The sequence below is a fragment of the Oculina patagonica genome, chromosome 11 (genome assembly GCF_052425735.1).
Source record: "Oculina patagonica isolate OP01 chromosome 11, crgOcupat, whole genome shotgun sequence".
Classification (NCBI taxonomy): Eukaryota; Metazoa; Cnidaria; class Anthozoa; order Scleractinia; family Oculinidae; genus Oculina; species Oculina patagonica.
Window position 1 is genome coordinate 21935244 of NC_135768.1, and position 122806 is coordinate 22058049.

Sequence of the window (122806 nt, forward strand, 5' to 3'; positions counted from 1 at the left end):
CCAGACTAAACTGCTTGAAAACCCTACCCTTCACAGCGGCACATACCTATATAGCTCATATATGGGAGTGCCCCCCCCGGGGGTGGAAACTCGCTGGAGAATAAACACGTTTTACAACTTCAGCTGCTCACTAAATTAGTATTTACAAAATTAAGGAAAACCGGCAGGGAGGCGAAACGGGACCAGGAACGTTTGTTCTTAGGGGTTAAATCCGTGGGTCGGGATCCCAAAATCAATTCAATCAAACTTTAAAGATAGATGTCGTTTTCTACTTATTTATTCTAATTTTTTTTTCGTTACGAACGTGACACTCACTCCGAGGGTAGATGTAGAAAAGTTCCAGTTTCATTATGTAGTAGCGGTATTTTGTTAATAAACTCCCGATGAAGTATATTTGTCGAAACAGGTCGGGAAAATAAAACCAGTCAACTAGATTAGTCTTAAAGTACAAAATAAATATACAAAAATGGTTCATATACACATCCTTTTCACCTCCAGTAGGCTTGGAAAAATTTTGCCGGAAGAATCTTGAGCATAATCCACTGCTTTCGGCAGCGGGAATTCTGCCGACTAAATTTCGCATTTTCGAGCAGGAAGTGAGCAGAATTCAGAAAAATTGGAAGCATAAAAATATGTTTAGAATTGAAAAAAGGTCCAAACTACATTAAAATTCTCCCATTTATCTAGATGTATTAAGTGTTTTAATCGGTTTAAGAACTAGCTCCAGCCGGAACGTTCAACTCAAAACAAAATTACGAAAAATAAACCGTCGTGGCTTGCAGTCTCCAAAATATGCACAATTTGGTCATTTCACGTTGTCGTTTTGTAGAGCACGGCTAGGTTATGAACCAAGATTTATAACGCACTTGCATGAAGATCAATATACGTACGCGACATGTTGGTTTCAGGTATGCTAGTTTCAGGTATGAATTAAAAACTGGTTGATTCAAATTGTAGCTGTAGCTACATTTCTCATTTTCACACAAATAGGGAAGAAATAAAGTTCTTAGCCAAATTTCAGCCTTGGGTATGTTCTAGTATAAATACTATACTTATCATATCTCATGTAAGAGTTACTCGCTAATTCAGTTTATTTTTAACTGCAAAACAGTTTTAATAAACTATTTTTATTATAACCCTATTCAAACCGGGCTTTTTGGATCTTTTCAGACCGGGGGAGGCTGGATGGGGGGGCGGATTCAGCCCTCCGCCGTTACTTCCAGAATATTTAAGCAATAACAATAACTTAAAACTTAGAGGATATATAGTATGTCCGAAGATCTATCTTTTGATATACGCCACGTGGGATGATGACATCACATCACGTGACAATAGGCGATTGCATGATGGCATCATTTGACTTCAACTACCAGAATCCTTCGCTTTTTCTTTTTATCATTCTAATTAGAGCAATTGTTTTTCAAACCCCACTGCGGTTTCAAAATTTGAATAATAAAAGAAAAGCGAAATGAATGCTGGTAGTTGTAGTCAAATGACGACATCGTGCAAATGTGCTATTACATCATGATGTCAAAACAGCCGCCATCTTGGATTTCTAAAGTTTTCAAAAACGTCAGAATACTGCCCAAAATTACTGAAAAGTACTCAAAATCAATAAAACGGTGCAAAAAACCCTTAAAAATTAATTAAAAATTTCGAGAAACGTGTCTGTCAAATTGCCGTTGCCATGGTAACGTCAAGTTTCCGACACATTAACTTATCCTACCAAATTATTCCCAGATAAAGTTTTGATAAACTCGCAAAGTTTGGCAGCGCTTTTGGTTGAATGTTATAAGCGTTCAAAGTCAGCGCGAGCACTTTTCGCCCCCCCCCCTCCTGTTACGCCGCAAAATGTAATAATAACGCAAAATGTAATAAAATTGACGCAAAATGTGATAAAGTTGTTAACGCAAAATGTAATAACTTTTTAACCTAAAATGTAATAAATTTTCTAACTCATTATGTAATAACGCAAAATGTAATAACTTCAAAATTTATATTTATGTCGAAACCGTTGTGCTAAGTTTAAGATTATAGATGTACATACAAACTTAACTTTACTCCTCGACAATATAGACCAAAAGTAAAGTAATTCTGGTTTGAAACGAAACAGATCTTGACCATTTGACCAAACAAAATGGGATTTTATACTGCCTACGGCAGCGTCCAAAATTTTTATGCAGACATTGACTGTTTTGACTTTAAAATATTTAGGGGGTATGGTCGAAAAAGTAAGTTTCCTGTGGGTGTGATAGATAGGTAGATAGATAGGTTTATTAAATCAATTAAATGGCAGCCAGCAGGCTGAATTGCTTAATTATTACAAAATGTTATTAAAAAAGATAAAAATTATGATAAAAACTATTTACAATTTTATTGATGACGTATACTAGCATTAAAGATAAAAAAGGAAGGGGGAAACTACAATAAAAACAATAAAAGGGAAATAACATGCATCATCTACTAGTTTACGTTTGCTCGACGGCACATGTAATAACTCTAACGCTGAAAATGTTAAAAACAATGGTTGTTTGTAAGTGGTCTTTATTTAACAGGATAAGGAAGCAAAGCTAAAGCGCTTGTGGGCTCGTGTGTACTACGTAATTACATTGTTAAAAATTAAATAAAATTATTAAACCTTGAAGTTGAAGTTGTTTACAGTGTTTCTTTTATTTTCTTAATTTACTGCAAAGAGCATAGACCATAGTATTGCAAAACTGTCCAATTACAACACATCAAGGTTCCTGGTATCAGTGATCCTATATTTACTGTTCACTTTCATGTTATTGTTTAATTCCTACAACGAGCAAGTATTAATTGAAAAGGATAGGTGCGAAGGAGATTAAGAACTGCAAACAATAATTATCTATTTAATGCGATAATATATTAAAACATAGGCACGCCTTAAAGTCCAAGTTTTAGTGGGTGACAAAAATGGCATACTTTTTAGAACGAAGACCATTTCCTTGAAACTGTTTTGCTATTATGGCAGATTTTTTGGTAGGAGGCGTATAAGAACCTATTAGCTGCAGCTAAATCCACTCCTATCTGTTTTCACTTGTATCGGATGCTAAGAGGCTATAGTTTTTGCCTATTGTTTTTTTTTTTTGTCAAAAAATAACCAGCCTATAACAGGCAAGAGTCAAGGATCCATCTCCTCCCCTACTCCTCCCTGACTTTCACAAGGTAAAATCTAAAAATAAATAGTTCTGGGAGGGGCAGTTTTCATCTGGTCCTTATAAACTTACACAAAGTTAAAATTATCGAGTGCCATTCAATGAAGTTATGAGACAGCCATGTTATTTAAGCGTTATTAACCGGGCATAAGGCCGGTTCGTAAAATGCAAGTCTACTTTATACCTCATTCTCCCTGGTTTTTCGGTGTCGTTTTTTGCGTATATTTTGAAGGAAATGGAACGGGTCCATTTGATGTTGTGTAATATCACTAGGGACGGTAGATGAGAGTTAGACTGCAGGGGAAGAAGCAAGTGAATGCGAATTGTAAGGGGCCAAAAGAGTGAAAAACTAAGTTCAAAATCGGCCATTTTGAACGTGGGACATATTTGACCGGTGGAGACTAGAGGGGTCGTGGACTCTGGGGACGAAAATGGTGAGAAGGCTGAGAAATATCTGTTTTGGAATCCGAATGAAGCCGGAAAGAATATTTGAAGGATTAGAGGAAGAATTTTGTGGTAAGAAGAGTTGGAGTAAGGCTGTGAACTTGAAGTAATATCGGTGATTGTGGACGAGAGTTGAGGTAAACGAAATGTAACAACGGATGTCTTGAAGTGCAGTTTGCAGGTTCGTGTGTTTATTGCCATTTTTGGGTTTGTTTTTGAGGAGAAGTATTAGTGAAGTAACAGTACTCAAAGAAATGGTGTTCGGATTGTTTTTGGGCTTCTTTGGGAACATTTGCTACTGGATAAGTTGAGTCATGTGAATTGTTGGCGCAACTCGTAACTTGAAACTTTTGGTCACGGTCACACAAGATTTGATGTTAACTGGCGATCACTTGTTTAACATGAACACCCTGCTTTCTGTTTAGTGTAAAATGAATATTTTGTGTCATTGGAGTGTTTTACCCGAAGAAAGGACTGAATAATCACATTGCGAAACCGAAGACCGCTTGGACATGCCCAAGTTATTTCAGATGAATACGCTGCGCTCTGTTTGCGTAAAATAGTTTTTGTGTGTTATTCAAGCGTTTGCCTCGGAGCGAGTGCAAGTCGTACAATTTACTCGGAACGTGCTGAATATTGTTTTCTGAATATTTCCACTATTTGTTTTGAGTTTATTTTGGGAATCGAAACGAAAATTGCAAGCCCAGCAAGAATGTGTCAAGGCACGGGCCGTGACACGTCATCGCGCCAGGGAAAGTACCTGCTAAAACATGCAGTCAGGTATCACGCGACTTGTTTTCGCTGATAGCTGTGTTTTTCGAGCAAAATAGCAGTTTAACTTCAAGAACTTAGTTTTTAAGCTTCTTTAATTTTTACCGGAATCAATTTATACCTTTCAAGCGGTTAGAGTGTGTTTTATTTAAGATTCGGAACAAAATAAATGTTTGCATGCGTAATTCAGCTCACGCACATTCCGGGACTCACGCAAACACATGTGTTTCTAAAGTGACTGCTTTTTCAAAGACTTTTTACTGTGCGGTGATGTGCCTTTCTAGCCAAAGAACGGAAAGAAGTGGCCAAACATTAACCGCCCGGTTTTAAACTACTTGGAGTTTCTTGTTACATTATGCGTTAGAAAATGTATTACAATTTGTGTTAAAAAGTTATCACATTTTGCGTTAACAAATTTATTACATTTTGCGTCAATTTTATTACATTTTGCGGCGATGTTTATTACATTTTACGTTAGTATTACTTTTTGTGGCGATTATGACATTTTGCGGCGTAACACCCCCTTCTCCCCCGTTCTGAATAGGGTTAACATATTCTAAACTTTTAACCTTACTCAGCCTTAAAGTTCTTCGAGAAAAATTTTCTGTACTAAATAAAAAATCTGATATCTTTATTCTTTGTTAAAAATCCTTATTGTAAAGCCCCCCAAGAAAGGAGATCAGACAAATTGTAAGAACTGGAGAGGAATGATGTTGTTGTCGGTTACATACAAAGTCCTTAGCCGAGTAGTCGTAGCAATTAAGAGTGGCTGTGTCAATCAGATTTTTACCCTTCGACAATTAAATTCTGGAACAGAGCAATGAGTGGTCAGCCAAATTGTGGTCAGCAAAGTATAGGCCAAATTTATAGACTTCACCAAAGCCTTCGATAGCGATAATCACCCAACACTTTGGAGAGTCCTCGGACATTATGGCATCCTAGATAAGCTTGTGTCCATTTTCAAAATGACAGTACAAGAAAAATCTTTGAAAAAGATCTAACAGACAAGTTGCCATACAGAAGTGGTGTGAAACAAGGCTGTGTGCTCTCCCTTTTCCTGTTTTGCATAGACTGACTTGTAGAAGAAGCAACCATGAATATCAATGCAAGAAAAGTAATAACATAGACACAAACAGGTACTCTAGAAGATGGCATTGTGTTTCTCGCTCATCGTCACCAAGACATCAATTGGAAAACTAACGACGTGGCCACAATATGTAGCGGATCGAACTTAACATCAGCACTGACAAAACAAAACTAATAAAGATCAATGCAAGATCGAATCAACAGGTTTCCATTGGCAAAAGTAATATCGAGGAAGTACAAAAAACGTCTATCTGGGCAGCAAGATCAAAACTGATGGAAATTCTGAGAGATAGTAGAGATGAAGATTCGGTCCAAGGCAAGAAGAGCGTTTCCAGCACTTCGAAATCCTTCAAGAAAGTTCCTGCGAAAACTAGTGGCTGTAAAACTGGCTAGCTAATTGACCGACTGACTGACTGACTGACTGACTGGCTGACCGACCGACTGACTGACTGACTGACTGACTGACTGACTGATTGACTGACGTTATGCCGTTACCGACAAATGACATTAATGAAGAGGAGGGTGACTGATGGTGAACAAGAGCATGAAGTCAAAGTGGTGTTATATGATTTCTAATACAAAGATGTTGCCTCGAGATCCGTGATTAATGCGTGATCAGCCTTGCCACAGAAGAGAAAGAAAGCAATACTAGCTTACACAGGAAATTTTGAGAATCCTTCTCACCTGTAGCAGTATGGTGGCCCATTAGTGCCATAGTATTTTACGCTGTATTTTAACATTTTTTTCCTTTTTTATATATATTTTTTATTGTTTTATACTTATTTTTTATTTTTTTCTAATTTTTTTATTTATTTTTTTATTTTTTTCTTTTATTTTTATTTTTGTTTTTATTTTAATATTTTATTTTACTTTACTTATCTTTTTTCATTTAATTTTTATTCATTTTATTTTTTTTTTTTTCAAAAAAAAAAAATAAAAAACGGCTGTGGCCCACCAGTGCCATAGCCAAAAACAAAAAAACAAAAAAAAATGCCATGGCCCAGGAGTGCCATAGCCCATGATGCATTGGGAAGGAGTAGTTAAACAACATGGCGGTGCGGATAAGGAACGATACCTGGAAACAAGATGAAGAACTGACGCAGGATTAAGGGGAATACCTGAAACGGGCTGAAAAGAGATGGCATTTTTAGCATAGAAAAAGCAGGTGACAGGCCAACACAGAATACTTTGTTCGTGACATTTGTACATTTGCCGTTCTGTATTGGATTTGGTCGGCCAATTTATTTTTGCTTCTCACTATACGCTGTCAGCTGTATTATAAGGAGGAGTTTTTAGTTGAATAGAGTCGTAAGACTGCCGCCCAGCAAATGTGCTGCGGACATGGGACTGCACGGTTTCCCGTTAGTAGATTTTGAGACCTCTGTATTAGTTTCGATTAAGAAGATGTATATTTGCATTCATATTTGCAAGGTATGGTGGCATACACAACATGCAAAAAAGTCAACAAACTTGCGTGTGGTAGCTATATAGATATACAGTAAATCTAAATTTAATCGTTTGGTGCAAGAATGTCACATAACGAACAAGGGAGGTAAAAACATAAACATCGAGCTCAAAGACTTTAATATTAAACGCTCAATCAAATTGATGCAAGAATTATAAATATATATCTCTAAACAACACATGTTTAATGTCTCTCTAAAACAAGGTCATAGCTTTTTCGAAGTAAAGCTTTGCAGTCTCTGGCTAAAACTACACAAAAGAAATGCCATCAAGTGAAAGGAAGCAACACACTGTGCAACACTATAAACAGACAAACCTGGCGTTACAAATATAGAATTACAAGTAATCAACATCCTTGTCCTCACAGAGTGAATATTTTGAGAGCTAAAAACATATCTTGTAAATATGAATGAGCCAGATACGACTTACGGGAAACCGTGCAGTCTCATGTCCGCAGCACGTTTGCTGGGCGGCAGTCTTACGACTCTATTCAACTTAAAACTCCTCCTTATAATACAGCTGACAGCGTATAGTGAGAAGCAAAAATAAATTGGCCGACCAAATCCAATACAGAACGGCAAATGTACAAATGTCACGAACAAAGTATTCTGTGTTGGCCTGTCACCTGCTTTTTCTATGCTAAAAATGTCATCTCTTTTCAGCCCGTTTCAGGTATTCCCCTTAATCCTGCGTCAGTTCTTCATCTTGTTTCCAGGTATCGTTCCTTATCCGCACCGCCATGTTGTTTAACTACTCCTTCCCAATGCATCATGGGCTATGGCACTCCTGGGCCATGGCATTTTTTTTTTTTTTGCTATGGCACTGGTGGGCCACAGCCGTTTTTTATTTTTTTTTTTGAAAAAAAAAAAAAATAAAATGAATAAAAATTAAATGAAAAAAGATAAGTAAAGTAAAATAAAATATTAAAATAAAAACAAAAATAAACAGGAGTCTTACGACTCTATTCAACTTAAAACTCCTCCTTATAATACAGCTGACAGCGTATAGTGAGAAGCAAAAATAAATTGGCCGACCAAATCCAATACAGAACGGCAAATGTACAAATGTCACGAACAAAGTATTCTGTGTTGGCCTGTCACCTGCTTTTTCTATGCTAAAAATGTCATCTCTTTTCAGCCCGTTTCAGGTATTCCCGTTAATCCTGCGTCAGTTCTTCATCTTGTTTCCAGGTATCGTTCCTTATCCGCACCGCCATGTTGTTTAACTACTCCTTCCCAATGCATCATGGGCTATGGCACTCCTGGGCCATGGCATTTTTTTTTTTTTTGCTATGGCACTGGTGGGCCACAGCCGTTTTTTATTTTTTTTTTTTGAAAAAAAAAAATAAAATGAATAAAAATTAAATGAAAAAAGATAAGTAAAGTAAAATAAAATATTAAAATAAAAACAAAAATAAAAATAAAATAAATAAAATAAAAAAAAATAAAAAAATTAGAAAAAATAAAAAATAAGTATAAAACAATAAAAAATATATATAAAAAAGGAAAAAAAATGTTAAAATACAGCGTAAACTACTATGGCACTAATGGGCCACCATATAACAGGGCCCTAAAACCTAACTTTAACCCTATTCAGACTGGGCTTTTTTGGATCTTTTGGGGGCGGATTCCGCCCCCCCACCCCCCTCCGTAACTTCCAGATTATTTAAGCAATCACAATGGAACTTAGAGGATAAATAGTATGCCCAAAAATCTATCTTTTGAAATATGTCACGTGGTACGATGATGTCACATCACGTGACAATTACAACATGATGTCAAAACGGTCGCCATCTTGGATCCGCCATCTTGGATTTCAACATTTTTCCGAAACGTCAGAAAACTGCCCAAAGTTATTCAAAAGTACTCAAAATCCATAGAATAGTGCAATAAAACTCTAAAAAGGTAAAAATGATTGCATTAAGGTAAATTTTTCATTAATAGGAACACAAAAATTACAAATTTGGGAAAACATGCCTGTCAAAATGCCGTTGCCATGGTAACTTTAAGTTCCTGACCTAACAACCTATCCCACCAAATTATTCCCAGATAATTTTTAGATAAACTCGCAAAGTTTGGCCGCGTTCAGTTGAATCTTAAAAAAGTTATAAGCGTTCAAAGTCAGCGCGGGCACTTTCCCTCCCCGGTCTGGATATTTTATTCCTGAAGCCTTCTGCTAAGTAGAATAGCACGCACCAATAATTGTTGAAAGCTCTAGCTTGATTCATGTTTATCTCTAGACACCGCTCTGACTGCCCTTTTCTGTGACCTTTCCAGCTCAATGGAGTGTCGCTGGCTTTCACAGTTATTAATTGGATTGTTTAAAAGTTATAGATCTTGTTTTCCTTGAGTGAAGGTAACTTACAGTGTTAGTTTTGGCAAACAGTGTGTAGAAGCAAAGCAAATTGGTCTTGACCTTTGAGGTTTTGTTGCTCGTGAGCAACAAATTCGATTATTTCAAACACTTCGTTAAATGATTGCTAAATGATCCGCTGAATGATTTCGCGCGGATGACGCAAAGGAAGACTCTGCCCGGATAGGAAAAAATGGGCGGGCGGAATGTCAATCTGCATGCGAGCAGGCTCATCTTGGGTGACACGCAACAGTGGCCAAGCTAACCGCTTGAATGAGTCGGTGAGTGAAGCGAGCACCCCGTAGGCACGCTTCGCTCGCCGACTCACTTCGTTAGCGGAATATCCATCAACTTTATTTAGTTTAAGGATTTCGTATTCCGGATCGCTGGTATACTGGAGAAAACAACTGATGTAAACTGTTCACTCTCTCGACAACTCATTCATACTCGCCTGAGCGTGGGATCAATTAAAGAATTATGTGATTTTACATTAATACTGGCGCTTGATACAAAATGAGAGCTATTGTACATGAAACAAAACAAATAATAAAAATAGCTCCTTCCCTAAGTCCAAAGAGCAATAGGGCGGGTTTCTTGAGAATATAATTGCTTTTCTAAGTCGACAATCGTAAATTGTTCTTAGAAGTGATGAGAGCCTGAAAGAAGAGTTCAGATAAAGAACCTGAGAGCTGCATGCAGGCCAGCCAGCGTTTTCCCTGTTTAGCGACAGTAGTGTTTTCTTAAAGTACGACTATCGCTTGCTTTTTTTGTTTAATGAATGAATGATATAGGTTCTTATATAGCGTAATTTACAAAGCTCAATGCGCTTCACAATTAGAATTATGGGATAAAACCGGACATTAGCATATCAGGCGCCTTTGGCAGCCACTATCCGTCCATGTGTATGATCTCACCACACCACCCAACCTATAGATACATGTGAAAGAACAGACCACAACACCGGGAGCTTCGTGCCCTACTCTTAACGATAAGGGTGTGGGGGTTCTTTAACGTCCCCTGCTGATCATAACACTGGAGACGGGGCCTACGGTTTATCGTCCTTATCAGAGAAGACTAGAACGTCTAACCATTTGTAGATGTCATTACAAAGGCAGCACGTTCTTGGTCGCTGAATAATATCTGTTTAACGCGCCTACGTCATAACAATTAATATATTCCACTCACCATTGCTCTTGCGTAACACGTGAGAATAAAAAAACAAGTGTGTGGAAAAAAACGGGGGCGAAATTTTTTTTTTGTTTTATAACAGGAAAAGGCGAGATTAAGTTTTTTTTAACTTTGCAGAATGATACGTGTGAATACAGTTTATGCCTGGGCGAAAGCATAAAATATTTAAATTTTTAACAACCCTTACGTCTGTTCTTGAGCGTGACCTGGCATATAGCTTACCCCAGAAGGAAGTGGTGAGGACATGATACCAGCAATGCTTTCTCTACTCTTTCAGTACTTTCGTCACTTCCTTAGTGTAACGAAGCACGATTAAGGTTTTTGTTATTTGCTGAATGATGTATATATTTGACGCACACGAACAAGAATATTAAGTGAATACTAACAATTGAAAACAACATGCTTTTCCTGAATAATACATTTTTGACGAGTCATTGCTCAACAAAAGTGTTAAATATTCCACTCATTAACACAAAACGTGACGTGCAAAACAGCCCCATTGAAAAACCTCTGGACCTTAAAAATGGTTATTGTGGACAAATGCAATTCCGAAATCTGACGACTTGAAATATTACAATAATTCCGTGGAAAACGGTTGTTACACAATGTGACTCCGCGTACCTTATGCGGCTCACAAATATGGCACAGGGCAAGAAATATTGGTTTCTAGTTGCAGTCTTCTGCGTCTATTGCATCTCAACGGCGAAGACATCAAACGAATTACAGAAAAAATACATTAGTGATCCAGACGCAATTTGCAATGATAATTCCAGAGCTGCGTTCTATATTAGACCTCAGTCGAGGAAGAAATGGGTTGTGTTCTTCGAAAGTGGTGGGTTTTGTGCCTCGTTTGAAGACTGCAATGAACGTTATTCGAACAAGAATTCAACGATGTTTATGACATCAAATATCTTGCCTGATGAAATAACTGGTAGAGATTTACTGTCAGCATCAAAGCATGAAAATCCGACATTCTCTGAGTATACTCATGTTCTTGTACCTTACTGTAGCAGTGATTTATGGCTTGGATTAAAGACTAATCCCAAAGAACCGTTCCATTTTGTCAACGATTCGTCTGTAGATAACTTCAGTTTTAGAGGACACACGATATTTCGCTCTGTTTTCCATGATCTGTTGCAGCAATATAACTTAAGTGACGCTGAAGAAATTATTCTTTCTGGAAGTAGTGCTGGAGGGATCGGAGTTTTGAACCACGCCGACTGGGTTTTAAATAACGTTATCAAATCACGTGGCATGAACTGTAAACTGTTATCCATCGTCGATTCAGCATGGTTTATTGACTTTCAGGGCAGTTTACAAGCTCAAGTGAATCCCAAATTTTTATCATTTGCGAATATTTCTTTGAGTGCGTGTATGGATTTTTCGCATGGCCACACATGCTGTCCTTCAGCGTCGTGCATGATCTCGCGCGGGTATTATCCCTCGAGTGTCCCGTTATTTTTCGTTTCTAGCATGTACGATTCTTTCTTGCTGAGAGACGCTTTTAAAAGACTTGAAGACGAAGGAAAGACGGCGGATGAAAACTTTGGAGATTTTCTATCTGTTGTTAACATGTATGGCGGAGAAGTAAATGGATCTGTCACCATAACTAATAACGAAGTTTCAAACGTAAGCTTTTTCATACCAGCCTGTTTTCAGCACGTCTATTTCGTCACGTCAAGTTTGTGGGATGAAAATGGTGTTTTACCACCTTCCTTTGAAGTTGCAGCAGGATCTGGAAAGTTTAGGTAAGTCACATGACCAACAACGTTCATGTTTCATGATAATGACTTACTTTAGCGACCAGCTTGTCTTGCGGACAGGCTGGGCCTTTAAGCAGGGCTGTAATATTAGTAAAACTCTTTTGTACAGCTTCTGGAGATGTCATTGGCTCGAAATGTAAAGCAATGGGGATGGATGCCACCCCCTTAAGGTTTTTTCAAATTTTGAAAAGTAGATTTACTCTACAATGCTGAAACTTTCAGTAGCTGTTTATTCATCCCTTGCGGAAATTTTGAAATGTTAATCATGTGTCCATGATATTTGACGTTGCCATGGAAACGTAATAATTACAAGCCGGTCCTGCCAAAAATCGTCATTTTTAACAGTTTTCTTTATTTTTTTTTCCAGTTTTTTGAAACAGAATTGTACGATTTGATTATTTTTGCATTCTATAAGCATTCTGGCTTGATTTTGCATCAGTTTCCGTTATTTTCTGACTTTTTAAGAAATTGGTGAAATCCAGGATGGCGGATCCAAGGTGGCGGCTGTAATGACGTCACGTGACGACACACAAACCAACAAAAAATATGTCATCTTGTAGAGTTTGCTACGGGCTTTTTACTCATTGCAAAAATATTTCGCTGCGCCTTAATAAGACGAAAACTCTGGGTAGGGGTTTCATCCACCACCCCCTTGTACGATAGTTTGGGTATGAGTTTGCTTGTACGTCCGAGGGTTAACATTGCACTGAAGTAGCCATGGGCCTCGCGTGCCTTGTTATAACTGGTGTTAGCAAGACGCCCATCGTGTACTATTACAAATTGGCCAATCTGCGCTTCATTAACTATTCGGTTGGTACAAGTTTAAATCATAATGACTACAGCTACAAAAATCTTTATTTTTAAACAGGAACAGAATACAGAGCGGAACTTGGGAATCAGTACAAATCGTGACGGGAGCTAATAGCACCAGCATCAGAGATTTCATAACAACATGGGTCAAATCACGTGATACTTCTATGAGAATGACTGACACCTGTATAGGAGCCCAGTGCAACCCTACCTGTCCCCGTCAATTGTTGTTCACAGATCCTGCAGTGGACTGGGGACCAACTATTGAAACTATCGTTATTGTATTGTCGTTGGTTATCACTGTCACGTGTTTTGGGTTAAAGTCAGTATTCATGTTTTATCAGTATTACTTAGCGAGAAAACAAAAACAGTTCTTGAATGACCCTGAAACTTCCTTGACAGAAAGCGAGGTAAACAAAATATTTGTATTAGCTTATTAAGTTAGTATTAACTTATACGTTGGAGCGGTCTTCACTTGACTGGCGAAGGTAATACGCGTTTTCTTTTGTTTTGCATTACTACGCTTAGAAATTGGTTAAAAAAAACTCGCGCCCTGTTTCAACCAATCAGAAGTAAAACCAAAACCAATCGTGACTCACTCGCACACGTTTTCCCGTACCCCGTGCCGGCTACATGTATTTGCTTCAAGTTTTGATTGGTTCACTAGATAGTTCGCGTTCTTTGTCATTGGCCAGAGTGATTATTTTGGTCTTGGTCGGACACTCAATTGAAAACTGCTCTATCTGCCTTATATTTATTAGTCATTTATTTTTACACTCTTTTGTATTGCCAGTGACGACAAGCGTCACTTGGCATGTCATCCATTGTAAGTCATAAGTTGAGCAGATGATGCTACGCTGCACATTCATGCTATCCTTCTCACTTCAACATGCCCAGCACTTCTCTGCATAGAATTATTATTCCACAGTAAAGCAAGACGCATATCTGATGGACAGAGATAAAGCTTTATCTGGCCTTAAATCCCGTAATGGGTGAAGTAAACAGTGACGTCCAATGTACAAGTTAATCATGAACGCTTATTTTATTTTGTATTTATACTTTTAGACCCTTTTAAACAAATAAAAACTCAAAAAAGCAACAGATACCTTTTAAAGCAGATTAAGAACTTCATTTAAAAAAATACATTTTTTTGGTTTTGTTTTCTTCAAGCTGCCACCGTGTCGTCCAAACGAAATAATCAGTATTGCCTGCTTTTTATTAAGCTACTCAGTTGATGTTGCTAAGAAGACGAAAAAAGATAAAGGTAAGAACGAAGCCTGTGTGCATCAAGTGCCTTGCCGTAAGTAATCATCGTGACTGACCAGTGAGAATAAAATAGCCATGGTTTTCATTTGTATAAAGACCGATCGACCAACCGACCAACCGATAGACCGACCGGCAGACAGACAGGCAATTAGACAGACAGACAGACAGACAGACAGACAGACAGATACACAAACAGACAGATAGGTAGGTAGGTAGGTAGGTAGGTAGTAAATTTATTTAAACACGGTAAAATCATCAGAAATACAATTATAAAATACTAATGGTAATAAATACAATACAAATAACTAAAAAATACTAATCTATTTAACAATTAGACTACGAGCCCGAGTTTTCTATGAGCGAATAGTCAACGAGGCGCAGCCGAGTTGACTATCGCTCATAGAAAACGAGTGCGAGTAGTCTAATTATTTTAGTAGAGACTCTTAAAGTACTGCAGTCCAAAAACCTACAATTTTACGTACTTATAAGCCAAAAATGCGGAAAAATTAATCTTTAAATGAGCAACGAGCGCGCGATCGTTTTCTATTAGCGAATAGAAAACAGTTGGAGAACCAATCAGATTCGCGGATTTTCAATAGAACACGGTTGAGTTTCTACTAAACTAAAATAACTCTGCTTTACATGAATGCCGTGTGCTGATCAGTGAGAATAAATAGCCAGACGGACAGACGAAAGGACAGGCAGGCAGAAAGACAGACCGAAACGTTTTCAACGCATCGGTCAATATTCTTGCGTATCACAGGGGATAATTTTTCGGCCATTTTTGCTTCTTTCAATCTTGTGTTCATTCTGATTGATTGTTCATTAACATAAGAAACTTGTCGTACCCAGGAGACACCGCCATAATGGATGAAGAGATTCAGAAAGAGCCAACAGAAAGCGCCATCGCTGCCAAGCGTAATAACAAGGCTTTTTCGGTGGTTTTGGAAGATGTTATTGTCGAGGAGGACTCAAGCATGGACAGCTCTGATAGCCAGTCAACTGACCAAGAGAAACGCCTCCAGCCCAAACCTCCTCCGACTGATGATTCTGTCATTGAATTCTCGTCAAAGAAAAGCCTTGTACATTTTCCTACAGTGAAAAATGGTTTAACTAATACGACGGTGCCTTTGACTGAGATCGACAAAAAGAGTGATGCAAAGAGAGAGAGATTTATTGATCCCTCCAAAGAATCTCTCCATGTAGATTGTCATACATTAGACAAGAAGCCAAAGCGAAAGCAGATTTTGAAGAACGTGTCAGTTTATTTTAATCCTGGAGAACTGGTGGCGATCATGGGACCTTCAGGATGTGGAAAGACAACCTTGCTAGATTTATTGACAGGAAGACGAAGACAAGGGTATAGCAGGGTATGTAACACTACTGTTTACTGTTTATGCCCTCAATTTACGACGTTAAACTTAAGACAGTTATAATATATTTTAGGATTAAAAACGAAAGAGCTTAATGTAATTAAAAAATGTGTTTATTGTTCATCGTGGTGTAAGATGGACTTACTTTTGTCACTGTAAATTTTTTTTACCATTATTTTAATAGTTGAAAATTAATTTAATTTTTAATTTAACTTGCATGATGTTATTTTGAATTACAACCCATTAGCACACGAACACATTAATTTACTCTTGAGAAATATGGTACTCAAAAACAAGAACTCGTTCTACAATCTAATGCTCCCTGTTACAAGAGCAAGAGAATCAATGCCATCATCCTAATTTATCCTTTCTACTGGTCGCATAGGATCAGGCGAAAACAAAGGTTTTGCAGTCTGCTCTGTTCCTGGTTGTTGTCGCCATCTCACTACAACCGAAATCGTTCCTTTTCTTCTTATCATTCTCCGCCCTGGGTCTTCTCGAATCTTCTGACCAGTTGTCCCCAACTTAAACCGATTCCACGCTTGATTAACTTTACAGAACGTACTAGTATGCTAGTATGCTCACTGATCAGTTTCAAACTTTACCTTCCATGTAATTGCAGGGTCACGTGTACATCAACGGAGTTAGCATGGATGCTGGTGTGCAAGACTGGTACTCTCGTAAGATTGGTTATGTATTACAGCTCGCTGTACCTTACTATGAAGAACTGACTGTTCGACAGAATCTCTTCTTCGCTGCACATATGAGGCTGCCTAAATCAATGAGTCACTCAAGAAAGTTTGAACGAGTAGAGCAGATACTCGCTGAGGTATTCTTAATTCTATGTTTTAAATAGCCTTAACAATTTTAACGAGATATATATCGTGTGTTTTCTAAGTTGGAGATTTTTCGCCCTTTCTAATAATGCCTTTGTCTTGCCAATGCGAGTGAACAACGATCGAACCTCTTTAATGACATCAAAGAGTCATTAACGGGACGGGAAAGAGTTTCCGTAGTATGGAAGTAGAGTTTGTATAAATTTTGGAATCTTTCGAACTATGTAGGTGTCCGTAAGAAGAGGTTCGACTGTATTGTTTGTTTCTGCTTAGACTTATAATATCAAATTACTTAAATTTCTCACTGTTATACTGATGCTGTCTGGTCATAAGGGCTTATGTCGGGTACTTTTTTTGTCGTATTAGGTCTCTCTCACCTCTTACCAATTCTGACATAAAATAACATAAAATAACTGTTACAGACTGGACTAACATCCCTGGCTGATACAGTTGTTGGTGGATCTGTGGGTCAAGGTCTCAGTGGAGGACAGAAACGTCGATTGTGTGTTGCTCTTCAGATGATCAACCTGCCATCTGTACTTTTCCTTGATGAGCCAACTTCAGGTAACTTCGTATAATTGTGTTTCATAATATTTTCATATGTTTCAACATAAAGGATCTCGCGGTACCAAAAGGTCATTGGTTTTGCCAACATTCCCATTCGGAATTGTACACCAAAAAGTTCACAAAAAACACTGGTTATCGAAGAGTCTTTCGTTTAAGATTTTTTCTTATTGTAATCCATTTTTGCTTTCGCCATTGTCAATCGCTCTCACTTCGAAGGGGCCTTCGGCCATTTGTAAAGCCGCCGTTTCACAAAATCAAACCGTTTTTGCTGTGTTTTCTATGACCCATCATGATATGGTATATTATGTTCGTAAAGAGGTTCAATATCACTTGGTCCGCGTCCAATAAAATATAAACCATATCTAACAAATATTTTTAGGTCTGGACGCGTCATCTTCCCTTGAGCTGTTAAATCATCTGAATCTTGTAGCTGAGTCAGGCAGACTTGTTATTCTCACCATTCATCAGCCGAGACTGGAAATCTTCCATCTGTTTCACAAGATTCTCCTCTTATGTGATGGTCAGGTAAATTAAATGAACAACTAATATATGTATAATTGTGTCAAATGATAAATTATGATAGTTATAATAAACTTGCTGAATGGTATCTCAGTTTCGTCTATCTTTTCCTCGAGTGCCCATGAAACTACTCGAACACCCAAAAAATGTTACATTTGACCAGAATGTCTCTTCTAGGGTACTTGAGGTGCGATCCACTAATGAACCCCGTCCTTTCTATATTTCCCTTTACATAACAGGTTGCGTATTATGGCGATCCTACCGTGGCCCCCTCTATCTTCCTTAAAGCTTACATCCAGTCAACAACTGAAGAATTTAGGCGCAGTGAAGACGCGCCAAACATTGATGCAAAAAATCCTGCAGGTTTGCTTTCATGCAGTATTCTTTTAAAATGCTAGCTTTTTAGTTTAAAATGGTGGAATATTCAATAGTGGAAGATTCCTTTTAAATGATTGGTGTAAATGATTGGTTTTTATAGTCGAGACCTGGTTTAAATGTAAGGGTAAGGTTAACACTTCTATATTTTAGGTCATAAACCACAGGCCCCGTCTCATGCATCTTCAGTGTTATGTTCAGGAGAGGACGTTAAAAAACCCACACACTTATCGTAGTGAGTAGGGCACAGAGTTCCCGGTGTTGTGGTCTGGCTTATTCACATGTATCCATGGGTTGAGTGGTGGGACGAGATCATATACATGGACGTATAGCGGATGCCAAAAGCGCCTGATATGCTGATGTCCGATCCCGCCCTGTAACTCTTATTGTGAAGCGCATTGAGCTCTGTAAATGCGCTATACAAGAACCATAATCATTCATCATTCATTCATGTTAGCCTTTCTTCTTCATTGAAAAGCTTAAAGAAGACAAAACTACACAAAAATAAATTAGGACACTTTTCTGGTTTTGTAATAATCAGACACCATCATGGATTTACTCAACTGTAGTCAAGCTCGCCGCTTTATTCTGGATTATTACCAAAGCAGTGGTGAACCACAAGCAGTCCAGGAAGCTATCAAGACGTCACAGAGACAGGACAGAAATGCTTTAACTTTGATGAGAATGAAAAACGAGAAGAAAGAGTAAGTATGTACATGCAGTGAGTGACTAGTAAGACGTTCAACATGCCAACATCAAGAAACAAGATAAATTAGTCAAGTAGTGCTATGAAATAACTAAGCATATATGTACTGAAGAAAAAAAAATAAATATTGTGGGAATTACTGTGAACAGGTTTGAATAAAAAAGCCAGAATTGTTTAGCTGTAAATTAGCACAATCGGGGGCTAAGTCAACTCCTTCAATTATTTAAATTTGCTACAGTGTTAATCAATTTCTAGTCACTAAGTTTCAGTTACCTGTGCATGGTCGTTATTCCCTTATTAATTTTCTCAATTTTGCCTATACTACCCAGAAAAACACACACAACAGTGCAGATACAGGGGCCTGTAGGTCAGCAAGAACCTCAAAACCAGTTTATTGCAAAACTTCCATCAACCTGCTAGCTACTAGTAATTATGAACGACAGGGAAGAAATATCTTTAGATTTACAAAACAAACTTTTAATACTGGAGTAACAACTATACATATCTAAAAAAGCTACCCATAATTCCACTTACACAGACACAGTCCTCTGGTCCGTGCCGGCAAACTAGCTATTTCTGCCTGTTCCGCGATGCTACACTGTCAGAGTTATCATTATATCTTAACCAGTTTTTTACAAGAAACAGGGCTCTACACGAACACGCAACTAGGAGAAGTAACGACCTACACCCACCAAAGCCCAAACGCAACATCGACAAGAAATCTTTTAAGTACACAGGAACGATATATGTACTACAATTCATTACCCGCCTATGTTAAAAGTGTCCCGTCCTTAAATAATTTTAAAAGTATGATAATTAGGCATTTTTAATTGTAAATGTTATTTTTTAGAATTTGTTTACTTTAGCTTTAGTTTTAATGCTTTTTAAAGTTTTTATAAACATTTGTTCAAATTTTATATTTTTAACATTTTCATCTTGTACATAATTTTATTGTCCCAGGACCCCGATGGATACCAGCCTCGTTGCTGAATGGGCCACCCTGGTTAAATAAAGTTTCCTTTTAGTTTCCTTAAATTATCTGTTACCCAAAACCTACGTCTATCTTCTGAGCACGTAGCCTGCTAGCAAGCTGTAGGTAGATCCTTCTTCCGTACCCCGCTAAAAGCCTGCTCGCAGGCTACGTCACAACTGGTGGAACACTTTATAAGTTCATGATACTGGGAGTAGGTGAAAGCTGACTGATGTGAGTGCCCTACCAAATCTTAAAATGTGTATGTGTAACGTACATTATTTCCAAATAGAGACTAACCAACATTTTCATTTGCCAGTGTGAACGGTGCAGGATCATTCAACAGAATATTCGTCCTGGAAGGCAGAACTTCCGTGCGACAAACACTTGGGCAGATTACTTATTTCCCTCTGATATTCTTCACGTTTGGATTAATAATAGGTAATACATCATTAAAAATATTGATTAATTCAGATTTTGCGATAGTTATCGGGGTATAAACAAGCTCAAGTAAAGTAGTAATACTCTAATGCATGAATAAAACTGCTGGAGCGATCTGTGTTCATAGCTAAAATATATAGAAAACGTTTAAAACAGATCTGAAATGCTAAAATGACTCTACATTTTCGATCGCCTTCTGCGGTCTTCTTCAGAGATAAAGTGTTGACTTCGCAAAAGTAACAGAATCTAATACATCATTTAACCAGACCCTTTAAAACCGATGTAGAGCCAGCCAATTTCAGTCATTAAGGCAATGACCCTAGCTTTGTCATGGACATGGCGAAACAGCAATCGAGAAGCGAATTGTTAAACTTGCACTGCAAAACCCTGTATCATTTGTAACTTGTTTGGTTAATAAAAAGGTGCCATGTAAAATTAAAAAAAAAATTAGTACCAAAAGTTAATCGGAAAAATTCTCAGTCGAAGTTATGACCTTCCGCTGTACTAATGACCAAACTTTTTCGCATTTTTAAAATATTGCCAGGAACTGTTTACTGGCAGGCAGAGGAAAAAGATGGAATTTTGCTGATGTCAGCATACTGCATTTACACCGTTTCCAGTCCTTTGTTCCTGAGTGCAATTTTAATGGCACACCTCAATAAAGCTTTAAATGTAAGTAACCCACGTAGTAGTTAATTGACATTGATTTGGCATGGTGCATGTGATAGCTTAGACAGTTCACTAAGATGCTATAGAAATCCAAATTAAGATGTTTTAATCTTGTTCATTTTTGACAGTACATATTTTGGAAGTATTTCTCTTATGTGGTTCTACCGTTCAAACCATTAGCAACATGATTCAGTTCATTTTGAGACAAGTTTGTATGTGATAGAAGTGACTGACATATCATGATATAGTCCTTAGAGTTTTTCTTTCTCTCTCCCCTTACTGCCTTAGTGAGAATTCAGGATCAGTGCTGTTATAGCCATATTTTATTTCCAAACTTTTGATGCCGTTTTAATTTTTTAATAAAGGCTTCTTTTGGTTAATACTTGCAGATACTTCGCCTTGAGCGTGCAGATGGCTGTGGCCGGTCACATGAGAATGTGATTCAAACATACGTACGAACTGCTGCTCTGTGCGTGATTCCTGTTTTAGTGTGTTCTGTTATGACGTACTTCATGGTAAGTCACGCAAGCATTATAAAGTTATGCCAACAACAACAACAACAACAACAACAACAAAGTTTATTTGAACTGTAAAATTACAAAGAAATGTTTAAACAATAAATAAATTAAAAATACAAACAGTTGCTGGTCACCCAAAATAACTAAAAAGCTAAACTAGTTGGGTGACCACCATTTATTAATTTAAAATAAATACAACGTCAGAAAAGAGGCATTTTACATTTTACAATTTTACACAATTATTTAAAGTGGTAGATTACAGAACAAATATTTCTTAAACACGTATGTACAACAACAACAACAGCAAAAAGATAATAGTAAAAAGAAAAAGGAAAAAAAAATTAAAAATGGCAGAAATACCAAAATTAAATTATTAGTTGAAAAACTTAATAGAAATTAATGAAATGCAATGATAATTCTCTTTTAAATGAATAAGGAGATAGAATCTTAAATCTCTCATCAATTTCATTCCATAATATAGGTCCGTTGTATCTTATATTGCCACGCAAACGATAATAATTATACCTGTACGAAAAAACTGCTACTGTGTGTTTGATAGTGCAAATCGTGATCACCGTGTTGGTTTTTCAATCCAAAAAGCTTAATGTACATTTCAGTTCAGCTTTTCTTCTTTTTCTTCAGGTGATGACGTCATATGATTTGTGGAAATTCGTGCTGGTAACAATCATTTCATTGGTTTTAAACCAAACTTGGATTGCGGTCTACATGATGGTGATTTGTGCTCATCCGGGAATCGCTCATCGAATTTGTCCAATGGTGTCCGCTTTTGGAGGATTTTCTGGGGGTTTTATAGTACCTAGGCCTGCAATGCCTCCTGGGTGAGTCCTTTAGCTCCAAGAGTCGCCCTTTTTTATTTATTTCAAACTATAAGTTATTGAAATGCATCAGTGACAGGAAATAGTGTTGGCGGTCAATTTCATAAATGGCTACACTGTCAGTATTGCGATCTCTGTAAGACTTGCTTTAAGAATTTGTAAAATGCCCATAATAACAGTTGATGCCATTTATTTTAGATAGACAGAGCTAAAATCGTAAACGCAGTGACGGCTACGCACTTTTCGTCCGTTAGATTTTTAATCACGTTTTGTTAAATCCTTTTACCGTTTCTACCGCCATCATGTCTGTTCTATTGTTCTTCCCTTTTAGGTATAATTTGTTATTCTACATCAATCCTGTGTTCTATGGCTTCTCAGCTATCACTAAAGTCCTGTTACAAGATGTTCAGCTGAAATGTGAAAACGACTCCAAACTGAACTGCATCAGCACAAATGGGAATGCTGTGTTGGCTAGATTTGGATTTGATACAGTCAACATCTATGAAAATTTGGCGGTAGGTTTGTGTAAAGACATTAAGAGGAAATCCGCCAGGACTTCGAGTAGTTATTGGACAAAATTATGTACCAAAACTATTTACACCTGATTGCAAGCTTTTGTGTTACTGCTTCAAGTATCTTATCGAAAGAAATCTTTTCTAACAACACCACACATCGAAAACACATTTTGAAGTTCCGCTGAATTCCACTGAATCGCTTAAAAGATGTAAGCTTTTGCCCATAGCTTGTGAACTTTAAATATCATTTTCTCAGACTCTGATAAGAAATTATTGTACCAGAATTATTTCCACCTTATATCAAACTTTTTTGTTACTGCTTCAAATATCTTATCAAAAGAAATCTTTTCTAACAACACCACACATCGAAAACACATTTTGAAGTTCCGCTGAATTCCACTGAATCGCTTAAGACGAATTTACAAAATGGCTACACGTGAGATTTTGCCCATACCTTGTGAACTTTGAAATTCATTTTCTCAGACTCTGATAAGAAATTGTTGTTGGTGTTATCACGGATAATTACTTACATCTTTACCTTTTATTAAGGGTAGGAAATAACGCAATAGGATTTAAATTATTCTGGAAATTGATTTTTGTCCAACTTTAATAAATATTACTCGACTTCCTAGTGGATTCCGTCTTAACTACTATTAACTTCCTCTTCCATCATCATCATCATCATCATCATCATCATCATCATTACCGCAACCATAACCACTATGATCAACATCACTGACAACAACAACTATAAAGTAAACAACAACAACAACAGCAAAACAACAACAAAAACAAAATAGATCATTATATCTGCACATAGAACAATGTGTGGAACAAACCGTATGCTTACTTGAAGAAAACTCTTCTAATTTCAGATAATGCTCGGAATGACGGTGCTGTCATTAATTCTCTCCTGGGTATTTCTCGAGATGAAACATATCAAAACGAGTTTATTCACCAAGAAGTAAGTCATGCAATTTAAAGGTGGTAAGATGTCTGTGACACAACAGGAGAGAGCCTTTATAATAAACAGTTAACACCCAGATCTGTCGAAGCTGAACGTTGAGCCAAAAACTATTGACCGTTTAATCTTGTTTGAAAAATCAGAAAAAGATAGCCTTTCTTGAAATGCATGATATGTAGCACTTATTCACTCACTCACTCATCCTCTTCGCTCCTCCGACTGGAGCTTAAGGCTACCCAGAAACGTCCTCCATCCTTCACGGTCTTTTGCTCGCTGTTCCACCTCATTCCAGCTAGTCCAGCCCAGGTCTTTACGCTCACCTTCCACAGTTCTTCTCCACGAAATCTTGGGTCTTCCTCGCTTTCTATTACCTTCAGGGGTCCAGGTGAGAGCAACTCGGCAATTGTTGTCTTTTTCCCTCCTCAAGATATGACCTATCCATCTCCATCGCCTGACCTTCACGGTTTCTGAGATGGGTCTCTGCTTAGTTCTTTCATAGAGATCACAGTTAGAGATGGTGTTTGGCCAGAATATTCCGAGGATTCTTCTTAGACATTTTCGGTGGAAAGCGTCTAGTTGCTCGATATCTGTTGATGTAATCCTCCACATCTCAGCGCCGTACAGGAGAACAGAGGTCACACAGCTCTTGAGGATTTTCAGCTTGGTGTGCTTGCTATGTAGCCGTAGGATATTTATCTGAGTGTGGTCGGACACCCTGTAGTTAAGGAGGACCTCCCAAGGGGCCAAGATCCTTTAATTGTTCCCAACAAAATTTGCCTTGTGTTCCCGTGTTCTCTAAAAGTATTTCTCCAATTTGGTGCTCCCTGTTCCCTTAATGCTTTTCTTTCCTTGTTCCCACTTTTATTTGCATTATTTCCCTCGTTGCCAAAACGTTTTTGGCCATGTTGTTCTCTGAAACCCGCGGGGAGCCTCACTAAGCTACAAGTTTAATTACTATGTATTAGCCTTGGGACGAAACTACTTCCAAACAAAACAAAACATTTCTTTTTTTTCTTCTCCTTTAAAATTATTATTCTAGGTCTTCGACATTTTATAAAGAGGACGAGGTGTTAGAAGTCTCAGTCGAGCCACTGCATAAGTCACTTCCTGTAGTTCAGACCGCTCGCCGGAAGTCAACTTTAGGAATTATCACAGAAGATGAGGGCTTCCACACCATAAAACATCCAGAAGATTATATCAAGACCATCCCAGAAGAGGAAGATACTAAACACGAAAGCGAGCCCAGAATATCAAGAAAGCAGTCTTCTAGAAAAGTGCGATGGCAGAGCGTTCGAAAGCGTATGAATGAGAAGAGGGAAAGCGCTGAGTTGCAAATAAAGGATTTCCACAGAATAACCAAACAGTACCAAGTCAACTTGAATCAGAATTTCGGGGTGTCTAGAAAAAGAAGTACCACGTTCCCTGTAATCGAAGAAAGTACTCCGAATACAACAAGACGGCGCAATCTTTCATTGGGTGATACCGTTTCGACCGATAAAGTTTTTGACCTTGCCGCAGTAACACCCCAAGCCGAACAAGAGGACAGGAAGAATATCTATCAAGACACAAGATTTTAAACGATCATATATTACATCTGTTATTAATAGCCTATTGATGGCCGCCATTTCTTTTACTCGCACGTGCCTGCTTCACTCCTTTCATTGCAGGGACGAAGCCTAGAAAGTTAAGTAGCTTTTTAGGTTTGCAAAAACTACATCGAATTTATTTCAGTTTTGCCACCATTCGCAATACATAATATGCGACAAGCCATATATTCAAATAAAGTTCCATAAGACAACTTATTATTCGCCTACGACGACGCGGTCATTTGACCACAAAATGTCAAAGGTGAAAATTTACAATAGCAGACAGTATTAGTATATAAACTACAGTACCCCCTTTTTGGGGCTAAATAAATGTAGTAAATGTAGTAGGATAATAAATCCCATATTCAATGGTTTAACAAATAATAAGAATGACAATTTTTCAATTGTCTTTGTTATTATTTATCATACACGGTTTTTGAAGTGGTCTTTTACTAAACCCTTAAATATATAAACAAATAACATTCTCGTGAAAATGTTGCCTTCATTTCTTTAAAAAGTGCATATTAAACCATATATAGAAATCTCTACAAGGCTCAAAAGGACAATTCAGGAAGTTTTGTTAATGCCTTAGCCCGGCTCATAATGAAGCTGTTTTGTGGGTTACATCATTAAGGTTACGGGAAAGAGTCTTTGGTTCTTGCGTCAAACACAAACAATGACAGGACATTGCTGATCCTAGCAGTATGCAGGACGCGTGTCACATATCAACCTAGTAAATGGCTAGCTCCACGGTCTCTCGTAGCTCGTTGTTAAGCGCCCACCGGTTTGAGGCTGTTCCGGGGTTTTTTTTTTTTTCCCCTTTTTAAAATATTTTTTTTTTTACACCCAACATAAAAAACATTTTATTTTAAACACTCATAAAATACCGATTTACGGATTCACAGCTGGACCTGTATCACCCCCACGCATTTCTATTTTTTGACAGCCACATTTTTAACACTTCGTTCGTCTTTCAGCAAAAGGACGATAAAGGGCGGATTTTACTGAAACGTTCGCCCGGATACGACGGAACGCCCATCAACTAAATCAAAGTCAAGGATTCTGGACCGCTGAGATGCTTAAGAAAACAAGCGTATAAGATTAAAATACACAAGTACAAATAACATTAAAACAAATAAGATTAATTATAAGTTTAAATGCAAAAAGCGCCCTACTGTTTGACCAGACCTCACGCGTGCCACGCGTAAAAGAGCATGCCAAAGCTATAGCAGCAACATTGGATGAAACTTCATTATTGGCCCGATATCACATGCTTCACCAACATCGAAATCGATCTGGAATGTAACTTCATCAGGGATTTCTAACAGAATAAAGTACCATTATTGCTTTTCATTTGCTGAATAATATACATTCGGTTACACACTTAGTTTACAACATTATTCAACCCAACCCAACGGTACACTACTTATGCTCTCGTCACTTCCCATGGAAAGTGACTAGTGCAAAAGAAATGTAGAAAGAACGCGGCGACACCGTTGGCGAGTACTCCACCTTACTCCGCTTTTAGACAGGAAAAAAAAGTGCAATTATTTTTTTTTTAATTTTCTGAATGATACACGTATATCTTTGACGCACCTGGCAAAATAAATTTCATATAAACTGGACGAACGATCACGTTTCGGCACAAGAGTACGTGACATGTTAAATATATCCCTTAAAGTCCTTAAATCGGATGTGGGAGAGATTAAAATGAAGTACAGGAAAAACACACGGGTGCAGACATATGCTTTCCAAAAATTTGTCATCAGACCTTTCGTCACTTCCCAAGTGTTTTGTAACAGCGCAAACGGCGGGTATCTATGCAAAATAGAAACAAAACACAGTCACAGTTTTTTTTAAATGCAAAATAGCCCAATTATTCCTGAATCGAAGTAATTTAAGGATATGACGCACATCAACGACAGAAAAAAATATGTACAATAAATCACAACATGGTACAATAAAGCACAACATATTTGACTAATCACTGCTAGACAAACCGTTTGTGACATGCAAAATAGCATCATTGAAAACCTTTGAACCTTGATATGATGTGTTCAATATACTGTCGACAAATTATGCAACTCCGAAACATGATTTGAAATCTTACGGGAAAAGGTCTGTTGTACAAGGTGGCTCGACCTAAAGTGAACAATTACAAAAATGTTAGGGGAAAGTGAATGTTGGTTTCTAGCAGTATTCTACTTTTACTGCATTTCCACGGCGATGACATCAAACGAATTACAAAAGAAGTTCATCAGCGATCCAGACGCAGTCTGCAATGATAATTCCAGAGCTACGTTCTATATTGGACTTCGGTCGAGAAAGAAATGGATTATTTTCTTCGAAAGTGGTGGGTTTTGTGCTTCGTTTGAAGACTGCAATGAGCGGTATCTGAATAAGAACTCCACGATGTTTATGACATCAAATATTTTGCCTGATAAAGTAACTGGTAGAGATATGCTGTCAGCATCAAAGCATGAAAATCCGACATTTTATGAGTACACTCATGTTCTTGTACCGTACTGTAGCAGTGACTTATGGCTTGGGTTAAAAACCAATCCGAAAGAACACTTCGATTTTGTCAACGATCCGTCTGTAGATAACTTCAGTTTCAGAGGACAGACAATATTTCGCTCTGTTTTCCTGGATCTGTTAGCAATATAACTTGAGTGACGCTGAAGAAATTGTTCTTTCTGGAAGCAGCGCTGGAGGGATTGGAGTTCTGAACCACGCAGACTGGGTCTTAAATAACGTTATCAAATCACGTGGCCTGAACGCTAAACTCTTATCAATCGTCGATTCAGCATGGTTTATTGACTTCCAGGGCAGTTTAAAAGCTCAAGTAAATTCTGAATTTTCATCATTTGCAAACATTTCATCGCGCGCGTGCATTGATTTTTCGCATGGTCACACTTGTTGTGCATCAGCACCATGCATGATCGCGCGCGGGTATTATCCCTCGAGTGTCCCGTTACTATTTGTTTCTAGCATGTACGATTCTTTCTTGTTAAGAGACGTTTTCAAAAGACTGGAAGACGAAGGAAAAACGGCAGAAGACAACTTTGCAGATTTTCTATCTGTTGTTAACATGTACGGCGGAGAAGTAAATGGATCTGTCACCTTAACTAATAACCAAGCTTCAATCCTAAGCTTTTTCATACCAGCTTGTTTTCAACACGTTTATTTTGTTACGTCAAGTTTATGGGAAGAAGATGGTGTCTTACCGCCTTCCTTTGAAATTGCATTGGGAAGCGGAAAATTTAGGTAAGTCACGTGATCAGTAATGTTCATTTTCATAATATTTACTCTAAGCAACCACCAAAGCCATTCTTGTTTCAAGGGTCCTGGAACGAGTTCGCCCCCAGCATATCTGGAAGACAGGTTGGGCTACAATATAAGTGGCATTTGTTTTACAGCTTTTTGGTACATAAAGATTTCATCATCATCATCATCATCATCATCATCATCATCATCATCATCATCAGCAGCAGGGATCAGCGGTTTGACTCGTAAAGGAGTCAAATTGGTCATTTTAGCATGGCCTTGTGTGTCTTTAATAACAAATTAATTCTATCAACGTGGACATTAAGTGACGCGCAAGTGATATAAACAGATGTTATTAGTTCTTGACACCCATCGTTTTCTATTGCAAATCCGGAACAAATCCTTGAACATAAATATTCTCATTGTTGATATAAGAAAATCGGGTGGTTTAGAGTTTTAAAAATGGGGGAAAAAAAAAAAAAAAAAAAAAAAACTGGTTTCTATCGGCTATAAATACAAGCCTTTACTTTCTCTTATAGGAACAGAATACAGAGCGGAACCTGGGAATCAACGCAAATCGTGGCGGGAGCTAATAGTACCAGCATCAGAGATTTTATAGCAACATGGGTCAAATCAAGCGACACTTCTATGAGATTAACTGACACCTGTATTGGTGCCCAGTGTAACCCTACTTGTCCCCGTCAATTGATGTTTACAGATCCTGCAGTGGACTGGGGAGAGACTATTGAAACTATCGTTATTGTATTGTCTTTGGTTATCACAGTCACGTGTTTTGGGTTCAAGTCCATATTCATGCTGTATCAATATTATTTAACGAAAAAACAAAAACAGTTCTTGAATGACCCTGAAACTTCATTGACAGAAAACGAGGTAACAAAATATTTATTCGATTATTTAGTATGTATGCATTTTGTCGTTATCTGCCTTTCTGATTTCTTTATATTTTTGTACACTTTTTTGCATGGCATTGCATTTTCAGTGACTGTAACACAAACTAGCACAATTATTGTAAATACAAGTCACAAGTCACGCAAATGCACTTGCCACAGTCCCTACTCACTCCCAGGCCTATTCCTGTGAAGTTTTCATTCCGCTATGAAGTAAGAGGCCTTACAGGCAAAACTATTATATCTGACATCAAATGGCCTTAAAATCCTTAACTATAACAAACAGTTATTTGTCCTTAAAGTTTAAAAATTTGTCCTTAAAAATTTGTCCTTAAAATTTAAAAATTTCATAACGCTTCATATCAAAAAGTTATTTGTTTTTTTTTCGTTTCACTCCAGCTGCCGCCATGCCAGACAAATGAAATGATCAGTATTGCCTGCTTGGCGTTAAGCTACTCAGTTGATGTTGCGAAAAAGACGAAACAAGATAAAGGTAAGACAGAAGTAACTTAACTGTGGTATTAAACAAAAAGACAACATGACTGAATGAACGGAAAATTAAAAACAGCCATAGTTGTCATTCATTTTTAGACAGACAGACAGACAAACAGAGAGACAGCAACGGACTGACAGACATTCTGATTGTCAGTAAGACAGACAGACTGACAGAGAGTCTGACAGGCACACTGACTGACAGACAGACAGACATTCTGAAGTTGACAGACCCCAGACTGACAGAGAGACTGACAGACAGGCTGACAGACAGACTGACAGACAAACAGACAGACAGATCGACTGACAGACCGACAGTCTGACAGACAGATATGTATGTGCGTGCATTCATTCTTTCGTTCGGTTGGTCAGTTAGTTAGTTATGAACATGACTAAGTTTTCACCTTATCGTACCTAGGAGACCCAGCTTTGAAGGAGAAAGCGTTTCCAGAATGGGCCAACAGAAAGCGCCATCGCTTCCAAACGTAAAAACGGGACTTGCTCGGCGATCTTAAAAGGTGTTATTATCGAGGAGAATTCCAGCATTGACAGTTCTGATAGCCAATCGTTGGACCAAGCCAAACCTATATCGGCGAATGACTCGGTCTTTGAATTCTTCTCCGAAAAAAGTCTTGTACCTTGCGTGAAAGATGGTCTAACTGACCCGACGGTGCATTTGATTGACATCGATAAAGACAGTGGGGAGGAGAGAGTAAAATATCTTAATTCCCCCAAGAAACCACCCCATATGGATTATCGTACAATGGATAAAAAGCCAAAGCGAAAAAAGATTCTGAAGAACGTGTCATTATATTTCAATCCTGGAGAACTGGTGGCCATTATGGGACCTTCAGGATGTGGAAAAACAACTTTACTTGATTTACTGACAGGAAGACGAAAACAAGGATATAGAAGGGTGTGTAACAATGCTGATAGAACATTAGACAGGAGACTAACTTTGGAACAATTGAGAAGTTCAAATTTAAATTATTTTGCATCATCTTTATTTGCCCTGTTTGCTATAACAGCGGGTACCAAGATTATCCTGCCCAAATGGCACCAGCATTGTAGCAGCTCTCGTTAGTTTGTAATTTTACTGATCCTCTAGTGTAGAAATTATTATTGATTTTGGAGCAAGGGGCATTGTCTCTGTTGTTTTCTCGAAGGTTAGCGAGCTATTCACGTGAGCCCTTACGAGAGTTGCTTCCCGTCCCAATTGCACGCGTCCACTTGTGCACAAGTTATACAATAACCATAGTGGGAAATATCGCACTAGAAGAAGAACCTCGTTCTAGAATCTAGTTAACAATTAGACTACGAGCCCGAATTTTTTCATGAACGAAAAGTAAGGCGCAGCGAAGTCGATTATTGTTCATAGAAAACGAAGGCGATTAGTCTAATCGGTTTAGTTGACATTCTAAAGGAATGCAGTCCAAACACTACAATGTTATGTATTTTAAGCCAAATTCAAGAACAGTTTTCCCTTTTTAGAGCAACTTTCGGGATCGTTCTTCTATAAGCGAACAAAAATGGAATAAAACTAGATTCGCGAATGTCCAGTATAACACAGCTGAATATCGATTTTTGCTCTATATATTGTAGAGCAAGAGAAACAATTATAATGTTGCGGTAATAGTGAGGTGTCCAATTCTTCATATTGTGTCTTGCATTGATAACAACACGAGTCTTTCAGAAGACTCTAATAAGCTAGCTTACTGATTAATTTCAAACTTTGCATTCTCTGTGATTTCAGGGTCGCGTGTACATCAACGGAGTTAGCATGGATGCTGGTGTACAAGACTGGTACTCTCGTAAGATTGGTTATGTATTACAGCTCGCTGTACCTTACTATGAAGAACTTACTGTTCGACAAAATCTCTTCTTCGCTGCACATATGAGGCTGCCTAAATCGATGAGTCACACAAGGAAGTTTGAACGAGTTGAACAAATACTCGCTGAGGTATGTGTTCTTCTGCCAGATCCACAAAAATCTTTATTATGCCGCCTTTCTTTCCAAGTTTAATCCTTCTATCTAACAACCTCCTCTTTTCCACCTCTGCAAAGGTCTTGAAAAGAAGTAAATAGATTAATAAGGGCTTTTAGAGTTAAACAGTGAGCCATAATGCTATTTTTAAAGACATTTACTAGTACAAATGGAATAGGTTTGAATTTTTTCTGCCTTTCTCAAGAACACCTTAATAACGCCAATGGGCGTGAATTACTGTCTGTTTTTACATAGACTGTAACCATCAAACTGCTTCACCTGTTATTTTATTAAACAAGTTTACTGCCAAAAAGTAGTTTTTGTTATCTCACTATTATACCGGTACTTTGTGGTTTGTTAAGTCATACCGTGGCTATGCCAGGTTCATTTTTTTGATCTTTGGTCTCTCTCTACCTCTAACAAGTTTTGATCTGTACAGACCGGACTAACATCCCTGGCTGATACAGTTGTTGGTGGATCTGTGGGTCAAGGTCTCAGTGGAGGACAGAAACGTCGATTGTGTGTTGCTCTTCAGATGATCAACCTGCCATCTGTACTTTTCCTTGATGAACCAACCTCAGGTAACACTATGCATAATACACGTTTACACGTTAGTTTATCTTATCACGATTTGTGGTGTGTCCGAAGTAAAAATGAAGATATTTGACATCAAATTGGGGGGAGAAGGGGGAGGAAGAGTTATTGAAAAAAGCCAGGACACACAATATAAGGCGATGCTGTTCAACTGATGTCAACTTAAGGAGGATCCTTTTTGGGCCTTAAATTAAGCGCAAACAAAATTCTCAATATAGGAATCAGTGACAGACTGGAAAACATATAAGATCCTCTTGTTGTGAAGTTTGTCGATATTGTCATCCATTTTCGTTCTCTCCATTGTTAGCAATCCTCAATTCCAAACAGTTTCTCCCCATTAACTTATTTCAGGTCTGGACGCGTCATCTTCCCTTGAACTGTTAAATCATCTGAATCTTGTAGCTGAGTCAGGCAGACTTGTTATTCTTACCATTCATCAGCCGAGACTGGAAATCTTTCATCTTTTTCACAAGATCATTCTCTTGTATGACGGTCAGGTAAAACCACTTATTTATGCATAATTGTATCAAACAATACTTAGTATTACATAATATTTTTGGTAAAAGAAAGGAAAACTGCCAGAGTTATTACAATTTTATCTTACTTATTTTCTCAAAACTGACATAGTTTTAGACCATAATTGAAATGGACATGCATGCGGCATCATTGACTGTTACCTCATGTACATTCTGAGCTCATAAACTTATTGCTAAATAATTGTTAAATTCTTCAGAGCTTTTGCCTAGTACTGGAAGTAAGGGCCACAGTAATAGACCGTGCCCATTTTTTATTTTACCCTAATTTTTTCATATTTCATAACAGGTGGCGTATTATGGTGATCCTTCCATGGCCCCAGCTATTTTTCTTAAAGCTTACATCCAGTCCACAACCGAAGAATTTAGGCGCAGTAAAGATGCGCCAAACATTGATGTTAAAAATCCTGCAGGTTTGATATCATGCAATATTGTTCAAAATACTTAAAGCTAATTTAAAATGGTGGCATATTCACTTGTGGAAGATTTCTATTAAATGGCCAGTTTGCAACTTTAGTTTAGTTTCAAATGTAAGGGTGTGGTCACGCTTACGATTTAACGATAAATTAGCCATTCAATAGCTCTACAATAAGACAATATTGAAATACATTAGTTATAAACAAGTACACATAATGGTTTTCTACTCAGACACCATCATGGATTTACTAAACTGCAGTCAAGCACGCCGTGCTATTCTGGATTATTATCAAACAAGTGGTGAACCACAGGCAGTCCAGGAAGCCATCAAGATCTCACAGAAACAGGCCAGAAACACGTTCACCTTGGAGAGGATGAAAAAAGAGAATACAGAGTAAGTACATGCATGTATCAAATTAGTATCGAATGAGATGTTCACATGCCAACCCCCTAAAACGGGAGGGATGAGTTAAGTAGCACTAGGGAATAACTAAGCCTATCTACAGAACAATGGACACATATTGCGTGGACTTGCTATAAAATGGTGCGAACGAAAATTAAACGAAGGGATGACGTTTCACAGTACTCCATAATTGTTTGACTGAAAGTTGTCAATCAAGAGCTTGGTCAACCTCTTTCAATCAATTTCAGCTCCGGAACATGCTTTCAGGAAATCCAAAAGTTGAATAACTTGACTCTAAGTTCCCAAATAACCCTAACCCTATTCCCTAGCTCTTAGTTCCCAAATATCTTTTGTATGTTTCTTATTGCCTACATTTTCTCATATGGTCCCCGAACGAAGGGTTACCGTTTTACACTACTCCATAATTGTTTGGCTGAAAGTTGTCAATTAAGAGCTTGGTCAACCTCTTTCAATCAATTTCAGCTCCAGACAATGCTTTCAGCTGGCAATCCAAAAGTTGAATAACTTGACTCTAAGTTCCCACATAACCCTAACCCAGCCATATCCCATAACCCATATCTTTGGTATGTTTATTATTGCTTTAATTTTCTCATACGCTCCCCACATAAGATAATGCTACTATGAGTAGAAGGAGTTGTTATTGACTGATGAAGATACTTCACGAAGCTAAAAATGTGGAAAATATATAATTCCATAAATGACTAACCGACGGTTTCGTCCTTTCTTGTCAGTGCAAACGCTGCGGGATCATTCAACAGAATCTTTGTCCTGGAAGGCCGAACTTCTGTGCGACAAACACTTGGACAGATCACTTATTTTCCTCTGATATTCTTCACTTTTGGGTTGTTAGTAGGTAAAACGATTTAAATACTAATTTATGTGAATTTTTCGTTTGAAATCACTTTGTAAATCCAGTTGCATTATAAATTCGGTGTAGTGGACTCAGACAGATTAAAAATTCCCCATGGCCCAGTAGTGAAAGGGTGGATAACGTTATCCACCGAGTAAATCGCTAGCCTGTGGATAAGTGCCGAGAAAACAAACTACGCTATCCACTGGACGGTGGATAGTGATTTATCCAGTCGGTAGCGTTATCCAGCCTTTGAATAACTGGGGCCAGATGTCACAAAGGTCAACAAACAGGCCGTTTAGAACCGATACGTACCGGGAGGTTCAGTATTAGAGAATTGACCCGATCTTTGTCACATAGCGAGTTTCGATCTTGTAGGAAAGTGTTGCACTACACAGTTGGTTGCACTACACTTTGGTTGCACTACACAGTTGCATTGATATCATTTTTTGTAGCAAGTGAGATTAGAGAACATAAGTGTGACATAAGTAAGTGACATACCATTGACCTAAACTTGTCACATTTTAACTTATTTCCAGGAAGTGTTTACTGGCAAGCAGAGGAAAAAGGTGGAATTTTGCTGATGTCAGCATACTGCATTTACACCGTTTCCAGTCCTTTGTTCCTGAGTGCAATTTTAATGGCACACCTCAATAAAGCTTTAAATGTAAGTAGCCACGAAGTTATGATAGAAGTTCTTGGATAGCAAGAACGGCCTTCTAGGCGCGAAAGAAGTCAAAATTTGGATGTTGTCAATCTTGGAAGTTTTGGCCGCCAATATTTTGTCCATACGTTCTTCTTGCGTTTCATACTATAAGCAATCGTTATTTTGAGACAAGTTTAGAATCTACATCTACATTTACATTCAATTAATTTGGTAAAGTCGTGAGACATCGCACAACTCTCAATAAAAAAAAGATTACTTAATGTGTAAAAGAAAAAATTAAAACATGACAAAATATAAGTAGAATAACATTGAGTCCTATTCACTAGACTTACATAACTTATTTTAAATAATTTTCTTAATTGGTTTTAAAACTTTTTAATGACCTAGAATTGACAATCGCTGAAGGCAAGGAATTCCACTCGCATGAATTAACTAGCATATCATGATCTGGCCCTTGAGAAATAAAAATTCACGGTAACGATATATGTCATGTAAATCTTTTAATATTTTTTGTTACTTTTAGATACTTCACTTTGAGCGTGCAGATGGCTGTGGCCGGTCACACGAGAATGTGATTCAAACATTCGTACGAACTGCTGCTGTGTGCGTGATTCCTGTTTTAGTGTGTTCTGTCATGACGTACTTCATGGTATGTCACACAACATTTTTAAGTAATGTCACGCAATCTTTAAAATCATAACTATACGTAAAAACTGCTGCTGTGTGTGTGTGATTCCTGTTTTAGTGTGTTCTGTCATGACGTACTTTATGGAATGTCACACAAATCTTTGAGAATAAAGTCACGCAATTAATGTTGCATCACTCTGCTTTTAGACTGCTTAAGACGAACAGACTTCTCGCCCTTGTTGACTCAGAAGACAGTAGATTTCACATGTTCTCTCAACTTTTATTCATACTTAAAAGGAAGTACCCTGAAAATCTGCTTTCCGTCTTTGTTTCTCAGGTAATGACGTCATACGATCTATGGAAATTCGTGTTGGTAACAATCATTTCATTGGTTTTAAACCAAACTTGGATTGCAGTCTACATGATGGTGATCTGTGCTCATCCGGGAATCGCTCATCGTATTTGTCCAATGGTGTCCGCTATTGGAGGATTTTCTGGGGGTTTTATAGTACCCAGGCCTGCAATGCCTCCTGGGTGAGTTCTACAACTCTGAGATCAGAGTTGCCCTTTTTATTATATTAAACTTTAAGTCTCTGCAGTACTTGTTTTTGATTGTAAAAACAGCTGGTAAATCACTTACGTGGCTCTCTTGACTCCTATTGTATGACTCCTAGTACCATGTGCCAGCACGCCTTATGAATTTGAAAAAAAAGTCCAGTAATAACATAATAGTTCTAAATTACATTTACATGTAATGTAGATAGAAAGAGTTAAAAACGTAAACGTAATCATGTTAAATCACTTTTAACGGTAGACCCTCCCAACAAAATGTTTGCTGTACTTCCCGTTTAGGTACAATTTGTTATACTACATCAATCCGGTGTTCTATGGCTTCTCAGCTATCACTAAAGTCCTGTTACAAGATGTCCATCTGAAATGTGAAAACGAGTCCATATTGAACTGTATCAGTACAGATGGAAATGCTGTGCTGGCAAGATTTGGTTTTGACACAGTCAACATCTATGAAAATTTGACGGTAGGTTTATGTTAATAACAAGACTTGCAATAACGTTTCTCTGAAAGAATATACATGTACGAGACAAAATAGTTAATAACTCGAAAATACAATTATCGAAATCATCATCCTCGTAATCGTCATCATAACCAGCCATTTTCATAATCACCATCACCATCAACACCACTAATTTCATTAACATCGTCACCTTATTTCAACCAACTCCATCATCATCATCATCATCACCACCACCACCATCACCCATAGCTAATAAGTAAAAAAAAGACATCTATGCGTAAGAACAATGCATGTGACGAACCGTTTTACTTACCAGATGAAAACTCTACTGATTTCAGATTATGCTCGGAATGACGGTGTTGTCATTAATTCTCTCCTGGATGTTTCTAGAGATGAAGTATATCAATATGAGTTTCTTCACAAAAAGGTAACTGATTATAATTAATTCTATTCATTTTCGTCCACGTCTGAAATTAAAGATAGTTTTTTAGGATGAACACTAAAGATTTTAATACTCAGTTGAGAACCACTGAGTGAGTGTTTTGAAATATTTCATCAGTGCGTTTGAACTACGTTTTGAACCAATTTTTAAGCGATGGCGTGACATCGCTTTATGCTGTGGCGATCAGCAGGATCCTTTATTCTTTTATTCTGTTTAGCGCGATCGAACAGAAACCAAGTTTAATTTAACAAGACATCGCCGCGTAGAACACAAGAGCAAAATACTTCCGTGCAGTTAGAATGGAACACTACAATGTATAAACGAAAGAGACTAATTATATATGATAGGGTCTATTAGATTTAGTTGACAGAAATTTTTAATTCTTATAATATAAAGGGACACTGTGATCAAGAGACCGTTTGACCTTTCTCGCAGCTTAAAAGCTTGCTCGCGCGTATCGTATGTCGTTTATCCGTGATATCACACTACAGTAATAACGCAATATTTGTTGAGACAACATAGGGAAATCTAAAAACAATATAAAAATATAAAATAAAATATTACTGTTGTTCAATTGAGCAAATCGACGAAGAAAATGTATTATTTGCATCCTTGGTCTGTGAATTCATAACAGCTGTACTTATTTGAATTCCATCAGATCCTCAGGCTATGCTATTTATACAATCACTAACAAGCTACTTATGTTTAAAAAATGTAAGCTGCAGTTGGATAACAGTCTTTTTCACACACAAGGTGTCAGCTACTTTTATTTACTTAAAGTTTTTCCTCAAAATTATGTAAGACCCCTTGTGAAACGCCATCGCTTCTGCATGCATCGCGTGCCATTTATTAGACACGTTAGAATATGCAGGGGATCGCCTACCACTGGGAAAGCCATGACACTATTTTCATTGATATGTTCGCACCGAAATGGCCTCGCGCGCTACATAAATTAGCACCTTTTGCCCTTGGAGGCTCCCGTAATACCCTTGGGTATTGAGAATAGTATTTATACGCCCTCTCGACTTCAGGGCTTTCTCATATGCGTTCATGCCCCAAGAGTTCCGTTTAGGCTACTTTTTTGTCCCCCCTCCTCCCCTCAGCGACAGAAACCTCCAGCATGCTGCACTTCTTCGCATGCGTGGAAATTATTTTCGCCCCATATATCTTTGTATCTCCGCTTGTGCCATAGAGGTGCAGCATAACAATGAAAATTCTTCTACTGTCTTTAGTATCTGTTCTCTTGTATTGCTTTTGGAAAAAAAAAATGGGAATTTATATTTAACGAAACGTCCCTCATTTTTTTCTTTGTGACTTTTATTTCAGGTCATCAACATTTCCTCAAGTGGATGAGGTATCAGACGCTTCAGTCGAGCCACAGAATGAGCAAATTGCTGCAGTCCAGCCTGCTCGCCGGGTGTCAACTTTAGGAGTTATCACAGAAGATGAAGGCATGCATGTCATTAAACGTCCAGAACATGGAGGCATAACCACTGCAGAGCAGGGAGATATTGAACGCGATAGCGGAAGACCCAGGTCAAGAAAGCTTTCTAGAGATATGCGATGGCAGAGCATTCGACGACGTACGAACAAAAAGAGGGAAAGCACGGAGTTGCAAATGAAAAATGTTCACAGAATTGCCGAACAGCACCAAGAAGAACAAAGACAGAGTTTGTTATTAACGTCTCGATTTCGAAGTTTCTCAGTCCCTATTACCGAAGAAAAAACGCCGAACGCGAAAAGACGCATTCTTTCATGTGGTGATGATACCACTGAGTCCAGAAATGTTCTCGACTTAGCAGCCGTAAAATCAAAACGTGAACGAGAGGAAAGCAGTAATAGCTATCGAGACACAAGTCTTTAAAAAAGCATGCCTGTTATTGAAGGCGGGAATTTCTCTTACTCGCACGTGCCTGTCTAGCATAAGAAATTTAAATGTTAACTTTAAATTCTTAGTATATGTTTCGGTGTTGCTATACTTTCGTTAAAACTCATGTCATACATGAAGCAGGTTGATCCTTTACAATGTATATAAAGCTCAATAAGCAAACTACGAAATAAAAAAAATTCCTCTCAGTCAATTTTAGTCCCAACGTTCTTATAGCGTGTATTCATGGCAGCCATGTTGGAGGAGTCAAACAATAAAATATATGTGTATAAAAATGATTTTTTTCCCAAAGGAAAATAATTTAATTGATAAACTCCTCCAAATAGCCCCCATAAACACACTCTATAAAAAAGGATCTCAAAAAAAGAATTGTCCTCTTGTCCAGATGGCTGTTTTGTTAAGCATTGCACGACCTGGGCATGCCAAATGCAGTTAACTTTGCTTTACTCTAAAAAACAAAGACACTTTTTCGTGCTTAAAGTAAACTTGTCAGAACTGGTTATGAAAGGTGTCTTTACTTTATTCATTTGTTCCACAAATATTTCCTTCGATACTTATCGCTTAAATCGATACATGTATTGATAATTGGAAAATCGATAATAATCGATTTCTCACAACAAATCTTTCAGTCAATCGTTACCGTTTGCCGATATTATAGCGATCATCTTCACAGTCAACTTTTCACTTGACTCTAAACTCAAAACGTCAGTCACCAACAACAGCCCTTTTCAGAACTACTCTCACCCGGACGATCATAACATAGGAACAACTGATGTAATGTAATGTAAAAACTTTATTTAAACACGGGAAACCATCAGTTACAATAAGCTCAAGTATTAAAGAAACTAAAACTAAAACTGCTTTACATGATTGCCGTGTGGGAATCCGATACGTCAGCTACCTTCTTGATAATTTTCTTAAAATTATTAACTGATGCGGCATTTTTAAGACATTTGGGCATGTTATTCCAGAGCATAGCGCCGCTGTAAGAAAAGCTTCGTTTTAAATAGTTGGTATTTGGTTTGGGTAGCGTCAGCTTTCCCTCAGAGTCTCTCAAGTTATAAACAGAGTGACGCTGAGAGAAAAGGTTTTGTAGGTAATCTGGGGTAAGTCCATTCATGGTTTTATACATTATTAAGGCTTTCTGTTTCTTTCTTCGAGAAAATAGCCTCTCCCATTCGAGTGTGGATAGGAGGTGGTTTGAACTCGTATCAAAAGGTGATTTTGTTATAACTCTGGCTGCACGGTTCTGTAATTTTTGGAGCTTGTCACTCAAGTAACCACTCATACAGTCCCAAACGGGGCTGCAATAATCGAAATGTGGCATAATTAAAGCGTTATAAATTTGAATTGCAGTTCCCTTGGATATAAAGGGGCGCACTCGTTTGAGGGCTCCTATAGCCGAGGAAACTTTTTTGCAAATCTCTTCAACGTGTTTACACCAAGAGAGATGAGCATCAATGGTAAGACCCAAAGATTTAGTATGATCAACTCTCTCGATAATTTGGTCATCAATTCTGATTTCTACGTCGTCACATTGAACAGATAGTCTTTGCCTTGATCCAATTATCATTAACTCTGTTTTGGCGACATTTAAGCTGAGCTTGTTAGCTTTCAGCCAACAACTAAGGCTATTTAATTCAGGGGCTAAAGCCAGCTTAAGCTCAGTTAACGTCTTAGCAGATAACGTAAGATTGGTGTCATCGGCAAACATTCTTGGTACAGCGTTCTGTAGGTAGTTTGGAAGATCGTTAATGTAAATTAAAAATAACAGTGGACCTAATATGCTGCCCTGGGGCACGCCGCAACTTAAGGCACGAGCAGTTGATAGATTGCCGTTGACACTACATCTTTGGGTTCGGCCACTTAAGTACGATGAGAACCACTTTATGGCTGCCTGATCGACACCCAAGTATGACATCTTACGCAGGATAATCTCATGATCAATGGTGTCGAATGCCTCAGTAAGGTCAATAAAGACAACGCCATTTAGAAGGCCATTGTCGATGTTTACTGACCAAGCATCTGTTGCCTCAAGCAAAGCCGTGAGCGTACTATGTAGGGAACGGAACCCGGATTGGCAACCTAATAACAATTTATTGTCATCTAGATAATTGTAAAGTTGATTGTAAACAATTTTTTCAAAAACTTTCGAAACTACTGGGATTACAGATATTTGCCTATAATTGTTAGGATCCGATTTTAAGCCCTTTTTGATTGTCATAATCTGTAAGATTCGAACTTTGGCCGGCCACCGTACCTCACCGATTTCGCTGAAATTTGGCATGCAGTCTTGTTTTAGGGTACTAACTACCAAATGGATATTAAAAAGTTTCAATTCTTTTTATTTTGGAAAATCTCGAGAAGGCCGATTTGAAGCGTCCGTGACGGCCTGCCAACATGGCGGATCGAAGGTGTTCTTGTTACTTCGACACTGAACCTGCCGTCACAGTTTCTCGATCATACTTGGTACAGTTATAAAGAACTATCTTTCTTCTTTCAATTTATCAAAATAGATTCGGCAAATGCTGAGTTTGAATGATCAACGGCCAAAAAGTTCGAAGGTATGTTAACGATGTTTTGAACAGCCTCAAATTTACTACAAAATGAAAGGCTTATAACTCCACTGTTATCTCGATTTAGAACTAGCCAATTACCATGAACAAAGCTTGTTCATTGGTGAATTGATTCCATTAATAAAAAAATTGGGGAAATGTTACAGTTAAGAATAAAAAATTATAGAACCTCTAGTAAATTGGCCATTTCAGCGCCATTTAAGCGGATCAGCTCATTAACAGCATATAATTGGGAGAAACATGAAAGGGTTACGGTCGTTTAAAATAAACAGTTTTCATGTATTCTTTGCTTATCTTAAACAAATGCATGATCTTTGCCAAAGATATGGCGATTTTTGAGCGTACGATTGTTTTTCCAAATTTTTATATCGGCGACTTTGTTGTCGAGATTATACGCTGTTGTAATTCAATATTCGTTTCACAAGAACTTCTGTTGCTCGCATTTTCCAAATCACTGTTTAAAAAATTGCCCATTCCGTAACAGAGTCATTCTTAATTTGTCTTTAAAAATTACTAGGAATGCAAGAATGTCATAGAACGGTTTTATACTAGTGAAAATACATGTCAGACATAACTTCAACTGTTCGTGTTATTCGGCTGTTTTCACAAATATGCAAATTAAGGAATTCTTAAAGTGCCTATCTTTAACTATTTCACGCTTAAAGATTCCTCTAAATCTTTTCGCCTACCTTTTGGCCAAACGAAGTTTTGTGTCTCCAGGCAGAATACGCGCTATCAGCAATGAAAGTCGAAGAGATACAGAAGCTCGAGTAAAATTAAAACTGCTGTGAAATGAACATCGTTTGAGCTTGACGCCTATTTATAGATTGCGCCCGGTTAATTAAGTTTATTTATTTGACGATCAGATAAAAATCAATGAATGATCAGAGTCAAAAAAGTCCATTTCTAAGCACGAAAAACACAGATATTTCTTTCAGAAGCATTTATGCATAGAAATACCGGTTTATTATTGACTGTTGACGCGGTTAAAATAATACTCGGCTTCCAGCGGTAAATCTGCATTTATAATTGTTGGGAGTTTGGGGTGTTTTTTTGGTGATGTTATTGTGGGGGGGGGGGGGGGGATGGAAGTGGTACCTCCGTATCCTCTTTACATCTCTGACACAGTGGTCTGAATGTTGAACAAAAGAGCTCATCTGTTAATAAGCATAATGCTAGCTGATTTCGAAATAAACATGACTTTACGTTTGTGTCATCAGTAATTATAGCGTTCGAAGAAGGCGTGGCTGAGTCGCGGCAAGAAGGGCGTAATAACAGTGAAGCTAACACATTTTCCTCATTGAATTGAAATGAATGTCGAATCAATCCTTCTTAGGGCGAGTTAAAAGAAACAAATGTTTTTCGTCCAGATTTTTACAATAAGAGAACGGGTGAGCACTTGGCTGTTTTTGTTATCTCGGACTTTTTTTTATTACAGTCGAACCTCTCCATAAGGACACTTCTCTAATACGGCAACCTCTATTACGGACAACCTCCGATGCCCCGACAAAATTCTCATTTATTTTCTTTAAAAGAATTCCCATAATACGAAACCTCTCTTATTCGGACAATGGACACTAAATCTCGGCCTCAGGGAACAAATTCATATAACGTAACCTCTTTATATATAATACGGACACTTCGGTGATCAGGTGATGACATTTTGTGTTCGTAATGCAATTTCCTGTTTATGATTTCAAAATCAACAACGTAACGCTTTATTCATCTTAGACCATTTCGGATTTTTGCTTAGTGTTATTTTTTTCTACTTTCAGCTGTCAATAAAGTCAAATGGACGTCATAGTGATGACCTCTATAACAGGAACACCTCTCTACTACGGACACTTTGCTCTGTCCCTTCTGTGTCCGTGTTAGAGAGGTTCAACTATATTTCCAATTGAATGCTTACTTTACAAATTATCACCCTCCCCTAGGGATAAGTTGAAGTTCATCGGTCAAATATAAATTAATGAAATGTCAGTTATTGATAAAACAATAACCCATTCCCCCAGTTCGGGGAATGGGTTATTACTGTTCGTCATGCCATGCCACCCCTTAATGTGGGAGCGCCCCGCCTCAATTCACTATAAGAAACCTATGGCCGCCCGGTCCATTTATGTAGTTCTCCGCCAGGTCTTTCAATAGGTAGGTTACGAGCCTAGTGGCCCATCAGGCCGGAGCTTATTCCCGTTTCCGCAACGTGAAGCGACTTCGAGTATTTTTTACTCCTCCCGGATGGGATGCTGGTCCATCGCAGGGTTACCTCCCTTCCCGAAGAGCAAAAGATTGACTGGTAATCATTTTTACATCTGGGTGAAGAAAGGGACTATGGGAGTCGAGAGGGTTTCCAAGAGAACTTAACGCATTGTCCCCCAAAAGCTCTATCCAGGACTGTTTGGTCCAGAGTCCAGCGCAGTGACCATTGGGCCATCAAGCTTCCCAACCGTGTAAGAAAGTGCAAAAATCCGCTCGTATAAGCCCTGGGGTTGTACAGTTTGGTAAGAAGTGTGGGCTTTTTAATGCGGTAGGTCTTTTATCCGTGGGTGGGGTGCGGGTGGGGGGGGGGGGGGGGGGGGTGCTGGGCTTAAAGCGAAATGAGAAAACTTCTCTAAATGTAGTGTTGCCGCGACTCAGCCACGCCTTCTTCGAACGCTATAATTACTGATGACACAAACGTAAAGTCATGTTTATTTCGAAATCAGCTAGCATTATGCTTATTAACAGATGAGCTCTTTTGTTCAACATTCAGACCACTGTGTCAGAGATGTAAAGAGGATACGGAGGTACCACTTCCATCCCCCCCCCCCCACAATAACATCACCAAAAAAACACCCCAAACTCCCAACAATTATAAATGCAGATTTACCGCTGGAAGCCGAGTATTATTTTAACCGCGTCAACAGTCAATAATAAACCGGTATTTCTATGCATAAATGCTTCTGAAAGAAATATCTGTGTTTTTCGTGCTTAGAAATGGACTTTTTTGACTCTGATCATTCATTGATTTTTATCTGATCGTCAAATAAATAAACTTAATTAACCGGGCGCAATCTATAAATAGGCGTCAAGCTCAAACGATGTTCATTTCACAGCAGTTTTAATTTTACTCGAGCTTCTGTATCTCTTCGACTTTCATTGCTGATAACGCGTATTCTGCCTGGAGACACAAAACTTCGTTTGGTTAAAAGGTAGGCGAAAAGATTTAGAGGAATCTTTAAGCGTGAAATAGTTAAAGATAGGCACTTTAAGAATTCCTTAATTTGCATATTTGTGAAAACAGCCGAATAACACGAACAGTTGAAGTTATGTCTGACATGTATTTTCACTAGTATAAAACCGTTCTATGACATTCTTGCATTCCTAGTAATTTTTAAAGACAAATTAAGAATGACTCTGTTACGGAATGGGCAATTTCTTAAACAGCGATTTGGAAAATGCGAGCAACAAAAGTTCTTGTGAAACGAATATTGAATTACAACAGCGTATAATCTCGACAACAAAGTCGCCGATATAAAAATTTGGAAAAACAATCGTACGCTCAAAAATCGCCATATCTTTGGCAAAGATCATGCATTTGTTTAAGATAAGCAAAGAATACATGAAAACTGTTTATTTTAAACGACCGTAACCCTTTCATGTTTCTCCCGATTATGTGCTGTTAATGAGCTGATCCGCTTAAATGGCGCTGAAATGGCCAATTTACTAGAGGTTCTATAATTTTTTATTCTTAACTGTAACATTTCCCCAATTTTTTTATTAATGGAATCAATTCACCAATGAACAAGCTTTGTTCATGGTAATTGGCTAGTTCTAAATCGAGATAACAGTGGAGTTATAAGCCTTTCATTTTGTAGTAAATTTGAGGCTGTTCAAAACATCGTTAACATACCTTCGAACTTTTTGGCCGTTGATCATTCAAACTCAGCATTTGCCGAATCTATTTTGATAAATTGAAAGAAGAAAGATAGTTCTTTATAACTGTACCAAGTATGATCGAGAAACTGTGACGGCAGGTTCAGTGTCGAAGTAACAAGAACACCTTCGATCCGCCATGTTGGCAGGCCGTCACAGACGCTACAAATCGGCCTTCTCGACATTTTCCAAAATAAAAAGAATTGAAACTTTTTAATATCCATTTGGTAGTTAGGACCCTAAAACAAGACTGCATGCCAAATTTCAGCGAAATCGGTGAGGTACGGTGACCGCGAACTTTTAAAATAGCTCGAAAGTTATGGAGTATTACACTTGAAAAGTGGAGTTACTTTGGCCGCTTTTCAATCATTTGGATATATCCCCGTGAGGATGGACTTTGAAAAAATGGAAGTAAGAGAAGGCGCGACGATACTAGCAGCCATTTTTAACAATTTACTCGGAATCCTATCAAGACCCGTGGCTTTCTTTTCATCAATTTTCGACAAAAGGTTAAAAACAGTATTTACACTCGGAATTTGCAGAGTAAACGAACTATCAGTGGGCTCCAAGTAAGACTCGGGATTTACATTGACAACAGGAATATCTTGTGCCAATACATAAGCAACATTTGAGAAATGTTCGTTAATAGTTTCAGCTATTTCCATCGGATTACTAACTATTCTGTTATCAGCTTTGATCTCCAAAATAGTAGCCGACTTACCACTGTTACGCGAAGTTAGCTCGTTGATAACTTTCCATGTTTTGCGCGAATTACCTTTGTTGGCTTCCAGGTTGTCAGAAACAAAGCGTTTCTTTGCGAGCTTAATTGCGTTATTTGCCTGGTTTCTAGCACGCTTAAATTGATCCCATGTAGCCGAGTTATTGGAGGCGATTGCCTTCTTTTTAAGGAAATCTCGTTTTCTGATAAGACACAATAATTCTCTGGTAATCCATGGAGATCGCTTTTTACGAATTCTTTTCAATTTGAGTGGTGCGTGTGTATCAACGCAATCAAGAAACATTTCTTTCCATACACGCCACATATCATTTGGATCGGAATATAAATCAACATTGGCCCATGGGAATTGTTTGAGATCACTTAAGAATTTTTCTCTGTTAAAATGTTTAAATTGTCGCGTTTCGATCACGCGAGGGCCGTTACGATAGAATTGAGTCTTACGTGTCAAGAAAACAAGAGAATGATCACTTATGCCAAGGTGAATGACACCCGAATTAGTAACCATCTCCAGAGTATTTGTTATACATAAGTGATATGATACTGCTAGGTTCAAGCCATTTACTATGAGAAGTGGTTGTCCTTATAAAATAAGTTGTCGATGACTAATTATTTTTACTAATTATTTATTGTCGAAAACAAATCCGGTTGACTCGGATCTGTCAAGGTCCAGAGACATGCAGGTCTTTTCAGATTAACCAGCCATTTGTTTTTAACGCACCACGTACGTACGTAAGTGTGTGCATCGAAAGGGTTCTCTCGCAAAATGCTGTAACGTCATGCAACATTGCATTAAAACCAAGAAAACTTTAAAAGGTCGAAAATGTACAAAATAAACCGAAAAGTATAAAGAGACGTTCCGGTTAAAATTGGGGAAAAAAGAGAAATACAAACAACAACAGAAATTGTTTTACAATGCGCGGCCCTTCTGGCTCAGCTACTATAAATAACACATTTCGTCCATGAATAATACATTTCTGACATGAATCTTGAATTAAAAATATATACAGCGTTGCCATGTAATTAGCAACTAAGAAACAATATTCACCTGTTTTTCACCTGGTTCTTTGTTGTTATTCTTTAAGAGCATTTTGGGATCTATTTGACAATGGGTTGTTCTTCGTCGATGCAAAGTAAAGTGGTGCCAAAGCCTGATCTATCGATAAATCTTACCGACGATCAAAAGCAGGTTATCAAGAAAACTTGGATAACGATCGAGGAAAACCGCACAAAAATTGGAAAGCAAACGTTTATAAGGTGAGATTTGACAGTTAAAAAAGCCTTTTCAATTTTCACATGCAAAACATACAGAAGTCAGTCTTATTGTTTTACCGGTGTGAAATAAAAATGATATATTTTTATAGATACAAATGAAAACATGTAAAACATGAAAGAAACAACAAACGTTTTATGAATTTCAAAGCTTGTAGTTTCTAGAATAAATTATGTAAACTACAGCTGCGTGTGGCAAAGTTTATGAATTTTAGGAATAATCTTGACCACCAAAAAGTTAAGTTTATGACATTATTTTCAAGTTGCCAAAGACACAAAATAGAGAAGAAAATTTCTACATTGATTGCTTTTGTCTTATAAATGTTCTTTCAAATTTAGGGTCAATCATTTATCGAAGTTAAATTTTACGTATATAATATTGCTTATTCATGGCTCAACCAAAATATTTACTCATTCAAAAGTGGTTAAGTTAATCTTCATGTTGCAAAGACACATCTTTTAAAGATAATAGCAGCGGCTAAACGAAGCCATTTTACCAACGGAAATACGATTGAAATGCGAATTTTCCGTGAGGAAGGTGACATTTTCACGTCGTACCGGTTAGTACCGAGAAAATATTTACCAGGGTATATTGACATGGTTCAGTGACTGAAAACAATTAAACATGCCTCAGGCAAAACCATTTTTGCATTTTAAAGTGGCTTAGTTGCCCAAAATTAACCTGTCAGTGGGAACTCGACTTTGAACAGTTGCTCGTGCAGTGAAGTTTGAAGATAGCTTCTTTTCCGCCTTTTATTCGGTCGATAAAGAAAAACATCACGAGAAGGATAAGGCACCGTACGCACCAGGCGAATTTTTTTTATTTTGCAAATTTATCTGTCATCAGTCCTATTCTTCAAAAACGCACCGTGATTATTACTTCTACCAAATTTTGTCAAGTCGCACCAAACTTCAAAGGTGCCGTCGTCCTGGCTTGGAGCAGGACAAATTTTTGTCCAGCATCAAAACTGACAGTTTTTGAAGAAAAACTGTCAAGTAAACTTGATCTCGCTTTTCCAAGAGTCTATCGATGTTGGATTTTGACGTGATTGGCACTTTGTGCTTATCAAATAATCTGGGGTTTTCAAGTGCGTGCAAAATTACAAAATTGAAAATTTGATGGAGACAAAAATTTGTTGAGTTTGGTAAAGCAAACAGATTTTTGACTAGCTAGTACGTACGGTCCATAGTATTCTTCCACGACTTTCACGGCACAGCCGATAAAGGAGCTACATCACGAGGATTTTGCAGATTTTTTATCGTCTACACTGTTCTAAAATTAGCGGTAGGCAACTAGTCCACGAAAAACATTATCTTTAAACATCTAAAGGAATATATAACCTTAATTTGCGGAAAGAAATCAAACTACGGCTATAAATATCGAAACATCTCGAACAGTTTAGCCTCAATTTTTCAAGTTGTTTTCCATTTCCATTCTAGCCATCTGCAGCCACAGACGCTTGTTAACAGTTTGAAAATAAGAATGGACCATTTTTTTTAGGTTTCCTAAAATTAATAAATTTATATAAATATAATTAATTTTTAATAAATATTAGCTGTTCAAAAATCTTTTGAAGCCCCTTTAATCCAAATTTAATCCTAACATTTTTATCATGTTGAAAGTGGAGAGGAATGCTTGCTAATGAAGCCTATTTCTTTCCGTGTAGAGTTTTCGAATTGAACCCCCAGATAAAGAAAATGATGCCTGAGTTTATGACAGCTGATCCGGTGGAGGAACTGAAGTCATCAAGGAAACTATTCGGACATTGTAAAACCATCATGAAATGCCTTGAAAATGCTGTGACGTCACTCGATGACAATGACCGTTTTGTTGGATATCTTGTGGAGCTTGGGAGGAGACATCAGGTCCGACCACTGAAAGCTCAGTATTTGGAGGTGAGTGACGTCTGACGTAAATAAAACGCACCGTTCTATTCGCCTGAAGGTATACACGTATCATAATTAACCAATCATTGCCTCTGATGTTTCTTAGTTTGTTTTCTACAAGTAGTCAAATACACGTTTTGACCCAAGAATAGCCAAGTGTTATCGATCACATTATTCCTGTAGTAAACTAAAGCATTTTTGTTTTATTTACCAGGGTCCTAAAATTTTGAGTCCTCTCCCAATATCGATCACTACTTCGACTAACTTTTCTACTTTTAACTGAGTCTGAATTGACTTAGCCGCACATCCACAACCAAATTACTCACATATTGCTAACCGAGATGGCCTCCCCTATAACCCTGGCGGTTTCTTGGAGGTCTCCTAGCCTTAACCTAATTATTGCTGTAATAAATAATGATGATGATGAATTAAAACCCAAAATTAAAACTCTAAAGGAGACCAATGTTGAGGTGGCTTTAGCTTTTTTTCCCTAAAAGATATAATTATTTTTTATGCCTAGACTCCCAGCACAGTGCGACGTTTGTGCAACCCTAAACGAGACCTTGTCGGCTAAAAATATTGGCGTTCTGTGCTGAAAACCCCAAAGCAAGACCAACCAGCATCCCCGTCTCATTCATTTGGGAGTCCCCCCCTAACATTTTACTAATATTATGTTGGTAATATATCGTTATATTACTATTTGTATAAGTAATTCGCACTTTCGATCTATGAATTTACTTTGGATTTATTTATCCATTTAGAATCAGTTAACAAATATATCTATTTATTCTCAGGTAATACACGAGGGCCTCATGTTTTCATTAAAGGAAGTATTCCAGTCAGAATGGACAAAAGAAACATCTGAAGCTTGGAGTGCTTTATTTCGATTCATGGCCGAGGCAATGATCATTGGTCTTCGTGACAGTTAGGTAGCGTTCCTTTTAACCAATCAAAATCCGGAGTTTTCAATCGAAAAAAAGATTTCCCGTTCAATTTATGGACAAAAAAATCTTAGATTGCAATCCGAACAGTCTATCTCCAAACGTGGATCGTTTTGATTTGAAACTGAAGCTGGCTTCAGATTTCGTTTTATTTGAGCGAACTTCGTCCGGATCATTTTTTAGATTTTCGTCTCAGCTTACACGAAAATTTAGACAATGTGAGCTGAAGGGACAGTGTCACGAGAAGCCTTCTGTGTTTTGTGTAAACTATGCTAGAATTATGAGGGTGCACTCACTTATCAACAAAAACCTTTAAACAACAAAAGAAAGGCATAAATTGATTCTCCAATGTGTGAATAAACCGTGGTCAATGGTTTTTAAGAAAGTTTCTTCGAAGTTAAGCTGTCAAACTTGAAAACGTCGGCCCCAATTTTTCAAGTTTTACGCCACTTCTTTCCTACCAGTCTGTAGCCACACCACTTTCTAACAATTTTGACGACAAGATAATTTATGCCTTTCTTTTAAAAATACTACTGTATTTTTAAGTAACACTAAATGTCGGTGACACTGCCCCTTTAACTCGATCCGAAAATGTGATTGGTCAAATTAGAAAAGGAATGCTACCTTAGTAGTGTAGTTAGTTCGTCCTTCTTCAGGTTTTATCATTCAGCCACTAGCAATGACGTCGATGTTTTTTTATATAACTTGTTTACGTGAAGTTTACAATTTACTCTCTCAAGTCCAACAGCTGGCGGACACCCTTCATGCATGGTTTGCTGGTGGCGCCATAATTTTATATGTTTCTCTGTAAATAAACTCTCTTCAAGGCCCACGTCTCTCTAAAGTGGACAGAGTATACTTTTGATACAAGGAAAACTCTGTTACCTCTGAAGGCGGAGTGCACAATTTGTGTGAATTGATCTATCGCAGCACTAATATTAGAATGATCTCATTACATGAACAAGCACTGTTTATGGATAACAATTTATCTGACAAAATGTTTAGCATGGAAATGGACTGTAATTACTTGATAAAATATACTACTTGTCATAATAATGCATTTCTCAAGATTATTTGGATAGTGTCTCTTTTTTACGCATGCAATTCATAAGTAACGTGGAAATAGCTTGTTATCCCCATGGGTTGGGTAACAGCTCATGCAAGGTCTTTCATGTATGGCTCGCTACCCTTCAGGAGAACAATAGAACAAACAACAGCATCAATGTCCATTGCCCCAGACAATAGCAATGGCTTCACTACAGGACCAGCAGAATTACAAGCTTACGAGAGCGCTGCAACACTACTGATCCCCATGTCTCTCTCCATTGGTGCGACGGTACTGTATTAACCGTACCGCTCCCAAGAACGTACACCACATTTCGATGGCCTTCCACAGTAACACACCTCAATTACAGTTTAAATATTGATTTTCGCTCCGCACACTGAACACAGATCTAATCAATGATCTAATGGTTGTCTAAAATCCCGCGATCAGTCCACAGGCAGCCCAAGCTCAAGTTTCGAGCGGTCAGTAGGTGATCGGTGTTGCGTAACACTAGACCGTTGAGAATATGATAAGGCAGGGGCGGATCCAGGGGAGGGGGTGGATTGGGTGGCTAGCCACCCCCCTTGATCCACAAGAAAAATGAAAATAAACACATTAAAATAGAAAATAAGGTGACAATGACACTGGGTAAGATGAAAAAAGTGTTTATACTTTTAGAAAGACGTTTAAAGCTGCTCACAATCACGGCAATCACGTCTAAGAGGCTTCAACTTTTTCAAAATTTTCTGGGGGGGGGGGGGCATACCCCAGACCCCCCAAGGGGCAAGGAGCCTGCGGCCCCAACAACTATGGGCCTTTGGCACAACAGTGGCTTAAACAAGATAGTGAACAAAAATATTTGTAAACAGCCACCCCGATTTGAAAAATCCTGGATCCGCCCCTGTAAGGCTTTGTATTGGAATTGTTATCACTGGCTAGATTTTACCGAATTTACGCTTAAAATTCAGTAAATATACAAAATAAACTTACTTTTATCATATGTCGTGTCCTTTTGCGAATTGCCTGTCTTGCGTTTTAAACTGGTGTTTGAGGTGATTTTTGTCTTCCCTCTTCCTTCCTTCCTAAGACGGAGTCAAGGCAGAACACTGCAATGCCGTTCGATCAAACGATCCGCGATCGATCGTCGATTTTTAGTCCGAAAATCAGTCCCATCGGCGTATTTTCCTTTCTCACGTAATGGTCGATAATTGTCCTCCACAGCTTTGGAAAATATCAATGCATAACCTTTGAAATAAACCGATTTCCACGACGCATACATCGGTTTCGGAGGTCTGCGATTCCTGTTATGGACACGATCGTTGCAAACAGGCTTTGCGGCCTGGCCTGGTGTCAAATCCACACACGTCCAGGGGAAGGAAGGTAAAAAATTCGTCTACGTTTTACCGCTTTGCGATTGGTTAATAAGTTCAATCGAGAAACGTCATAACACTTTAATCACTTTAACCACACAATCGGAAACGTTATTAACACCGTGGGGAGGGGCGAAAGTTTCGGATTGCGACCAAGTAATTTTTTACCTTCCCTCCCGTGGACATTTGTGGATTTGACACAAGGCCAGGCCGCTAAGCCTAGTTTGAAACGGTCGTGTCCATAACAGGAATCGCAGACGAGACCTTCGAAACCGATGAATTCTTCGTGGAAATCGGTTTATTTCAAAGGGTATGCATTGAGATTTTCCAAAGCTGTGGATTCGTGGGAGGAGGACAATTATCGACCTTTACGTGAGAAAGGAAAAGCCGTCGATGCGACCGATTTTCGGACTAAAAATCGCCGCTCGATTTCGGATCGATCGCCATGGCAGTGTCCTGCCTTCAAGTTGACTTCGTCTATAAAGGAAGCCGGAAGGAAGCAACAGGGAATAAGAAATCGCTAAAAACACCACTTCAAGACTGGTAAATTAAAAAGACAGCAAATGGCAAAAGTAAGTTTATTTTGTATATTTACTGAATTTTAAGCATAAATACGGCAAAATCGACCCAGTGATAACAATTCCTATACAAAGCCTTATAATATTCTCAACGGTCTAGTGTTACGCAACACCGAAAACCTACCGTCCGCTCGAAGCGTAAGCTTGGGCTGCCTGTGATCCGTCAAAGCCAGAACGCTTGAGTGATCCAACACAGTTCATTGAAGACGGTGACATTTCTTATTCACGTTCTGTATCCTGCCTTTAACCTTCTTCAAAATTGATTTTTGTTAGCTAGAACGATCTTCGAATTTCTACTGACAAATAATCGTGTGGCAGATAGATGCAGTCGCCCTTTGCGGATTTTACGCGTTATGTCTCATTTTGCCATTTTTTTTGTTATCAAATGTATTGAAAGACGTTATGAAAGTTATGTAAAAGATGCGTTATACGTTTCATTCATAGGGAAAATTGTTAAAAAAAAAATTATAAAATCAAACATTCTCCAGTGAGTGTTTAACGTTTTATTTACACAAAAGCTTTATTTACATCAAGTTGCACACACCAATTTGATGGTACAAGAACAGAAATGATCATTCAATTTTTTTTTATTCGGGGAGACTCCGCACCGAGATCCTAACCCTTACCGTTTCACATAGGTGTACCATCTTTGAAAGAAAAGGTAACCCTTTCGAATGGATCAACCGGTGGATGGGTGGAGATTTTTTAGAAGGTCCTGTTTTAAATACCTTAATTACAGTTTCCCCTACCCTTTTGTATACTCCAACTCGTCTCTACTCTATTATATTCCTGTAAAAGGTACCCCTTAATTTCGGACGAAGCCTTCCCTTATAGTCAATTGTGGACTGAATAACATATTATAGGCTTAAAAATGCTCAGCCAACGACTAAGAGCGTTAAAGCAGCAACAAAATTTTTAGTTACGTGATTAACGTTTTCTGTAAAAAATAGCATAACTTAGACATAATAGCTATACATATACAATAATGCTCACATCGTTGAATAAGCCATTAAATAAATTCATTTAAAATACGTATATGTACATAAACTGTATCTATTTACAACTCCCAAAAATTCAGTGCCGCAAGCGTTTCTGGAAGCACTTGGGGAGCCATAGAAAAGAATACAACAGGGGCGGATCCAGGGGAGGTGGATTGGGTGGCTAGCCACCCCCCTTGATCCACCAGTAAAAATGAAAATAAACATATTAAAATAGAAAATAAGGACAATGTCCATCCACCTTTCATAGTCAGGCGGCCGTTCAAAGTTAAGAAAGGCCATTTTTCCAAAATAGGAGATTTTCGACAGCCTGTTTTACGAACTTCTGGCTTAATGTAACAAAACGTGTGTATAATTTTAAAAAAATTAGATTCCTTTTAACTTTCAAGAGTTGTTTTAGCCTTTCTGGAATGATTTTCTTCTCCATTTACTTCTTTTTTTAGCGAGTTCTCGTACCGTTTTTTCGCATCGAAGCGATTTCACAAGCAAGCAAAGTCGCCAAAGTTGTCCCCAGGCCACTTTGCCAAGGGCTAAAAATTTTCACGCATGTGGGTGAGCAACAAAACGCATATCTGTTCTTTCCTGTAAGTTCCTGGCTTGTCAACTTTAAATTTCAATCACTGTTCATTTCATAAGAACTAGAATTATCAAGGAAAAACAGTGGTTTAATAACTAAATTGACAGCTGTATATAAAGCTGCTCAGAATCGCGGAATTCACGTCTCAGAATTCACGTCTCAAAATTTTCGGAGGGGGCATGCCCCCAGACCCCCCTAGGGAGATGGAGCCTTCGGCCCCATTAAATATGGGCCTCAGACCCAAAATCATCTGCACTCCCACTTTCAAAAAACTGCCTAAAAGCCCGAACCCCCCCCCCCCATAAAAAACAAACTGGGGCTTGAACAATATAGTAAACAAACATTTTAGTAAAAAACAGCCACCCCCCTTTGAAAAATCCTGGATCCGCCCCTGTACAATGACAACAAAACTTTATTACGTTCCCAGTTACTATGCAAGGGTTTTTACAATCACTTTTTATGAAAAAAAAAAAAAGATGGTCTATGCTGGGAATGTAATACATTTGAACCCCATCTTACGGCCACCTCGTTATCATTACGGCCACTTTTGACCGTAAACCTTAGTCAGTGATTTTCTTATTTAAAGACTCACTTTAATACAGCGCCCCTGTTAATACGGCGAGATTTTTGCGGCCCGTTGGTTAGCAGATTAACGGATTTACACCGTATAGCATTCAACAAGCGGCAGTTTTTCTGCTATTAGAGAAAATTACAACTATTTAATTCAAATTGCTGGATTTATCAGACCAAAAAAACCCGTGGCGTGTGAAACAATGCTGAGGCCAGCGCGAGGGCCAACCAGAGAAACGTGAACTTCTGCAGAGCTTTAAATTTAAGTTACTAAAATGTAGAAATTCAATATTGAGGTTCAATGTAACCCTTGGTACAATTTTGCATTTGCCTTTGTTCTGGTGTATGGTTATATATATGATAATGATTAAAAACAAAAGGAAAATACCAAATTTCACCCAGGGTAAAATTGAACCACAACGCATATGCTGTCCTCTTCTATAAGCTGTTACTGCGTAGGGGCGGTAAGTTTATCTAAAAAAATCGTGCAATTTTGTTAATGGTCTTGGTGGATCAAGACTGTAAGCCACAAATCATGTGATCTATGATAAAGTGAAAAAGCTTTCTCCAGGCCTCTGCTGTTTCCTCGGTCCAACTTGACTTGAGAAGATCGTTAAGAGTAAACATCAAGGCATCCTGCATAGCCTGTGGACAAAAAGCATTCGTTTGACTACATTACCGAACGTCGAACGTAAGAAAAGTTCTTGTCCAGGGAAACAGTTAACCTGGTAAATCCCCCAGCTCACTATAAGTCTCTCTGTAGCTCAGTTTTTAAAGGGCACTGGAAAACGAGGACAAAATGTGGCAGACACATTGTTGCTTATGATGTTTTCTTGGGCGAACAAACGGGAAAACAATTGTTGCGGACACAGAATGTTTCTGAAGGAAAACAGAAACATTTTTGGGTCTCGGAATCAAATTTTGAGTCCGTAACAAATGTTGCGTGCGCGGCAAACAGGGAAACATTTGTGTCCGCAACATTGTGTCTTCGTTTTTCACCACCTTTAGAGAATCCAATTTATAGCCTTCAAACAAATAAGTATTTAGATAATTCAGTCACGGACGGACGTTTAACTGTGGAAAATTGTAACAGATATACATTGCCGCAATCCTTAATTTTGTGAAAGAGAAAATAAAACACAAACAATGATATTTTCAAGTGATGATGCATTTTGCACTATGTTGCTTATTGTACACACCTATCATACTTAAACCTTCCAGACCTGACAAAAGGTACATGTATATAAAAAAGCCCTTAGATAATGTCAAACAAAACAAAGGAAGAAAAATTAATTTCAAACATTAATTTATACTTATTTAAGCAATAGGCTACTTTGGAATTTTCTCTCCGCCATTTTCAATGAAAACAAGGCTCAAAATGTAGCGTAAATTACCCCACAGACATTGGAGACAGACGTGTTTAGACATAAAACTGCGCGACTGCACGCTTCTAAACCGATCAACATCCATCTAACTTGATTTATAGCAAGATATTTTGCAAGTATCTTACACGTTTTTTAGGCTGCAAAAATTCTAGAGATTATTTGCCATGCTAAAATCCTGTTTATGGTAAAAAAGGCAAAGCCTCCTGTCGAGCCAAGTGGCCCATCAGGCCGAAGCATATTAGTGGCTAGAAGTACTTCAACCCCCCCCCCCCCTGAATTGGATGTTAGTCGGTTTTAAACCTTCGTCTATTTTCATTTTTGCACCTCTTTCAAAATGGCGGAGAAATCCGCGAACTGGCCTATGGGTGCCCGTGATAGCTAATGACTTACATCAAGGTATGTTGGTTTCAAAGCACGTGTTTTATGCCTTCGTCCCAGTTCCTCTAAATAACTGCTGAAACTCTCGGCATCGTCCAAGGCGGACACGGCGTTTTCCACGGCTTTCATCACCCGTTTAGCATGCCCATATAAGGCATTCGTCTTCTCCAGCTCCTCTGGGGGAACTTCTTTAAATTCAGGGAATAGCCTTTGGTATTCGGGATTTTTTTCAAAGAACCTATGGACGACAAACAATGTTAAGGTTAACCCAGTTTGGACTTGGGAGTGGCCCGGGCTCTAAGCAGAAAGTGACTTCGTTGATAAACACTATCTAAAATTTACTTAAGCCATGTTGACTAAACTTTAGGACTCTCCTTAAAATGTGCGATTTATGTCTGACACTGACTTGTTTAAACTTTAGAAACAACGTTAATTAAAACATAAAAGACGTTGCAACCGAAAAACTTCGGCCTTCGTTGATTTTTAAAAAGCCAACTGAACGTTTCGCTAGCTTTTAAACGGTTCAAAATTCTGCGCGTGCAAAGCCAGAAAAAGATAACACAATGACCGCCGCACGAGATTACGCGAGTGACTTCTTTACTTCTGAAATGTCAATACGTTTGCTGGAAGCGTTGCTGTCTCTCTGTGAATGCCATTCAAGCTTCGAGAAAGAGCCTCTCGAATAATTTGATAATTACGAGCCTCGTCCAGAATAGTATCGTGAATATGTTATGGTCGAATTGATTCGCGTGTTGCGCAATTGTGGAATTATTGTCTCCAACACGAACGGACCTTCAGTGTTCTTTAAACCTTGTTGCCAAGGCTCTCTGTCTGTCTGTCTGTCTGTCTGTCTGTCTGTCTGTCTGTCTGTCTGTCCAAAGTAGACGAAATTGCAGTCAAGGCAGCCGATTTTGTAGACAAAACCTGTAGACTGTAAAGCATGCAGTAGGTTTGTCCTTTGGTCGTGGAAAGTGAGCGCGCAAAACATTTAGAAGTTTACAAGATACTCGCGTAATCTCGCGCAGCGGTCGTTATGTTATCATTTGCTGGCACAGCACGCGCAAAATGGTCAACCGTGAAAAAACAAGCTTCTCTAACAACCAAGTTTGAGGATTTTGACAAGAACTGAAGATAATTTTGTTATTGCTTGTTGAAAAGTTCTGGTTTACCTTTACATCCGTGGTGCGGAAATTTATATCAACTCCGGTAAATAAAAAATGCTATAATATCCGCAAATAACCGAAAAGTTCCTAGTTAAACATAAAACGCACATTTTGGCAAAAATGAAGGAAGCGTTTGACAAATTAGAAATGGTTGGCATTCATTCAGCGATCGAAACAAATTGCTGCAGAAACGGAGAAAAGGAAATAAGTTAAAAGCTATTCCTTTTTCCCGATTTTTTTCAATGAGAATAACCGTTCAATTTCATTTCCTCCAAAACAACCAGTATGTTTTGTCACACATTGTAAGCGCCATTTGTTTACGTTTCTGTAGTTACAGCAAGGTGGCTTTTGCCCAATCAGAAGTAAGCGTAACAATTGGCAGGGACACTTGTCACTCAAGTTGTGATTTTTCTGGCAGCTGTGTTTCGCAGCTATACATGCTATAACCGTCCACTGCAATCAGCCATTATTTGCCAAAAGGGAATATATTATTTCCTCACGTTGTTTTTGTTATTGGAGATTAAAACTTTTAAATGGGAGAAAGGTCCGAAATAGTCATTCTCATCATGTTTTGTTTTGTTTAGACAAGCACTTGCCTATTTAGCAGAAATGCAAACAAGTTTTTCAGCTGTAATTTCTAAAACCGATTTTGCATCCAAAAAAGTCTGACAAGAAGCGAAACATTTGACAGTTAACACTCAAGTAATTAAAATGAGAAACATATTATTTTACCTCCAAAAACAGGCGGTATGAAATTGTAAACAAAGTTGTAACTACTAGCAAGCGATAACTCATAGAGTTTAATATTATAACCTCTCTTCAGAATTCTCCACATGGCGTAGTTTGGAAAATGTAATAATCGTTGGCAGGCACAGTTTCTTTGCCTGTCATTATTGCATAATTTATGAACTGTTTGTATTAGAATTGTATGTTTTGCCAAAAATATATCATTATTTTGTACGCGTATATTTTGCAAGATTGCGTGTGTTTTTTTTTTAAAAAAAAAATGAAAGGCGCCACTCAACACAAAGTTTAAAACAAAATAAAATCAACAAATATTTTTTGCTGTATCGTTTTATCGCGCCGTCGTCGGTAATATGTGAAAAAGTAAAAGCAAACATTTTTACATTTTACTAGCTGCTGTAATTACTTCAGAGCGGAAATGGATACTAAAAATATAACTCTTGAACTTGTGGTCAATTATTTTCAGAAATGAACTTTTCTTATTGCTTAGATGACCCAGCGAATGTCTTATGCGGGAGGCAATTGCGTGAAGCTGTGCCGTTAAGTGTTATTCTGCGCGTTAATGAGAACCGTGAACGAGATTAGAAACAATCATGTGAAAAGCGCAAGAACGACAATTTTCGTCATGAGCGCTGCTGAAGAGGTAATTCTATAGCGAATTGGATACAAGCGAATAAAATGACAAGTACAACAAAGACGTCGGCGGTCTTTTAAAATGCTAAAATAAATTTTAAGCGGCGGAGACTCCTTAAATTACAATCGGAGCAGACAAACAGTTTGATGTTTCCTTTGAATCATTATAATAAGAGGATCTTCAACAAAATTGCTCTTTTGCTAGCTTGCTTTAGCGACGCAAAAGTGAGTAACAATTTCGTGTTTTCGTTATGGCACGATTTCTCAGTTGGTTTGCTTTCATTGCATGAAAAGTCGAGTTTTGACATTAAAAATTGATATATATAAAATAAAGAACCCGCGGACGGTGAATATATTAATTATTGCGGCTGAAATAGATTGCACGCCGTTTAATATGTTTTTCTCTCGTGGCAGTATTTTGCCAGGCAACAAGCTTTAGTTTACCTTGAGTGCAAAAACGATATTTCGGTAGTTTCAGCGAAACAAACCGAGATTGAAATTGTCCCAGAAGTGATGACTTGACTGTTATCATCGGGCATGTGATTATACCGACCTACCTTAAAAATGTTTTCTTGCCAACAGAATTTCTGTGAATTTCAACCGTCTCCCATGTTTCTCGAACCAGGTACTTCTGAGCTTCGGTGAGTGGAATAACAGAAGATTTGTCTCTTAGCTTGTTGTTGCTTGACCCACATCCCATGTTTAAGGTACAGCACGGCAGCAACACCTACACCACCTAAGAGTTCAAGGACTTGAGCTGAAAAACGGTGTCTGCCGGCCAAGAAAATATCAATCGTCTTGGCAGGTTGACAACTGTTTTGTTTCATGACATATGTTTGACACCACTTTTATTTTTAATATACTGAACAATGGTTTTCCGCTGGGAGATAAAACGCATATTAAGGTACGCCGAAAATGATTGGCACTGATCGCAAAATACTGAAACTGGACATGTAAATTGAAAATCTCAAAACATTGTTTGGTACACAAGAAAAAGGCTAAGTGCTTTTTTACAACAATCGCTTTAATTTCTACAAATTAGAAGCAGTTTTTGTACGTGGAAGGTCTTTCATCAGTGCCTAAGTGACAATAAGTGACACTTGGCCACCGACAAATTTTAAATAATTTCGCTTAGATTATGAGAAAATACTAACAACAAGCAGCACCATTAAAAATACTGCTCAATAGTAAGTGACCATGACCACATTCAAAAGTATGGATCACAAAAGTGCCACATGAAGAGAACTACTCAAAAACTTTTATCCACAGACTTAAAAGTTTAGAACCACCTTGTACAGCATACTAAACAGTACCTCATGAAAGTACTTCTCAAAAGCTTTCATTTGAATGGTCATACACTAGGGTTTTATCCACAGAGTTAAAATTTAGAACCACCTTGTACAACATAATAAACAATACCAGATGGAAGAACTGCTCAATAGCTTCCATTTAAATGGTTACACACTAGGGTTTCATCCACAGACTTAAAAAGGCGACACAATAACACTGCTCATTGATTTAACCACGCAACACGTAAGAAAAAGGAAAACTTTAGACGCAATCTCACTGCCCACATTCCGAAAACGAATTTTTTTTAAACCCTAGTGTGTAACCATTTAAATGGAAACTTAGTGTTAAAAAAACTGTCGTATACTAAACCGTTAGCAAAAAAAATCAATTTTCACGGATCACCTCAGTCCATCTGCAATAAACTAATGATGTGTTAATTGCATGTATTCACTCAAACATTTTGAAAATTAGAAAACGATAATCACAATTAATCTTCTTTAAGCTCACAAAGTTACTATCATTAATGTCGCGGCATTTTAGATTTGAAAAATTAATTCTGTCCTTACGAATCCCTTACGCGCGCGGTGCAGAATTTTCATTGACTGGCCAAAGTAATTATGTATTTGTTTTGATTTGTGTGTATAGCGAGCTCCGTAACTGACTTATTTACTAAAAATACTGAAAAACTCTTGTAATGCGTGCCGCCAATAAAAATATTTGCCCGATTTTTTAACTAACAGTACGGTGTGCAAATAATGCAAACGAATTTAGACAAATTCTGACGAAAACGAATTTTCGGCGAACTCTGAGCGAAAGTTTGAAGCGGTTTCAAATTATAAATGGTTTCTTTTGTTTATTTTACGTCATTTGTCATTGGCTTGATTTAAAATATCATAAGGTTCCGAAATATTAAGACGGATTCCGCTAAGAGTTCGAGCAATAAGTGCAAAATTTAATTACAAAAATCTACTCATAGCGCGGTAACATTTTGAATGCTATTTGAAACATTTCACTTTAATGCATTTCCCTTAGTTGCCCTGTGATTAAATTAATTCTCAAGCATTTTTTAAGAACGTTAATGTCAAACCTCGTAAAATGCTATAAAGGCGTGCTATTTTGTTTTGAATCAACGCAAAACGTCCTTTTTAATTAAAGTATGGCTAACTTTAAATTCAATTTTCTCTCGCGGGGGTCAGCTTGAGCGATAAAGTTTCGATAAGTTGTTCTCAACTGTAACTGCAAGTTCTTATATAGGTAAATTTATTTATGCTTTCATTGCTGGAATTTTTAACGGAAAACGTTTTAAGACCTTTTTACAACCCACCCGAAAGAAGCAACCCTTCTTAATTAGAAAAACCCTTAAGTAACGACTGTAAAAGAAGCCGTCTCAAAGTGACTTGGCTTGCTGGAGAATACAATTACAACCCAACAACAACAACACAAAATGTGGAACAAAGATATCACATGACGTTTCTTCTTCGTGAATCTTATGTACTGATATTTTAATAAAAACATACGTCATGCAACAATTGCTGGAAGAATTGAAGGATTTGAACCCTTTTCCAATGGTTCAAAATGCCATCTTGTAGTAGACACTTAGCCGTGTTCTATTGGAAATCAGCGAATCTGATTGGTTCTCTCATTGTTTTCTATTTAACAATTATTCCACGAGCGTGCGTTGGATATGAGATGGTAGATAGTCAACGAGGCGCGTAGCGCCGAGTTGGCTATAACGATCTCATATCTTACAAGCGCGAGTGGAATAATTGTTTTATAAAAATAAAAACGCTCAAAGAATTGCAATATTTGAGCTCCCCAGCTATTTTCGTTGACGCGTTTCGGCTACCAAATTTGTGGTCAATGGTATATGAGCTCATATACCATTGGCTGTCAACCAATCAAAACGCAGGAATTGCAATATACCATTGTTAGTTTTTAATAATTCACTGATAGAACACGATCGCGTGCCCGTTGCTCTTAAAAGGAAAATTTTTCTTGAGTTTTGGCTTAAAAATACCTAAAATTGTAAATTTTGAACTGCAATCTTTTATTTAGAGTGTCTGTTAAAACACTTAGACTAATCACGTTTTTTTTTTTTTTTTTTTTTTTTTTTTTTTTTTTTTTTTTTCCCCCCTTTTTTTCCCCCCCCAGCGCCTCGTTGACTATTCGCTCATAGAAAACGAGGGTGGGAAATGTAATTGTTAATTATCCAAAAACCGCATAGCCAGTCAAAACTCACTACATAGATACCCTTATTTCCCTTAAGTGGCACAACTGTTAGCTAATTATTAAAAAGTCTATTAATATTACGCTCTATTTCCCGCAGCGATAGTGCCAAACGAAACAGATTACATATTTATCTATTTCTTTTAAACAGGAAAATATCCTCTAATGACTTGTTTAACAAATCGACAAAAGAAAAATATTAACAGAATGTCTGAAAAACATGACTTGCATAAAATATGGATAGTAGGCGTTTCAAACTTTATAAATAAAATATTAGGTTTGTGACGTACTCATGAGAAGAATTGATAAGAAAAACGTTTAAGATGCATTACTTTTCACGACACTTAAAGAAAAGCCCTAAGCATAGAAATGCCATCCAGTAACATACCAGAAAGTACGGACTTGTTAAAATAATAACTAAAGCTTTCTTGACATGCATGCAATAGCGTGGGTTTACAACCGGACAGAGTTTCTGTCAATAGACAGATGTTTACACCGGGAAGTCCTGAAGTTGACAAGTCAGGCTTCTTCTTCAGGAGGACACGTAATTTATCTTACCTTCGATAAAGTACTTTTCGGTAACATACCAGAAAATTACAAACTTATTTAATACTTATTTAGGCTCATATGACAAAAGTGCGAGCTTTAAACTGGATCCGAGGCTTTCTCTCAATAAACAGGTGTGCTCGAGAGGTTCTGACTTAATAAGTTAACATCTTCAACTTCAGGAAAACACGCAATTTATCTCACCTTAGATAAAGTTACTTTTCGAACCTCTAAGATCAAACAATCGGTTGCCACAACAACCATAATATTAACTTTAGAATAAGGTACCGTTTCGCAAATGTTTTTCTTCATAAACATAACACATAACACCGATTATTCTAGAATCCATCGGTTAATATTACTATGGACATGAATTGACTGCATGCAACTTATTACAAACAGAAAAATAAAAACAATTTACCAGTACCTTCTTTTCACAGTTCGCTCGTCAGGAGGATGGAGGGATGCGGTGGTACTTGAAATTTTGTTCTGAGATAATTGATATTCGATCCAACAGGAGTTTCGATTAAAATTATTGTATCTATGTCCCTAATATATGTTTCTTTGGCGTTGATTTGCATAATTAATACGTACTTCCGCTCACGTAAAAGTTCTTAGCACAAGATGGTGACTATTGGTGGGCAAATGGGGACCTTCCTCCCACTAATGTCATGTGCGTGTCATGGCCAGCTCTGTACTTCCGTCATACCTTATAGAAAACTAACATGTTTATCCATGTTTATCCAAATTGGTTTTTTGCAATTTAATACAAAAAGGCAAAACGTATTCAGTCGCTTATTTAAAAATGTCTCAGTTAAATTCAAGGCCACAAGGCAGCCCTAACGTTGTCTAAGCAAAATTTATGTAGACTTGCGTAAGTGTATAAGAAGTATAACAAGGAAGTGTAATTTCCTTATACCTGGCGTCAGACATTCTTATGACGCTTGCATTGTGATGAGTAATCATTAACGAGGTACGTGTTTCATCTACTTTAGAATAATTACGTATAATTTGACAGAATCGAAACCTTTTGAAAGCCTTTTTTCGACAGCTCTAAAATTGACATGGGAAAAAGCGTACTCTTATTGTTTTTCTAAAGGCAATAGCTGTAATTGAAATTGGTACGGGATAAAAATAACCGAAGGTTTACTTTTCAAAAATATTTAAAATTAAGAAAATGTAATTTTTAACGTATCTCTACAATAAATATTGTAGTGTCGAGGAAATATTGGGAAGATTTTGCCACAACCCGAGACGTCAATATTCTTACTTTTTATTTCGCAGGTGATTTCAACAATAGATCTTTTACCAAGCTTAACATTTACAATCAATTATTTCCACATATCTTAATTTATATCGACATAACTAACGGGATCTAGTCCCAGACCCCAACACGAGGGCCGTTCATCACATTGGATCTAGTTTGGTAAGACCTAGTCCCACTAGTCCCATGTTCAGTGTTATATCCGGGGCGCCCCCCTTCGGGGGCGGGCGGGCGGCTCTTTCCGCCAGGTCATGCAGTGGTAGAGCGTCTTACTGTAGATTCCTGTCAGGGAAATAAGGAATTCTAATTTTTGAGTAACAAGACGATTATCTATGTCAACTTTAAAATATCTTTCATTTTGTGTCTATAAACTCAAACTTCTACCACATTATTATACCTAACTATTTTTAATACACACAGTACGAGAAACGTCATTTAAAGTGGAGTTACAAGTACAGTGCTTGACATGTACTATGGAAGAAGCAAAAGGGTTAGCGCAGTTCATAAAGGCCAAGTTAGAAAGTCAAAACTACGCACTTTACTGCTGTGTTTTCAGAATATATGTCATGCGGCAATTTAGAAACCACTCCTACATTTACAGTTCCTGTCTTACAATACCATCGACAAATTGCCTAATGACCCTAAAGGTAGAAAGCAAAGGACTGCAGAATGATGATCGGTCGTGAATCAGCAGTTTGGTAGAGGCGGATATAAATTTTGAGAAAAAGAAATGAAAAATGTGCAGTATCTTGCGTTATCAGACCAGTTTGCAGAATGCCACTCGTTCGACAAAAGTAGGGGGGGATACGGAATTTTATTTTTCCGAGTGGCTCGACGACTCCGGTCTCTGACAGATTAGTATCTTTCTCCTTGTGTCTCCATGCGTGCTTAAACATTTACTGCAATTTCTTCCCACACTAGTCCTTATGTTTATACCTAACTTATTTTAATACTCTCCGTAGGATAAACTTCATATAGAAAGAGTTACAAGCATAGTGGTTCATAGAAGCCAAGTAAAAAAGTCTAAGCCCCGTATTAAACTGCTGTTATTTGAGAATATATGTCATGCGGCAATTTAGAAACCACTCCTACATCTACAATTCCCATCATGTGTTATGACAATACTGTCGACTCATTGCTTAATGAACTTAAACACGTTAAGTATAAAGACAAAGGGATGTAGAATGATGATCGGTCGTGAATCAGCAGTTTGTTCAAAGCCAATATAAACTTTTAGAAAAGGAATTCGAGATTGTGCAATATCTTGCGTCATCAGCTGATGGTTAAAAATGACCTTCACTAAACTCAGAATGAAACTCATTATAAGGGGTTAAAGACCATGTTTAGAGAGAATTTCAATTAACAAAGTCCTGTTTCTGATTAATTAAAACAAGAAAATACATACTAAACAACTTGACTTGCTACAGAATACATGTCTTTTCAGTATGTAATTAGAGAATTTAAATTATTATGTTTTGGACTTGACTCTATCCTTTTACTTAATTCATTTTTTTTAAGATGAAGACTTGGCACAGAGTTTATTTGTTATTTGCGTTTACCCCTCCGATCTTGATCTTATCGTTTGTTTTATATTTAAGTTACGTGACTCACGCTGAGCTAATGTTAAGGTGGATTTCCACTGTCTTTATTTTTTTTTTATAAAAAAATATTAAAATTTTTTTTTTTTTTTTTTTTTTTTTTAAAAAATATAATTAGTCTGTGACACTGAGCTAATATTAGCTTCTAAAGCTGAATTTACTTAATGTTCGCTAAAAAGTTGTATCTTTACTTTTGGTTGGCAAGAATGTCAAATACTGGTTTTCATAAATATGGATAATTCTAAAAACTAAATGAAATATGCTAATTTGCAACCCAGGGAGGTGATCCATTAAAAAATTAACTGCAAGCTTTGACCGTCACAATACTGAAACAAACTTCGCTGAAATTTTCAAGCTGCCCGATTTTATAATTTTTGCTACCAATAGAGCAATTCACAATGTTTTCTGCTGTGGACTCCGTATAAAATATTTACAATAATCTTAAGTTAGCCTACATGTTTAAACGATGTTTTCGCCACCAAATGAAATCGTTTCCGAATAAACACCTGGTCTTCTTAGTAAACATACGACAGCAACATGCAAATTAACAAACAGCACACCACCAGTTAAATATATGCTTTTTCTACCAAGGTATATTTTGAATTTCAATATTTTGAAAGGGAATCTGTAACTTCTTAGTGGGATAAGATAATGGTCATTCCTTTTTTTCGCTTGTTTAATTGTATGAAGTTTGACTGAGATAGGAAGTAGAAATCATGATCTAAGTTGAAGTTTTTAATTGATGGTGTTCACATTGAAATATGACAAACAGTGCACGCAGGAGGTATCTAGGAAACTAGTTTACATAACTAGTGTCAACTTCCTTCAGTATCCTAATTATACATTTTGTTGGCATTTGTAAACCTGACAGTCTCAGGGACTTTAACATTGCCTTTGAAACGCTATGGGTTGCTCTTCGTCTTTGAGTCGAAAACCAGCACAGGTATCGTTGCCTCTATCGGAAACTCAAAAATCACTGGTGCGTGAAACGTGGGAGACTATAGAACAACATAAAAACGCCGTTGGTAAGAAGACGTTTCTAAGGTAAATAAACACCGTTCATTTCTCATCGTTTTTTTCAATTGCCAGAACTTTGCTATTTTTACTTTCGTTATTGATGTTTTTTGGCTAAATAGTAACTTCAACATGGCACCATATTCTGCTGTTTCTAATATTTTTCATAAAAACTAAAGGTGGATCAGTGATATGAAAGAATAGTAATGAAAACTGAATTGTACACTGGAGTGGATTAATTTCGTTTGTGAATAATTATAACTCACAAGCAAAGTCTAGATATCATTTGTTTTAATCTAAAAGACTTCTTTAAATTACCAGCCTGAATTTTTCCTATTTAAAGGTACGAATCATATTTTAGCTTTGGAATTATTGTGTCTATCTATTGAAGTTGCTAAAAAGATGTCTGTCGCATCCGTCATCTCGTTAAAAATTTCCGTACTTTAATTTCTAATCTTCTCGAGTGCCTTTTAATTTTTGTAAGATACTGAAGACATATACGGACATAGATAATTCTTTTAAATAATATTCTATTCATTCAGTCTTCGCCGAAGATGAAAAGCGATCAATGTCAGGCAATTTTGAATGACAAACAAAAACACTACACGGGAAGATTGTCCCCTTAGGCAGGTGCATGGGAAAATAAAACAGGAGCATGCTGATTCGATCGTTTGTGCTTAAAATGATTACACTGCCTGTCCTATTGACTTTGAACAAAATCATTTGAAGTGTTTTCGTTCAGGAAAAAATTGCTTTTGTTGACACATTACATAATAAGAAAAAGAAGAAAAGGATGTTCAAGTAAACGGAGTATTTTATCTCGCGTATTAAACCAGTCATGTTATGTCCATTCCAAATCGAAATGCATGTATTATTTAGTAAAATTATTTTGTCAGCCAAATACGCCTTGTGTGACCCTGTTAAGTTGTTATTCGAGACTACACGCTGAGATAAAACTAAAATATTAAACTACATAGCTTTCTCCTTTAGAGCAGGTGGTGACATGCCATTCGCGGTGAAATCCATAATATTGAAAATGGGGCAAACGAGGTAGCGGAATTATTGAGATTGTACGGGAATTTGAAGGGTTTATTTTAAGTAACTTTTATAAAAATGGGATTTCCTGCCTAAATTACTTATTGTGAACTTGAGATGTCAGGTAAATGATTTTGATGATTAAATTGAAGTGAATTCATTACATTCGGAGTCTGTGAATTTCCCCGTAGGCACAGTCTTGTAGACACATGATTATTGATAACTGAAATGTAATTACATGTACGCGCTTCCAATATTGGCTACAACCCGCAGATTTCAGAAGATTATTTTACCTGATGGCTTTTAAGTTTTTGCTTAAAAAAGCATTGTAGATTTTCAGTTTAATTTTAGGCAAATCACCTGCCGTCTAGATTTCTGATCTCTGTTTCATGTTACTTTTGCACCTTTTCATGTATATGTTGATATTTACAACCTAAAAGTCGACGTCACTGCCATTTATAGTATAATAAAGTTATGTTATGTCAATTCAACTTAGAATTTGTTTTCAATCAAATGACATTGTTTTAAATTTAACTAATTATTCTCTATCAAAAAAGTGCTCTTTTACTCCTAAATTCAACCTTTTTGGAGCAGATAAATCATGTTTGTAGTTCCGTATACGGCCACGAGAAACAACATAGAAAATTAAACATTATTTTCATAATCATCTCTTTACACTTTGTTGGTTAGCTTTGGTCCCGAAAGAAATTATGAAATGTAGGCCACAGCGCTACATCTGACACCCATCAGTAACAGACCCAGTGGATTTTCTTCTCCCAGGTTTTGGAAAAAGTTTGGTTGGCTTTCCCCTTGCGGCTTTTTTGGGGTTTTTTTTTTTTTTTAAAAAATGGGGCATCTGCGATGCTTTAAAGTCAGTATAATTTCGATCTAATTGGATTTCTTGATGACATGTAAATGGGTATGTAATTGATAATGATAGCAAAGTGCAGACTAAATTTAAAAGCCCGAGGAGTCGCTTACTTTTATTTCTCAATAGAAGGGACTAGCTAATGGATTGTGGCCTAAGTGATATCGCATTGCTATTTTTTTCTAATCCAGTTTTCGCTTTTTTTGTCTTTGAAAATAAATTCAAGGATTTAATAGTTTTCATCTTACTTTGTACTGGGTCAATTATGCACGCTGTTTCCTAAGGCCAAAATTGCAGCATATTTAATTCCCAAAATCTGGAATTTTCTCGTAGTGCAATAACTGAAAGTGATCAGAATTAATTACATACCCAGATTTTATCGGTTTATTTTCCATTTTGCCAAGTTCCGAATTATCGAGAACCTTAAACATCGCAGTTTAATTTGTACCTACACTACGCTGTCGGTAAAAAAAACCTTTTTTGAGATTTTCTCAAAGCTATGGAGAAGTTTATAATGGCGACATTTGCTTAAGTAGTGTTAGCAAGCTTTATTTCGATCACGGCTCGAAGAAATCCAAGTTCGTTATTAAGATAAACTTGGTTTTGAATGGAATTCGAACAAGGTTTAAGACTCGTTTTGAGTCGAATCGTGGAATTTCGCCATCATTTTCATGGCCAGAAGAGAGAAAATTAACTGCAACGTTTTCTATGTCCATATAAGGACCTTTAAAGGGCCAATTTAACAGAATCAAAGTGGTAGAGGAATACAACTCAAAACTCAGTTAAATCAAAGGACGCTTATGTTTTTTTTTAGATTTTTCGAGTTTAATCCCGACAACCAAAAGCTGTTTCCAGAGTTTAAAGACGTAGACCCAACAGAGCTTGAAAACACGAGTGCGCTGTATGGTCACGCCAAACGTGTCATGAAAGCTGTGGAGAATGCTGTGTCTTCTTTGGATGATTCTGTTAGCTTTGCTGCTTACTTAGAGGAACTGGGGAGGAGGCACAAAGCCCGCGCCTTGAAACCATCCTATCTCGATGTAAGTAACACTCAACTGTCAAACATACGAATATGGTTGTACCAGCTATTATTTAGTACGGTCGTAAACTGTGGGCTTGTACAACTTTGAGAAGGTGGGAGGGGGGGGGGGGGGGGGGGGGGGTGCCTTATAACCGACTGGGAAAAAGCATATGTTAGCTTAAAAACGGAACATTTTCTATTACCAGACAGGCCCCTTGGGCAGGGAGCATAAGTGTAAAGATGTATAAAACTGCTTTCAGATAGAAAAAACCCTGAAATTATGGTTTTTTTATAGCGAAAAAACAGCAAAGAGTAATGACAGTATTAAACTGGCAACAAGATGGGATGGTTATGAATAAAGAAGCTTAAAGAAGATTAAAACAAATTACAAAAAAAAAAAAAGCACTGAAAAAAAAAATCAATGTTTTCAAGATTTGCCGTCCTTGCCGCAACTTCTTTAAGTAACATAATAAGCTGTGATGGACTATGGTAATTTGATCATTTGAAGGTGAGATGTGGCAATTGTAAGTAAATATTTTATATAGAAACGCTGCCGTATTCTGTTTTAAAATTAACATAGTCAGGTGAACGAAATTAGAAGTGTACTGTTTTTCAATTAAACGGAACATAGTCTCATGCTCTTTGCATCAAGTTCTAGCCGGTCTTACCTTGCTAGGATTAAGTGGTCTTAAAATTGAAAGGGTAATAAACAAAATCCAACCATCGCATATAAAGTAAAGTAGCCGAGGTCTGTTTGATCTGTTATGTTTAAGGGAGGTACGTCACACGTCCGGACAACACATCTTGAAAAAAATGGAAGGTTTTTAAGTTTGTGTGTCCGTTTTAATCTTCGTCAGTCAAAACCATCCTTACTAATGTGTTGTTTTTCTATGTGAGACAAGTATTATTTTAAAGTTTCCTTCAATTTGAAAGTAATCAGAAAAAATGACTAAAAATATAGGGTGAAGCTAAGCCGAAAGGTTGTAATATACTCCCTATGATGTTTTTGATTGACAGAAAAGTTAATACCGGCTTATGATAAATAAATAACCTTTTGTCGCGTACCTTTTGAATTTAATGTTTATAGGCAATGCAGGAAGCCTTAATGTACACTTTAAAAGATCTGCTTAAATCCCAGTGGACCAAAGAGACAGAGGAGGCCTGGAATAACCTTTTCCGTTTCATATCAACGACAATGGTCAAGGGACTACAGTCACCGTAAACATTTTTTCCTTCACAAGTATAAATGCATCACTTGATCTCGATTTAAAAGGACTATGTCATGGATTTTAAAAGATTAAAACTTTTAACACCCCAAATAAATATTTGGATTATTTGTCGTAGGAAACTTAAAAATATAATGGTCCAATTTTATTAATAATTGCATTTTTAGAGCACTAAAACTGTTTAAAAGCGCGTTTGGTTGCGGATGGCTCGGATGAAAATGGATTGCAGTTTGGAAACGCCAGCCAACGTTTTCAAGTTGTTTCCGCGCGCCTTTAAAAAAAAATCGATATTTATAGGCGAAATTTGACTTCTATCCCCAAATAAAGGTTATATATTCCGTTACATGTTCAAAGACATTATTTTCATGGATGAATTTGCCTACAACTTATTTCAGAAACGTTTAGACCAAAAAACTGCGAGATCCCCCGTGACATATTCCCTTTAACGCCGCACATAAGCACAAAAAGATATATATAAAGATCACCTGACTTTAAGATGACAAAATGGCGAGAATTCCTGAAACAACCTTCTATTTGTATAAAATTTTACGCCTGTGACCTAAAGGTAAAGAAGAACTAATTAACATACACATATAACAAAGATTTTTGTATAACATTCATTTTTAAATAAATGAGTTTTTGGCAAAGAAAACACACTGACCTTAGGTAGCCATGTAATCAACCGCTTGTCTGTTATTTTACTTACTACCTCCTGAACAACTGATATAAAACACAACTGAATTTCTTCTTGAGAATAAGCAAGTAAAATGTACGTACCTTTGGTTGGTGAATGATATCTTTGAAATTAATTTCTTTCCTTCAAAATTGGTTTAAAATTAAATGTTCCAATTCCAACTGTTAAGTCGAGTTGTAAATCAACTTAATTTTCCTGAATGTCCGGTCCTTCAAAATGAATGAGAGCCGATGGCTCTATCGTATAAGAAATTGATGTCAATAAGGTGTTAATGTTTTAATTTGAAATGTTGTTGTCTCAGCTACGCTGAAGTGACGCAACATGATTGGCTACATTAATTAGAAAGTACGTACACGCTATAAACAGATCAAATATGATTGGCTGAGACGCCGACCGCGGCGCGGTTGTTACGTATGACGTGATTTGTTTTTTTTTTTTAATTACGTACCTTTCCTTTTCAAGTTATTTTCTGTCCACTTTATATGGTACCCAAAAAAGATTGAAAGATTAACCTTCTTGAATTTGTCGTTGTTTGCCTTTGTTTAACCTATCAAGAAAAAAAGTTGATTTGTGGATCATTTTGCTAGTTCAACAATTTTCCAAATAATTAATATTATTAAGCCTGCCATCTAAAACGATTATGTCGCGTTTATTTTATTGTCCCACATTTTCATCCAGTAGAACTAAAACAACGACTGTAAAGAAGATTATGTTCATTTTGGCGCTTTCTAGGATTTGTTTGTAAACATCGATTCTTTTGTAAATATCATGTAAATTAGACTACAAAGTGTCAGTAGGTCCTGCTCTAATGGCAACTTGAACTCCTACCACGAACAGCTCAAATACTCTGCAGAACCTTCTTGTAATTAGTATATTTTGTATTATATTGTATTATATGTAACATAACCCTTTCTTTACAATAAAGATTGCGTGTTAACTGACGAGAGACTGAGTATACAGGACATGACGAAATCATCATGTCTGACCGTGTATGACCATTTGACGTAATATCTACACGTGCGTCCACATCAGATAAACGCAGGTGAATTTAGGAGTAGCGGTTCATGCCCCCCCCCCCCCCTCCCCCCCCCATTTCGTCTTGGTTTTTGTTGTAGCAAACGATCCCAGCTGGATGCAGGAAATAGGGGGGGGGGGGGTCGGGTATCAGCTCTCGCAAGGTCTCACATGTATGGCTCGTTACCCTCTTAGGGCCTGTTTACATGGAAGGCGGTGCCCCGGGGCACCCTTCTAGGCGGGACAGCTTTTTGCCATGTAAACGGTTATGCCCGAGCTATCCCGGCTTGCCGGGATAAGTTTTCGCGCGTGTTTTTGAACTAAATTTGAAGTAAATGGCATAAAATGTATAAATTCTGGACCCAAACAGTGCTATTTGATCAAAATTAGTTTTATCGGTCGGCTGGAAAATATTTCTTTGAGCAACAGCTAATTAATTCGAAATTTTCGTGGGAATGATTATCCTAATTCACGACACAACAAATTTAATTTCAATTTGACAGCCAAATACTGTTGAATTTCGATTGAATTTCGCCAAAAATGAACGCAGAAAATTTCTGAGAACTTGCACATCAAATTGAAAAAGGTTTGAAGACGAAAAGCCTTGATTATTCAGTAAAAAGTCATATTTTCTTCAATCATTTGGAGCTACAATGTTTTCCCACGCCGTGACACGCTTCAATGACGCTGTCTCATCTCGGGTAGAAGGGCTGTGAATTCTGCATGTAAAGGCGGGCTAGGTTTTATCCCTTCTAGCCGGGTAACTCGGTTAGCCGGGGCAGCCTCCCTCCATGTAAACAGGCCCTTAGAGAACAAGAGGACAAACGGCAGGAACGATGTCCCTAGTCCCCAAAACAATAGGAACTGTAGAACAGTAGAATTGCATGCTTACGAGAGCTCCTACACTACTGGTTTTGTTCTGAGACGTTTTCCAAAAGTTGGTAATGATACAGTAAAACCAGCGAGTATGAACCTAACATTTAAGAACCTGTTAGGCTAAAATTTGCAAATAGGCCATTTCCGAGTTAACCTTTGCCTCTGTTTCAAAACGAGTCTACGTGCAAAACCATTCAAATGAAAATGAGTTTGATTTGCATGAAAATGGACCTGTAGATGAAACTCACTTTCATTTGAATGGTTTCGCACGTAGACTCGTTTTGAAACAGAGGCAAAGGGTAACTCGGAAATGGTCTATTAGACCCCATTTTTATTAGAGCCTATTAATTTAAGCCTAAAATTTGAAAACAGGTTCTTATTTTCTAAAACGGATTAAAAATGTTTACTTTTGGGAAAATAAATTTGGACAAGGCTTTACTGTATATGTATACAATGTCATGTTCTGCATGAAAACTGCTTCATTTTACATAAACAATTGTTTGGTATGCATTTTTTTTTAAAGGCTACTGAAATATTACTAAAAGTTCTATTAGCAACAATATAAATTTTTTCTCAGAAAAAAGAACCTAAATAGCCCAAATTTGTGTTAACTACCATTTATGTAAGAACCTGTTTAGGCTAACCTGGAAAAACTAGGTTCTTACTCGCGGGTTTTCACTGTACTTTTTCAAATCGCGGTTAAGGCCCTGCTTATACTTTAATTTCTGTTTTCTTCTTATAAATAAAAGAAAATAGACTGCGAGCCCAATTTTGCTATGAAAGAAAAGTCAACGAGGCGCAGTCAAGTAGACAATCGATCATACAAAACGAGGGCGAGTAGTGTTATTGTTTCAGTATGAACTCCAAACTGGTCACAGTCCGAAACCTACACTGATTTTATGTATTTTAAAGCCAAAAGTCAAGAGAAATTGTCCCTTTAAAGAGCAACCAACGTACGCGCGTTGTTTACTATCAGCGTGATTGTATGCTATCAGCGAATAGAAAACAATGGGAATGCCAAACAGATTCACGGATTTCCAACAGAACACGACTGAGTTTCAAGTTACAGTGAATAGTCGTACATCATATAAAGAAAAGATTTCTGTGCCTTAACATTGACAAAGGCACTTGATAAAGAACGTCATTAAGAGTTTTTTTTTTTTTTTTTTTTTTTTTTTTTTTTTTTTTTTTTTTTACACCAAAAAAGTAAAATGACATTTGTTTTCTAAAAAAAAGAACAGCAAAAAACAAGAACAAAAATAATATACCTACATAGAAGAAGAAAAATTACCTGTGTAAGGTTGATTATAATAGGATTCGTTATAGTCCATAAACTAAAGTGACATGTGCAAACTAGGACGGGGAAGTGAAGGGCTGACCGACATTGATAAGAGATTAAGAGATTAAACATCTAAATTACCTACACATTTCCTCCATTTGGCATTAAAAATGTGTTCCTTATTATTAGATTTCATAACTATAGATTCAGTTTGATAAATGTATTTTAGTTTACTATTAAATACTCTTAAGGAAGGACGAATTGATTTATTACGGCAGTCATATATATGTTGTTTAGCAATGAGTAAAAGGTGGTTGAGTAATAGAAAATCTTCATTTCTTTCCCAAATTCCCAAGAGCTTATCTATGTCGGTCAGTTCATCTAAGCTTATGTTCAATTTATTACACCAAGAAATGAATTCCAGCCAGAATTTTTCTGTAGCATGACAGTAAATAAATAGGTGTTCGAGGCTTTCGCTCTCTTTATCACAAAAGGTACATAAAGCGGAAGGTTTCAAACCAACTTTGTGAAGAAAGGAGTTTGTTGGTAAATATCTATTTAGAATTTTGTATTGAAATTCGCGAGTCTTAGTGTCCATGGCGACCTTGAAAGGTAACTTGTAGATTGCTTTCCAATCAAGAGGAGAATTGAAAAATTGATCAGTAAATCTTGCTTGTGCCGTGGGAGCCTTTTCAAATTTGCGCCGTACTTCTACGTAAATGGTTTTGGAGACTGCTTTACTAAGCGGAACGTCCTGATTTTTGAAATGCAGTTGAATAAGATCCTTCAAAACAAAAACCTTTTTATGTCGAGGTTCAAAAGACATCAGAGAATTTCGCCGTTGTGCACGAAGAGCATCGATAACTCTCATTATATAGAAAACTTCTAAGGGAGACAGACCGGAGCTATTTAGGTTTTGTTTAACGATTAGTTCATTTTCATTTGATATAAGATCCGCTAGTACAACTATACCCTTATTAAATAAAGTGCGATGGAAAGCGGTTTTTCCGTCAAGGCAGATATGCTTATTGTTCCATATGACAGCTTTTGCCAATTTATTCCTGTCCGTTTCTTGATCACTTACTTCAGTGGCAGTTGAAAATTCTGCAAAATGTTTCAAACATTCTTCATAAAATCTAGGTAACTTGATAGGCAATTTTTTAATATCAAAGGCGCAGCCAAAAATCAATTTGCCTCCAATTGGATTTAAATAATGTAACAGAATTAATTTCCAGCTGCTCTGTTGAGTTTCCAGAAATTTTTTGCAGCAGACTAGTCGTTGAGTTGTAATAATTGATTCTAAATGTGGTGCAGTCAAGCCACCACTTTCTTGGTCGCTTATGAGGGTTGAACGCTTAACTTTGTCTTTTCCTTTCCAAATAAACTGAAATATTAATTTGTTTGCTTCTTTGATTATATCTTTGTGCACGCTTACCAAACCAGCTCGATACATAAAGATAGGGATAACAAAGGTCTTAACTAACTGTATTCTTCCGAGAATTGTCAAGTTCCTCCAATTCCATAAATGTAGCTTCTTTTTAATAGAAGTCAAAATTTCATCAAAATTTAGCTTTTTCGGCAATATTTTAACAGCCTTTTTAACAGTTATATTTCTGGTAAAATTGTGTGGGAGTTTACCTGTAGTCTTCTGATTGCCCAGAAACATGACTTCCGTTTTGTCATAGTTAATTCTCAGTCCAGAGCATAAAGTAAAACCTTCTATTGTGTCAAAAAGAGCGTTTAAAGAAGTATGATTTCTAAGAAACACTGTCAAGTCATCCGCAAATATTTCCAGTTTTATCTCGTCACCATCAACTTGTATCCCTTGAATGTCCTTGTTGTCACGTATGATAATGGCTAATATTTCCAAACAGATAATGAATAGATAAGGCGAGAGTGGGTCCCCTTGTCTAACACCTTTAAGAATTTGAAATGGTCCTGTTGTGTAACCATTATTCATTACACTACTAGAAATATTTTTGTAAAAAGTCCTTATCCAGTGAATAAAGGAAGGGCCAAAATTAAAAGCCGAGAGAGCATTGTACATAAAATTTCGATTGACTGAATCGAAGGCTTTTTGGAAATCTATGGCGACTAACAATCCATTAATTTTTTCCCTCTCTGAATATTCTAAAATATCGTCAATAGTTCTGACTGCATCAAGGATAGTTCTTCCTTTGATAAACGCATTTTGATTGTGGTGTATTATGCCTGGCAATACTTTCTGAACTCTAGTGGCAATTGCTTTTGCTCCAATCTTAGCGTCGACATTAATTAAAGAAATTGGCCTCCAATTACAAATATTCCGCTTGTCTTTTCCTTTCTTTTCTATTAGCGTAATGATAGCCTGTTTTTGAGTGTTTGAGAGTTCGCCGCAGTCGTAAGCGCAGTTTAGACTATCCACTAATAACCGACCAACAGAGTTCCAAAACGTCTTGTAAAATTCCGCAGTAAGGCCATCATTACCAGGCGATTTATTGTTCTCGAAAGATTGAAGACAATTAAAGCATTCTTTTAGCGATAGTTTGCCTTCACATATTTCTTTCGCGTCCTCGGTAAGTTTAGGTATTTCCGTTTTCTGCCAGAAAGAATGATCGTCATTCATGGCTTCGGGATTGGCTCCATAAAGATCTGAGTAGAACTGTTCTATTTCTTTCATAATTTTCTTTGGGTCTGAGGTGAGTGAGCCGTTACTGTTGAAGACCTTTCTAATACAACTTTTCGCTCCCCTGTAGGATTCTAAATTTAAGAAGTATTTATTACTTTTTTCGCCTTTTTCATACCAATTTGCTCGGGAACGGATTATAGCACCTTTGGATAGATATTCAAAATGGGAGTCATATTTCATCTTCATATTTTCTAAATTTTCAAGATTTGACTCCGACGGATCAACTGAACACGCTTCTTCACACCGTTTAAGTGAGGTCTCAATCATCAATAAGTCTTCCCTTCTTTTGCGCGCCTTTTCTTTGCTGTATTTCATAGTGAATTGTCTAATACGGTATTTGATTAAATCCCATAGGACTCTTCTGTCCATAACCTCTTTAAATTCCTCAACAAACTCTGGTATTTTCTCATTAATCAAATTTACATAGTTTTCATCGTCTAGCAAACTTGCGTTAAATTTCCAATATGAAGGACCGTGTTTCTGTTCTTCTAGACTATTGAAGGAAATTGTTATTGCTGAGTGATCCGACTTTACAGCAGTCTTGACAGTTGTGTCCTCCACCTCGTCTTGACACGAATCACTGATCAACCAGAAATCTAGTCTCCTTTGAATTAATGGTTTCTTTTGCCTCCAAGTATAACTCTTAGAGTCTGGATTGCGTATTCTCCAAATATCAATTAAATCGTAGTTCAGACAAATGTCTTGAAGGAATTTAACAGATTCTTTTACGGTAGGCGAACCGCCTGAACTGTCAAGATCAGGATCGTTAATCACATTAAAATCACCTCCCAATACCGCTCTTTGATTAGGATCAGAAATCATGTCGTCTATATTCTGTTGTAACTCTTCGAAAAAGGAGCATTGTTCTTTTACTTTGTTTGGCGCATATAAATTTCCAAGAAGGTATTTAGCACCTTGTATTGTAGCGTTCAACAAGATGTAGCGTCCGTTCTCATCTGTCAAAACTGAATTCATTTCAAACTCTAAGCTGTCTTTTACCAGTGTCAACACGCCACAGCTATGCTTTGTACCGTGCGCAAAAAAGATTGGGCCTTTCCACTGGCACCGCCAAATGTTTTCAATTTCTTTTGTACTGTATGTTTCTTGTAGAAATATGATATCTGCATTTTGTTTATTTAGCCAAATCAAAACAGCTTTTCGTTTTTCGAGAGAGCGAATACCTCGAACATTTAAGGAGAGCATTTTAAAATTAACACTAGCCTCCATAAATTGTATTGTTACTGTGTACAAAACCAAATTTTTCCTCCGTACTAGTTTGCATCAATAAAAGGAAAGGAGATTTTGAAGTAGTAGTATTACAACCATTACAATGTAGAATAAATACGCTTATCAAAGACTTCACATCTATCACATAGAACAATAGAACAAAAACAATACGTAAACACAAAGAACAACACATGCAACCAGTTACAGTTAGACATGCTTGTGTCACCCCGTTAATACATTGTTCCTGATTGGTCGGTGGTTTTGTCGAAATAATAACACACACGAAACGAGACATAAAATAAAAAAATAAAAACGTAGCCAGTGTGAAAAAGACTGTTGAGTGCTACAAGTGAATGAGACCAAGTGTCACCCTAATTGTTAGAAGCAAAGAATATGCAAATTTGCGAGCTCCTAACGCTTCTATGAGAAACAACAATAATCATTTAAAGTGCGCGTATCCAATACGGTAAATAAACAGAAAAAAAAAATACTGTAAGTGTCGAGTCAAAAGCCTGAGGAAAAGGGGAAAAAGCTACACTAACCTTTTCCTGACTCCATAGTCAACCCTGTCGCGTTCATTCGTAATGAACCTGCTTCATATTAGTAAATATAACTAAATACCGCGCATAGGTAATGGAATTAGATATATGTAGAGTCTACATTATTTCTTTACCGTCTATAACAAGTTTGTATGGTTCAGATCTGCTGAAAGCGGCTCTCTTCCCCTGTGATCGGGCTACTTCCATTTGGGGGGTTAGCTTCCTTCTCATGTCGAAGACTTTTTTTGGGAAATCCGGACCGATACCATAACCTGACTCCTTATCAATGCGGCGTCGACGAGCGAAGACAGCTTCGCGATCTTTAAAGCGTAGAAAACGTGCTATTATGACACGCGGCTTGCTTTCGTTTGACATCGACTTTTTTTCCAATGCGGTGTACGCGTTGAAATTCGATGGAGCGAGCGTTTTCCATGTTTAGATTCCTCTCGAGGAAGTCCATAAGGATATCTTCTGTGGATTCGTCCGCATCGCTCTCGGGAATGCCGTAGAATCGTAGGTTTTCGCGACGGTCATAAATTTCGTAATCTAGTAGTTGCAGGCGTAATTTCTCCAGTTCTAACTGCGTGTTTTCATCAGAATCTTGGAGTTTCATTTTTCCATCTTCAACCTCATCATTAAGGAATTTGACGCTGTCTTTGAGGCTATTTGTTTCCTGAGCCGCGTCGGTAACCTCTTGTTTTAAGTGGTTAAACTCGCTCTCTAAACCTTTTACCGTTTGGTTAATTCTATCCATCGATTCATGAAGCGACTTTATTTGGCAACCAATACTGTCTAGTTGGTTTAACTTAACAAGGATCTCGTCCATTTTTGACCCGAGTTTGTCTGCCATGTTGAGTGCAGACAGGACTTCGTCACCTGGATCGCTGCTTGAAGGAGAAATGGCGACTGGCGCGAGGTCTTGTAAAACTGATTCTTCTTCTTCTCTTAATCGCTTTGATTCAGGCAATACAGTCTCGATATTTGTTGGACTTCGGCTTCCTCGGCTTTTTCTTTTAAAGAGGGACGAAAATTCCATACAGAAGCGAAGAGCGCACGAGAGAAGACGGAGAAGCCAGGAGCTCGCAAAATGCACGTCTTCACGCCGCCATACTCAGTCCCCGCTCAACGTCATTAAGTGCTTGAGGTCTAATTTAAGTGTCAGTTATAGTGGCAACCGACTCAATCTTTTAAGATTTAAAAGACCCATGAGTGAATGGTATGACGTCGGGTTTCCTCTTATTATAAAAATGTACTGTTAGGTAGACAACACAACGTAATGTGAATATCAGGCATTCCAATGTGAATGTAAAGGGCTATAAAGCCGGGTGACGCGAGAAATGAAGATTAAAGTCCATAGGCCGCGTAGCACTCACAGTAAGTGCTTCTTCTATTTATGAGCAATTGATATATGAGTGTATTGAAAAAAACAAAAACCATACAGCCCATGAAATCCCGCTGGACTTCTGGCCATAGAAAAGAAATTTGTCTTCTGGTAGCTCTGTACAAAGAAAATCTTTGACCGCAGTGAGATTCAAACCCATGACATCCAGATCAAGCCACCGTCTCTCTCATAATTACTAACTCAGCTTGTAGAAACGATGGGAACAAACCATATAGCGACTAGTAATATTACTAAGCCCAATGGATGGAATGCTTGTCCTCCCCACCCCCTCCCCCAGCATTAAATCAGGTTGCCCGAACAATTTATCGGTATCTAGTCTTATTATTGCCTGGGTAGAGAGAGGCACTGTGAAAGCGCACAAGAGCACAACACAATAACCCAAACCTCTCGTTTCGGAGTCAGCCCACTAAATATTGGCGCTCAGTAAAATAAAAAGCAATTTGTGGAAATCGATATAAAAAAAAATAATTGCGAATTTTTTAATACACAACGCTATCCCACTAATTGAACAAGTTACTCCCTGAAGTTACATTAAGAACCCTAGCTTATTTCATGTCGATCTCGAGCATGCAATTTATTTAATCAAAATCTTAAGTCGCTAATTTTATCTGTTTTTCTTTTCAAATTAAAATTTTGCATGTTATTATACAAGCGAAGTCTGCTTGTTTTTAATTACATGTTTACATTATTCGCCTCAACAGGTGAATATGCCTTGCATGCATAACTCCTTTATTTATTTATTTTGGTTTAAAATATAAGAAACATAATTAATGGTCTTGCAAGCGAAAGTGGTGTTCGCGTACAGTAATTATAAATCAATTTGGGTTGCAAAGGAAACCCAGAAAAATATTTTGCTTCAACGGGATTCAAACACGTAACCCTTGAAAACTATACACAGTGTAAATGTTTTACCAATTGATCAGTTCTTATTAATGTTCGCCCCGTGCTTACTCAATATAACGTGCACGGTTTAAGATAGTAATGGTGCTTCCATAACAACTGCCGTTCCTTGTATGCTCCACAGTTTACAAACATTCACGCTGCCAAAGTAATTCGAAAATACTCAGTTGTTAATGACCTTTCTTTCCAGTAATTTAATGGAACATAAAAAATACAACTATGGTTGATAGATTTGAGTTTTGACAAGGAACAATTAACAGCATCTACAATTGCTTTGCTTTTCGGTTTTCAGGCGAAGTCGTGTCGATTTTAATTTTTATAACTCGGCAGTATATCAGTTTTGAAATATTTAAAATGGACCGTTGATACACAAAATCAACAAAAGTGCTACTTTTAATTTCGATGGTTTAATTTTCTAGCGATTTAGAACACAAATGTGTCTTTTATTTTGTGATGTTCGAAAAAGACTGCATGTTTATTTTTAAATCCTTTCAATATAAAATCAAAATGAAAACGTCGATATAATAAAGAAAAATAAATAAAGCTACATGCAACGAAGCAAACAAGTGTAGATCTCTTACCTGCTTTCTGTCAACACGTTTGCGTCTAATGTATTGTAAACCACGAGACTTCGATCTTGAAATCTTCAATATAAGTTGCTTGATCGAGGAGTTTATAAATGGATGCACAAAGGCTTTAAAAGCAGGCGATGGAAAATTGTATGCTAATACGTGTCCAATTTATAATGCAGCTGGATTGAAGTTTGTTAATCAAATGATTTTGAAGAAAAGCAGTATTTTGGTAACTTACTTTTTAGAAATATCGCTTTTATCGTGTAAACAAGAGTTTATACGGAACGTGCGCCTGTGTGGTTAAAGTCTACGCAAACATTGACGCTTGTTAATGGGGCATAATGTGTTTTTTTATGAGTCTTAGGTTTTACAAGAGTTTGAAAAGCTCGGTAATGAAGAATTGATTGCTATTACACAGTCGGCGAGTATTCATGACCGGAAAAATGGGACAATCCTGCTATTCAATTTTAACGCAAACTGTGAGTCGTTGTGAGTAAAATTGTAAAGCATAGAACCGAAAGAGTTTTTTTTATATTAACTACAATGTTTACTTCTTGAATCAAAGCTAGAATTTTAAAAACAAAAGCGAATATTCACTGTTAGTGAATTTAGTCTAATTAATTCCGCCTTTGAGAAATAGGTGCGTTTTTCCTTTAGTAGTATAGAATGACTTTATTTTGTCACAACTGGAAATTTAAAAAAGAAGCTCATTAAAACTATTATTTCGACGGAATAAGAAAGCGGAGATTTTATTGATCAAGAACCCCGCAGTTTTGCGAATTCCCGCTTATTTTAATTTTTTTTTTAATTTTCCAAACACAGTAACTTGAATATTTCTTGAATATTGCAAATGTATGTTACATTTGCAATTCAAATACCGTCAAATCGAAACGGATAGAAAGATCTAGTCATCTGCAATTTTTTCTTTGTTTTCTTATTTTAAATGCACAAAATGAAACAAAGGATAAAAGTGACAGTTGTATAACAGCTGGAAATCTCAAATTTAGAAAGAAGAATTGTTAGCTTCGCTCAGGACACCTCAAGGTTCACGGCAGCACTATTGAACAACAATAATCTATCTCACATTTTGGTGCAAACCTCGCCATTTTGACCCTTTCGATTTCCAGCTTTAAAAATTCATATTGAGAAAAAAGAAATATCTCCTAATCCTAATGTATTTCATATTAAAAATTTAACATAGCATTATTGAAACCAAAAATTTCCTTAAAAGCTTTCTTTTGAATAGTCACACTAGGGTTTCGTATACATATGTAAAAGTTAGGACCATCTACACAACATACTAAAAGAAAGTTACTAACGGTCACTCGCAATGTTTTCATTTACTTAAAAGTTAGAGCAAGCCTTTAGGCTAATAGACCAACTAATTTACTAATTATGGGTGAATTCTTGCCCCTTTTGTCAGTTTGCCATAAGAGAACCACGCAACAACCATATTATCTTAGAAATGAAAGATTTTCGAAATGACTTGACGATTTATATTAAAATTTAAATAATTTTGGGTTTTTTTTTTTTGTTTTAAATAATAAAAAAAAAATAAAAGAAAAGAAAAAAATGCCAATTGGGTTTAGCCGTGATTTTTGATTTTTACTATCAGCCTGGCAACCGTTTTTTGACAAGCAGGTTAAGCCAAATTCCGTTTTATTTTTACATAATTCTATATCATTTTTCTTAAGCATTATATTTTATTTCATTTCTACATTCTGATAGCATTTTTGATTAATTCTGTATCAATTTGTGATTTTTTGTGATCTGACTTCTGAGAATATAGTAAATCTAACATAACGGATTCAAGATTTAATACAGGTTCACTTTCAAAACTCCAGGGCAACTGGTTTAAAGTAAAAGTTGGGATGTATCTCTAGGTCTTCATTTTTACTTTCAAAATTTTTGAGCAGATATTGTTTTCCTTTTCAGTGAAATCAAATTACATGCAGTTCAGTTGGCTTAAGTATTTTCAGTTTCCTCAAACACGCGTTTATCAATATCGTGTTATATTTTTACTTTCGAGAGTCGGCTTTTGAGGAAATAGTGAAATTTAACATGGTAGATTCAAGATGGCGGAATTGATGACGTCACATGACGTCGTGATATAACAAGAAACGACCTCAGTTCTCAGTAAGTTCTTTGTAACAAATTTTCCCTTTATTTTTATGAAGGCCACTTTAGTTGCCATGAAAACGTTCTAAAAGCTCGAACTTCTAAACTTAAAAATAAAATTCCTGTTTCTTTATTTTAGATGAAGCTAGCAACAGCATCAAAATGGCAATGATTGATGTTTTTTGTTTTTGACCTTGACAGCAGAAATATGGGTAAATTAATATGCAAAACTAATATTGATAACAATGTTTATGTTTTTAATTAAAAAAAATAACGTTTAGTCTGTTGTTCTTTTATTAGAACTTTTAATCAAAGCTATCCGTCCAAAACCGACTTTTTTAATTAAAACATAATTAAAACAAGTGAAGGTGACATCTTCTTCCAAGACGCTTTCTGTATAATTTTTGAAATATGGATAGAGGTTCCTCCAGTGAATTAATAAATGAAACCATTTTTAATTGAAAAGAAATAAAAATTGTTATTTCGAAAAAAATATTTTTAAATAAATTAAATAAAGATATCTTTCTAAATTTTCGTTTAATTTGCTGTTCCGAAAGATGGCACCAACATGAGAATAGAAAGCAAAGCTTCCAAACCAAACTTTTGCCAATAGCAATTTCATGTAAACAGCAAATATATCGTTATGAAATGGCTTTATAGGGATCTTCTTCACTCTGTTATCTAACAAACAACTGAAGTGCGCCGGCCAATGTGAACATATAAATAAGCAAAGCTTGCAAATCGGTCGGTTTTTTCCTTTCTTTCGCATAGCAACGACGGCAAATATATCCTTATGAATTGCTTTAAAGGGTTCCCTTTTATTTTCTTTGCTATCTAACAAGAAGTAATTTTGAATGTATTACCAATTTAAAAATAATTTAAATCTGAAGGGAAAAGTTTGACCTTGACAATTATGTGTATGTCTGGGTTATAAGCAGCCTATAACACAAAAATAGTTTTTCAAATATATAATTGAAATTGTTTTAATAAGGTACTCTAGCTTTCATGCATTAAATGTATGATAATAAAATAATGCTTACCATTCAAGCTTTTACGACTACAATGATGTCTTTTCTGCAAAATACATGCATCGCTTTCCTTTTCTTCGGGCGCTTTCTAGACGAATAAAATAGCTGACTGTTTTCGCCGTTGCTTTATGATAAAAAACCCAATTTATTCTTCCCAGCTGGACATTAAAATCTTCGCCAGGAAGTGGAAACGGGGAAACAGAGAAACAAATAAACTAAGAGATTTCCTGTGTTCTAATGATGTTTATTCTCCGTCTGCTGTCAGCCACAAGCATACATTGTACTCAGACCAAAAAAAAGTTTTCGTACTGTAATTGTTTGTTATGGCTACGAAGAAAAAACCTTCTACGTACCCTAAATTGAGGTCTATGGCAGTTGACCGCTATAATGGGTTTTTGCCGGTTTCAACTAGCGGTAGTTCTTTGCTGTACATAAATTCTCAAATGGACTTCGTCTGTCAAACAGCAATTAACAAAATGGATTTAGTCTTAAACTTTATTAAATCTTAATGAAGCTCTCAGCAGGGGACAAGATATTGTCTACAAATTCGTCTTCCACCCAAAAATAAACCAAACAATGTCGCTTCCATTTACTATCAGGTGGTGTTTTTTTTTTGCGCGGAAACTCTTGCATATATCGATACCAGTTCCTTTTAGGCATAACCTGATAACGTCAAAAGGCCACGTACGCACATTAATCCTGTCATCTTTTTCGATGACATTAATCTGAAAAGTAATTTAGCTCTCGACTTTTGGCTACAATTTCAGATTGTAATTGGTTTCAACACCGTTTGTATATATTCTGAGAAACTAAAAAATGAACAGACCTGAAGTCGCAGACAAAAAATAGCAAAAATTATCGATGGAATACCGGAAATCCATTAGCGGTACTCCTCATTGTCTTTTATAGTAACCTAAAATAAGTTTTTGACATTGAAAAATAACTTCAGGAAGGACACGGAATTACTGTAGGATGTAAGAAGTATTTTACGTAACTTATCTTTTATGTATGTACGCAGGAGACAAAAAAACCACCGAGACCTCCGAAAGGAGAGCGTTTCACTAAAATAAGATTAATTTAATTTGGGTGGAACTATGAGTAGTTAGATCAGAACTATATTATTGTTACTTATTTTCGCGGGAAATTAATTTTGCGAAAATGGAACGGGCATATTTCGCGGGACTTAATTTTCGCGATTTGACCAAAAATACGTAATTAACATAAAAAATAAATAAAAAACGTAACAATTTTTTCCGCGGGTCTTTAATTTTGCCATTTTTTGAAAATAAGGTATATCATGAGCGGTTACATTTTGGAGTAAAGTCAGTACAATAGTGCATATTTTGCAATAAATTTACTTTTAAAAAATTAAAACTATAGCATTTGTAATCGAGACCTCTTAGTGGTAAAAAAGAAACATTATTGTTATGTTGAACAGGATATGTAATGATATGAATAGAACATGGTATGAGGCACGTTTTTTATGTTGCACAAACTAAGAGCTACTAAGCGTACTTCACGTTTTGTTCCGTTTTCAGTTATGAAATTTGAGCCAAGAGCCTTCTGTTATTTTTTCTTTTTTATTAAAAAAAAAAATGTGTCAGTTAATAGCGTGCAATGACACGACGACAGCTCACTGTCTCAAAATGCAATGACAGCAACAGACATCGCATTTATTTCATACTGATAAACCGATTCATATCTAAGACTTTTAAAACGTTACTTAACGGTAGGTTTGAAATCTTCTTTTTAATCTTCCCATCAGCAATATGGATGGAAAAAAACGTTTTTCTGTGTTCCTTAGATAGTGTTACACAAGCGAAACGCATTTTATGTTGTTTTAATTCATGCATTGATCGAAATTTGAGCCGAGAGACTTTATTCTGTGTCCGATGTGCTATTTGATGGAAATGGCATATCAGTTTTCAACATGACATAAAAACTAAAATACGCACGACATTTGTCTATTCTGGTGCCAGTCATTGCGTGCAATCATAAAACGTAACGACAGCAAACGTACTGTACATCACATTGCTGGTGATAAAAGATACGTTTGAAATTCTCTTCTCAGTTTTTCTTTCTGGAAAATAAGTGAATGCGGAGCATGGTTAGAGCGCACGTTTTTCTATGTTCCTCAGATAGTATTGCACAAACAAAGCGCCACCTTTTGTAAAAAAAAAACACTTGGCATTGACCGTAACTTAAACCAAAAGACTTAAATTTGTATCTGATATCCTACTGGAAGCAACTTGCCTAGTCCTAAAACCCTTAGTTTTAAATGCTCGAAAACTCAAAAGACGTTCGAAGTTATAATGATAATAAAACATTTATTTAACCACGATCTGTTTTAAAGCAAATACATGCTTGAGGGGTCGTGTGTGACTACGGTAACTACCTAAGACAAATTAATATTACATTATAATAAACTGAAATAAACGATATTATATTTGAATAAAATTAAGATTTAAAATTTAAAATCGCACATGTGTTTCGGAGTTGACTGAATCGACAAACTGATGGATTTCGTGTCAATCAGCGCGTAGCAGCACGCATCGCATTACTACTGATAAAAAATGATTAGCATCTAAGAATTTTAAAACGTTTCTTAAACGGGTAGGTTTGAAGATCTCTTTACAGTCGCTTCGATCAGCGAAATAAGTGAACGCGGAGAATGGGCTGCTCAGCGTCCATGAAAAGACATGTAGAAAAAAAATTTGGTGTCTATACCTCTTTCGACTAAAGAAAAATACCTTGTTAGAAGCTCGTGGGGTCTAGTGAAGATGAATAAGACGCTGGTTGGAAAAACAATCTTTCTCAGGTAAGTTGCATACAAGGTAGCCACTGATAAGCTGTATTTATTTAAACACTGGGCGATCCTACACGAGGAGGCTGAACTGTTCAGCCTGCCAATCACAAACTCTATTAAGACGATTTCATTGGTTGATAACTGAAATTAACTGGCTTAATTTGGTGTGGCGTGATCCAAACTTGTCTTGTTTTCTTAACTAAAAATAGAATCAAATCGGCACAAGCAAGTACCTTAAAATTGTCTACCAGTTTCTCTTGTAAAAAAATCGCCGTTTTGTTGTGAGGTTCCAAAAATCGAAAACAAGGCTTAGCAACAGTAAAGGATACATGAAGACGCAGAATCACTCGCCAGTGCCCGAGCTTACCACCAGTAACCGGAATTGGATAAATGCGTTGCAAGAAAACGAATAAAATGATAAAATGGCGTGGGCTTCATAAGAAATAAAATCGTTTCCTAGGGTCACCTGCTTACATATTGCTAAAGTTAAACGTTTAAGTAAACCATATACCACATATAAAGTATAGAGAGCAAAGCGCTACTTGTAGTTTTGAAGTTATCGCTTCAGGCTGCATTTGCAATTGTGGATTTTTTCTGTTCACGATAATTTAATATAAACATGCCACGTTTGAAAAGAGCGTACTCTCCTGGGTCGCCTGTAGTTCGCCAGAAAATGATTGCTTCCCAAACGTCGTTTTTCGTCTTGTTTAAATTCTTGGTCCACGAAAACAAACCACTGAAACGGTTGATGTGTTCATCATTATCTATTTGAGCTTTCATTTCGTAACAATGTCTGGGCGTGGTGAACACGAATTTCGAATTTTCAGGATGAATGTACAATTTTTTTTGTTTCATTCTTTTAAATCTTGTACGGAAAGCATTATTGGTAGCATATATTTTATATGAGGGTTCGCATTAAAAAAAAAAATTTGGGGCGCTTTGGATTTCCACTGACGCGTAATTTTTTACGTACGTTTACGTGTGTGAAAAAATTTAGAAACAATGTATAAACGACTTGCGTACACGTTTTTGCAAGTCGTTCATACATTGTCTCTAATTTTTTTTTCACGCACGTAAACGCACGTAAAAAAATACGCGTCACTGGAAATCCACCTTTACTCCGACATGACGTTTTAAAATGGAAGCCAACGTATGCCAGACGGGACCTTTTTATAGTCTCGCTCCGCATTTTTTAAATAACAATTTTTTTAAAAATTGCAATCAAGTATATGAAATTCAAGGTAGCGACCTAAGCTGCATGTAACCCGCGTAGGTGGCAGTTCTTTTCGCAACAACTAATTATAAATAGCTGCGAAGCCCTAAAACAAGAGCTGTTTTTTCTTTTCATGGTCTGATTCTATCCGTCCGTCCACAAACTACGCATGCTAAGCTGTATATATCCTGTAACTTGAAATACTTTAAACGTTTCGGATCCACAAATAATACAAACGCTAAAATCCTTCTAAAATCGGGTTCAGAAAAATTTTCACTATGCTCCCTGTTTGATCGCATACCCGAGCAACCTCGTGCCAAGGGTCTTCTTGGCGACGAATTTTCAAAAAATGGCGGTTCGCCCAGTTGCCATCTTGAAAGCGGGGTAGACCCTGGAAACGAGGTTGAAACCCGAGCAGTCCAACCAAACAACAGGACCAACCAAGTAAGTAGACTCCAACATTTTTGCATTTTTTCCCAATCCCTAGTGCTTGTGAAAGATCGCTGAAGAAGAGTGGGGCAATGACTGCTTGGTAAATTTCAATATACGAAATGGTCCGACTAATGAAAGTGGAGCACCTTTAAAGTTACGTTGGTCATGTTTTCGACATTTTCCCATCAGACCAGACCGTTTCATTCGATTTCAAACCAAAATATCCGAAATTTATATGGAAAACAATCAATTTTTCTATAGACGGTCAGTTTTTTTTTCTATAAAAGCTTTTCTTTCTTCTAGGCTGTTTCTTATGAAACCAGATCTCCCAAAACTGTTTCCAGAATTCAAGAGTCTTAACAGTGAACAGCTTGACACGTCAAATGCCATGTTTAGTCATGCGGAGCGTGTAATGAGAGCAGTGGAAAACGCTGTGTCAGCATTGGATGATGCCGTGAGTTTTACTGCCTACTTGGAGGAGCTGGGACGGAGACACAAAGGGCGAGCATTAAAACCGGATTATCTGGACAGGTGGAAATTGACAGGTGGAAATTGACGTTTGGAGCGGTGAAAAGGGTGGACAATAACGTCTCTCTTAAACAAGGATATAGCTTTCTCGAAGTAAAGCTACGCAGTCACTGGCTAAACTGCTACTGCACTCAAATTCCCGCCAACTTCTAGCAAGTATTAAAACAGATTTGGTTTGATTCAAAATGATTTCATAGCCGCGTTACGCAGCCAGCATAACGCATTGGTTGCGTACGATGCCTCGTCTGTGGAAGCAGCATCACCTGATTCTCGATCTTTTTTAGAGTGATCTAAATGGGGATATTTAAGCCCTCTATTCCCCAATTTCCTTCAAAACGTCAATCATGGATTTTCAGCGCCTGATTCTCGAAGAATTCGGCTCTGAACTGTTTTCTCGATAGGCTATGTAGCCGGAAATGTGGCCATGATTTCGAACTCTGGCTTTGGTTCGGTTACAAGATTCTAGCCGTCCTTTGAAGGTAATGACTAAAAGGGTAATGGGCTTCTGCGCCTGAGTGTTTGCTGGAATTGTGACCAAATGCAACCATTTTGGGATTGGAAAATGGCCTCAGGTGGAATAATCCCGAGCTGCGAAGCACGTTAGCTGTATTTATGACAAAATCTGCTAGAGTGGGTCGACCTCGATATAGGCGAAAATATCGTAAATACTCGACATGTGTTGTTACAATATCGTACATGGAATTTTGCATATTTTGGTCGATAATCGACTACACTTTTTGGCTATGTAGGTTATAGTTATCAACCCCAGTCATCAACTAGGTCCCAAGTTTGAAAACTTAAGCAAGATCATTGTCAGCATTCGTTCGATGCTTATTAGTAGTAAAAACATCCTTTATTTCGCATTTCCAGATAAATTGAAGGAAAACTTGCTTCTTGCTAAGGAATCTAGCAAATTGATATCAAAATTGTTGGTAAAAATGTGAATGAATATTTAACAGCAGCTCGATATATGCCTATATTTTAAAATTCGAGTCCCTGAGGCGGGCCTGGAGGGATCAAAATATTTGATGGTCCCTTAATAACGCGGCCAGAAAATCATTTTGAATCAAACCAAATCTGCTTTAGTTCTAGCCTCGGTGAATTTTTTCAGTTGCCAGAGTTGCAAGCAAAACTAAATTCGAGCGGGTGATTTTTACAGAGACAGCCTCTTAAATCTTCAAATAGGTTGGGCAGACCTATTCGTTTCCCATGCGCACTTATGCGTTTTCTCTTGCGTTACACTATACGTAGCCCTGTAAGCTTTCCATGGTTTCCCAGTGAGGTCCTTTTTTACCCTGCATCCACTGTTGCTTTCCCATTTCGTTTTGTCTATTACACCGCGCGTACCATGTACATTCCATGGTGCCGGAATTTCCTCGAAGGTTTCGGCTGCGTTCACTGCATTTTTTTCTGTGTTTCCAAATGCGTTTCCCCGCAAACCAAAAACTTAAGAGCAGCCATCAGGAAAAATCGCCTGGAGGTGTGCAAAATCAAAAACACTGAAGATTGTCAAACTTAACCAGAAGGTAGGTCTAGTGAAACTATTGATAAAATAGTTATTTTAAGTTTAATCAGATTTTCTTTTTATATTAGGCGATCGGCGAAGATAACCGTTTGACACCTCACAGTTCCCTGTTTACCACAGTCATTTTACTGGCATTTTACCACCACAGTCATTTTACTAACATATCACCGCCAAAATTCCCTTTATACTACAATCATTTCACAACCATATCGCCACCAAATGAGTTCCCTTTTTACCACAGTAATTTTACAACCATATCGCCACCGATTGGAAATGAATTCCCTTTTCACCACAGTCGTTTTACTAGCAAATCGCCACGAAAATGAGTTCCCTTCTTACCAAAGTCATTTAACAACCATATCGCCACCTAAAAGGGGTTCCTTTTTTACCACAGTTATTTTACAACCATATCGCCACCGAAATGAGTTCCCTTTTTACCAAAGTCATTTAACAACCATATCGCCATCGAAATGAGATCCCCTTCTACCACAATCATTTTACAACCATATTGCCACCGAAATGAGTTCCCTTTTTACCAAAGCTTTTTACAACCATACCGCCACCGAATTGAGTTCCCTTCTTACCAAAGCTTTTTACAACCATGCCGCCACCGAATTGAGTTCTCTTTTTACCACAGTCATTTACTAGCATATCACCACCAAAACCAGTTCCATTTTCACTCGTAAACTGGTTAAATTAATTCCTTCCGCTTTAGCGATCCTAAATTAAAGGGTAAATTTACATAGTTTTGAACGAGCCATTTTATTTAGGTAAAATCCATTAAAAACTGCACCCAAAATTCATTTACTGTGTTAAGACTAACATTCTGTTTACGCTTACCTTCCATACATGTACACATCACTGTTAATTTATGGCCATATCAATCATCTAACTTCATAAACATGCAAAAGCCGTTTTTTTGTTCTAATTCAACACGAAATCGGCAACGTGTTTCTTACGAAATATCCTTTCATATTGACAGCAAGTTAAGACAGTTCATCTTGAACATTTTCTGTGCTATATTTTATGGCATTTATATCGATAAAAATACAGCTGTGGAAGATTTACGCCATAAGATCACTTAATCCAAGTGAATTTCTGAACTTGTGACAGTTGAAATTACGAGCGGGATTGCCCTCTAAATTGTGCAAAACGAGGTCTAGTTACTAATTAATCTCATCAATAACAAATTTTGAGGTTGAAAAAGTCCCTCAGAAACACTCCCGAGGGTCAAAGGTATTTTCAACGAATATAGGTGAATTAAAGTTTCCAATAACTGATACCCAATTACAAAATGTTGTAACTGGATACCCACGTGATAGCGTGCAGATTAATAATAATTAACTTTAAAAAGACGACCATCTGGCTTAAATTTTCCATAAAAATTATGATTTTAATTATGTGTGGATGTTGTCCTTTTTAGTTCTGTCATAATATCGCATGACAGTTGGACATCATTTACTTTACTTTCTGATTAAATGCTGTCACATTTGATAAGCAAGACAGGTTCTTTTTAACCAAGGATCGCTCTAAAAAAACTAACATTTTATTAATTACTACTAATTACTGTTTTTTAAAAGCTGCCTAATTTATTAGAATCAAGCGAAGTGGACTAGACTGGAATTTTACTAAGGAAATATTTGTTTGCATAATACAAATGGTAAAAGTGTTCATAAGACTGTCATAGGGTGAAGGATTTAGACAATCGACACGTCTCTAAGTGAAGGTAATTCGAACCACAGCTTACTTACGTCGAGTGTTTTTCATGGTAGCTATTAGATAAGTGACACGATAGTTAGTGATGCAAATTACAGTTAATGCCAATTTATTTTCAATAGTGCTCGACACAAATTCATTTATGCTTTTACAGTCGCCTTATTTACGATGGGTTGTACCACTTCACTGAATCATAGAATTGAAGTAGTAGTTTCAACTTCAGCAACGCCAACTTCTAATTCCAGAATAAGCGATATTCCGCTTTCCGAGGAAAGAAAAAATATCCTAAGGGAATCTTGGAAATTGGTAGAACCTGTGAAGACTGTTGCAGGCAAAAAGATGTTTATACGGTAGGTAAATTTTTATCCCAGTAAATAACAATAGCTTTGACCCTTTCACTTTCAAATACCAAGCTCAAATCTCGTGTCACTTCAAACTTTACGTTCTGTGGATGAAACTCTAGTTTGCAACCATTCAAATGAAAGCTATTGAGCTCTTCTTTCATGTGCTAATTTATATTTTGCTGTATGCGATGGTTCTACCTTTTAATTCTGTGGACGAAACCCTAGTGTGTGACCATTCAAATGAAAGCTACTGAGCACTACTTTCATGTAGGTACTGTTAATTATGCCTATACAAGGTGGTTATTACTTTTAAGTCTGTGGATCGGAAGCCCTTTTGTGTGACCATTCAAATGGAAGCTATTGAGCTCTTTTCTTTCATGTGGTATACTGTTTATTATGCTGTACAAGGTGGTTCTAGTTTTTAAGTCTGCAAATGAAACCCCAGTGTGCAACCATTCAAATGAAAACTGCCGAGCAGTACTTTCATGTAGTACTGTTTATTATGTTGCAAATATGGCTCTAACTCTTATGTCTGCGAATAAAAAACTAGTGTTTGACCACTCAAATTAAAGCTTCTCAGTAGTACTGTCAAGTGGTAATGTTAAGTTTTGTAAAGTTTAAAAAAATGTGGGGAAAATGCTGTTGTCCTGTCGACGTGTTTCGGTTATGTTATCGAAAATGACACTCTCTTGTCCGTTGACGATGCCGGAGAGCGTGAATTTTCTAATCTAGAGCACTTATCTATACTAGGTGAAGAAAATTGATGAAACAAATGGAACAAAATGACATTGCGTGTAAAAAGAAATCAATCAAAATGCAAATGTGCTTAAAGAACTAAAACGTATTCATCTTGAATGTCAAACATGTTTATTTTAGTGTTTTTAATTCACCTTCATAACTACCCGTTTTTATTTCCTGTTTTCTTTCACATAAGTGCTCATAGCCTTTTCCTCGGCCAATATAAATTTCTAAAGCATATATTGCAGTGTAATAATATTTCCAAAGTGAGAGTTGATGTACATTAAAAAGAGAATGTTTCCAAGGAAACAAATATCGGCAAGTTTGAGAGAGATGAAGAAAAACAAGTTATCAAGTTTAATTTTCGATCTATTGTGTTTATTTTCACTTCCACGTTGCATCTGCCGTATCTATTTCGTCTTATCGCGTTTCTCGATCACTTCTTTGGAAAGCAGCTTCTTTGCAATTATTGATCAATGTCAGAGAAACCAGCAGACCTCCCGATATTACAAATCTTGTTGACCTGGCCATTTGTTAAGATACTGTAAAGATGTTTTTACATATTCATCGAGGTCGAAGAGACATGTTACTTATTAAAAAGCATTTCCCGATATATTGATGCGCGCGAGCAAGGTTGAGCGGAAAAAAAAAAAGCATTAAAGACCAAAGTCAGATGATCAACACAAATTAAAGATATTATCTGCTTCGTTGCCTGGATGAATTTAATGTATATAGATTTGAAGGCGACAATTGCTGTTTGTTCGCTTTTTAATTAAAGATTAAAAACAGAGTTGATTTGCTTTTGTTTGAGAAGTTTTTTTCTGATTACCACGTTGCCCTGGGAGACAAGTGTGCATTTCAGGCGGAGTTACATGAAACGCCAGTTCTGAAGCGGGCTGCGAAAAAAAAAACTTGACCAAAATGCAACGAACACTAAAGCGGAAGATTTCAGAAATTCTCAATGCACCCTCAGTATGGCCAGTCGAAGCCCTCGAAGCTTCACTTCTCGGGAAACTGTACATTTTCTCGGACATTCTTTCAGCCTCGGGAACTATCGCCCAATCTACCATCGCCTAAAGGGGTTTGATACGTAATAAAACATTTTCCAGTAGATTCGAAACTTTCGCCAAACATTGCCGAATATTAACCGCGTAATTCAGGAAGTTCTTGAGTAGTCGTTCAATTTTCATACTAAATACTAGCTGATAAATACTAGCTGTGTCCAGCACTTCGCAAAACAAACGTGATATAAATCTTTAATCTTTCTCGTCCCTAAGGAGCTCTAATGCATTATCAATCAGTACAACGTTTACCCGGACTTCAAGAACAGAAAAGAAATGTATCATTAGCATTACTATAAAGAAATGATTGCTCTTTTGCTAACTTCATCACACTTATGTGTTAATGAAATTCTAATTGACGTTTATGGAAATTGGCACTGCGCTCTTAATGGGAAAACGGTGCAGTAACTTCTATTATAATCTAAAGTACTTACACCACATCAAAATTGATCATGTTTTCAGACTATTTGAATCCAATCCGGAAATACGAGAAATATTTCCCACCTTTAAGGGCTTGATGCAAGAGGAGATAATCAACTCTCGATCACTGCACCTCCACGCTAAAAGGGTCATGGGGGCATTGGAGAATGCTGTATTAGCTTTAAACGACGCGGAGGTTTTCACAGAATACTTAATGAACCTTGGAGAAAGACATCTACCATGGTCGGTGAAGATGGAACATTTTGATGTATGTATACTGTTCTCAAAATTAGGTAATGGGAAAAAATTTTATACAGGGAGGCTCCGCCCCTAAGTCAACAACCTTACCCGTTTCATATAGCTTTTTCGACAGAAAAGGTTACCCTTTCGTATACCTTCGATAGGAAAATGGTAAGCCTTTGACATACCTAGAGAAGGGCTACTGCATTTCTTGTATTAGTTATTCACTTCAATAAGCCCATGAAATATTTAAATGAATAGACCGTTCAGTGGGTCTGTTCGTGATATTTTAAAAGGTTCTTTTAAATACCTTAATGACAGTTTTCCCTGCCCTTTGTATACTCTAACTCGTGAAACCCCTATCATTTTATATACCTACACTGCCTGAAAAAAGGACCCCTTTCGGGCGGAGCCTCCCCTTAAAGTCAACTATAGAAGTACCCACATTTACCTAATACGAGTTTTTATTTGAAACGTACTTACGCTAGAATTGGGTTTTTAGGGGTTGACGCCCTGAGCCACTAAATTTAGAAGTTATGTACTCTACGTCACCCTAAGTATTATGCTCCACATCACGATTAACTCCAGCTATTATGCTCGCAATTAGTACTAGTAATCTTAAGATTCAAAACACGGATGATATTTGAAAATTCTCTCAATTAAAAAAAAACTTCAAATATCACTAGTGTGAATCCTCAATTGCTCGAGATTTTTTATACGATAATTCATTTATTATACGATCACTTACTGTTTTTTAACTATCTTATAATCCAAACTCTTTACCTGGGTCTTCTCGGTGTTTTACACATCTAAGATGGCGGTCGGTCTGGACCAGTCGCCATCTTGGATTTCAAATCCGGGAAGGCCCGGGGCACGAGTTTGGGGTATAGCCAACAGATGGTAGAGAAGGCTCTGCTGTGGACATTGCGAGACATGCTTTCATCCAAGTGTACTGAGGTTGTCGCCGAGGCCTGGAGCGAGTTATTTCGTTTTATAGCTACAACTATGATGAAGGGACTGAGGAGAGCGTGTATCACGTGACCAGCTACTCAAGAATCAGGACATAGGAGGCGGATATCCCAGTAGACTGGTGACATTTTATAAAACAAGACACTTTTCTAGCTATAAATGCATAATCAACATCTAAGATAGAGCATTTCGTCAAGAATCCAAACGAGAAGCAAGACTTCTCGCGAACATCAAACATTGAATGTATTTCTGGTGATGAAATTTTTAGGTAAGCAATTCAGGAAGACTTAATTTTAAAACCCCATTTACATCTTAGTAATCACCGGCTAGGCAAGCGTTAAGTATTGACAAGAGTTAGTTTTATTTTTGGCAGGGCAAGGATGAAAAGCGTCGTATAAACCGTTTAAGCCGACCTGCATGCCTTGTCTTACCCTGCCTTGCCATTTCCATAGGTTGCCTTGTTTTCTAAAAAATCGGAGAGGCAAGTGTAAAAAGCGTCACTTTTGCGGCCTGTCCCGATGGGGTTTAAACTGCACATTTTACCACGACTGTTTAGGATGTAGCAAAACCTCGGCGGCGGTACCCCTTACCCCTAGAGTTGTTCGAGAAACATGGCCCGATGACTTAAGCAGAATATATGTTGTGATTCAATTTTACTTTTGGAACAATCTGGTACTTTTCTTTGTTTTATACCCATTAACATTTATTACCATACGCCAAAAAAAAAAGGAAAATACGAAATTTCACCAAGGATAAATATAAACTGCTACAACACTGATATACATATACATTAAAATTTTATACTCACCAAGCAACAAAGTGAGGTTTTAAATTGGCATTGCTTTTGATGACAATAACGCGACGCAATCAAAAACGAAGCCTTGATAATTCTTGCTATCACGTTTAATCTCATCTTGCGAGTCCCCGGCTTAAAAGTACTTACAGTAGAAAATAAAGTTCACATACTGGATGGAGGCAATTTCGATGCGCCTAAACAGAGCACGCACGCAATCGAATAGATTTCCGTAATCTCTCTTGGCAATCTAAAACCATATGACATCAGTCCTTGTGTAGACTGGAGGCAGTTCCTCTCTTGAAAACAATGAAACACAATTAGCCATGTTCGAAACGAGCGGGGGACTGGGTACAAATATTCAATATCGATTGAATTGACAAATTGGGCCCGTCATCTGAAAGAGCATTACAAAATAAGTAACTTAACCAAATTTTAGAGTTATTGGTTTAAACGCAAAGGCATGGTACTCTTTTAAAAATAGTTAAAATAAGAGAGCTTAGTATGGATTGGAGGGACAGCTGTCCATCCAATCCATACTAAGCTCTCTTATTTAACGATTTCTAAAAGTGAACCATACCTATGTGTTTAAACCAATAACAATCAAATTTTGTACATAAACTAATTTTTAGATGCTCTTTCAGAAAGCAGGGTTTATTTTTTAATTTAATTAATTTTTAAAATTCGTACCCAGTCCCCTGCTCGTTTAGAACATGGTTAATAAGAAGCAAAGGTGGGGGCGTCGTCATAAAACTGTGCGCGTACATTGGTTTTATTTCTCTCCGAACAAGAAAACTGCAGCTGTTTGACAGGATATGTGACTCATGTGTGATTGGACCTTATCAAAGAAAGCTCTTAAACAATATTAAAATCGTAAAGGAAGTGGTTTAGATGCAAATTGTGGCACTTGGAATGGCAGTTTGCATGCAATATTCGCTGCTCACAATGGGATGTTCCTCGTCGCTCTTCAACAGAAATGAAGTATCAGCGTTCAAGTCAAATTCAAATTTTACCGTCGTTTCGTTTCCAGAAGAAACAAAAAACATTTTAACAGAATCTTGGAAACTCGTCGAGCCCGTGAAAACCGCTGCAGGAAAGAAAATGTTTCAACGGTAAGATTATTTCTTTCCTTCCAGTAAAGTATGAATTGAATATTGCAGCATTTGCTCAAATCCGTCTGCACGAAAAAAGGCAAGTTGTTCTAGAAAAAAAAGAACCAAATTTATTCAAACAGCCAGTTTTCGTGCTAAGTATATTATTACCTTAATTAAATCTTATTAAGTCTTTTGTATTTATAAAATGAAGGGTATGTTCACCACAGCGAACGAAAAAAATACAAAGTTGACACAAAAAGAAAGATGTTTAACCGCAAACACAAAACGTAAGGTGTCGCCTATTATTTCACAGGCCTCGAGTTCATATCAGTTTTCGTTTGTCTCTGAATCACGGCTTTCGGCGTTTGTACACAGCACACAAACCATTCGTTAGGAAAAATTTAGATAAAATTACAGGATAAAAAATTATTTCAATCCACACTGTTTTAAGTTGTGTCCTGGTTCACGTTTTAAACATTTTCGAAATTCTAACCTCATCATGTGCAGTGAATGTGTTTTCCCGTGGAGGGTCATCTTTTCCATTCCATATATATATTTTCTGGGAACGAGGTTGGTTTATCTACCGAGGCCAATTTGTTTAGAAACAAAATCAAGCAAAATTACAGTATAAGAAATTATTTTAATCCACACTGTTTATAATTGTAACACGATTTTATTTATCCGCCGGCCGTGGCTTTGGTAACTTTAGATTTTTCTCGGAAGTCGAAATGGTCTCAATGACAATAAAACATAAATAATGTCAAGGTTAACTACAGTCAAACAAAAATTTATGAAATTTTGCTGAAAATATTTCCATAAACTATTACACTTTTGAGCGTTAAATAAATATTTGGCAAACTCAGAATATAGAAATAGGATTAAGATCATTCACTACTTTAATTGTCTAAAAGACATTTATAAAGTTCGTTTTAAAGAAACAGATGCTTCAGGAACTGTTTGCAATTCAAATGCAAATAAAATTATGCAGTACGTCTGCTTTAGAAATACCAAATTTATTAACACATTAAAGGAGAAGTTCACTCCAGAATGGCCATTTATTTTCTTTACGCCAATAAAAAGTTTATACAAAGATATTGTATTCACCAAAATTTCAGCCTGTAACGTGCGCTATAACCCTACAAAATCTTTCTCTGCAGTAGCCCGAACCTCGACCACTGAACGCCGCCATCTTGGAGCTGATAATGTATGCGTGACGTCAAAGAGCTCAGCCTGAAGTTTGGCGGGAAAATTAAATAGTCGAAACTCCTTGTTTCTTTGTAGTGGCTTTTGTTTGCCAAAATCCCTGTTTGTGCAGCTCCGTGTTGCTCAAACAGAGCTCCAGGAGAAACAAAAATCTTTTCAACGTCTTTCAATATCTAAAAGAAAATTGCTCAAGAATGGCTTATAAGAATGGACAAATATTTGTGTGTTCCGAAAACTATACGGAAGACTGCTTCGAAGAAGATCACGTCTCCTACGTGAAAATACCCACACACAAAATAACTGGCACGCGATGCATGCAGAAGCGATGGCGTTTCACGAGGGGTCTTACATAATTTTGAGGAAAACTTAAAGTAAATAATAGTAGCTGACACCTTGTGTGTCGAAAAGACTGTTATCCAACTGCATCTTACATTTTTTTTAAAATAAGAAGCAATGTTAGTGATTGTATAAATAGTATAGTCCGAGGATCTGATGGAATTCAAATAAATGCAGTTGTTATGAATTCGCAGACCAAGGATGCAAATAATACATTTTCTTCGTAGATTTGCTCAATTGAACAACAGTAATACTTTATTTTATATTTTTATTATTTATTTAGATTTCCCTATGTTGTCTCAACAAAGATTGCGTTATACTGCAGTGTGATATCACGGATAAACGACATACGATACGCGCGAGCAAGCTTTTAAGGTCAAACGGTCTCTTGCTCACAGCGACCCTTTGTATTTTAAGAATTAGAAATTTCTGTCTACTCAATCTAATAGATTCCATCATATATCATAAGTCTCTTTCGTTCATACATTGTAGTTTTCCATTCTAACTGCACAGAAGTATTTTGCTTTTGTGTTTTACGTGGCGATTTCTTGTTAAGATAAACTTGATTTCTGTTCGATCGGGCCAAACAGACAAAACGAACCGATCGTGCGATGGCATAAAAGCGATGTCACGCCATCGCTTAAAAAGAAAGAGCCAGACGCAATACCAACCAATGATACGTTTATGTTATTTCACTTTTAACTTACGTAATTTCAGGGAGGATTTTTTATCAACCAGAGAAACTCTTCTTGATCAAATATAAGATCGCAACTCCCAAGTGAGCTTTATGTCATTTTTTGTAGTTGACTGACTGAGCTAGAAATGTTTGAATTATTTCATTTTAGATCAAGCAAAATTTTAACTTTACTTATTACTTGTTTGTATCTTTTTCTCTGTCTTTTCCCTTCTATATTTATTTACATAAACAACCCAGTCATAGCATTTTAACAACTTAGCCCGTTTTGTTATTTCTATTATGAGAAGCTAGTTTTTTTTGCCCATTTAAGCAATTTTTGTTCATGCTGTATTTATATTTTTTTTTTCTGGCAAATAAAATGGTTGTTTTTGTTGTTGATTAAACGTAGGTCCCCGATTAAACGCCGGGTCAAAACTGCTAACTTTTAATTAAACGCCGGGGGCGTTTATTTGTGGTCGAGCAAATCAGTAAATATATTCTCTTAAATAGCACTACTACGACAAACTGGTACGGGTTGCTACTTTGGTATTTTTTTATAATGTTCAAGGAAACGTCTGGCTTAAAATAACTGGGATGGATGCTGAAAACAAAATGAAACAGCAATGTTCGCGTTCGTGTTGTCATGACTGACGCACTGTCGGTTTATAACAGTGGAGGAGGACGTTTATAACCGGGGAGGACGTTGGCGACATTGCCGTTTATGGACTCATTGGTTGTTTATATTCTGTTTGTAACAAATCTTGATTGCAACATGCACGTGCCGTATGCAATACTGTTACTTTGGTAATAATCATCCTCGGAGACCCAGGAACAGTTTGTCGGGCGGGACGACGAGAAAAATCGTAGTTCTCGAAGGATAAATAATAATAAATCAACCTGAAAAAATTACAGATAATTGCACTTCTTTAATAAACACCGGACCCCGATTAAAAACCGGCTTCAAATAAACGTCAGGTTTACCAGGGCAAGTTTGAAATAAACGGCGGGGGTGTTTGATTGGGAAAATACGGTAAGCAAAATGACTATCCTCTATTTTTTCCTTATTCTTTCGCCTCCTTTCGCTTGCATGTCGTTTGAATGGAGTTACAGAAGGAGATTTCTTAAAAATGGTTAGTATTGTGTCTGGCTTTTTCTTTCTTTTGTGGTTATTTCCACGCAGGAGACTGTATCTGTGATCTACTTTGAAGCAGTCTTCTACATAGTTTTCGGAACACACAAATATTTGTGTCCGCTTTTTAGCAATTGTTCTTTTAATTATCGGAAGATGGTGAAAAGAAACACCTCTTTTTGAATTTCTTGGAGCTCTGTTTGAGCAGAATGGAGCTGCACAAACAGGCATTTTGACAAACAAAGGCAATACAAAGAAACAAGGAGTTTCGAGTATTTAAATTTTCCCGCCAAACTTCAGGCTGAGCTCTTTGACGTCACGCATACATTATCAGCTCCAAGATGGCGGCGTTCAGTGGTCGAGTTTTGGGTACTTCAGAGAAAGATTTCGTAGGGTTATAGCGCACGTTGGAGGCTGAAATTTTGGTGAATAACATATCTTTGTATAAACTTATAAATGGCGTAAAGAAAATAAATGGCCATTCTGGAGTGAACTTCTCCTTTAAAGAAACACCTCTTTATTGTCACATTATATAATAATTGGCACATTCAAGCAGCAGGGACAAAATGCAAATATGAATATGTCTGCCAAAAAGCTATAATCAACCAGCGTAATGAAGCATTTTGGCATCTCATTGGCACTCTTTGGGCCGAGGCTCTGTGCGTCGGCGACTGGGAAAGTGAATTACTTTAATGACTTTAATCGTAAATCGTGGGATTTTCTGTGAAGATTTGTTATCATCAAATCTCCCTGGGTGCACTCCTTGTTTAAAAGCAAACACATATGAATAATCTGAAATTGGGGAATGATACCATAATTTAGAATAGCTATCCTTCCCCAGCCGATCGGCAGGCGAGCACTAGCTCGGGGATGTAGCGGGGTTTCAACTACTTCTAAACATCACGGACAACAAAAATGTCTTGACCATATATGGGTCACCTGACAATTTGTTAAATAACAATGACTGATAAACATATCTTATTTAATTTGCAGACTGTTTGAAACTCACCCCGAAGTACTTAACATGTTTCCCACTTTTAAAGGACTGACCCAGCAGGAGATAATGAGTTCTCGGTCACTTTACCTTCACGTAAAAATAGTTATGCGCGCACTGGAAAATGCTGTGTTATCTTTGAACGACTGGGAAAAATTCACACAATATTTAATGAACCTTGGAGAGAGACATCGACCATGGTCTTTGAAGATGGAGCACTTTGATGTAAGTATATTTTATTACAATTACAATGAAATAAACCGGGTTGTTTCTACTGTTACCATGAAGCTGTAGACACTATGTAATCTTTAAAGAATGCACCGTGGCGCACATGGCGATTTACTTGCTCGATAGCGATCGCCAGCGAATTTTCATCCATTTATGATCCATCTAAAATCTATTTGTAGCCTACTATACGCTTTTTTTTTCTTGGCTATCAAATATGCGACTCTATCATTGGGAAGAAATCGCTAATAAAACCTGATCTGTTACACTTGGGAGAATGGAGAATTGGGAGAATCAGTGTTGGTTAAACCACTGGCAAAATTGAACACAAATATCTGGCATACCATGTATCGTAAATTTTGTGTGGAAAAAACTTTCATTTTTTAAAAGTGACCGTTAAAATGGAATAGCAACGAACTAGTTTTGAACACACAAATTTTATATTTGTGTCGCAGGAAACCAAAAAATAATAGTCCATGTTTAGCAAAAATTGCCATATAAGAGCACTATAAGAGCACTGCGGATGGTTTGGATGGAAAAATATTGCAATTTGAAAAATAAAGGTTCATGTCGTTTCCGCGCGTCTTCAAAACAAATCGTTATTTTAGCCGTAACTTGATATCTCTCCGCAAATTAAGGTTATATTTTTCTTTAGATGTTGAAGAAAATGTTTTTCATGGGTTAAGTTACCTACAACTAATTTTAGAACAGTAAAGACCACAAATCTGAAAATTCACCGTGACGTAGCCCTTCTGGTTCGGTTTTCCTGTCCTGGGCCCGATTGCATAAAAATACTTAAGATTACGGGCGATTTTCTGCAACAGCTCTCTGCGTTCCGGTGAATGTTTTCAAAGCGTTTTGGTGTTTCCAGTGCTCTTTGGTACATTTTCTCCCGATTTATCCTTGTAAGCACGGGAGAAAACCCCTCAGAGCGCAGGGAATGGCTGCAGAAAATCTCACGTAATCTTAAGTATTTTTATGCAACCGGGCCCTGAAGTCGTCGTTCTGTTTAGCCAACATAGATGTTTTACAATCCCAGCAACTGGAATCAGACAACTCAGTATCTTTTCTTTTTGGTTCATTCTCATCAGTTGCTAAAGGAAGCTTTCCTCTGGACGCTACAAGATATGCTCCAGGCCACATGTACAGCAGAGGTGAGGAAGGCCTGGAGCGAAATGGTGGACTTCATGGCGACAACTATGATGTATGGACTGAAGAGTAGAAACCACGTGATCAGCAGCCGCTAAATCCCCACACAAAAGGTGGGGAACACCAATGGCCTGGTATTCTTTCACATGATCCGAAAAAGCTGGTCAACGGTACACATTTTGTCTTTAATTTGTAACAAAGACACTTCTCGTGTAAATTGTAAAAAAAAAAAACTATTATAAGCATTAAAATTAATTTGCTTCTACACCGTTGTGAAAATACATATTAACCCTCTGGGGTAGAAGTAAATTCATACCCCACCGTGGTACAAGGGGTTTTTTCGTTCTATCAATGTGCAGCGGAATTATTTTGCACTGAGTAAAAAGCCCTTAGCTTACTCTACAAGATGACATATTTTTTGTTGAGTGTGACATTATATGACGTCATTATAGCCGCCATCTTTTTTAGAAAGTCAGAAAATAACGGAAATTTACACGAAAACGAGCAAGAAAGCTTATGGAATGTTAAATCAAACAAGTCGTGCAATTTTCTTTAAAAAAATTGGAAACATAAAGTGACGATTTTTGGCCAGACCTGCTTATAATTATGACTTTGCCATGGTGACGTCAAAACTTGTGGACACATTGTTGAGAGATCAAAATTTCCTAAAGGGACGAATAAACGGCTATTGAAAGTTTCAGCATCATAGAGTAAAACTTCTTTCGAAATTCTTTTCGGTATTTGTACCGATATTTTTATATCGCTGGTTCTTTGAAAATCTTCTTTTCGACATTCTTCGGTTTCGGTATTTGTACCGATATTTTTATTTTTACAGTAACTGAGTGAATTCTCGCGCGCTGATTGGCTAATTTTCATTGTCAATAAGAGGACAGACGCATGAATCTCGTCGCTGACGCAATCAGCGTAGGTTTTGTCAAACTTTTCAGCACTGATTTAGCGCTGTATTCTTGATGAGGCGAGAATTATACCACAAAACTAGAAAACTTCAATGATGAAATCATCTAAAATTTATCGGACAAAACTTGAGAAACCATGGCAAACTGAGAGCGAAAAGACGAGGATGTTTATTGAGGATTCTGACCTGAAAATCGCCGTTGAGCGGGAATGTGTATTGTCAATGAAATTCAGGAGCTGAACCGGGTTTTAGCGGATTATTTTGTGAACACTTTTCACTGGATTAAAGGTTAGTTGAAGAATTCGAATTTTCTCTTGTATTCTGGCCGTATTCTTACTAAACGTTTAATTAACGAGCCTATGATTCTCCGAATTACAGCGACGAAATTTATGATAAATTTTATTATAAGATTGTCAAAGTTTGTTGTAGACAACACTTTGACAATGTTATGACGCAATTTATCATCAATAACAGGACAGACGCATAAAAAACTGATGTCAATTTGTTTTTCACAATAACAACAAGCCAAAACTGATTTAAAACGAAGGAAATAAATGCACGTACGGCCGCAGAATCTAAATTTCGTCGCTGTAATTCGGAGAATCATAGGCTCGTTAATTAAACGTTTAGTAAGAATACGGCCAGAATACAAGAGAAAATTCGAATTGATGTCAATTTGTTAAATCGCAGGCCCTTTGGGCCTGTACAGTTCTCGCACCTGCGGGCCCGTTTGTATCAGCCTCACTTACTGTTGTTTACTGGTCTCTCAACAACCTTACAGTATCAGTGTTGTTATAAAAAGTAAATATTGAGAACATCTAAGCTACAGTATGCCAATAAAGGAACACTTTAATCTTTAAAAGGTTGTTATGATCGTTTCAATTGCTTTTACTAAAGCAAACTATACTTTCGAAAATTTAAACGATAAAAAAGGTTGTTTTCTTTACAATGAAGCGATAAAAATGGTTACAGTTTGATTCTGTGCAACCTCTCGTCATAGTAAACATGGGATTACAAATGTGCAAGAAAACAAGAATACTGTTCAAAATAATTGACAACTGACGTGAAAATAGCCCAAACTTTCCCTTGTTAAGCCCTCTGTGGGAGTTACCTCAATGTATGAGCTATAGAGGTTCTGCACCGCGCCAAAGGCCAGGATATGTTTTTCTGAACTGTAGTCTTAAAATGGTTAATACAATTTCTCGTTTTTGGTCTAAAATAGAGAATTATTTTCCGGTCCGAAATTTGGTATGGTTTTCAATGAACTACGAGACTACATTAATTTGTTCCAAAATAAAGTGTACAACATTTTATTGCTCAGGACTAGCCGAAATATAATATTTTGGTCTGAAAAAAGGCTAAAGATTCCAAGAACCATGAGAGAAAACGCTATTGAGGCGCTCTTCTCCCGTCTCAATGCGTAAAGTACGCTTTTATACAATATATCGTAAAAAGACATTGCAAAATCTCATCTAAGCTAAACAAAGAAGCAAGCAAGCCCTAATGAAGAATATCCGCACTTTAGTAAATCACCAATTTATGATATTATTAACAGTACGTTCTTTATATAGAAGTGAAATTACCAGGTGCAAGAACGTTGCTAAGCGACAAGCAAAACACGTTTTATTTTGGTCATCATCTAAGCTTTCGATATAATTACAGTGCAAGCAACAGTTTACACGCGGAAAAGGATGCAGTAAAATTATTGGTTTCCTTCATCTTATAAAAGGTAAGACACTGAGTTTGCTTCAGCATTACTTGGTCTATCATTAAAAAGTAACGATACTCATTTGTAACTCAATGTAATTTTAAGTTTTCGGGACTGGCGATTAACCATTTCTTAATCCGATTTTTTGATTTTTAGTTGCTTCACATAAAATTACAAGAAAATATAAAATATATATTTTGAAATTCGTTTAATGAAGATTTTTTATATTATATTTTGACATCTACTTTTAAGATTTATAAACTACCTTTTCCATGCAGAAAGAGAAAATTTCAAGACGTTTGCTTTGATCTGAATATAAACACAATCACTTAATCCAACTCATTGCTGAAAAAGAAACTTAAATAAACTTCTGCAAATCGAAGTTTGTTCGAATTATTATCAACCTGGACAGGGAAATAATCAATAGCTGAAGAAAGATTGTCGGTATTAACATGTACAATTCTTTCCGAGAAATTATTTTAAATATATCTCGAACGTAGAAAAAAAAAATAACAAAAACTAGAGATTCTTAATAAAGAATATTTAATGGGTTTTAAACATACAATGAATCATACATGCTATAAAAAAGTAATTATGCTTCTTAATCATCGCATTATGGAGAATTTTTTCAAGTTAAGCGTTGATTTTACATTCATCGTAATAACTCTAAAATGTATGTATGTTTTTTTGTTGTTGAAATAAACAAGAGTTTAACAGGGTTATTTTTTTGCGCGTCACGAAATAAAAACGTACCATGTTTTTTCCCTGGAGAACACACTTGAAGGAGCTATGATATGGATGACATACCACGAAAGACTGAACCCAAATTTTTCAAGTTTGTTACTTAAAGACCCTCAGTCTTTTTCTTTCGTAGTTATCCTTGTTTCTTCTCAGTTTAGTAAACCAAAACATATTTGATTCACAGCCAAGCATGGTTTAAAATGGGTTTAAAAGTTGGACTTGCTTTAAATTTTTTGGCCGAAAAAGGTTGCATGAGTAGCCGAAACGACCTAACATGTTTTTTAAGCCAGTACCGACTTTCTCACCCATTCATATTATTTCCTCTTTGGGTATTTGTTCTACCTTGATCAAACTATTATTTCAAGGTATTTTGATTGTACAGATATTGTTGTATTGTACGTTTAAGGCTTTTACGTTTTTTGTTTGATTGAAGTTAATGTTTATTGAAAAACTTCGAGGTTTTCTTCGATTTGGAGTCAATTTTATTTATTGCAAATAGAAAATAAAACAACAGAGTATGATGCAATTAGCATTTTTGGTTAATCCAAGATACCCTTGCATAAAATACTTTGTAAAAAACAGGCCGAAGTAATGACAACGTCAATCATTTGCAAATCTACCGTGGTTAAAAAAGAGAAAAAAACAACAGAAAACGTCTTATCGAGTAATTAACCGGGAAATTACAAAATATAAACTGAAGTAAACTCAAGATTCTTATTTAAAATGACTGAATCAGGCGAATACTTAAAATTATCATCCCGGCCAAGTTTACTGATTTAATCAGCTGTTGTCATGATATTTACGAAGTAAATGAATTATTAATTACCGAAAAAAATCTAATGAATATTCAGCGCTCATGCAGTTCAACTTTTGTAACACAACCATACAAAACGAAAATTTAACTTGTTTATACGTTGTTCACTTTTGCATATACTGTATCTGCTGCAGTTTCTATTATAGTATCATTTTATAGGATCAAAAACTAAACAAAGTTTAATTTTCGAGAAATGAACAAAGGAAACCGAAGCAAACAGCAATCACTTCTGAGTAAGGTAATTTTTTTTACACTGGCTTTATAGGTATATAGGTTTCCATTTTCCAATTAAAAGCTATGGTATAGCTCATCGGATTGCTTAGCATTTTTTTAAAATATATGCTAATGTAAATAACAAATGTATGCTAATTTATGGTTCTTTTATTCATGCTATTGTTTCTTCATAACCAACATCAGTAAAGAAGGCAGCATTCAACAATGGGCTGTGCAGCCTCCCGGAAGTCTAAGAATACAGTGATTCGTTCCCGTGCCTCCAGCTTCACTTACAAAAAAGTCAAGGTGTCAGTTTCCGATGAAAACAAAATAATCTTGAGTGAATCTTGGAAACTTCTGGAACGAGACAAAACCGACACAGGAAAGAAAGTATTTACAAGGTAACAATGTCAAAATGGCTTCTCCGTTTGTTATTTAAATTGCATTGCTAACGTTGGAAAAAAAAATGGTGTATACAACAGAAATAAACATCTAAGCTTTCCTCGCTCTTGTCTTTTGGACATCTCGCTCTCTTAACGGGTCACCTTGTTCTCCCATTAGTCCGACCGTTGTCCTTTGCTAGGTCATACTGCTCCTTGACCTTTTAAAGGTCATCATTTTTTGTTTATGAGTTCCCTGGTTATGCAGAAAAACAATATATTTCTTTCACATGTTCATGTAATTATGATGGATAAATACCTTTAAACGTGTAAAGTTGCGTTGTTTGTTGCTATAAATTGCCATGCTCAAGTACCATCTAGGGAAGGGGGAGCTAAATAAAGACGGGGGACTTATTAAGATTCTGAACTTCCGGACGCAAACACAAGTAACTAGACGCATTGGTTAACCAAAATGCATGAATGGTAAACTGATCACAAATTAATTCCCAAACCCAACATTCTCCATATTATACTCTTATTTAGCTAAATTATCACTTTCAAGCCTGCAGGATTGAAAAAATGATTAATTGATCCTTTTCATATCTCAATAACTCATCAAGTTTACAGAAAGGAAATCAGAACCGTAACGGTGGATTAGAGATGTGATTTACGGTATTTTTTCTCTGTTTTCCCCGTAGTTTTAGTTTCGATTAAGACGTAATTTATCAAACATGAGCGACAGCGTTCTACGGGATATCCAAACTCCGAGAATAAAAAAAAAAAAAAAAAAAAAAAAAAAAAACTTTGTTTTACGAGGGTTGCACATAACAGTCTTTCGACTGACAAACCTGTGGCCCTCGGATTCCCGATCGAATTGGAATTTAGAAGTGTTGGTATAGTTGAAAATATAGTTGAAAATACGACGCACAGAGGAGTATTTGTGTTTGGATAACTCAAGTGTTTGATACGTCTTCACAATCGAAATAAAATCGTAAAAATCTATGCTAGTAAAGGCCCGGTGTCCAAACCTCCTTCACGGTTATGATTTTCTTTGATAAACTGTTAATAAGTTTGAGAAATATTATATAAAACAATATTCTTTATTTACTTGTAGACTTCTTCAGTTAAGTCCAAATCTTCAAGATACATTTCCATCATTCAAAGGCGTCGCCCTTGATGAACTGATGAACTCTCGCTCACTGTTTTTACACTCCGCACGTTTAATGGCCGTAGTTGAAGACGCTGTTTCTTCGTTAAACGACGCACAGAGGTTTATTGACGATCTTACGAAGCTAGGAGAAAGGCATCTTGCAATGTCTATCAATGAAAAACATTTAAAGGTACGATCAATCTGTATTTCTCCATGGTAACAGAAAAAATAAAAAAAAACAGCTACTGACCAATGCTTTCATGTGGTACTTAACAATTACTTCATGAGCGCGCATTGGATAGGAGATGATAGTTAGCCAAAGAGGCGCGTAGCGCCGAGTTGGCTGTAACTATTTCATATTCAACAAGCGCAAGTTGAATAATTGTTTTATTAAAAACACCCAAAGAATTGCAATATTTGAGCTTTCTTGCTGTTCTCTTCGACGCGTAGTCCTGCCATATTTGTGGTCCATGGTATATACCGTATATACCATGGCCGGTCAACCAATCAAAACGCAGGAATTGCAATATGCCATGGCTTGTTTTTAATAATGTTGTTTTATTATGCTGTACAAGGTGGTTGTAGCTTTAAAGGAGAAGTTCACTCCAGAATGGCCATTTATTTTCTTTACGCCAATAAAAAGTTTATACAAAGATATGTTATTCACCAAATTTTCAGCCTCCAACGTGCGCTATAACCCTACTAAATCTTTCTTTGAAGTAGCCCAGAACTCGACAACTGAACGCCGCCATCTTGGAGCTGGGTAATGTATGCGTGACGTCAAAGAGCTCAGCCTGAAGTTTGGCGGGGAAATTTAAATACTCAAAACTCCTTGTTTCTTTGTAGTGGCTTTTGGTTGTCAAAATGCGTGTTTGGGCAGCTCCATTTTGCTCAAACAGAGCTCCAAAATATACAAAAGAGTTGTTTCTTTACCGTCTCCCGATATTTAAAAGAACAATTGCTCAAAAGCGGACACAAATATTTGTGTGTTCCGAAAACTGTGGAAGACTGCTTCAAAGTTGCTCACAGATACAGTCTCCTGCGTGGAAATATCCACAAAAGAAAGAAAAGCCAGGCGCAATACCAACCATGCATTTTTAAGAAATCTTCTTTTGTAACTTCCTTCAAACGACATGCAAGCGAAAGGAGGCGAATAAATTAGAAAGAATAGCGGTTAGTCATTTTGCTTACCGTATTTTCTCAAATCAAACACCCCCGGCGTTTATTTCAAACTTGGCCTGGTAAACCCGACTTTCATTTGAAGCCGGTTTTTAATCGGGGTCCGGTGTTCATTAACGAAGTGCAATTTTCTGTAATTTTTTTAGGTTGATTATTATCTATCCTTCGAGAACCACGATTTTTCTCGTCGTCCCGCCTGACAAACTGCTCCTGGGTCTCCGAGGATGATTTTTACCAAAGTAACAGTATTGCATACGGCACGTGCATGTTGCAATCTAGATTTGTTACAAACAGAACATAAACAACCAATGAGTACATAAACGGCAATGTCGCCAACGTCCTCCGCGGTTATGAACGTCATCCTCCACTGTTATAATCAACAGTGCGTCAGTCATGACAACACGAACGCGAACATTGCTGTTTCATTTTGTTTGCAGCATCCATCCTAGTTATTTTACGCCGGAAGTTTCCTTGAACATTATAAAAAATTGCCAAAGAAGCAAACCGTACCAGTTTGTCGTAGCAGTGCTATTTAAGAGAATATATTTACTTGTTTGCTCGATCGCAAATAAACACCGGGATCTCGATCAAACGCCCCCGGCGTTTATTTATAAGTTAGCAGTTTTGACCCGGCGTTTATACGAAACCGGCGTTTAATTGGGGACCCGCGTTTAATCGAGAAAATACGACGACGGCAAATAATTACGGCATGAACAAAAATTGACCAAAATTGGCACAGACACTTCTCAGAATAGAAATAACAAAACGGGCTATTAAAGTTGTTAACAAAAATTTTGAATGCAATGACTGGGTTGTACATGTAAATAAATATAGAAGGAAAAAGACAGAGAAAAAGATACAAGCAAGTAATAAGTAAAGTTAAAATTTTGCTTGATCTACCTTATTATAGGAATATAACGAAACATTTTAACAACGCGAACAAAATTTACGCGTAATAAAATTAACGCGAATTTAAGAAAAGTTCTGGTTAAATCCTTATAGTAAACAACTTTACATCAATAAAATTAACGCGAATTTTTGAAATTCGCGTTAATAACATGTATCGTTAATTTCCTATAATAAGGTAAAATGAAATAATTCAAACATTTCTAGCTCAGTCAGTCAACTGCAAAAAATGACATAAAGCTCACTTTGGGAGTTGCGATCTTAAATTTGATCAAGAAGAGTTTCTCTGGTTGATTAAAAATCCTCCCTGAAATTAACTAAAAAGTGAAGTAACATAAACGTGTTGTTTGGTTGGTATTGCGTCTGGCTCTTTTTTTGTGTGTGTGGGTATTTTCTCGTAGGAGACTGTATCTGTGATCTTCTTCGAAGCAGTCTTCCGTATAGTTTCCGGAACACATGAATATTTGTGTTCGCTTTGGCAGGAATTTTTTTGTCCTTACCCATTCTTATAAGCCATTCTTGAGCAATTTTTCTTTTAGATATTGAAAGACGGTGAAAAGATTTTTGTATCTCATGGAGCTCTGTTTAAGCAACACGGATCTGCACAAAGAGGCATTTTGACAAACAAAAGCCACTACAAAGAAACAAGGAGTTTCGACTATTAAAATTATCCCGCCAAACTTCAGGCTGAGCTCTTTGACGTCACGCATACATTACCCAGCTCCAAGATGGCGGCGTTCAGTTGTCGAGTTCTGGGCTACTTCAAAGAAAGATTTAGTAGGGTTATAGCGCACGTTGGAGGCTGAAATTTTGGTGAATAACATATCTTTGTATAAACGTTTTATTGGCGTAAAGAAAATAAATGGCCATTCTGGAGTGAACTTCTCCTTTAAAGTCCGTGGATGAAACCCTAGTGTGTGACCATTTCAATGAAAACCACTGGGCAGTTCTTTCATGTGGTATTTTTAATAATGCTTAGAAGTCTGTGTAAAAACCCCACTGTTTAACCATTTAAATAAAAGATATTCAGCTATACTTCCCGTTTGTTTCGACGAATTTACCACTAAGAAACACTGTGCTTTATTACAGAAGGAAGTATAATAACTTAGCGATGTAATATGTTGACACTAGTTTACTACTTTCTCCTGTCAGGTGATGGAAGAAGCGTTTCTCCTCACATTAACAGACATTCTCGGTGAATGCTGTACTGAAGAAGTCACAAAAGCCTGGAGGGAACTGTTTGAATTTATGGCTGGAACTATGTTGACGGGACTGGAGCAAGCGAGCCAAAAATGCTGAACATGACTTGCCGGTTTGATTTCCCTTAACCATTTTATGGTAGAACGAAGAGGACAACTGGGAAAATAAAGTATTATTAATACCTTTCTACTTTCAACCTGAGAAATTCATCATTTGACTTCCAAATATAACGATGACTTATAACATCATCGACTGACAACAACTTTTCACTTGACACTGAAGATGACTTCCGCTCAGGTTGTCGAAACGTCAGTCGCCAACAACAGTTTTATTCAGAACTACTCTTACCCGGACGATCACCCCATACGAACTAATCGGTTTTATTATAAGCAAACACGAGGCTTGTACTGGGAGTTTATCGGCCGACGGTTAAGGCAAAGAACACCGATAACCGATGCTCTCCCAAGAGCAAGCTTGGTTAACAAGAAATTTATCGCTCCACTTTTGAGTTGTGGAAATTAAAAACTCAAGCAAATGAACGTTTAAGGTTTAAGCCAATCGTAAAGAAAAAAAAACACTGTGTTAGCAGACTGTAGAGTTTTTCGCTTTTTTTCAACAATGTATGAGAAGTGTAATAAAACAAAATAAAAGTGTAAGAAATTTCACCTGGTTCAGTACTTAAATAAAAATACTGGACCGGCAATAAACAGCAATAAAGCATTGTGGTTGACTAAATTTCGTTATTAGCCCCGTCAATTGTCTTAGTCGTGTAATAAAAAGGAAATAATGGCTACCATACGTATTCAGTTGCGTGGAAACCAATTTTGTTTACGTAAGTACGATTTAAATTTAACTTCCCGGCAGGCAAGAGGTTCAAAGGATTTCAGATCAAGATGGCAATGGGATTTTGAAAAGTAAAAGAAAAAATACAGGATCTATTTGGAAGACTGGGCAAATTGGGATCAATTTGTTATTCCGCAGTAATCAGATATGTCTTGAAGAAAAAATGATTTTCATTGGCGAGTAAAATTTTAATAACGTAGCAACTTCCATGTCTTAATTGCGGAATAAAACCTCGCGTTCATCTGAAACTTTTAAAAATCCATTTAAAAATGCAGCAAAAATATTAACGTGTATTCTTGGAACCATGCCGTACTCACCTGAAGACTATTAATTAAACACCAAGCTCTAAAATTAAACGTAAACTTTCCCCAGTATGCTAGTGTTACTTATTAATATTTTATCGGGAATATTTAATTCTAAGCGCACTTTTGCGATAATTCTATATATATTTCACCATGCACGTTTTACTTCTACCGCCACTTTTAGGAGATATGATATATAGAGGATATTACACGGTGGCGAGAAGATATGAATTTTATGTTCGAGTGGCAGAAACGATATCTCACGAGTGAGCGTAGCGAACGAGTGGGATATCGTTTTTGCCACGAGAACATAAAATTCATATCTTTGAGCCAACGTGTAATGTTCTTTTTATTATATGGAGACCAGATGTAGTTGACGTTGCCGATTTTTATTTCATTGTTTTTGAATAATCGAGCCAGTTTTACAAATCAGCGTTCGTCTTCATAGAAAATACAAAGCACCCGTGCCCAGGATAACACTAAAAACTGAATTCCGATCAAACAAAATGCTGGTCAACTAAATAACACGTAAGAACTGAAACATTACTGACTTTGACTTGAATCCGATGCGGCAAAGTCTTGCTGGCCGATCGATAGTTTTCAACTGCTTTTGTTTTCTTCTTCACGACATCTTGCAATGGTGAAATTCCTTGCGAAGAATTCCCTCTAAAAACTTTGAAATCGTCAAGGTTTTCATTATTGTGTACTAATTCTTAACTTTTTTTGGAAAACTCATTCTTTTTCGTTGCTTTGTTAAACAAATTTAACCTTCGTGTCGATGCTTGCTAACAACAAACGACACGAAACCAAGTTCATTCAGCAAAATAGAAATGGCGCGAATCGTGACGTCAATGAGCGATATGTCACTCGCAAGAGTGTCATACGGAAAATACGCCACTCGGGTCCCGGATGGAGTGGCGTATGGAATCTACGAGTGGTTTAGTTCCCGGTAAAACACTCTCCTCCATATAATAAAATTAACTAAGACACTATTTGTTTACAATAGCATATGAGAGCGATTTTCAAATACGCCGTTATTTTTGTGATAAACCCAATACATGTTTTGGCAGCCATTCCTTTTAGGACCTTTTTAAAATTTTCCTTGATGTGTGTTATATGTTAAACTAAAAGAACGAAAAAGGTACATTTGAAGATCCATTTCGGAACGAATTATTTTTTGACATTAACAAGAAAATTGACTGGAAAATAAAAGGGAGTCTCTGACAGGGCAAGTTATATGCATGCAATATCTAAGACCGTCAGTCTTATAAGTAGATTGACTCCATCTGTCGGCAAAACGAGCTTTGTCATAAATACTGAAGAAAAAATTAAAAACCATATCATGTTGTTTACAATTATATGACATCATGGATACACAGTACAGGAAATTTACAGGATAATTTTCCATTTACATCGCCGCCACATCGGATTAAATCAAATTTCATGTATTCATGACTCGCTTGCTAATATTGGACGTAAGAAAAATATAAATTCTTAATAGTCATTTACGAACAAATTGTAATAACGATCGTCAAAAAGACCTTTGTTTTACTAACACTGTCGGCTATACCACTTAATAAAATTTGAGATTCTCTATTGTATTTATTTTAATTATAAACCTGTTACGTATGCATTTCGGTTGCTAAGCTATGAATTTATTTTTGCTTTTTTTTTTACTAAGAATTGAATTTGCTTTATTTGCTGCAAGATGCCGTAAATTAAACGTTAGATCAAATTGACGGCAGTGTCGTAAGCTAAAAAGACACAGAGGTAAGTTTTTATTTGCATTTTACAATTTTAATATCAGACCTCTCGGTTTATCATAACGTATTCAATATTCAATATTTTGCTCAACAACTAAGTAGTTCAAAAAATCTCACGTAATTGCGAAATTCAAGAATGGATAGTATATACTTTCTTCAGTAGTAACTGTAATGTTTCAAGGATTTTAAGAAAGCGGCTAGTGTTTTGCTGGATGAAATATTTTATTAAATTTGACCGATAAAGCTGATAACTGTCTGAAAACTCCCGAGTTTGTTATCATATGTTATAATGTCGCTCCAGTGGTCTGGCATTGAAAGTGTATTTTGTCAGAGCATAACACACGCAAAATGACGCCATTCGGTACGCCAGGGCTATAAATGTTTTACAACGAGCGAATATTTTGAGAATATATAATATTTGTTAATATACACGTATATGAAAAAAAATAGGACAGCACCTTTTAGCCGTTCTTTCTTTCGTTACATTTATATATGCATATGCACCGCGCAGGGCGCATTGAAATTTTAACGTAACTCAGTCAGCAACCTTGCAGTTGGTCTTTGAATTACCTTTAAAAAGCTTCAATGTGACGCTTCAACAGATGTTGTGCCAAAATTAACAGTGTTGCGTTTAAAATTGTTGTTAATTGAGCACACATTTACCACTGACGCAATTCTACGCGTGCAAGTTAACTGTTAAGTACGTCATTCTCGCCGCCAAAGCGAAGTGTGACTCTAGAAAAGGTGCTGCTATGTAACAAAATAGCCTTCGCTTTGCGTTTCGTTTAGTGTCAAAGCACTTAGAAAGCAACAAATGCTAACACGATTCGCAAGAAGTAAATATATTCTTATTTTTTAAAATAACGTATAAATATTAAATCTATATTTCAAAATTTATTTTATTTCTGTTTTCGCGTTAAATAGTCAATGAAGGGGCGGTTTTTACTTTTTTATTGAAAATATGAACTAAATCGTTCAAATACAGGGCCACAGTGTTTTTAAATCCACTCTGACTATATTATATTGAATATGGATGTGTGTGAGAGGGGGTGGTAGATTCGTATTGTCGACATTGATACTTATTTCTAGCATGTTTTGTCTCATTCGTTACGTTTTGGACCATCCAGGACAGGTCCGTACCTGACATTATAAATCATCCTTTAAGTATTATTTTCTAAATCGGTTCGACAGGAAAATAACACCACTTATTGGTCTTGGATTGAAGTTAAGTAAAACGTATTTTTAGCGAAATTGTTATTGCCATGTCAACCATAAACAGAAAACGTCCAAATCAGTAAACATAAAATTAAAGGGTCTGGATGGGGTTTAATTTATAGCTGGGAACTGTTCATAATTTTCACAGTTAGTTGAGAGACGCGTTTTCTTGAACTGGCAGTGAGATCTGAGATATATAATTCACTAATAGTCGAGAAATGAACTGAAATCTAACTGATAACTGGAATTTCGACACACCCATACAGACCCCCTAAAAGGGTCATATTATTTTTCGTGCTTTGAAACTGTTGGAAGCGCAACAACATCTTGGTAAGCGCATTGACATCTTCTGTTTTGTGCCCGAAATTGCCTTGCTTCTATTTCTATAATTTCGACTGTATGGCCATTCAAATACAGTGGAACCCCGTTGGTGCCACCGTAAAAGATAGGCATTTTTAAAGTGGTGGTCGTAATGATAGAAAAGGTTCAAATTATGATGCAAGTACTACATAATGTAATGTCAGGGATAATGTTAATTTAATATGCCTCCCCAACGACTACTGTGAATACAAAGGGCAAAATGTTTGTTTCCCACCTTTGGAGACAGAGCATGTGAATTAGCCGCTTAAACTTTGGAAAATTTTTCTGTAACCTGTATATTTTTACTCCTTTTTCCGTGCATTCATCTACCATAACTTAAGTAAATATTATAATATTTTTTTTTTTACTTTTTATCGATGTAAAGCGCATATGGTCGATGTTATTAAATTTACGCTATAAAAGTTTAATTGTTATATTATTATTTTATCAGTGTAAATTAACGCAATTTATTTCAATTTAATTTTTATTGCCTTTTTGTCACTAATTTCGTCAGGCACTTCGGTTAGCCGTATTACCTGATGGTAAATGTAATTTAGATAAAAATAAAGGTCAGGTACTATAAAGGTGGTCATCGGTCGTAACAACGGAAACTGAGCTTTTGTTTGTTGGCTGCAATACGATGTAATCGTAGTTCTAACGGGTGGCCGCATGGCGGGATTCCACTGTATTGATATGAACGAAAGAGACTATGGGCCTCTTGCAAGAAACCGCCATGTTGCTTTCCTTTCTAGATGGCAAACAGCGAAGTATAACTTTCATACAAAGAAAAGTTAAAGCTTAGCTGGCTGAAGTCGCTTTGTTTTGGAGGTTGCCGCATTCTCTTTTTTGTTCCATGTGAACAATTATTGCAAAAGGACCATTTTTATTTTTCCATTGGAAAAATTGACTTAAATTGTTTTAGGGACATCAATTATTGAAATAATTAAGCAAATGTTCACCTTGGCAGGTCTCGGCAAGATGCTAGTTGACGAATTTCGAACTTATATAAACACAAATAAACTGTTAATTTCGTCAAGCGTTAATTTCATCACCTTCATAAAATGGCTTCTTATTTTTCAATGGCACTAATTTCTTTTATTTTGACTCGAAATTTAGAATTCCGTCCTAACGCAAAGTCCCGTTTCGTCTGCTTGAGATTTCTCTGTACTTCACAAATCGACCGTTAATTTGGGTTCTGTTTTGCTCTTATCTTTATTTTGTTCTTGTTTTCACGGCAGATCGGATTTTTTTCTGCCATTTGCGTTAATTTCTTTTATCAAGAAATATAGCCTACTCAATCCTGTTAATTTCCTATTTTGCATGATTTTCCTTTCTCAGTGGCGTTAATTTAAGTCGCTTTAATTGGAAATTCGTTAATAAACATAAGCTTTAATTTCCTATAATACGATTATTGCCGTAACTAAGAAACTTTGCAAATCTCACACTGTGAATTCATTATAAATAAGATTTCGTTTTCAAAACGAAGGTACGCGGAACGATAGAACCTTTCAAGATTCCATATTTAGAATTATTTTTCCACGAACAAAGTTGCTTTCAAGTAGCTTAGAGGCAACCTCTCACAAAACAAATTTAGATAGGTAATAACAGGCCAAAATTTTACTCTTAAAAGATTGGGAAAGATTGAATCTGATTATGAACGGCGAATTTGACAAATTTGGGCTAAATTTTCTTAGACGCGCATTTCGTGAAATGACTCTTTTGAGCGATATTTGGTAGTTTATTTCAATTTGAAATCTGAATTATCTTTATTACCATTATTATTTTCAGAAACTGGATCGAACAAATGTGTTTAATACAATGGGATGCTCCGCTTCACTTCATAGTGGATCTTCAAGAAGTTTACCAGCGATAGTAAAAACTGTTCCCATTGCCTTATCTACCGAGACTAAAAACACTTTGAAAGAATCTTGGAAGCTGGTGGAACCAGTCAAAACTGACGCGGGTAAAGTGATGTTTGTAAGGTAAGCATTTTGTAACTAAGATCGGATTCTTAATTCTCCTAACTCATTCCCATACATTTCTTTTAATGTTGGTATGAGAATTTTGTAATGCATCAAGGCAATATTGTCCAGTATTGACACTTTTTTCTGTTTACCTGTCCGCTTATTAATATTAATAAGCCAATCGTTAGCGCAATTCAGGAACAAGTTGGGGAAGACACTTTTAATGAACTGTTTTTAGCTTAATCTAGTTTAACTTAAAAATTAATTTTGAATGTTTATTATTTACCTATTTATTTATTTATTCATTCACTAGCCTGCGTAGCTGGCGGGAGTCGAGTGCGAGTGCTTTGCTTGCTTCGAGCGGGCGAAGCCCGCGTGCGTGAGCGGCGAAGCCGACTCCTCCCCAATTTCCTCGCGGCTCGCTCCAAATTCCTCGCGGCTCCGCGGTTCCCTCTCTTTGCCGTTCGCCGGCCCGTCTCAGAGCAAGCACTCGCACTCGAATCCCGCCAGCTACGCAGGCTATTCATTCACTCACTTATTTTTTATTTATTTCACTGAAAAGCCCCGTGGGGACGTGAAATACAATATATGTATAAATGTATGTAATATAATATACATATGAATATTCCAAGTTTTCTCAAGTGTCCACTACAAAATTATACGAAACCGTTATAATCTCGGATTATCGGATTATACTTGATTCTCATGGCGTCGGGATTTATATTGTTTTCAATTAAGTTTTGGGATTTTTCAACGTCAGGAAGGTGTCCACTCAGTAGCTATAGAGCTGCGGTCGATGACAATCTGTTTTTGGTCTTTCAAGTTTACAGTGGTAATGACTGCAAAATACAAGAATTGCCGCAAGCTAAGTTAACGCAAAATATCATTACACTAAATAACAGTCTTAGCTTTAAAGTATAAATAATAGCTCTGTTAAACTGGTACTGGGGTTTTAAGTCGAAATCTCTGTAACTGGTTAGAATACGAAATATTCGGTTTTCATTTAAATTACCAATCACCGCCATGTTTACTTCACAGTAGTTTGCGATGTCTCTACGTGATAATTTCCC

The 122806-nt window shown here is 37.0% G+C and overlaps 8 protein-coding genes and 1 pseudogene across 12 annotated transcripts in view; 8 read left to right on the plus strand and 1 right to left on the minus strand.

The window, feature by feature from the left end:
- The first annotated feature begins 11062 nt into the window (after positions 1 to 11062).
- On the plus strand, positions 11063 to 25337 carry LOC144630672 (uncharacterized). The gene is made up of 16 exons (XM_078489038.1): positions 11063 to 12229; positions 13113 to 13464; positions 14225 to 14318; positions 15173 to 15690; positions 16316 to 16522; positions 16952 to 17093; positions 17476 to 17621; positions 17855 to 17978; positions 18532 to 18694; positions 19986 to 20107; positions 20652 to 20779; positions 21166 to 21291; positions 21937 to 22133; positions 22462 to 22645; positions 23521 to 23609; positions 24649 to 25337. Exons 1-16 carry the CDS (start codon positions 11106 to 11108, stop codon positions 25184 to 25186), a joined length of 4254 nt encoding a protein of 1417 aa, XP_078345164.1. The 5' UTR covers positions 11063 to 11105; the 3' UTR covers positions 25187 to 25337.
- Positions 25338 to 27137: 1800 nt separating this feature from the next.
- LOC144630674 (uncharacterized) lies at positions 27138 to 39690 on the plus strand (annotated as a pseudogene). The gene is made up of 16 exons (XR_013566600.1): positions 27138 to 28462; positions 29002 to 29353; positions 29770 to 29863; positions 30281 to 30778; positions 31616 to 31822; positions 32286 to 32427; positions 32792 to 32937; positions 33263 to 33386; positions 33622 to 33784; positions 34546 to 34667; positions 35204 to 35331; positions 35855 to 35980; positions 36296 to 36492; positions 36811 to 36994; positions 37330 to 37418; positions 38760 to 39690. The product of XR_013566600.1 is annotated as an uncharacterized LOC144630674 (transcript).
- A 7936-nt stretch (positions 39691 to 47626) lies between these two features.
- LOC144631142 (neuroglobin-like) lies at positions 47627 to 50671 on the plus strand. Its single transcript, XM_078489529.1, has 3 exons — positions 47627 to 47802; positions 49485 to 49713; positions 50499 to 50671. Exons 1-3 carry the CDS (start codon positions 47654 to 47656, stop codon positions 50631 to 50633), a joined length of 513 nt encoding a protein of 170 aa, XP_078345655.1. The 5' UTR covers positions 47627 to 47653; the 3' UTR covers positions 50634 to 50671.
- Positions 50672 to 56265: 5594 nt separating this feature from the next.
- On the minus strand, positions 56266 to 86612 carry LOC144630721 (globin-1-like). Of its 4 annotated transcripts, XM_078489098.1 has the most exons (5): positions 86504 to 86612; positions 83355 to 83417; positions 60644 to 60813; positions 57559 to 57784; positions 56266 to 56428 (listed from the first exon to the last, which is right to left on the minus strand). In XM_078489098.1, the coding sequence occupies exons 1-5, from the start codon at positions 86504 to 86506 to the stop codon at positions 56297 to 56299; spliced, it is 594 nt and encodes a 197-aa protein (XP_078345224.1). In that variant the 5' UTR covers positions 86507 to 86612; the 3' UTR covers positions 56266 to 56296. The 4 variants fall into 4 exon arrangements, with proteins under 4 accessions (XP_078345224.1, XP_078345225.1, XP_078345226.1 ...); XM_078489099.1 differs by lacking the exon at positions 83355 to 83417 and having other exon boundaries at positions 86504 to 86606; XM_078489100.1 differs by lacking the exons at positions 83355 to 83417; positions 86504 to 86612 and adding an exon at positions 64570 to 64663.
- On the plus strand, positions 67819 to 72241 carry LOC144630725 (neuroglobin-like). The gene is made up of 3 exons (XM_078489106.1): positions 67819 to 68054; positions 70742 to 70967; positions 72036 to 72241. The coding sequence occupies exons 1-3, from the start codon at positions 67915 to 67917 to the stop codon at positions 72168 to 72170; spliced, it is 501 nt and encodes a 166-aa protein (XP_078345232.1). The 5' UTR covers positions 67819 to 67914; the 3' UTR covers positions 72171 to 72241.
- Positions 86613 to 89162: 2550 nt separating the features above from the next.
- LOC144630931 (uncharacterized) lies at positions 89163 to 99063 on the plus strand. Its single transcript, XM_078489289.1, is given in 6 exon segments — positions 89163 to 89186; positions 89188 to 89309; positions 91246 to 91473; positions 94822 to 95061; positions 97317 to 97542; positions 98412 to 99063. Coding segments are annotated over 6 exon segments (984 nt in total). The 3' UTR covers positions 98556 to 99063.
- A 1158-nt stretch (positions 99064 to 100221) lies between these two features.
- LOC144631242 (neuroglobin-like) lies at positions 100222 to 106199 on the plus strand. The gene is made up of 3 exons (XM_078489652.1): positions 100222 to 100388; positions 104708 to 104933; positions 106025 to 106199. Exons 1-3 carry the CDS (start codon positions 100222 to 100224, stop codon positions 106178 to 106180), a joined length of 549 nt encoding a protein of 182 aa, XP_078345778.1. The 3' UTR covers positions 106181 to 106199.
- A 4500-nt stretch (positions 106200 to 110699) lies between these two features.
- LOC144630932 (neuroglobin-like) lies at positions 110700 to 115388 on the plus strand. Its single transcript, XM_078489290.1, has 3 exons — positions 110700 to 110875; positions 111969 to 112194; positions 115242 to 115388. The coding sequence occupies exons 1-3, from the start codon at positions 110700 to 110702 to the stop codon at positions 115386 to 115388; spliced, it is 549 nt and encodes a 182-aa protein (XP_078345416.1).
- Positions 115389 to 118129: 2741 nt separating this feature from the next.
- LOC144630722 (neuroglobin-like) overlaps positions 118130 to 122806 on the plus strand; it is a 140399-nt gene continuing 135722 nt past the window's right edge. The window contains exons 1-2 of the mRNA XM_078489104.1: positions 118130 to 118204; positions 121561 to 121754. Coding sequence (XP_078345230.1) covers positions 121591 to 121754 — 164 coding nt within the window. The 5' untranslated portion in view covers positions 118130 to 118204; positions 121561 to 121590. The remainder of the gene's footprint in view (positions 118205 to 121560; positions 121755 to 122806) is intronic.

What these genes read in the sequence shown, in the direction of transcription:
- LOC144630672 (XM_078489038.1), top strand. Translation starts at nt 11,106, where the DNA reads ATGCGGCTCACAAATATGGCACAGGGCAAGAAATATTGGTTTCTAGTT. An exon ending in ATGAAAAACGAGAAGAAAGA is followed by an intron (nt 18,695 to 19,985) that starts GTAAGTATGTAC and finishes TTCATTTGCCAG; the next exon opens with TGTGAACGGTGCAGGATCAT. An exon ending in ACGAGTTTATTCACCAAGAA is followed by an intron (nt 23,610 to 24,648) that starts GTAAGTCATGCA and finishes TTATTATTCTAG; the next exon opens with GTCTTCGACATTTTATAAAG.
- LOC144631142 (XM_078489529.1), top strand. Translation starts at nt 47,654, where the DNA reads ATGGGTTGTTCTTCGTCGATGCAAAGTAAAGTGGTGCCAAAGCCTGAT. An exon ending in GGAAAGCAAACGTTTATAAG is followed by an intron (nt 47,803 to 49,484) that starts GTGAGATTTGAC and finishes CTTTCCGTGTAG; the next exon opens with AGTTTTCGAATTGAACCCCC. An exon ending in TGAAAGCTCAGTATTTGGAG is followed by an intron (nt 49,714 to 50,498) that starts GTGAGTGACGTC and finishes ATTTATTCTCAG; the next exon opens with GTAATACACGAGGGCCTCAT.
- LOC144630725 (XM_078489106.1), top strand. Translation starts at nt 67,915, where the DNA reads ATGGGTTGCTCTTCGTCTTTGAGTCGAAAACCAGCACAGGTATCGTTG. An exon ending in GGTAAGAAGACGTTTCTAAG is followed by an intron (nt 68,055 to 70,741) that starts GTAAATAAACAC and finishes GTTTTTTTTTAG; the next exon opens with ATTTTTCGAGTTTAATCCCG. An exon ending in TGAAACCATCCTATCTCGAT is followed by an intron (nt 70,968 to 72,035) that starts GTAAGTAACACT and finishes TAATGTTTATAG; the next exon opens with GCAATGCAGGAAGCCTTAAT.
- LOC144630721 (XM_078489098.1), bottom strand. An exon ending in AACGTGTTGACAGAAAGCAG is followed by an intron (nt 60,814 to 83,354) that starts GTAAGAGATCTA and finishes TAGGTGGTGTAG; the next exon opens with GTGTTGCTGCCGTGCTGTAC. An exon ending in TGAAACCAACATACCTTGAT is followed by an intron (nt 56,429 to 57,558) that starts GTAAGTCATTAG and finishes TTTTGTCCACAG; the next exon opens with GCTATGCAGGATGCCTTGAT.
- LOC144631242 (XM_078489652.1), top strand. Translation starts at nt 100,222, where the DNA reads ATGGGATGTTCCTCGTCGCTCTTCAACAGAAATGAAGTATCAGCGTTC. An exon ending in GGAAAGAAAATGTTTCAACG is followed by an intron (nt 100,389 to 104,707) that starts GTAAGATTATTT and finishes TTTAATTTGCAG; the next exon opens with ACTGTTTGAAACTCACCCCG. An exon ending in TGAAGATGGAGCACTTTGAT is followed by an intron (nt 104,934 to 106,024) that starts GTAAGTATATTT and finishes CATTCTCATCAG; the next exon opens with TTGCTAAAGGAAGCTTTCCT.
- LOC144630932 (XM_078489290.1), top strand. Translation starts at nt 110,700, where the DNA reads ATGGGCTGTGCAGCCTCCCGGAAGTCTAAGAATACAGTGATTCGTTCC. An exon ending in GGAAAGAAAGTATTTACAAG is followed by an intron (nt 110,876 to 111,968) that starts GTAACAATGTCA and finishes ATTTACTTGTAG; the next exon opens with ACTTCTTCAGTTAAGTCCAA. An exon ending in TCAATGAAAAACATTTAAAG is followed by an intron (nt 112,195 to 115,241) that starts GTACGATCAATC and finishes TTCTCCTGTCAG; the next exon opens with GTGATGGAAGAAGCGTTTCT.